This window comes from Cheilinus undulatus, linkage group 12, assembly GCF_018320785.1.
Source record: "Cheilinus undulatus linkage group 12, ASM1832078v1, whole genome shotgun sequence".
NCBI lineage: Eukaryota > Metazoa > Chordata > Actinopteri > Labriformes > Labridae > Cheilinus > Cheilinus undulatus.
In genome coordinates this window covers 7,930,289-8,052,253 of record NC_054876.1, presented here as the reverse complement: position 1 = coordinate 8,052,253, position 121,965 = coordinate 7,930,289, and the positions used below count along the sequence as shown (strand labels likewise).

The 121,965-nt window shown below is 38.5% G+C and overlaps 4 protein-coding genes across 4 annotated transcripts; all 4 read right to left on the bottom strand.

Moving 5' to 3' along the window:
- Positions 1 to 17,566: 17,566 nt before the first annotated feature.
- Positions 17,567 to 23,879, bottom strand: mmp13a (matrix metallopeptidase 13a). The gene is made up of 10 exons (XM_041801502.1): positions 23,722 to 23,879; positions 23,329 to 23,576; positions 23,096 to 23,244; positions 21,126 to 21,254; positions 20,877 to 21,038; positions 19,647 to 19,776; positions 19,416 to 19,549; positions 19,163 to 19,322; positions 18,204 to 18,307; positions 17,567 to 18,114 (listed from the first exon to the last, which is right to left on the bottom strand). Exons 1-10 carry the CDS (start codon positions 23,827 to 23,829, stop codon positions 18,005 to 18,007), a joined length of 1,434 nt encoding a protein of 477 aa, XP_041657436.1. The 5' UTR covers positions 23,830 to 23,879; the 3' UTR covers positions 17,567 to 18,004.
- Positions 23,880 to 28,005: 4,126 nt separating this feature from the next.
- On the bottom strand, positions 28,006 to 40,811 carry LOC121519121 (neutrophil collagenase). The gene is made up of 10 exons (XM_041801914.1): positions 40,669 to 40,811; positions 40,153 to 40,301; positions 39,383 to 39,508; positions 37,683 to 37,685; positions 37,386 to 37,547; positions 34,822 to 34,951; positions 32,161 to 32,297; positions 31,934 to 32,093; positions 31,365 to 31,465; positions 28,006 to 28,624 (listed from the first exon to the last, which is right to left on the bottom strand). The coding sequence occupies exons 1-10, from the start codon at positions 40,809 to 40,811 to the stop codon at positions 28,485 to 28,487; spliced, it is 1,251 nt and encodes a 416-aa protein (XP_041657848.1). The 3' UTR covers positions 28,006 to 28,484.
- Positions 40,812 to 67,747: 26,936 nt separating this feature from the next.
- Positions 67,748 to 93,607, bottom strand: acer3 (alkaline ceramidase 3). Its single transcript, XM_041801730.1, has 11 exons — positions 93,477 to 93,607; positions 81,429 to 81,539; positions 81,194 to 81,246; positions 81,027 to 81,079; positions 79,616 to 79,697; positions 79,480 to 79,515; positions 77,504 to 77,562; positions 77,303 to 77,404; positions 75,964 to 76,068; positions 75,003 to 75,048; positions 67,748 to 72,403 (listed from the first exon to the last, which is right to left on the bottom strand). Exons 1-11 carry the CDS (start codon positions 93,571 to 93,573, stop codon positions 72,350 to 72,352), a joined length of 798 nt encoding a protein of 265 aa, XP_041657664.1. The 5' UTR covers positions 93,574 to 93,607; the 3' UTR covers positions 67,748 to 72,349.
- Positions 93,608 to 98,615: 5,008 nt separating this feature from the next.
- LOC121518359 (serpin H1-like) lies at positions 98,616 to 108,326 on the bottom strand. The gene is made up of 5 exons (XM_041800614.1): positions 108,160 to 108,326; positions 101,820 to 102,431; positions 101,644 to 101,742; positions 100,147 to 100,379; positions 98,616 to 100,050 (listed from the first exon to the last, which is right to left on the bottom strand). The coding sequence occupies exons 2-5, from the start codon at positions 102,415 to 102,417 to the stop codon at positions 99,748 to 99,750; spliced, it is 1,233 nt and encodes a 410-aa protein (XP_041656548.1). The 5' UTR covers positions 102,418 to 102,431; positions 108,160 to 108,326; the 3' UTR covers positions 98,616 to 99,747.
- Between the last annotated feature and the right edge of the window lie 13,639 nt (positions 108,327 to 121,965).

The window sequence follows — 121,965 nt, the reverse complement described above, 5'->3', positions numbered from 1 at the left end:
ATGGTACAGGCATCCCAATCCTCCGACCCATGATAGCTGTGGCCCCGAGGATTGTGGGGCGTCCTTTATATTTATGCTCAAAAGGTGGCAACGCTACCTATGACCACACTAGCATTAGCCAGCTACTAGCATGCACGATAACACCGAGAGAGAGAGGACACTCACCTCGATAAACCAGAGAGGGACACGCACGCACCAGGGGCACACCAAATGCTCTGCAGCGCGAAATAAAAGCTAAAAGTATATCGTCAAGAAGACCAACTAACGTGCTAGGTAACCCAATGCAAACATACCTGACACAGGGTGCTTCTCACTTCTCTTATTATAAGGCTCGAGTCTTTTCCTTGAGTCTTAGTTCCGCCCACCAAAGAATCATGGAGAGACCGAGGAATCGACGTGGAAGACTGAAGCCAGAAGATCGATGATTAACGGTCCATGGGACGTCCTTACCTCTGCAGCGTCACTTGAAGCGACGTCAGTTTATGATGAGGGTGCCGGCTGATCATCAATCAGCTGATCAGACAGCAAGCAGTTATGAAACTCTATTGAACCAATGTTATTTTTTCAACATTAAGTCACTAAATCAACATTGAACTATGATGTTGATTCTACATCATGTTACACCATTTTTTAATATTGAAACAACATTGAAATTCTGAACATAGAACAACATAATTTCAATGGTATTTCAATTATCAGGAATATTGAAACAATGTTGCCAAGACAGCAAGCGGTTATTGAAACTCTATTGAACCAACGTTATTTTTTCAACATTAAGTCATTGAATCAACATTGAAATATGATGTTGATTCTACATCATGTTGCACCATTTTTTAATATTGAAACAACATTGAAATTCTGAACATAGAACGACAGAATTTCAGTGGTATTTCAATTATCAGGAATATTGAAACAACGTGGACATTTCTACTCAACTATAAATCAAGGTGTTTTCAATTCAATTTCAACTGTAATAAGCTGAATATCCAGGCCTAAAAACCCTGCTTTATCTACTGCCAGGGTGTGAAAAAGTGATGAAAACCTTTTAGGGTTGGCAAAAAAAATGACTACACCTGATGACTTTAAAGTACATATAAACAAATTTTTATTAGAATATAACAGCATTTGATAACACATTTACATTTACTGACACATTTACATTTATATTTAATAACACATTTACATTTAATAACACATTTACATTTAATAACACATTTACATTTACATTTAATAACACATTTACATTTAATAACACATTTACATTTACATTTAATAACACATTTACCAGTGCAGGCGTCCAGCTCCCCCTGCCCTGTCCGGTGTGTAGCGGAGCCACTTCTGAACTGCCTGGGAAAACATGAATTGTGTCACCATCGCGGGCCCTCCCTGCAGTACAAGAGCATCTAAATAGAAAATGCAAACAAAGTGCAAAGTTACGCTTAGTTTATACTTCCGTGGATCAAAATTTTTTTAAAAAAGGAGGGGGCAGGAGCAGGAAACCTAGAGTGAAAATGTGACTTGTTGCAGAAAAAAAAGGGACATTTTGTGCATTTTTCTCTTTTTGCTGCTAAAATTGTAGAAAATAAGAGGTCAGTACAAGTGCTTTGGTTGTAAAAATTATATATATATATATATATATATATATATATATATATATAAAACACAACAAACTAATTACATTACATTATTTACAACTGATTTTACATCTGCATGCAATCTACAGTCCGTGTGTATTGTGCCAGTCATTGTAACAGTCCTTTTAGGCCACAAAACACAGTGGGATGTATATGGCGCATTTACGTCATGTAATCTAATCCAAACCCCTACATGTGATACATCGTAGGAAAGGTCAGTCTATTGGCTAAACGACTAGTCAGTCAAAAAGAAGCTGGTTCACATTGGCTGAAAGTTTGGAGGGCAGGAGTCTGGGCTGGTCTTTTCTGAACTGCGGTCGCTGGTTGGACATTAGAGCCTGTGGTTTGGATATACAAATTCCGATCGGCTCAAATGAGATGTCAATCAAATGGTCAGACCCCAGCGGCCATGCCGAGGAGAGATGTAAACAATCGGGGGGAGGGATATGCAGATACAACGAAAAAGGAGGAGGAAATTTACAGGGTGGACGTCTTTTTGTAAATGCAACTATACTTAGTCATGATTTATGGCCTTTTCTTATGAGTTTTGGACAAGATGCTGAGTGTCATTGGATTTATGGATATCTTAGGAAGATTTTGAGACTATTTTTGTGGGAATATTCTGATGCAGTGGAACAGGACAGGGCTTCAAAGGTGAGTAATTCCGTTTATTTTACTCCGTCTTTTTTGCTGCAGGTCTGACGGACTGTGTTTGCTGTTATGGTTGTATCTGAGATTGGGTTATATGGCTGAAAACATGAGATTCTTAGCTTTCAAACAGAGGATCACACTTGTGATATGCTACTGCTGCCACTGCTTCTCTGTAAAGATGGTGTTACGCAAATTATGTCGTCAACGGCCCGAATATGGGCCGGTGGACGTTAACTGTAGAAACACTTGTCATTATCCTCGCTGTGCCGGCGGTTTTTGCTACTGCACTCAAAAAGGCAGAACGTAGAGTGGTTAGCTGTAACGTCTAGACAAGACCGTACAATGCTGGACAAAAGGAGATTTTTACTTTCCAAAAACAGATGAGCGGTGAGTAACGGAGATTTTTCTTTTTCTCAAGGCAGCGCCGCCTGCTTGTTATAACTGTTTTTATCTGTTCATCATTATTTGATTTGTGTGAATGTGAGAGTTAGCGCTGCTCATTTGCAATAGGCTACCAGAGCAGGGTTAGCTAACCGGCACGGACCCTCTACAAACTACACAGATTTTTTTTATGGAGGACTGAGAGTGCCAAAATGAAATATATAATTCATTAATTAATTAAATGTGTCATTCATTAATCAAAATATGCTATTAATTAATTAAATATGACATGAATTAATTAAATGTGCCATTGATTAATTAAATGTGTCATGAATTAATTAAATGTGACATGAATTAATTAAATGTGTCATGAATTAATAATATGTGTAATTTATGAATTAATTAAATGTGTCATGAATTAATTAAATGTGTAATTTATGAATTAATTAAATGTGTCATGAATTAATTAAATGTGTCATTTATTAATTAAATGTGAATAACACATTTAATTAATTCATGACACATTTAATTAATTCATTGTTCCTGCTCCAGCAGTGCATCATGAATTTATTTTATCTGTCATCCTCTCTCATCAAACTCAGTGGGCGGGACTAACGTTGAACAGTCACAAACCATTGCTTTGGTCTGCAGGATTGCCACATGGGGGAGTTTCCCACCACACAAACTAACACACAAACATGGCAGCTATCACTGAGGACCTGCATGAGCTCTCCTGTGAGTTAATAACAGATATTTTAGTCCTGTCAGAGAATGTTGACACTGGAATTTCGGACCCTGAACATGTGGCTAGCAAAGCAGAGGGATTTACTGAAAATCTTGGAGTTATTTCCAAGATATTGACCAAAGAGTGTTCGCAAACTTAGATTGCTGCCATGTTTGTCTGTGTGTGTGTGTGTGTGTATGTGTGTGTGTGTTTGTTAGGTTGGGAATCCCCTTGTCTGGCAGCCCTGCAGATCAAAGCAATGGTTTGTGACTGTTCAGCGTTAGTCCCGCCCACTGAGTTTGATGGGAGAGGATGACAGATAAAATAAATTCATTATGCACTATGTGCTCCATAGTAAAAACCTGCTAAAGCTGTCATTAACTTCAGGCCCCCTTTTGGCAGGTAAAAATATTCTCATGTCGCCCCCCCCCCCCCACCCAACTTGTAAAAACATTTAGATGTTTTACAAATACATTGTCAGAGTTTTAAAAATCAAGTTTGCTAACGATGAACATCTCCCTAAAAATTAAAACTCAATGAACATCTTGAAGATTTATACACCAAGTCCTGCAATAATTTCTGTGAATACTGTGGGCTTGGTTGGTGCTACAGATCTTCTGCTACAGTTTTGGGTGCAGCTGTGAGACTGCCACTTTCAGGCCATTTGTGATGTCCAGCTTTTATTTGTTTTTGTTTTTTTTTTTTTGGTGGGAAAAAAAGGACCAGGACCAAGACTTAAAAAAATACATGATGTATCACCACAACATGCAAGCTTTGCAAGATGGATTTGTGTGATGACAGTCATTGAGTCTGGCCAATACATCTGCTTTGCAAGGTTACCACACATTAAAGGGCCATTTCAGGATTTTTAAAGTTGGGTCGTTAGGTGCTTGGCTATGGAAGTGGCATTAGCCTCCTGTGATTTCTGTGAAAGTTGCTCCTTAAATTATTATGAGAGAACCCTCCCCTCCCCAGCATATTGGCTATTAATGTGTAGTTTACTAGGCCAAGAAAATATTCTGACTCACATGTATGCTATGTCATAAAACACAAATCATTTAATTTCCCAAATGCTTCTGTGTTAGGCGCTAATTTAAACAAACTAAGCCTTCTCCTTTGCATAACCCTAACCCTATTTCCAAAGGTTTTGGTGAAGCCACTGTTTATGAACAGTGACATCATTGACAACTCAATTCTAGTCCCTCTCAGAGTCAGGTACTCTGTATCTTCTCCATAGCATGCTGGCAAGCCAGAAGAGTTGTGTAGGTGTCACTGAGTGTTGCATGGAGACTTTTCCAAGGACCCCTACCAGATCAGTGCTGGCAAAGGGAGTTCACGAATTGTATCAGAATGTTCCAAACCAAAAACTAAAATCAAGAATAAACACAAACCTGTGTTTGTGTGTGGGGTTCTATAACAGTATAGGCTATCATTTTACCTTGTCTTTTTATGTTTTTCTAGTTTTGAAGGCCCTAATTCACACCTGGCACAGAGCATTTTGGTATGTACTGCAGGAGTCGTTCCTTTTTCCATCTGATGCAGTTGTCAATTTACACTTTTCATCCTGCTTGCAGCCTGATCTCCTGCTGACTGGTAGGAGATATTGCTCCATTAGGTCAAGAACAGCCAGTATGTGTAAGAAAGTCTTTCCAAAGAACCTAAAACAGCTATCATCATGCTGCTGAAGTCAATAACACCATGCTAACTTTTCATGATCTCTGTTGAGCATCTTAGATGTTTATGCAACTCATTTTAATTCTTGCACTGATTGCTTTCATTGTTTTATTGCTCTTTTTGTCTTAGATTGTTTTTAATCATTTCATAGAAATGTTTATTTACTTGATGTCTTCTTTGACACGGTTTTGAGTAACCTATTTAGTTCCTGCGTATATGATGCATAACCTTGCAAAGCAGATGGATACGCCTGTTTCCGTGTTTCTCCCTGGCGAAGCCATCTTGCAAAGCTTCTGTCTGAACCGTTTGGGCCCGGTTACAAAGTGACAGGACCAATCAGTGATGAGGAGCAGTACTTTCCAGTGCAGCAGAGTCATGACACAAACAAGCAGCAGCAAGAAGCTGGTGCCATTATGGTGGAAGACATTAGCGTGGATGCTGCTAAAGCGGCAGTTTTATCAGAACTTGATGACATTTCTTCATTACAGGAAGAACAAAGAACAGCAGTGAGTTGATTTCTTTACAAAAACGACAAAAGTCATGTACTGACATGTCTGCAGTCTCCATGGTTTGCATTATGCAGCTTGTCATGACCTGGCTCAGGTGGTCACAACAAAGGAGGGAGACAACACCATGGCAAAGTTTTTAAGAAAGTCTTTATTGTCAAATCAAACCAAATTAAACAAAATTAAGCATTCAAATCAAATAATCAAATTAGGCAGTTTACTATTAAACTGAATTGAACCAAACTAAAGAGTCAGAAATGCCAAATTAAACCAAATTACTCAAAGTTACTTCAAATAGGATCAAATTGAATATTTACAGCATGAAGTGTGTAAATCAGTAGAGTCAGCCGTGTAGGATGTGCATGAGTGAAGATAATGTGTGTAAATGTTGTAAAATGCAAGCGTAACTAAACCTAAACCTAATCTAACATAACTAAACCCAAGTGTGGTATACCTGTGTGGAGGCCAGGTCAGAGAGAGAGAGAGAGACTGTGTGACTGCAGGAGCTTAAATAACCTCCTCACTCTAAGCACAGGTGTCTGACATTACTCCAATCAAGGAGCTGCACTCATAGACACAGACACTCAGGGTGACAATACCAAACATCTCATGATGTCATGGACATCACAAGTTCTCTATGGCGTCTACTCCTTCGGTAGGGGCGCAGCTCGGTACACTGTAAAGGATTTTTGTAAATTCAACAGTATTTTACTGTAATATCATAAGTTGCGTACTGTAAACGGTGTATACAGTAAAATACTGTTGATCGCAAAGGATTGTGGGAAAGTATTAGGTCACTACTGTAATTCATTTTTGCCCAGGAGAAACTGACCAATGGCAAGCGAGATTTCTTTTCAAAGCAACGTCTTTTTTTTCCCAACGGTTTTGGCGGAAAAGGGAGAAAGAGGAAAAAAAGGATTAGCCTACTACTTTGCTTGGACATCAGTAAAGAACGTAAGTACTTAATTATTTATTAAAACAGGCAAACTGAGGCATTTTACATGAAATTACTAATGGAAAAGTTAATTAAACAAAAGTAAAACTATTTTTTTTACGGAGTGTTAAAAGATAATGTGCTTTTTCAACTTGAAGGTCAGTTGGCAAGAAATATTAAAACTATATTCATAAAATTGTATTAAAATATTAAACGAGTTATACTTTGTTCACCTTTTCTTTAAGTTTTTCTTATTTTATCGGTAGATATATTTTCAGAGCATTGTGAGTGACAGAAGACAGTGCCTGTTAGCCGCATACCTTTTAGCTAGTTCTTTATTTGGCATTGTGTCTTTTGTTCTTTTAAGCTACGTGTGGAAGTAAGATATAAACTTGGGCCGGAGTATATATTGTACAACCTTACATGACTTGGTAATATGAGCTCTAATTAATTATTTGGACTCGCCAAACAGTATTGTCTTCGTGTATTATTCTCCTCATTAGTTGCAAAGACTAAAGTAATTCCTATTCGGACCCAGTAGGCTCAGTGACTTGGCACGGAGGACGGCTTTGCTAGCTCGCCCCTACCGCGAGGATTCATTTGCCATCTCGAAGTTACAGAGGTGAACGTTGATTAACATGCTAGTTTAGTGTTAAGGAAGCGTTTTCTCTTTTTATTATATATTTTTTGCGTGTGAATGTTTTTCTTTCTTTGAAGAGGAGTGCTGGACTGGACTTAAGCAGCAGCCTGCGTTGGACCGTGTGGCTCGTTTTGTACTGGTACTGTGGATAATACGGACTATGTAAGTTGTATTTCTAAGGTTTTTTTTTTTTTTTAATCAACCTTTGGTGTGTTTTTCTGGACTTGTCCGTTGGTGGTTAGTTTAGTTTGGAGCGGCTTTCTGGCCGTTCAAACAGGACGACAGCGTCAGTTAATGTCAACCGTTGACACAATTGAAAGTGAATAATAGTGTCATAAACAAAGCTTAGCTGGATTTAATCCGTTGATAAAACTTGCTTTTAACTGACAGAAACGTGTGGATAGCTGTCAAAATGGGCGTGTCGTTTGTGTGAAAACGGTGTTAAGTATCTGTGCGAACACTCAGGTTTTTACAGGTATATCAAAATGCACAGGAATCTGGCACATTCTGTGTTCGGTTGTGGTTTGCCGAGTTGTCCTTGCAGTTCAAGACATTGTCGGCACTTAAGACTGAGAAAAACACACGCAGCCAAATAAACATGAAATGAGGGACAGATTTAGCCCTGCTCAAAGTGATGCAGTGGTTTGTCAGGTTGAGGGATGTGATTATTCATCTCAAAATGTGCTTCTATTAGTTGACAATTTAAAGATACATTTAAGAGATGGGAAAGGGTATCATGTCCCTTTCCTGGCTGTAATAAGAAATATGCCATATGTCATATGCCAACACTGAAACACCTCTGTGCTGCATGATGTGTGTTTTACAGGGTATTCTGTTCTCACTGCCAAATCCTGCAAACTTTAGCTCTGCATTAGCTATCCTGTTCAGCTGTTACTACATCTTCAACATGCAGTACCAATCTGAAGCAGCCAGTACACTCGAGTTCATAAAGAGGTATGTAACATAAATTTGTTTTTTAAAAGGATAAGCTTTTACATGTCAGAGTGTCTTCCTTGTTTTCAAAGTAAATGCTATTTTATTGTTGCAGTTTGTGATTTCTGAAACTAAATGTGCTTTTTTTTTAAATTTCACAATATATATTGACTTAAAGGATTGATTTTATAAATCTCTTGTAATCTTTGGTTTTAGTTTGTCAGTATGCTATCACAGTTGACTGACAGAGGCTTCAGACCCAGAGGAGATAGCAATATTTGCATAGTAAGGATGTCACTTTTTCCACATTCAAACAAAAATAACTTTTTTATTTTATACGTATGATAAAATCCTTTTAGCGCTTTGCTTTGTCACTTTAATCATTTTAGCATCTTTGTATAATGAAAGACTTGACAAAATAAGGGTGTTTATGATCATTATGTTGCAGCAGAGTTATCAATTAATGTGTGCCCCTCCTTTAAGGTTTTTTTTAAATGTTTACACTACATGATGGTTTCATAGCCAAAGCAGCTTGATTAAATTAGCTTACTTTCAACAGTATTAATGCAATGGAATATATAGTTAATCAAAATGAGTAACAGGGCTCTCATATGTTTGGATAAATCTGGGATACAGGTGACATATTTTCAAAATATTGAAGACAACTTAGAGAATATGTTCAATGCTATGAAAAATATTGTGCTTTGCAAGAAAATTGTTCAACCATTTTCTGGTTTTATGGAGGTCCCAAAAACAGAAAACATTTTCTCAGAAAGGGCTGATTTGAATCTGTTTGCCATACTGTAGAATTTTTTACTTAGAAACTCACCTAAATGAAAGTTTGAATACAGAAAAACAAACAAAATCAAGGTCTAAAAAAGAGGCAGCTTTAAGGAAAATTAGAGGAAAACAAGGATATAAGTCAAAGTCTCAATTTGTGCCATATGTACAAGATATTCAGAAAACTGAGAAAAAACATTTATCTCCACCCATTTCAGGGTATCCACGGGGTCTTGAAACGTATTAAAAGGTGATAAATCAATTTTGGGAAAATTAAAACCCTTAAAAAGTATTAAAAAGTCTTATCACGACTTTATAAAGTCTCAAATTTTGAAAGTATTTTTTCTGAATTAGCTGTCCAAGAGTTGGAGTCCCAAAAACATCGTAAAAGTGTGTGAATTTATTCATTTTTATTAAAAAACAAAGATGAACAGGTACATAAAAAACTAGGCTATTGTGGATGTGTTCATAAATTGTCTCTGAGAGCGCCAGAGTGGGCGGGCGCTCTCAGAGCCTCTTTGAATTTTGTTGTATCATAGTGGTCTATAGTCTTTATCACAAACTAAAACTGTTAGGTCAAAAATATCACTGATGTAAATGGTTACAGCTTGAAGTGGTGGTGAGGTATTAAAAAATATTGAGAAGGTCTTGAAAAAGTCTTAAAAAGGTATTAAAATTAACTTCAAGATTCCTGCATGTACCCTGCATTTGTGTAACAAGAATGTACATAAATAAATATAAATACAAAAAGGAAAAGTAATAACATTTACAACAAGGAGTACAAATATGTAATGTGCAAGAGTATAAATTAAAACTAGACAATTTCCTCAAGCGGAAATCGCGAGAGGGGCTCGGGGGGTGGTGCCGGTTTCATCGCAAGGCCATTTATGACAATAGCCCGACTTGTCATTACAAGGTCATGTCCAAGTCCAAGCTGAAGCAGCATGTAGCTGGACAATGACACGGTGAAATGGTTGAGAAACACTGTACATGACAGGAGACTTTATTCATGTGTTTTAGTCATGTGGCCTGATTAGCTGATGCTGATCACCTGGCAACTGAGCCTCAGCTGCTTTCTTGACATACCTGGTGTTGTTGACCCTCCCTATGAAATAGAGTCCTTTATTTGAATTTTATACAGACATGCAGTTCCTGTCAAGGTCTTGATGAGAGCAGGTGCAGAAGAGATGAATTTTATTATTTCCAGCTCCATTTGAATACATGAAAAACTTTTATTGAGAAAGGATTGTGTGTTGTTATTTTGATTGACGTCACCAAAGTCAAGAGAACACAGAAACACACACCAATGCGCGCTTCGCGCGCTAACACACACAAATGCACCATCTCTCCTATTCACTTCATATGGGATATATATGTGGCTGTCTTTGGCGACTGACGTCACCAAAGACTTTATGGGGGACTGTATGTGGATGAGAAGCCATCCACCATCCTGTTAAAGCATTGTTTAAATGGGCTGCTTCATTGGAACAGCTCTGTGTGTGTGTGATCAGAGCTCACTGAGGGCTGTATGTGTGTGTCAATCAACGATGACATCAAAGCACCAGAGCTGCTGTTGCCATGGTAATTAATGCCTGCACAGTTACGCATCACTGATCACAGATCAGTTACACCTGAGACAGCAGAGAGTATAAACATGAACTCTCCTCCCATAGCTTTGCTATGAGGAGGAGAGTGGCTTGTGTCGTTGCCCCGAGCCCCTAATTAGACAACAAATGTACCTGGACTGATTTAAATATAAAATACACTGTTAACCTAGTAAGAGAAAAATATCAGGTGCTCAGGACTTTTTGTTCTCTTTAAGGTGGCAGATGCATCTAAGTTCTTTAAATAATGAGGTACATGAAGAATATAAAGTGGCTTTGTGGCAATGTTTCATTGCTTTTATGAGTTCCTGGGCAGGGTTGTTGTGGGGTCAAAGGAAGCGGGGAAAGAGAAACGAAGAAGGGTTAGCTGCTGATCCTAACTGATGAAACTGTTTGAGAGGCTGGTGGAGCAGGCCTGGAGGCTTTGGTAACGTCTGCTTGAGGGTAGGAAGCTATGTACTGGGTGGGTGGGGTCGTCCACTCTCCTGGATGCTTTGCAGGTGAGGCTGGTATTGTAGATGTCCAGGAGGGTGGGGAATGAGACACCAGTGATTCTTCATGCTGTGCTTATGATGCATTGCAGGATCCTGAAGTTGTGGGGAGAGTAGTTCCAATGCCACACTGTGATGCAGCTGGTCAGGATGCTTTTTAGTGATGTCTCTATTAATTCCCAAACCAGTGTTTTAATGCACTTCTTTTAGTAGAGTCAAGTTGTATACATTGAAAGGTTCATTTGAATCATTCTATGCTCATTTATTAGCGTGGAAGAGTTCATGTTTATAGCCAGACACACTTCCACAGAGAATATGAGCATTATGCTTCCCTGTCATACCGGTTAAATTATTGTTGACAATGTCCTGGAAAAGTCCTGGATAATTATCTGTTGGAAAACTTGGAAACCCTTAAGTAATGAAAATAAGTGTTAACCATTTGTGGAAAAGAATATTGTGATCAAATAATTATTTTTCTCTTATTGCAGGTTTATACTAAGAATAAACCCTGATGGCTCCAAATGCCAGGTAAAGACCATGGTCAGCTGTACCTCAGGAAAGAGTGTCCAAAGGAAGGTCTTCATCAGCCTGAATTCACATGTGGCATCTCTCATCAGAGAAATCGTGGACTTTGACTGGCAGAACTATTGAGAGGCACACACATATTCATACACACTCACACACACACAAACTTCTCTTCTTTTCACTCTCCTCCACCAAACCACACCGTAAAATCTCTCCAGGAGATGATCAAGCCTCACCCTCTGTGATTACAAGCAGTAGAGCTGGGTGACATGTGAAATAATTTGTGACCTGTGCTCAGCTTATTTTTCTTCCTTTGTTAATCTATTTAGACTTGTTCTAGAATAATATTTGTATATTATTGAATTTACTGTTAAAGAATTACAAAACACAAAAGTGATAGTTTGGGATTATTGAAGTGGGGTTGTACGTAATACGTTGCATTAGCCTGAACATTAGCCACAGTGAAGGATCAACTCTGAATCTGTCTTTGAATCTGAATTTGGGATGAAAACAAGCCACAAAAACAGTGTTGGATGATTCTAGCTATATTCAAAACAATTATAACAACTTACTTTTCCACTTGCTAGCCCCTTTGTTGTGGTACTTTGCCACACGGCACAGCCAGCAGTGTACTGAGCAAAATATGGTTTGACTCTAATCTTGATTGTTCTGCTGACCAAGTACAATAATTTTGACTCAAAGGGTTATTCTAGCTCAGTTTACCTCTTCAACAATGAACATACAGGACATTTTCATCAGGTAAACTTATCATCTAAACCATGGCTGTATCTTTATCCAATTGACAGTCATTTTAAGCAGAATACTTTAAGCAGATAAACTGTCATTTAGCTCCTCTTTTTTTCTGATAGTTTGTAAAACTGAATCTTTTCTGTACAAGTTTAAATGTTGATCAAAGCAGGGAGGCTCTGTATGATGAGAGCTGCAGACTGCAGAGGCACATAGAAAAGCTGCTGGTATCCTCTGATCTTCAAACATCCTGAAGTGTTTTTTCATTTATGCTCTTAGTTCATCCAGTTTGACCTCATGAGCTCACGATTTACAAACTTGTATCGACAGGTAGTGTTGGTTTCTCTGATCCTACAGTTCCCATAGCAGTTTCTCTCTATCTGCAGAAGTTTCTCCTATGTGCACCTTAGTTCTAACAAGTATTCCCAAGAATCCAAAGTAAACAGCGGCCATATTCACAGTCAGAATCACCCATTTATCCAGCGATTGAAGCAATTGTTACATCTTGAGAAGCAAGCTGGTAGAAGCTGATGATGGAAGGACAGGTTGGCTGTGCCATGTAGTGAAGTAGTGCCAAAACAAAACAGCTTAGTAGTGGAAAAAGTAAGTCATTGTAGATGTTTGTAATTTAACATGTAATCACTCTACGCTTGTTTTCTTCCAAAATTCTTGAAATTTCTTGAAGGAGGTGGCACCATCTGCAGCAGTGTGTAGCCCTACCGATACAGACACAGAGCTGATCTCTGTCACTGTTGCTAGTTTTCAGTGTTATGTCACTGTTTGAGGGAGTTGTTTGGAGTTAGTGTCTTGGAGTGGTGGGAGTTGTTGGTAGGCGGAGAGAAGCAGGGTCATGACTGACGTCACACAGTGGGGGGGCGTGGTGGCTCTGACTGATCAGCCTTATGAGGGACACCTGTGAAGGTGGAAAAGAGGCTGAAAGGAAAATGGACGCCAACGTGGAGGATGCTAAAGAAAACCTCAACTAAAGGACAAACCAAACGGATTCAGGAATCTTGGGTTTATGTTTTTTTTTTTCTTGTTTCGACGACACGACACCGGATGAGGGGAGCACCACCTGAACAAACAACTATCGGAGCGAGCTGGCGGCAGCAAACTGGTATTGTAGCCGACTGAGAGTGAGCTAGTCGCGGCATGCGCGGCGTCTCAGCGGTAAGTCATCCACACAAACCCCACAGACAGGGAGAGGTTTTTCACACACACACCGAGGGACACACAGGCAACAAGTTCACGTCAACTACTTCACGTAGGGTGAGGCACTAGGTTACGGGCTCCCTAGCCCTAGAGTTAGGTGACTTGTAGCGGAAGTTAGGGTAGCAGCGTAACAATTGGGGGCTCGGTCCGGGATATGAAGTGTAGCCTGTTGTGCTATTTTCGTGTGTGTTGCGTTGTGGCGTGTTTGCTGGACGTGTTCAGTTGAGCTTCGCTCGGCAGACTGTGGTTTGTATATTCTCGCTTTTGCGGAGCAAAATGGTAATGTTTTGGTTTGTGTTGGAATTTCGATGTGGTTTAGCGCGCCCGTGGCGGCGTGTTTCTGCTCGTAGTGCTTCATAAGCAGTGTGTAACCTTTCTCCTTTTGACTTAAGCCGGCGTTTGGGCTGGTTATAGGTGAGTATTTGGCTCTAGCATTTGTTGGTAAGAAAGGTGAGATGTTGTTCATCCCTGCGTGGATGTTTGCTTGTGCTGTTCAGTGACAGCGTTGTTGCAGTGTGCAACTTTGTTGTTGTAGTCAGCTGTGTTCCATTATTTGCTAAGAGTCTGTATCGTTTCTCAAACTCTAGCTGTTTTGAAACATGGCAGAGTTTCAACCTGAGGAGTTCTTTTCAACTGATGTGACACGTACACGGTTGGTTAAACTTGATAAACCGAAACTATGGCAACTGATGGAATATTTGGAGCTAGAGGCTCCCGAGGATGCTAAGAAGCCTAAACTTGTGCAGAGTATTTTGGTTAACTGTAACCCTGAAGAGAGAGAGAGAGAGAATGAGCGCCAGGAGCGAGAGAGAGAACGGGAACATGAGAAAACCAAATTTGAGCTGGAGAGAGCTAAACTTGCTTTGGATTGTAGATGTCAGGAACAGCGAGAAACTTTCGATGTAAGTAAATGTTTGTCTTTGGTGCCAAAGTTTGACCCTGAGAAGGTTAAGTCATTCTTTGAGATGTTTGAGAAAATTGCTTTGCAGCGAGGGTGGCCAAAAAAAGGGTGGTTGTCACACTTTTGTTTTCCTTTCCTTCTGTTAGTGTCTTGGAGTGGTGGGAGTTGTTGGTAGGCGGAGAGAAGCAGGGTCATGACTGACGTCACACAGTGGGGGGCGTGGTGGCTCTGACTGATCAGCCTTATGAGGGACACCTGTGAAGGTGGAAAAGAGGCTGAAAGGAAAATGGATGCCAACGTGGAGGACGCTAAAGAAAACCTCAACTAAAGGACAAACCAAACGGATTCAGGAATCTTGGGTTTATGTTTTTTTTTTTCTTGTTTCGACGACACGACACCGGATGAGGGGAGCACCACCTGAACAAACAACTATCGGAGCGAGCTGGCGGCAGCAAACTGGTATTGTAGCCGACTGAGAGTGAGCTAGTCGCGGCATGCGCGGCGTCTCAGCGGTAAGTCATCCACACAAACCCCACAGACAGGGAGAGGTTTTACACACACACACCGAGGGACACACAGGCAACAAGTTCACGTCAACTACTTCACGTAGGGTGAGGCACTAGGTTACGGGCTCCCTAGCCCTAGAGTTAGGTGACTCGTAGCGGAAGTTAGGGTAGCAGCGTAACATCAGGCTAATGCCATGTACCTCATACAACCCTACTGCTACTTTTGGTTGCAGCACAACTTCTTGGATTCCAAACTTTGTTAAATATTTTTACCAAATCATTTTGCCATTATAGCATTTGATGGACTATATTAATTTTTATAATTGTTCTATTTGACCAGCATTCTTTAGGACTTCCAGCAAACTTGGTGTGCTGAAAGGGTCCAGCATAAACTCTTAGGTTTATGTTTCTCTTTAGAGGTTTGCTAAAAAAAAAAAAAGAAAAAAAAGATAAATAGATAAAAAACAAATAAGGGGTGGTTACATTGTGTGAACAATGCAACACGCCTTATGGGTTTACAGATTTAGTATTGAGCTTGTGTAAATAGAGTTTTTTTCCAAAATCCCTCCCATATTTCATTTTAATGCAAAAATGTCTCTCTTATTGGAATTCTTTGCCTATCTGCGATGGTTCTGTCAATTCACAGTTAATGGTGTCAGCTTACACCTGGGAGTGCCTTTAAGAGGTAAAAAAAAATTAAAATAAATCCGACTGATATAATCTTAAAAGATCATGAATACTAATTTCATTCTCTTTCATAACCACTTTAAAACTCCTCCCAGGTGCTAGAGTGCTCCTTGAATGTATATAGTATAGTATTCCATACTTATTCACTTTTACCTCTAGAGTAGTTGTGAGAATGTTGGTGATTATCCAATGTTTTATGTTTATATTTTAAATGTTTTTAATATATAAATGAATTATTACATTAAAGCCTTATTGACAGAAATAATGTTTGAGAAATTGTCATTTGTTGATTAAAAAAAGGTTAAAAAAAAAAACTGTGTATGATCATATTTTTTTACATATTATGTTGCCAGTAATATCCCAATAAGAATGGTTTAAAATACAGTAGTATAACTGTAAATGACATTACAGATAGTAAACTGTAATTGGAATCACAGTCATAAAGCTGTAAATTGAAATACAGTACTGTTTTTAGAAATACAGTAATGATGCTGTAAAATGAAATACAGTAGCAGTACCATTAATGAAAATACAGTAACTATACTGTAATTGGAAATACGGTAATTATACTGTAAACTGAAATACAGTAAAACTACAGCAAAGGCATTTACAGTATTTTACTGGCACTTTGTTGCCAGTAAAATACTGTAAAATTTACAGCAACCTCTTTACATTGTAGGGACTACATCACATGCTTTGTTGCTCTGGTTGGCCTGTAAAGATGTGACACACAGAACGTTCATCCAATCACCCTGCAAGTTTTTTTTCTAAGGCCCTTTCCCAAATGCTGTCTATGAGTGGTTTACCAGATGGATGTATGAAACAAATCCATCTGGTGTACCAGGTTATATGCTACATAAATATGAATGGAATCAGTTTAACATAAAGTTGAAACTGATTTTTACACTGTGTGTGCACCTGCTCAGATATAAAATGAAATTTGCACTGCCACTATTTGCGTACTTGGATGTGAGCAACAAGTGGACTTTACACCTCCTTAAACAAGGTATGCCTCCATCAGGGGGTCATCTGTATAGCTTTGTGGAGGTTAGAGGGCTGAGGATATTAATTTTAATCAGGCTGTCAGCATGGAATCAAGAGTCTGTTCCAAGTCATCACTTGGATAGCAACAAAAATCACACACACATTAAAATACACATATCTACATATTTATTTAATCAACAGAGGACTATCACCAAACACTGATGAAGAGGGGACTTCTGTTTATTTTTATTTCATGAGTCCTGACTGATCTCATGTGAGTAAGACAGGAAGTGGTACTTCTACTGCTTATCTCAGTGCAAACCACAAGCACACACTACACTATATTCGCAGTAAATGAATACATATACACATATTTAGTCCACAATGAAATATCTAAACTGTTATTTTGTGTAAACATGTCAGTGACACATGGATGAAACAGAAGCTCACAGTCAAGGGGCCATTTGGTGCAACCAGAGGTCATACTTGTCCTCACTTCACATTAATACTTTCTCAGATATTTGTGTTGTCCAGAGGCCCAGAGATACTGGCAATTTTGATTTGGGTTTTTCTTAATTTGTGGGGTGTTATTGTTGATTTTATGCCCCATCTCTCCCCCTAAACTTTAGGGTTTGAGTTCCTAACCCTAGCCCTTTTTGGGTTTTCCTTAGTTGGTGGTGTGTTATATAAACATTAATGCCCTTAGTAAATTTTTTTATTCATAATATTCTACAGTTGTGAAAAATAGTCACGGTAACCTCTGACAAACATACGTCCCATCCTGCACCATGGTTAAGGTCGCTCCAGTGTAGAGGTCTACAGCTGAACACCTCATCATAGAGGTCTGCAGCCAGATCCTTTTCAACCAAATGGATGTAGCATGTAGCAAACAGCAAGTCACACTGAGCTTCTTTACTCTAAATTCATGTTTGACCATGCAAGATTTGGAGTCTGAGAGTGGAGATTGTGGTTGTTGGTGAATTAATCTCTATTTAATCTCTTCACTTCTAATAAATATGAAATGGATAAACAACAACAAAGGTACTTCAAACTATTTTCAAACAACTTTTATTAATGAATCAGTAGAAAAGAGTACCATTTTGCAACCATACATTCATCCGTCTTGTTCAGTGGTGTTGAAATTCAGTGCAATTTGACATGTAATGTAACAATGTTAAATTATTAATGTAACATGTTTCAACGTCAACAGGTAAACTTCATAAAACACATTTCAAACAGTCAGGTGAAGAGCTTAATAAATAAGCAAAGATTACCACATAAATAGAAACATAAATTAATTGTAATAGACTTGTTAAAAAGCTTGCTCTTAAAAAAGAAATACTAAGAAATGTAAGGTGCTGTTCTCAGGATGGACATAAATCCAGTACCTGTAAATGTATAGCCATGTTGCTTTGAAATACATATTATAACTAAACAACAACAATGCCTTCATTGCTGCTCAGAGAAGTTTTATAAACACCTAAACTGGTCTAACGTCTGTTGCAGCGCAGGAAGTAGCTGTTCCTCAGCACACGGTACAACCTGCCGGTCCTCAGGCTGTACTCGTACATGTAAGATCCACTGTAGATGTAGGTGAAACCTGCAACCAAAAATAGGATAAATGTAAATTTCTACACAAAATTTACTTGTTCTGTAGATTTCACTGGTTTAGATTTCAGTTCTTCTCACCTCTGTACTGGAAGGCTGCGGTCACCGGGCGGGTCACGTCAGGGAAGGTTTGTTCCACGTTCTTGGGGAAGCCTTTGTCCATTCTCTTCTTGGCCTCATCATAGCTGAAGAAACACAAGCAGGAATTAGACCGATGCATGAACACCATCATGTACACTAGTGGTTTCCATAATGTTTTCTCAGAAGCCCATCAACTTGCATTTAAAAGAAATAGTGAGCCTCCAAGGGCCAACATGTAAGGAAAAATGATGCAGTGCTGTGAAAGACTGTTGTAATCTATAATTGTTTTAGTGATAAAATCCCATTGAAACTGGCCCTTTAACACCAACTTTTATGAACCACCCAGTAAGTGTTACATTGGTAACAGTTCATACATGCCCTAGACCCCAGAATGGAAACAAATGATGTCAACTAGGTGTATCCAAATGTTTTCCACTGAGGGCCTCATAAAATGTTAAGGATGGTGGGACCACTTCCACATACCTTCCCTTGAGGATATTAAAGTTACTATAACCAATCTGATCTATGTCTATATAGAGAGTTAATGACTGACATTGCAATAAACCATCATTTTATGGATTTTGGGGAGGTCAGCCAGATTTCAGTGGCCTGGGTCAGCCCTGGCTACCACTGGCTCTACCCCGGGAATACCATTGACACAACTATTTGCTGCTGTCGGGGTGTTATAAATCAAGATACCATCATTATTTTAGTTTTCAGTATGTTTACCATTTACAGTGACATCTTGGTTTAGTCCCAATTTAAAAACAAAACAAAACAAAACAATGGCTAATAAAAATAAGCCAATAACAATTTCCAAACTCCAAAGTGAGTTGTCTGATGGAAATATTTTTTTTAAATGAGATAACAATCTATTAAAACTTCTGATTTCTTTGATAAATGATAGTCATGCCTTAATCAGTGTAGGAATAAATCTCATGTGACGTATTTGAACATACCTGTAGTACTGGCTGCCGACGAAGAACAGAGTCTTGCGAGATTCAGCGTCATAAAAAGCTGCGTCAATTTTGTCCACACTTTCAGGGAAGCCAAAGCTGGAGATAGACTTAGGGAAGCCTTGCACAAGATCATAGCCGCTGAAAGCCCAAACTCTACGGCCTGTGAGGAGATAACAAATGTTTTAGTAATCATATGTGAAAATTAGAGGCATTATTATGAGCTCTGAATGGATCAGGAGAGTGAATGAAGTACCTTTGAAGAGCAGGACACTGTCCAACACTTTGCTTTCATAGGCAGCGTCGATGTTGACGGGAGCGTTTGGCCAGAAGTTTGTGATGAGGGTCTGCTGAGGGGTCGGGCTCTGAATGTAGCTACGCCAGAAGAAGCTGCGAACAAACACAAATAAAAAAGTTAAAGATCCAGCTGTTATGTAAAAAATGATTTAATTTAGATGTTTAAGTGAATTACTGCGTGTCTTCATACCGGTCTTTGAAGAAGAGCATCTCTCCTCTCAGGGTGGCAACGGCGTCCAGAACCATGGTCGAATCACAGGCGTCGGGGGTGGTGGGGGGCTCAGGTCCAGGCTCGTTGGTATCATCATCAGTGTTTGAACCTGGAGGTTTGATAAAATTATAGAGTTGTGTGACATTTTCAATGGGGATTTTTGCTGAGGTAAAGAATCTGTGTTAAAATAAGTCTTATATGCTGGAAACTACCAAGACCATTTCAAAGTGTTTCATCGCATTTAGATTCGGCCAAATATAGGGCTCTGTGATGCTCTGGGGTTCCTTGCTGGCTAAGCTCTACAACACTAAAAAGTACTAGGCACTTCAACATCTTTCTTTCTCCTGCTTGACCAAAAGTTTCAATATTATAGTCTGCAGTATTGCCCTCATTCTGCAAGGGCATCTTCCCTCAATCTGAAGAATCTAAAGAGTCTGAAATTCGTCATTAGGGAAGTGCATCTTCCTCCAAAAAGGCATGCTTTAGGCCCATTCAACAGACATGACCACAGTATCCCAGAGGAGAGATTAATGTTCACTTTTCTATATTTCTGAGGCATTATTTAATTTCCTTAGCAACTTTTTTATCACTCCAATTAAAAGAACATCTCTATCTTCATTCTGCAAGGGCAGTGTTCCTGGATGCAAGACTCTGAAGAGTCTATGATGCATTTTTTTGAAGAGTGGAAAGGTTGCATCTTTTCTGCAAGTAGGCATACTTTTGGCTCATTTTATGTGCATGACTAGAGCACCCCAGAGCACAGATTAATTTTTCATGTTTTTGAAGCATTTTTTAAATATTCTTAGCAACATGTCAGTTTTTCTAGCTACCTCTACCTTAATTCTACTAGTGCAGGAGGAATTCAATACTCTGAATCATCTGAGAAGCATATTTTTAAGTAGCAAGAGGCCAATATTTTCAATAAATACGCTTGCTTTTGGCTCATTTGATGGAAATGACTACAGCGCTCCTAATGCTTAATTTCTTATGTTTTTGAAGCATTATTTAGCATAGATTTCATGATTCAGAAACTTTATTTAAGAAACTTCATAAAAACACAGTCTTATATTGCATAACACTAAAGTCAGTCAGTATGTCAGTATTTTCTGTTGCTGTACTGGGACTAATTGTGTTTTTGTAGATGTTTATTTTTATGAGTGCAAAACTTAACATGGATGTAAAACTGTAAGTAAAATGTAAAGTACTCACCATAGAGAGACTGGATTCCTTTGACGTCATCGCGGGGCAGCACGAAGGTGTCAGGGTTTCTGTAGCTGTACACGGGGTACATCAGAGCACCGGGGTCATCAGAGTGAGACAAACCCAGAGAGTGACCAAACTCATGGGCAGCCACCATGAAGAGGACGTAACCTGCAGCAAAAAATCCCAGAGTTAAATTCATAAAGAGCTCCAGAGTAGATCAGAAACAGAAGGAAGCTAAAGAGACCATAAACTGACCTGTCTGAGAGCGGAAGGTGAAGGTCTCATCTTCGTCAAAGTGAGCGTCTCCTCCGATGCCGTTGGACGGGGCGAAGGCGTGGGCCAGAGTTCCATCAGGACCATCAAAGGGGTACAAATCACCATGAGCTGTTAGAAGAAATTACATCATGTCAAGTCATGCCACATCTCCACCTAGACTGGCACATTGCAATTACAGAATCTTATAATTCCAAGATAGCTATACACCAAAAGTCAGTGGTTCACAACCTTTTTCCTTAGAGCCTGCCTACTTGTTTCTAAGGAAAGCGAAGCCCCCCAGGACCAACTTGAAAAAATTATCAATTTTAACTGTTTTCATTGAGAATACTTCAACATAATTGGCCTGCATACTCTTGTTCTTGATCTATGTGCATTCCATTATTTCTACAGTTTGTTAGGGCCACTCTATTAAGAAGATCTGATCATTTTTGAGGAAAAAACTTAAAAGTATAAAAGTTGTACTTTTATGAGAAAACATGAGATTTTTACTCTAAAAGCTATTTACCTAAACAGTTTGAATTTTTATATTTTCAAGTCAAAGATAGCCAACTAAGTCAAAGTAAATCTTTCAAGAGAAATCCATTTTCCTTGCACGGGTCCTGCACTTGAGGGTCTGATAAAATGATACTTCTTATTTGGACAGATCAGTAAAGAGCTGCTTGTAATTTTAGCCAAGAATCATCACTTCATCATTATCATAAGAGTGAAACATGCCACTGTTTTTCCTTATGGTTTCTCATAAATTGACAACTTTATACTGTCTTCCATTGATGGCTAGAAAAATGTGGAATTTTGTAGTAAATTACGTCAAAATGCATGACTTCTAAACTCTGAAATTCTGAGTTTGGCATCTTGCAAATATATAAAGTTATAATCTCAAAAAGTATGACCTTTTTCTTTACACTTTCCTTTAAACAAAATTTATGGATCCTATTTATTTTTATACTTTAGGGTTGCCTCAGTATGCTGTATATGTTGTATATTATGTTTCTAATCATGATTTTTTGACAACATCAGAGCAGAAAGGGCCCCATGCAGTCTATAAAATTGTAGGGGTCCCTGAGCACACCAGCTTTGTTGCCTAGCTTACTGAAAATGGGACCGTAATTCAAAAACTAACACTTACAACTTGTAGTAAAGCTATTGTAAAAGGTTAACCTTGGCAATGAATTTACTAGGAATGGATGCCATGTATTTTAAGCCATGCACAATCACCCAGTTGAGTCCCTTCCTGCAAAAAGTCTGGGTTTGAGATGCCACCTTTGTCACATTTAAACCCAAAAGACAACTGTCCACCTCAAATATACAAGCCAATGGTTGGACATGACCTTAATGTACAAGTTTAACATCATGTAATGTTAAAGGAGACTTGAAACCAGCAAAATAGCAACTCTAAAATATTTTGTTACATGCTGTCAGACTTTCGGCACCCCCCTACATGCTGAGACAAAGAATATAGGTTCCAGACAACCTTCTGGTCAGATTTGAACCCAGTAGGTGACTGCCCACCTCTAATCTACAGTATAATCCTTGGACATGACTAATGTACATTGATTCCCAGTCCCAGTGTTGTTGGGTGCATGTCTTTCCCCACTTTCTCTACATGTTCCTGTCTCTCTTCAGCTGTCCTATCTAAATGAATGCAAAATGCCCAAAAGAAATCTTTAAAAAACCTTGTCAAGCAAGTTTCTTTTTACTGTATATGGGACCTTAAGTCATTTAAAATATTTGCTAAGTGTCGTTTTCTCATGGGCTTATATTGCACTGTTAAACATGTTTCTGCACCCAGCAGAGCCTCCCTTATTGGAAAGAATGCATGTATAGGACAATTCCACATTGCTTTACTTCTAAAACCAAGAGGCTGCAGTCTACTCCGAGGATAAAATCTTAACTATACAAAGAGGGTATATAACTTGGTACAGGTAAAGAAGAAGTAATTCTGAACTCACATCCGCCACCAAAGGAGATCATGATGTCTGCGGTGCCGCTGTAGATCCTTGTGAACCTCAGAGGAGTGACTTTGGCCCAAACATCCAGAGCTTTCTGTATGGAGTCATCGACCTCTGCTACAGACATGTCTGGAGTGTAGTTCTCAATCCTGGAGGACAGAAAATCATGTTTTAATGGTTTTTGTCATGCAATGCATTATTTCTCTCACATTTTCTTTCTTTAGGTCACTCACCTGTATGTGAGGCTGTTTGTCTGCCACTTCAGGTTGTTTCCAAAGGTGGAGAACTGGCCGATGTTGGTATCAGGAACACCACAGCGGGGCTTCTTCATCATGGCCATGGTGTCTGCATCGATGTACCCGGTGATCTGAAGACCAAAGAATCTCTGCATCTCAGCCAGCTTCTTGTTGAGAGGGCTGATTCCTCTTCTCACAGTTGGACCGGTCTCTTCTGTCAGGTTGAAGAATTTCTTCAGGTAGCCCTGCAAAAAAAAGGACAGGAGTTGGAAACTTAACCATGCATCAGTGCATAGCTCTTTCTGTCTGTCTATTGCAGCACAGCGTTCACATTTCTAGAGTGAGGATTCCTAGAAAGCATAAAACATGGTCAGAATCAAGCATACATACCTCTGCAAACGTCTCATCTTGCACAGAAGCTTGTTGCAGCGGTGCACTGTAAACAGTGACAGCAAGGCTCAGTAGAAGGCATATGTTAAGAGTCTTCATGTTTTTCATTGAATGTCTTTGGTTGAATGTCTCCCTGTTCTGCAGGCAGCTCTTTTAAAGGCAGAAACAGGGCGTGTTGAGGAACTACCTCCTGGACTCAGTGACTCAGTTTTCCTTACTTGGTTAAGAGAGGAAGTGGCACTTTTATTGCTCATCATATAAAAAAGTTTCCCACATAAAGACACTCTGATTTAATGACATAACACTATAATTTGGAAGATTTTCAGGAAATGATTCCACAATACTACTACTGTATTGTCACAATCTCCTGCAGGTGTAGTTTTAGAATATGTCCTTGTTACAAAATAACTCTGGACTAAAAAATAAATAAATAAATAAAGGAAAATCAGATCATTCAAAGCTTCAATCTTATCATGAAAATACATTGTATTTTCCTCATTTTAATGTCAAGGTCATAAAGATAGTAGACAAGCAGAGAGAACATAATGAACATGATAAAAAAAAAAAAAAAACTTAAAACTGTTCGAAAAACAATGACTAGCAAATGTAGGAAGTTATTCCATCAAAATCTTTTCACTATCCTTGCAAAATACAGGCATAAATGTCCCAAAACAGCAACAGTGCAAAACAGCAGTGTGCGATTTGGGTCAATACTAACCCACTGTGATTCAGGGCTCTATACTGCATTCAAGTGTACTGTAATAAAGTACGCTAACAGAAGTATGGGATTTAAGATGTGAAGTCAAAGTAGAGGACTCCTGGAGAACAGCACAGCAGCAACAATCCTCTACCTGCTTCCTATTGGTGGGTTCATCAAAGAAAATCCAACAGCAGACATATGTACACACAGAAAAGGTTTCCTATGCAGGTATAGAAAAATAAGTGTGCGGCAGTTTCAAAAGCAAGTGGAAGCAACCTGGATGAGAGGAGAGTGGCTGTTACACACGGGAAATTATGAGCAAGCAACTGAATTTGAGACCCAGCAGACATTTAGAGCACAAAGGCAGGCTTTAATGGTTTTTCAAAGAAAATTCTCAGCTTTAAATCAATAAGTAATACTCTTAAGCATTAAAATGTGCTTTTGAGTTTTACAACAAAAATGACTCCATACTAGGCTAAACAGTTTACATGCGGATGATTATGCAATAATGTACTATGTGTTTATGTGATTTTTCATAATCAGGTAAATGATGTTAGATAATGCTGTATACATGACTACCTCAGGTTTGATCAGAGAGTGTCTTTAGGAATCATCGGGGTGCCTTCAAAATGCTTCAAATCAACCAAGAATGACCACAAATAAGCAGATTGCTAGCTATCTCAATGTTGATAATCAAAATTGTCTCAATTTCCCTTTTCCTAAAATCATGCCAGTGTCTTGGACAAATAAACAGGCGTACGCCAGTTAGCGCTGCCCCAGAATCATGCTTCTGTGTTTTCAGTTCTGCAGGTTGGCACAAAAATGTGTTTTTCAGGTCTATGCACTGAATCCCATAAAAAATAGAGGTATCATAGTTTTTGGGAAAGTGATTTGGAGCAGGGATTCTCAAATAGCCTTAGGACACACCACAAACCAAAGTTTAAAACATTTCTACAAAGAATAAGTTCTTTGATTAAAATCTTAGCAGTTCTGATCTTGGATGGACCAAACATATGACTGAAAAGAGTAGAAAATTTTTTTACACCCCATTTCCCTATGATAATGTACATTTTCCCCAAATTTCTTGAGACCTTGTGGAGTTACATGATTATAATGGGAAAGCTGCTTTTTTTAGTCCAAGAAAAAGAGAAATACAAGTGGAAACAATGAGAAAAAAATAAATGCACTAATTATCTCTGTAAAACAAAGTTAAAAAATACACCAATGTATCCCAATAATGGCCTCGGTACTTTATAGACTTTTGACACTTCTTTTGTTTTTTATTATCCTGGCACAAAATTGTGACCCACGTAAAAGGGCTCTGCGGCTGACCTTTGAACCCTGACCAACCAGATTAGAACCAATGCTTCAGAGATTTAAATTGTTAATCCTAAAACTAAAGACTCCTCCAACAGGGATAAGGACAGTTTTTTTAAATCAATATTTTATTGATACCTTAAGATATTTCACATTTTTAAAGGATAACATGACAGAACAAAGGTTAAGAAATTCTGGATTAAATAATAATTAAGTTTGATGTTTGTGAGTCAAAAGCTTTTGTTGTTGTAAACACTGTTTTACTCTTAAAGTACTGTATACTTTCTATGCCATGCAGCTCTTTTTCATACATCTCCTCTGACAAATTTTATACCAACTTTTGCCTTTTGTAAACGTTTTAAGTTCTTTTTCGGTTCTGGTAATTTTTGTCCTCTGAGTTTTCCAGTGACATGCCAGTGACCTCTGTCTAACAGCTCTGACACTGTCGTTGCCTTCAGTAAAATAGTTTTGTGTCTGCTGCCAAGCATGAACATGCCGAGTCCTGTTATCAGGAACAATGGTTCTAATGCATTACATTTCAGATTAAAAGTCCTGACAGGTTAGGGAGTTATATAACTTTGAGAAAATTAATCCTTCATATGATGCACACTTGAACCACAAAGCATGTCATAATACCCAACCACCTGTAACAATCTCACATGAGTCACAAATATTGTCAATTGTGGATCAAAACTCTTTTGTACTTTCACTGAGTTCATGAAGCTGATTGTCTCCTTCATGCAAACACGTTTTTATTTCATGTAAAATCTTCATGAGTCAATGTGCTGGTGACTTTCCACCTGGCTAAGTCTGTTAATAACTACCAGCTGTGTGTTCCTGTTAGTGGAAGTCTATGTTTTAGTCACCATTTCAAAATACTGGGCAAGGAGTGACGTCTGCTGCAATATATCGTCTGAGGTGGATTGATCAACGTGAGCATACACAGACACTCAAAACGAAAGTACTGTAATAAAAAAAGAACTCCTTTAATAATGATAATTATAAATCTGTACAAGTAGGGCCTCATGAAACAGTAAAAAGCACATTATGCAAAGTTATAACATTAAAATGTGGCATTTCACGTATACAAGAAGAAGAACTTTGTCACTAAAATGTCTACGTCAATTTAAAAAATGACTAGTCCCCTGTAAAGTTCTGGAACAGTGAGACTAATTCCTTTATTTTTGCTATAGACTGAAAACATTTGGGTTTGACATCAAGACAGATATTTACATTACACTGGAAAATAGCATTTATTCTAACTGAACAGCATGTTTTAAGGTGAGCAAAAGTACAGGAGTAGATAGACTTAAAATAGATTAAAGTGAATTAGACTTCATATTTAGTTGTATTAACTGCATCAAGCCTGTGATCCACTGACATCACCAAACTTTTGCATTCTTCTTTTGTGATGCTTTTCCAGGCTTTCACTGCAGCCTCTTTCTTTCAGGTGTTTGTTTTGGGGGGCTACTCCCTTCTCCTCTTCAGCAGGTAAAATGCAGTATGGAGTATCCGCAAATGTATCTTATCATATCCCTGTTTCATCCACATGGAACCGGCGTTTTGGGAGCCCAAAACTCATGACGTGAATGAATTTCTGACATAGGCCCCGTCCACACGGAGCCAAATTCAGATGTATACGCAAAAGTTTTTTGTCGTATGGAGTTTTCATCCACACGGAAATGGCATTTCAGGTGACTGTAAACGATACTTTTTGAAAACGGGTCCCAGAGTGCACAAATCCATAAACGACTACTGTTTCGTCTCCGTGTGGATGGGGCCTTGAACACTTGCAGAGCCACGAGCAGATTCCAAAACGTCAGGGCATTTTTTCCCGTATGAACTTCTCTCAGCTGATTATCAGATGATCCATGACCCCCCCACCCCTCACCCCCTACAATTTGCACCCTGGATTATATGATTGTGTTCGGGTCTTCTGCTCCTCTACTACCACCGTGAGCAACAGATGGTCAAGGAGAACAGCATATGCCAAATGTTTTACGATCCATAGCGGAGTGCAACCATAAAAGCAGCCAAGACAAAGTTTTGGTTAAGAGAAAACATGTAACAAAAGGGGGGCCACACAGGAAAAGTTTGGGAACCACTGCTATAGATGAATCAGATGAGGGAGAAAAGCTGCTAAAAGTGCACTTCTTTCTTGATGCTCTGATCTATTCCAGAATATTTTTTAAGAAGCTTGCAGCATGAACCAGGAAGGCCACTTTTAGCAGCTTTCCTCCCTCATGATTTGAAATTCATGCATTAAACAAAAAAATATGATCTAAAGAGTAGTTTTTATTGAAAAGACTTCTTAATTAAAATTGAGCAGTGGCGGTGGGCAGAGCCAAACAGTACGTCTCTAATCATCATCTTTTTTATCTTTTTGATTAAAAGCCCCATGGAGGCTGAATTTACATGCTGTGTTTTTAACAAAAAGTCCTTTTAAAAAAGCACAACCAAAAATATGATACATTAAAAACAACATCAACTTTATATACAAACAAACATCACAACAAAAACACACCTGAAATAATCTTTGGTCCAAAAAGGAACAAGCGTGATGGTAACAGTATGTTTTTACAGTTATGTAACACTGCCAGACACTTCTCTGTTATTCATCCACTCCCAAATTATTAGGTACATTGTGGTTATTACTGTTACAGTTTTGTAACTCTTGTTGTATGCAAAAAGCATAAAAAGCAGAAGTAATTTCATCATCGGTCAACACAGAGGCTGACTTTGTGACTTATCTCCTGTCAGGCAGGATTTCATTGTCCTCAGTTGCCCTGCAGTCCAGCTCGTTGTTGAGCGGTCCAGTGGAGACGACACGTTTAGAGTTTGGATCAAATTTGTAGTGAATGTTTCCCACGAAGAAGTGCACAAATTCTGTTTGGAAAGAAGATAGATAATAGTTTTAGATAAAATGCACGTAATGGTGGTGTTAGATCTTGAGTAAATCTCCAAGAGATAATGACAGAACATGTGAGAATTAAACTATTCTAAATGATCATTAACAATGGTCATGATGTCTGTGACAACTGTAGGATTGTACCACTTTAGTTATAGATTAACTTACATCCATGTTAAAAATCTAAAATAGTTTAATGTTTCAACTTAACCTGGGAATGCAGCTTACAACATAACAATACATAACTGAAAAAATATATATTTATAACTGAAAAAATGAAGAATGTAATGCACACTCAAATATGCTATGAGATGATGGACTGATTGGTCGATGGATGGATGGATGGGTGGATGAAAGATGGATGATGGACAGAAAGATAGACAAAAAGATGTACTGAATGACAATTACAGTGATGGATGAATAGACGGATGAGGAATTTAATAAATAATGGATGTACAGATGGATGGATGGATGTTCAGATAGATGGACAGAATAGATGGATGGATAACTAAACTGATAATGGATAAATTGATTGATGGAGGTATCAGTTATTTATTAGGTGATGGGTGGATGAATTGATTAACTATTTATTGGATGGATGGATGGATGGATTAGTAGATGAACGAATGGATGGATTTTTTTTTAGATGATGGATGGATGGACAATTTAATTAGTAATGGTTGGCTGGATAGATAGATAGATAGATAGATAGATAGATAGATAGATAGATAGATGGATTGATAGGGGTATTGATTATTTATAAGATGATGGATGAATGGACAATCCTGTTAATAATGGCTGACTGGCTGGCTGGATGGATGAATGGATGGATGGATTGATAGAGGTATTGATTATTTATAAGATGATGGGTGGATGGATGGATTGATTATTTATTGGTTTGATGGATTAAAATTTTACAAGTATTGTTCTATTATAACAGTATTATCCCAGTTCATGAAAATATTGTTTTTAGTTTTTTTTATGAACTGGACAGGTTAGATGAATTTATACTGCAGACTGTTGCTTAAGACAATTTTGTCAAAATGGACCTCAAAGAATTTTAACTGATGACCCGTGGATTAGTGGATAAATACAGTAGATAGTGGAAGGGGGGCAGATGGATCAATAAAAAATGATATATTGATTAATAATTGGATGGATGAAAAGATGGATGGATGCCTGGGTTGGTGGATGGATTAGTGCAGTGTTTCCCAACCATTTTTCCTTGCAGCCCCCCACAAATGGACCGAAGATAGTGCCACTATCTGTGACTTTGTAACTTTGAGTTGCTGCATCGTCATGTCTCCTCGTCTCACCGTCTGTCAGTCACACGTCCATCAGCTGTTGGCTGCCTGTGTCATCAATCAGAAGCTTAACATGAGTAGATGCAGTAAACTTAGCAAAACAAACTCTGTTAGAGCGCCATAGAATCCACTGTTAGCTCCAAAAAGCGAAGTTCTTGCTCCAGATAAACGCGCCCTGGTTGTCTGACCGCAAACAGAGCAGAGACATACACTCACTCACCAATACACACACATCTGACGAATCTGTGCGTCGTGTCCAACACTGTCAAAGCTGATATGAGAAAAAAAGTGCACAAAACGACAAAATAATCTATTTCTCTAAACTACAGCAAACATGTTACTGACAGAAATATTTCTTTTGAGTGTTGTAAATATGGATGTATCTAAAGAGGATGAGAAATAGTTTGATTTTACTGATGCAGCTCTCTATATTTCAGACTGTAAACAGGGCTTTAAGTTCTTAGAAAATAATCTAAATGCTTTTATTATTTAAAATTAAATATCATATTAAATATAGTTATTGTAATTGTAGCGATGAGTACATAGTGTAGTAAATTAATGATTTTGTAGACTGTTAAAATGAAAGGTTTGATCTGAAGAACATTAAAATATACAGTTTGAGTCAAGTTAGACAAAACATACTTTTTGGAAGCATTGATAGCCTATTCAGTACAACAGGAGTTAGTTTAAACATTTTTGAATAGACCTGAATGCTTTGCAATTGTCACTTTCAGTTGTACAAAAGAGATATCCTCCACCCATGCAATTTTTTCCAAAATTAAAAAAAGGTGTAAAATCTCATCTCGTGTCTCATGGGCCTAAGTCTTGTCTTGTCTCGTGAGATAAGCGTCTCGTCACACCCCTAGTCAACATAGATTGGAACTGTTTCACTGTTAAACCCCTAAAAAGGCCTATGCATGCTTTTCTTATTAAAATACCTCAGTATAAACTACTTATTAACTGTTTTATCATGGTTTTAGTCAATATTTGCAAATCTAATTTTGGCAGCCTCAAAGCAACCAAAGCCTCCCTTCCCCCTCAGATCTCCCAGATCCCAGGTTGGGAACCAACGGATTAGTGTATAAATGGATGGATGGATTAGTGGATAAAGAGATGTATTGATTATGTACTGATTAATAATTAAATGGATGGATAAAAAGCTGTTTTTTTTTTTTTTAAACTCAGACTGGTGTTTAATACTTTGTGATGTGAAATTGGATCAGCCCTGATGTTTTTCTAAGCTGATCTGGTGACTCTTATAACCCCAGGAAAATCTCCCAGGATCATCTTTAGAAACATAAAAGTCTTTATTTTGCTTAGTTATGTGTTTAATAAGAGGAAAACTTATTCTTTGAGTGAGTTTTGTGACATCTTTTGCAAAGTCTTAAGCAGAAAAGAAAGAATGTGTAACCACCTTCATAGAAGACAGCTGCATCTACAGGAGTTGGCACACCGGGCCACTGATCCTCTACCAGCATCGGTGAGCCCTCCATGGTCTTCTCCAGCTCGTTGTACCTTTAAAACAGAGAGTAATCATGATGAATTAATATTCATTGTTTCCCCCCAAAAGGTTATAATGCATGTAAAACGTGGGAAAAACAGCAAAGTCATCCTGATGATTTGGCTAAAAACCCACATCAGATGAGAAGGCTGGTGAAAACAAATCCCATTTACTCACATAGGAAATTTGAAATACAGCGTTGCGTCAAAAAATGATGACAGACACAAAAAGGGGAAATGTGCTGTGTAAATCTGTTTTGCATTTTTTCTGAATGTTTCACAATGGGCCATGGGAAACTGGACTTTACACATGTTTAATGTGGAAGTGATTTTTATATTAAAGCATTTATAACAGCAGACTGACATTTTAGTTTTGTTTTTTGTTAAGAAAGAAATCTGAATCAGCATGCAGGTACTTTCCACAGCCTTTAAGCTTGACGTAAGAGTAAGAGAAAAAATGTGTAATAACTGGATCTAACAAACCTCCAACACTGGTGTCCAGTGAAGAAAACAGTATAGCGCTCATTTCTGAAGTGAAGAGCTGCATCTAAGGATTTTATTGTAGAAGGGAAGCCAAAGTCAGAGATGTTTCTTGGAAATCCCTCCTCAAGTTTAAGCTGCCTCAGGATCCAGTACTGCTGACCTGAAACAGAAACACTTCTGCGTTACATTTACATCCATTTAGCTTTCCCTTTAATTAAAGCTCTTACCTTTGAAGAACACTATGAAGTTCCTGCCAATGTTCTCATAAACAGCATCCAGGTAAGAAGGCACACTGTCCGGCCACAGACTGCTGATGAGGGTGATGCTGGTCTCGTCAAATTTCGGATGCTTACGCCACATAAATCTGAAAAAGCACATTTTTTGTTGCTTTAACTCCTGTTACCTTGACTCAGTAAACCTGAGAGGGTAGGGGTGAGAAGCCCAATCTTTGTATGGATTACTTTGCTCAACAAATAACAAAACCTGTGTTGGCAGCATACACAAAAAACCAAAACTGCTGCTGCAAATAATGCTAGAGAGCATTACTCTTGGTGCTTTCTTTAATTTCCAGATTCTAAAAATCACAATGCATTAAGAAAGTATTCAGAGGCCCTCACTTTTTTCAGTTTTGTTATGTTGCAGCTTGATGCTACAGTAAAACTGAATTTTAGATCTTTTTGCACATTCATTAAAAATAAAAAACCTGAAATATCACACGACATAGGCACTCAGACCCTTTGCAACAACACAGCAAATTTAGCCCAGGTTTCTCCCATTTCTCTCAGTCTTTGCTGAGATGTGTCTACACCTTGATTGGAGTCCACCCATAGTAAATTAAACTGATGGGATATGATTTGGAAAGGAACACCTCTCTATAGAAGGCCTCACAGCTGACAATGCATATCAGAGCCAAAACCAAGCCATGAGGTCAAAGGAGCTGAGCAGAGCTCAGAGACAGGATAGTTGCAAGGCACAAATCTGTGGAAGGCTTTAAAAATGTATGTTGGTTCTCAAGAGCACAGTGGCCTCCGTAATTCTCCAAATAGGTTTGGAACAACCAGGACTCTTCCAAGGGCTGGTCAACTCTAACAATTGGAGGGAAAAGTGTCTTAGTAAGAGAGGTGACCAAGAACCTGATGGCCAGTCTGACTGAGCTCCAGAGATCCTGTGTGGAGATGGGACAAAGTTCCAGGAGGACAACCATCACTGCAACCTCACTGTAAACTTCCTTGGTCATGGCACAGATGAAAAGAGTTCCTCAAAAAAAAAAAAATATTCCAAACAACAACAGTGCTGGAGTGCATTTAAAAAAAATGAGTCAAAATAGGCCTTAAAGTTCTTATTGTAAACTGAGTTTGTGACATTATGACAGGATGACGTACGTAGAAGATATTATCTTGCTCATGTGTCTGCTCCAAAAATCTGTCTTGGATTGAGAATTAATGATTAAATAAGCATTCAAGAGAATTATTTACCCACTCGAAGTTCGCAACAAACTCTACATAACACTCAAAGTGGTTTTTCATATGTTTTGCACTAAGGAGATGCTTCTGTCTAGCCACTCTGCTAGTGTTGTACTCAAGACCACATTATCCGAGACCAAGACCTGCCCGAGACCAGAGTTCAACAAGACCATGACAAGACCAAGACTTCGGGGTCGAGACTGAGTCAAGAGTCATGCTGAGACCAGGACAAGCCCAAGACCATAAAAGTCAATTGAAAAAAAAAAAAAAAAAAAAAACAGACAAGATTGAACAGTTAAAGATCATTATCTCTTCAAATTTAGTTTTCTTTTTCATAAATTAGACTGATACAATCAAGGTGTCTGCAACTCTTTCAAAGCACAACATGCAAAAATCTCAAATCTTAACAACTTTGTTCAACTAACTCCTTATAAAAAATAAATCCTTGTATGTATTTAAAAGCCACTGACAAGTCAGGAATTATTATTTATTTCTTAAAATGAAATGTTTACCTAGATTTGTCAGGTGAATGAGGTCTAAAGTAAGTTTTCAGAGGTATTTCTGACTAGAAATAAGATGGACTGATGTCTGAGTTTTTGCAGGTGTAGCTATTTGTTGTTTGAGCGAGTGTTTCTCCTTATAATCACATTAATGAAGTCGAAGAATAGCAGATCTGTCCTGGTCTCCTCCGGTCTTGATGGAAAATCTTGAGTCAGACCAGTCCCAGACCAGGACAAGACAGAGTAAAATTGCTCTCGAGTCAGACTCAAAACCAAGACATTTAAAATGTGGTTGTGAGACCGGTCTCAGGACCAAAACCGTTCTCGAGTACTACAACACTACACTCTGCCATAAAGCCCGGATCAGTGGAGGACTGCAGTGATCTCTTGAGAGCAGAAATCAGACGTATCTCTTCTCAGCTCTCATCACTTTAACACTTCGTCAGTTGTAAGAAAGAGGCTTTAGACAGAACTCTGTTTGTGAAACTGAATGCTCATTTAACCATCAATCAATGACTGATTTTTGGTGCCGACACACATGAGCAAGACAACCTCCACTAAGTACGTTATTCTGTCATAATGTGACAAACACAGTTTACAAGAAGCATGGTTTCACAAATTCAGCATAATAAACTGACATCATGGCAGTAACTTTACTCACGTTGTGGCCTGTTTTGATTCACTTTGTTTAGATGTGCTCTCCAACACTCAGCTGTTGTTTGGAATATTTTTATGAGGAACATCTACTCATTATACGTCATGTACACCACTTTCATCTTTGCCATGACCGTGGAAGTTTACAGTGCTTGAGTACAGTAAGGAGCATATTGGCCAGTAGTTTCATTTCATTGTACAGCCTTTCAGAGAACAGTCTGTGTGTGACCCTTCATGCCATAGACAAACCTGTACTGGGACGGTTACATACCTGTCTTTAAAGAAGAGGACTTCCTGTTGAAGCTCTGTCACTGCATCAAACGATAAATCTGGATCACATTTGCCTGGTGTTCTTGGAGGAGGTTTTTTGGAGAATAACGAAGCAAATTTGGGACTGACTCCTGCATGACACATAGACAAACAAGATAGTTATCAAATAATAATAACTAGGGCTGCAGGCAGCACTGAAGGGCCCTCTCATCCCTGGTACAGTGTTCGCGACCCATACAGTGTGACAAAGCACAGCAGAGATACCACATTGATCCTCAATGGACTGTCATGAAGCTCTGAATGATGACTATGTTCTACTTTGTATATAAGGAAGTACTGTTCATCAGCATTAGGTGGCTGGTATGTAGAAGATATCAGGGTTGGAATGAAAAATCACCTAACATTCAAGATTGAATGTTTTATGTTAGAGGTTTTACTGGCTTCTTCCAGTAGGTGGCGCTACAGCAAAACCACAAAACTAACATTTGAATGTGTAGAGAGTTATGGCAACTTCCTGTGCAATGGCAGGATACTGAAATTCTTGCCATCGCTAATGAGGTGTTCTTCAATGAAAAATGTCACTGTTGTGGACAGATATTGTGGCCTTTGTTTCCATTTTTTAACTCTATAAGTTCAACAGAGTAAGAGGAATGAACAAACTGACATTTTGTCACTTCCTGTTGCCAGTAGGTGGCACTATGATGAGATGTTTGCATGTGAGCATGCTCAGTGTGATACTGTTGTCTTGCCAGAAACTGTCGAAGAATATGAACAAAAGTTACGAAATGGTTAAGTCATTTGGCATCACCAAAAAATGCCTTATTTTGAAACTGAGAGAAAGCTGGTGGACATCCTGTTGGGAATTAGATATGGGTCTATGAGGCTTTTTTGTTCCTGTCATGGTGATCCATACGCAGACTCAAAATTATAACCCCAGGTTGCATGGTCTGTCGGGGCTGAATGATTAAATTATATATGGGAAAATTGAACCAAGAAATGTGCAATTGCCAGGAGGGGGCACTCTGACAAAGTAATGATATTGATGCATGAGTGGACACAAGATAAATGTGTGATAATCCCTGTGAAAGTTGTGATGATTGGCATAAGCACTGTAGAGTTACAGTATAAGACATTATTGTGTTTAGAACTGCAGAAAAGTAGGAAAAAGTGCTCCAGCTTTGGCCCCTTGTAAAGGCCCAACCCTATTGTGAAAACTCAAGCTTTAATAACTTCTGAACTCCAACTTGTATAGTTTGTGCAAAAAAAAACAAAAAAAAAAACAAAAAAAAAAAACCAAAATATTGGAGTCAATCCAATAAAATCCCTCGTCAGAGTACGAAAAAATGTGTAACCTGCCCACTGGGCAAAAACAGCCAAGTTTGACCAAATATTGACCAAACGTTGTTTATGATGTGTTTCCTTTACATTTTAGCTGGTGCATATGTGTACCAATTTCCATGCCTGTTTTTATTAGTCAGTCCCCTATCTCCCATTTTGGGCCCCTGTGGGATCCCTGCACAATGGACTTGGATTAAACCACTAAAATATGTAAATTTCCACTGGGGAACAATTTTCTGGAAGGTTTTGGTGAGTTTTGGGGCACGTTAAAGCCTCCAAATGATCTTTTCTTTTGCAGAAATAATACAACGAATGACAATCCCTTGCATTTTGAAAGGATCCGCTCTCTGAGTTTGGTGCTTTGGCTCTAAAAATAATAAAACAAACAAACAAACATACAGAACAAAATCATAATGCCTTCAGCTAAGAAAACTACTAAGCTAACCAGTGAGTCAAATAAATTTGTACTGAACATTACAAATGAAGGCTGGCATTAGTTCATGCAGGACACAGTAGTCAAACGACCAGCTGTGATCAGCTGACGGCCAGCTGATCTTAATCATCTTCCCAGCTCCCACAGCCAATCACAGCTCTTTCTGTGTGTTTAAATATGACATACTTCTCACTAATCCTGGCTTGCGTTAAAGCTGATGCACCATGCTGCTATTGCTGCCAAAGCTTAACCTCCTCCACCCCAGCCTTCTCCTTCATAGCATAAAGCTTGTTGCACCCTCATATTCAGAATCATGTTACTATGGATTAATTGCATTTGAGCTAACTGTATTGTATTCAGTACATATTGTCATAAATGTAGATCCATATGGAGGTTTCTAGCCATGTGCTCCCTGGAAAGTCAAAGCATGCTGCTTGATTACCCAAGGTGCATCTTTTGAGCAGAGCCTCCTCTGCTAGGTAAAACTGTACATCCATCTTGCAATAAATGGTAAAATGAATGACGAAAGTGTTCCTGACTCAGGTTGTTCTTGTAAACAGAACCTAATAAGTGAAATGTAAATAACATGAAGTTTTTCTGATTGAGGTTCCTTAAGCCACAGATGTCTAACGCTTTTTTTTTCCAACTTTCCATGCTACTGTCACAGTCAGCAGGCAACAACAGACACTGAAGTCAGCAACACGGATATGGCGGCTACTGCAAGATGGCAGTGCCCACGGATTTGCTGTTAGATTTGTCAATAGTGGAATTACGCTTTGAAATCTAAAACTCACCGTACATGTGTTGGACATCTTTGACGTCACGGAACGAGAGCTGGAGTTCATGAGTGGGAGCAAAGTTGTATGCAGGGTACATGATGGCTCCAGGGTCAGAGGAGTGGGGCAGGCCGAGTGCGTGGCCAAATTCATGAACAGCTACAGCCAACAAGTTAAAACCTGGAGCAGGAAAACAAGATGTGTGGAGGGTTATGGCACAGAAGGGTTTATATAACAATCAGGGAGACATGCTTTTTGTCTTTACTTTAAAATCAGGCATTGGGACAGTGGTGCTGTTATTTGACATAACTTGACTACCTTGCCCAAAGACAGTAATGTTGCAGGATATCCTGAGAAACAGCTTGTTCTTACATAACTTATAGTTGACTAAGATGATTGTATAACTGTTCTGGGAAATAAAAATGTAGAGTTTCAGCACTGAAATGTTTCATTTTTAAGTTATGTCCACACTGAGTTTGAGAAAGATGTTTCTGCAGTCTTTTGTACACATACAGACTTGCCATTTCCTCCTGCATGCAGATTTAATCCACAGCAGTGACAGCCTCTGCTAAGGGACGGCTTAAAGCTAATGAACATATGATTTCAGATCAACATTAATGGCATTTACAGAACTAGAAGAGGAGTTAACAACCAGTATAAATAATAAAAACTATGCACAGGAGGCATTCATTAACTTAAAAAAAGCCTTTGATGCAATTAATCATGAAATATTACTCAAAAAATGGACAGGTCTGGTAAGAGAAGAGTAGCATACAACTGGCTGAAAAAAAATTAAGGAAATTTGTGTTTGGTTGATTATTTCTTTGTTGTAACAGTTCTTCTTGGCAACAAATCTTATACTGCTGAAAAGCCTGTTTATTTCCCTTTGAAATGGTGCCATGGGACAGTGGACCAACTCTTTACCCTTGCAGGGCTTCTTGAGGGGACATGGGAGTTTGCACATCCAGTCTACATGTGTTTTGTTGATTTTGAGAAGGCTTACAACCGTGGCCCATGGGGGGTAATGTGGGGAGTGCTGTGGGAATATGGGGTTCGGGGGCCGCTGAGGCAAGCCCTGTGTAACCAAAGGGAGAGTTGTGTCCCCATCCTAGGCACAAAGTCGGACATGCTCCCTGGTGTGTGTTGGCCTCCTCCAGGGCTGCCCCTTGTCCTGATTCTGTTTGTGATTTTCATGGACAGGATCAGCCAGAGACAGGAGAGTTTTTCGTTGGGTGATCTCAGAATTCCATCTCTGCTTTTTGCAGATGATGTAGTTCTGTTGACCTCTTCAGCCGGGTACCTCCAGCAGGCAATTGGATGGTTTGTGGTTGAGTGCGAAGTGGTCGGGATGAGGGTCAGCACCTCCAAGTCCAAGGCCATGTTTCTCTGCTGGGAAGCGGTGGGTCGTTCCCTCCGGGTGGGGAGAGTGTTTTTGCCCCAAGTGAAGAAGTTCAAGTACCTCGGGGTCTTGTTCACAAGTGAAGGTAGAAGGGGTCACAAGATCGACAGATGGATCAGTGCAGCAGCTGCCACATTGCAGACGTTGTACCGTACTGTCACGGTGAAGAGAGAGCCGAGCTGGAAGGCAAAACTCTCGATTTACTGGTCAATCTTTGTCCCAGCCCTCACCTATGGACATGAACTCTGGGTAATGACCAAAAGAACAAGATTACTGGTTAGAAATGAGATTCCTCAGGAGGGTGGCTGGGCTCAGTCTTAGAGATAGGCTGAGCTCAGACATCCGGAAGGATCTTGAAGGAGAGCCGCTGTTCCTTCGCGTCAAATGAGCTAGTTTAGGTGGTTCAGGCATCTGATCAGGATGCCTCTTCTAATCCACCTCATCTGAAACAGAGACTGATGTTTGTGTAAATGAACCAGGGCCAAGAGAGGATGTTTTATTCTCTCCAAACGATCCAGGTGTGAAAGCTTCCTGAGTCTTGGGTGATCAGCTTGTTTCTCTAAATACTGTATCTGTAAGTGAACTCAAATCAACAGTCAAAGATTAACTCTGTTACCTGTCGAGTTAAAGCTCCACTCTTCATCAGCGTCAAAGTGAACGTCTCCTCCAATACCATAGCCCGGCAGAAAGGCGTGAGCCAGGATTCCTCCTTTACCATCAAAAGGTGAACCGTCCTTATGATCTGCAGTAAGACAGCACATTTTTTTTATCCTTTATAGAGTACACTACATTCACTACAGTCACTGTTTAAAGAATTTCGATCGTGGGGATCTGGGGATTCGTTATAAACATTTAATACGAAGAAAACAGGGCCTGAAGTTTGGAGGTCTGTAGCGATTGACTCTGCAGAAAGTTGACGACCTCTGTGCACTATGACCTCAGCATTCACTGACCTCACTCCGTCATTTTACATGGCCTACCACTTCATGGCTGAGTTGCTGTCGTTCCCAGTCACTTCCACTTTGTTATAATACCACTGAATAGAATATTTAGGAGCAAGGAAATTTCACCATTGGACTTGTTGCACAGATGGCATCCTATCACAGTACCATGCTGGAATTGACTGAGTTCCCGAGAGCGACCCATTCTTTCACAAATGTTTGTAGAAACAGTCTGCATGCCTAGGTGCTTGATTTTATACACCTGTGACCATGGAAGTGATTGGAACGCCATATTTCAACTATTTGGATGGGTGAGTGAATACTTTTGGCAATGTAGTATGTGTGGTTGCAGATTAATAAATCTGAATTATTTTCAATGCAAGTGCAATTTTAGCATTCTCAACCCAGACATATTAAAGAGACTCCTGTTGTCTCTGGAGCTCACCTCCATTGTGGAATGAAATGACGATGTCCGCCTCTTTCCTGCTCCTCTTCCTGAATTTTATGGGAGCAACATTAGACCAGATCTTCCAGGCTGCTCTGAACACTTTGTGAACCTTAGAGTTTGGTATGGGGGAGTTAAAGCCAGCAATCCTAGGAGGAACAAAGATAGAAACTTTTAACTTGATTCAATTTATGCAAAACAAATCTGCCCACGGGTCTAAATAGTCATCTGAACATGAACCAGTTTTTAAGTCTTTAAAAAGTCTTCTATGTCAGGTTTACGATGGTGCACATAGTGAAAACGACAGCTGCTAAACATTAATGTGTAAGTTTTGTTATTGTGGACACAATGTTGTGCATCTGTCAGCATCCAGCACAAAGCAAATCTCTGCCTAAAGGCATAATGTGACGGTTCACCGTGTCACAGCCTGTGATTTAACCTGATGCAACATGTTTGCTTTTCCTTCAAGTCCCATCAGCACAATTTTTACTGCCCCTCTTTGTGATCATCTCTCACCTGTAGCTCAGAGTGTTCTTCTTCCAGCGAATCGTCTCCTCAAACCGTTCCACGTCTGACAGACCGCAACGCGGCCTCCTCATCACCGCCAGAGTCTCGTTGGTCAGCTCTCCGCTCGGAGGCAGACCAAAGAAGCGCTGCATCTCTCTGACCTTATCACAGAGGTCAGTCATCCAATCACCATCCAGATGTTTGTCTGCAGCTCTCTTCTGTCTCTCTGACTTTGGCTTGTAGCCGTAGAAGTGTCTGAGGTATTCCTTTAAACGACAAAACATGCAAAATTTACAGCAGCCAACTGATAACAAAATAAATGAATTCCAAGCTGCTGTGCAGTGGTGTTTTCCCCCAGGCTTCTCCAGTTTCAGTTCAGACTGATGTCATTAAAAAACTTAATGTGTAACAGTTCAGGCGATTCATATACTACTGTTGTAATCTTCCCCTCTATCATTTTATAGTGAGTAAATAGAGCCATCTATCCATCACATTTTCTTCCGCTTATCTGGTGTCCGGTCGGGGTTGCAGCAGGCTAATCATGTCCACCCTGACCTCCCTCTCCCCAGCAACATTTTCCAACTCTTCCTGGGGGATTCTGAGGCATTCCCAGGCCAGATGAATTATGTAATCCCTCAAGCAAGTCCTGGGTCTCCTGGGGTCTCCTCCCAGTTGGACACGCCCGGAACACCTCCACAAGGAAGCATGCTGATCAGATGCCAGAGCCACCTCAACTGGCTCTTTTCTAGACAAAGGAGCAGCGGCTTTACTTTCAGACCAATCTGGATGTCAAAGGGCCTTCAGCTAAAATGTAAAGGAAACACCTTCCTTAGGAATCTCATTTCATCTGCTTGATCCCACAATCTTATTCTTTTGGTCATTACCCAGAGTTGATGACCATAGGTGACCTAATTAGCTTCACACATACCTGGAAAACCAGTTAAGGATGGCTTCCCTTGGTGAAAAGAAAGAATTATCCAGTTAGATAAAATATGGTTATGAGCTACGACTTTCAAGGGAAGCTAACTGCCTTTCAGCTTTGCACCAGTCAATTTATGTCCGTCACCAGGTGGATCCATCTCAAAAGCTTCGGGCTGAAACAAGATCCAAGAAGATGACACCCCAAGAAGACTGTTCCCTAACCCTGTCAGCACTTGTTGAAGTGTAGACTTCTACAGATTTGCAGTCAAGGTTTGCAGGACATTATGGCTGATGGCTCTATGCCCAGACAATCAGGAACAGACTGCACGCAGCCAGTCTCCTTGTTCATAGGCCTGACCTCCACCCCGTTGATCACTCATCAGATCAGCTTGGTTGTGCTGTTTGTGCCAACACAATCACACTGGCTGATTTGCAACAAATGCTGGTTGAAGAATGGGATTCCATGGTGTTGACCAGCATGAGGACAATGGGTCAGGCTGTTGTGGCTGTGTATGGTTCGTCTACTGAGGCTCCTGTTTGTTAAATGAATAGATTGTTAAATTAACAATATGTCTTGTTTCTTCAGACTTCAATCATCAAATCCACCAAACACCACCAAACAAGATTCAATGACAGAAAAAGCTGTTGGCATTGGCAGAGAAGATTTGGCAAATTCACATACTCAGCTCACCACCATTTACCAAATGCACGTTTCCTTACCTTTTGTGTTAAGTCACATGCCATGGATATGTGAAATAATACATCTGACTTATCAGGTTACCAACGCTTGTCTCCAGAGTCTAAACTGATTGTGAAGAAAAAGCATCCTCCTCTGATGTCTCAAACAACTGAAATATACTCTAAGAACCCTGCAAACCAGTTTGTCTTGTGGCTGCATGGGGACGCATCGATTGGCCTCCCTTTTAAATCTGGACAGGGTCTATCTGTGTGGAGTTTCATGTTCTCATTGTGCATTTTTGGGTTCTCTACAAAAACTCTGGTTTTCTCCCACCATCCAAAGACGTGCTGGATATATGAACTGGTGGCTCGACATCGCCCGTGGGTACAAATATGAGTGTGAATGATTGTCTCTATATCTGTCCAGGATGTACCCGCCTCTACGCAGAAACAGCTGGAATCAGCTCCAGGCCCCCCGACCCCAAACAGCACAGATTATGAATTGATCTCTTTATTAGTATTCTTGTTCGTTTCTATCATGCTTGTTTAGGGTTGACTTTGACAAAATCCTTCATCTACTCCCCTTTCTTTCCTTAATCCTCTACTAAGTGTGCTTTTATTATGTGTACCAGAGTGATTTCTTTGTGTTTTATGGGTGCTGTTTGGATAAACGTTGCCTTTCGTGTCTTACAGTCGTTACAGTAAACATTCCGTACATTTTTTAAACCTTTAATAACAGTTTGAGAAACATCAGCTCTCTCATGTAATTGTAGGTGTTGACAACAGCTACCAAAGCAGTAAAGATGCAGCAGCCCCCTGACTCTGAGGATTACTGCAGCTCGAACAATTTGCAGGGGATGGTTTTGCCAAGTAGGGCATGTTTATCTATCAACATCCCAGCATGAACGAAAAAACTGCACCTTATCGCCACGGCAACAGTGGCTCTGGAAGTTTGATAATTAAATGATTAAGAGTCCAACATATGAAGGAAGATGGGATCATTGCTACATCAAGTCTGGCTTATAAAAGAAAGATCTGCTGCTTCTTACATTTTACACTTATCTGGGTTTTAGTCAGCATGGTCCTTATATTGCAACCCCAATTTTAAAAAAGTTGGGACGCTGTGTAAAATGTAAATGAAATGATTGTCAAATCACCATAAAAAATATTAGCTCATTTTGCATTTGATGGCAACAACACATCTCAAAAAAGTAGGGACAGGACAACAAAAGGCTGGAAAAGTAAGTTGTACTAATGGAAAACAGCTGGAGGCGCAGTTTGTAGCTAATTAGGTTAATTGACAACAGCTCAGTAACATGACTGGGTATGAAAGGAGCATTTTAGAGGGGCAGATTATGTCAGGAGTAAGGATAAGCAGAGGTTCTGTACAAACTATGATCAAAAGTTGTGGAACAATTACAGAATAATTTCCTGAATTTGCAAAGACTTTAAATACCCCACCATCAGTACATGATATCATTAAATGATTCAGAGAATCTGGAGGAACCTCTGTAAGCAAGGGACAAGACCAAAGGTCACTATTGGATCCTCATGATATTCAGATCTTCAGGTGGCTCTGCATTAAAAACAGGCATGATTCTGTGCTAGAAATCACTGCATGGGCTCAGGAAGACTTCCAGAAATCATTGTCTGTCGACACAGTTCACCTAACCATCCACAAATGCAAGTTCAAGCAAAGAAGAAGCCATATTTGAATGTGCTTCAGAAACGCTGCCATCATCTCTAGACCAAAGCCAATTTAAAATTGACTGAGGCAAAATGGAAAACTGTTCTGTGGTCAGATGAATCAAAAATTGGCATTCTTTTTGGAAACCACAGGCGCCATGTCCTGAAGAGTACCAGGAGCGGGATCTTCCAGCTTATCAGCACACAGTTCAGAAGTCTGCATCTCTGATGGTACGAGGTTGCATTAGTGTCTATGGCGTGGGCAACTTACACATCTGTAAAGGCACTATCCACACTTGTAAATTTACCATCAGTGCACCAAAATCGTTAAAATTTGAATAAAATGGTCATATGATACAAGGACAGCATGATATTTTTGTCTGACTTGCTTAAATAACTTGCCAGTAAATCATATGTCTAAAGTAGCTTATTAACATTTTGTGCGTGTAAATAAGCCACTCTCTTTAATGTTGCTTTCACATTAGGCCCGGCTGATTCAAACGGTTGGGATTCCTCCCACTCCCGCCCGCTGGCTTGCTCTCACACTAGCAACATTGATCCATGCCCGGGCGCACTAGCGTATGTACTCAGTGTGATACAGCAGGTGGTGATATGCATGTAGCTGGTATGTAGGAGGAGAAAGAAGAAGAAATTACCATGGCAACCACTCAGGTCATGATCTGAGCAGAGACTGTTTATTTTTTAGCCTGGCTAAAAAGTCTATCCTGCCACCATCCTTCTAACTACACATCTACATACCAGTGTTAATTTCATCGACTAAAACTATCACTAAAAAAGTTTGTCAACAGCCCGTTTTTCTATGACAAGAACTAGACTAAGACTAACAAGAACAGATCTGGAATGACAAAAACTGAGTTTAGTTTTCATCAAGACGACTAAAACTAGACTAAAATGTAATGTAGTTTTTGTCAGACATTCAAAATCCGTGATATTTCTCCACTGTCGGTAAATCTGTCAAAAAACAATTTAGCTGTAGCTATTCTGCCTCTCAGCTGTAGAGAGCAGGGACCCCAGGTCTGGCAGAGTGCAGGGAACACACTACCATGATTTGGTACCAAATTTGGGCCAGAAAATAAATGCTTTGACTAAAAGTGAAGACTAAAATGTGAGGAGTTTTTATGGACTAAAACTAGACTAAAATGTTTTGAGTTTTCATCGACGAAAACTAAACTAACACTAAAAAGGATAGAAATGACTAAAATGAGACTAAAACTAAAAGACATTTCATTTAAAGAATAAAACTAAGATTAACATCAAAAATAGCTGTCAAAATTAACACTGCTACGTGCAGCTCAGAGGATTAAATGGGCTCACCGATTCAACAGTTCTTGAGGTGAGAGGAGACTTTTATGTTCCCTTTGCATCTCATGTCACTGGCTCCAACTTGTGTTCATCCTTAAGGTGAGTCATAACAAACCATTAATTGACTTGATTCTGATGATTTTATTGAGAAAAAATGTGAACAAACTCCCATGCAGGGGAAAGAAGTTTAGTTTTTACAATGATGTTGTATAGATATAACTCTGTCCTGTATCCAAGTGGAGTTGCATACACATCTCATCGGAACTGTGCTAGAATCCACTAGACTTGTGCCCGAGACATCTCCCCGGATGGACCTGGTGCCTGGGTCTGGTTCATTTGTATTCACACTGACCACAACGAACAAGACTTTAGGCTCAAGAGCATACAGTTCTGGGATCGGGCCCCTAGTATGAAAGCCACCTGAATGGGTAAAGCATCTAATATTGGATAATTTATCTGTATAAATACTCCAGCAGCTGATTGCTGCTGATGTTGCTAAAAATAGTCTGACCCTCAGGATGTCTCACTGGAGCAATTCTGGTCCTGATCCAAGACGGGTTTGGGCACCCCTGGTCTGAACACTTCTGTCAGTGTGATATTTCAGTTTTTCTTTTTCATAAATTTGCAAAAAAAAAATTCAAAAATTCTGTTTTCACTTTGTCATGATGAGAGTAGATCAAAGAGAGAAAAAAATATTTTCAACTGTAGCATCAGGCTGCAACACAACAAAACTGAAAAAAATTGAAGGTGGTCTGAATGCACTGAATATCTCAGGATTCTCCATCAAATCCTCACATGGTGTGGAGCTTCAGATGGATTTGAAGCTCATTTAACTGTAAATCTTTAATATTTAAATCCACATACACCATACAAAAATCTAGTGATTTACAAGCATTTTTAAAATAAACATCAGACATTAAAACACGATTGATAAGCCTTTAAAAAAAAATCTGCATCACTTGATGTTTCTAACTCTCTGTGTGTGGCTGCTCTCACATTTTGTCTGCTGTTATCTCCTGACTTTATGACATGATAGCAGAAGATAACTCAGCCTGCCGAGATGTCTCGTCTCCTGCTGTTACTTCTCCCAGAGGAGTTTCATCACTCTGAAACTGAAGCCAGGTGGCAGATGATCAGAGAGAGAGCTCATAAACAATCACTATCAATACATCTGCTCCAGTGGAGGTCGAGTATTCAGACATTAATTAGATATAAGTACAAAAGATGGCTTATCTTTACAAGAAATCAAAGTTGTGTTTTTATGGCAGTAAAATGATTAAAGGTTGATCTCTGCTGAGATAAGAGTGAAATTAAAAACAGCTCAGAGCTACCAAACAGCAACCGGTGAGTGAAGAAGTTACAGTGGGTTTGCAAGGAAATACATCCATCTGGATACAGTTAGATGAATAAATAAGGATATTATAATGGAAATAAATAAAAATGTTGCAAACTATTTTACGTTTGCATAAACTTCTAAAGCGTCTCCAGAGCCAGTTTTCTGCAAACATGCTCACAGATCATATCAGTGGGAGGCTATTTAAGAGGGTTTTAAGGAAATCTAGCAATTACCTTAACAAACACGTCTCAGCAATTCCCTCACAAATCTACTCTCAGGTCAGACTAGTCATCACAGAGCATGTAAATCTAGCTGTTCTGGGTTAAATCCATCCACAAAGTGGTAACATACCTCTGCAAACTTCTGCTCAGCTTCAGGCGGTCCAGGGTGGCGTGCTGCAGGCAGGTCTGGGCTGCGGAGAGGAAAGGCCATGACAGGAGTCTGGCCGGGCATCATAAGAGAGAGAAGAGTGATCCAGAGCATCCTCATGTTTGACTGGCAGGAGTCCCAGCGAGTCAGACTGGCTGAGCTGTGCAGATAAACTCTAGCTGTACACAGAGCTGCAGAAAGGACCACCTGTTAATTATGTCAAGAGCTCCTGTCCCGACAAGAACAGCGAGGTGGCTCCATGCACAGCAGGGTCTTCAAAGAAACACCAGGACCCTTATTTACAGACGAGCTCAAACTTCTCTCAGACATATTTGGCTGTGCTTTATATGTTAAAGCATTTTGGTCAACAGTGCAAACCTAAAGAAACCTCCATAATCTGGAGCTGCCCCAGCCTCCATGTGGACAAAGGACCTCATTATAAACATTCTTATGTAGAAGTCTGCTCTTTAAACCCTCATATACCAATGCTTTCTCATATATGGATTGTTCTTAGCAAAGAACAACTGTTAAGAAGAAACAAAAGCACTTTATTTATTTATTTATTAAAGGGGGAACAATACATATCAATGAACACTTTATAAAAAAATGTAAATATGCCAGAATGTAGCCCAAGGCTGATTTCCATCTGCAGACCCCCTGGTGGGTTGATATAAGAAATAAAACATATACAAATACTATTTACAGACAGAACACAACCGCGAACAAGGACAAAAACTGACAACAGGATCATGTTAGTACAAACAGACAACAATAACACATTAGATGAGCCAGATTTTATATCTGTATTGCACATACCCTCGTATTGCACTGAGTCCAACTGGACCTACCCCTTTATTGCACCAATTTATATTGCACATATCCCTATATTGCACTGATCCATATTGCATACAGCCCTGTGCTGCAATTATTCATGTTACTTATAGGTGTTGTTGAGTGCTGAGACGACAGGGTAATCATATTCCATTGTGGGTTTTATAACTCCTCTTGGGCAATAGCCTGGTAGTTTTCTGGCCGCCCATTCCTGTCAACAAAATATCTCAAGATTTACTTCACACTTCAAGTAAATTTCCTAATTAAGTCAGAGTTGAACTGGTTGGTGTTAGAGGTCATAGGTCAAAGGCCAAGGTCTTTCAGTCATGTTTAACCCTTACTATCTGTATGATTCTGTGAAGGTGATATCTAAAGGCTTTGAGGAATTGTCTTCAAACTTGGATTAAAGGTCTACTCTGACTTGAGGATGAACTGATCATATGATGGAAGTCGTAACTCAAAGGTGATAGCTTCAGGTTCAGTTCAGTACGGCACGGTTTAGGCATTTTTTTGTGTTTCTGTGTAACAAAAGTTGGAAAGGGCCCCCCCAAAAAAAAACGATCCGTATGTTCAGCTTTTTTGGCTCCCTTCCATAGAGACAATCTTGCCTATTCTTCACAAAAAGGTGGAGCTACGCACACAACAATAGGGTTTGCACTGATTTCATGTCAGCGTGCGACAAGACTGCTCAGCCGGGCTGCAAAATAAAACAAAGAAGTCTGCTCAGTGAGGAGCGGGTGAAAACGAGAAATCTAGACTTGATATCTACTTGAATTAGGGATATTTGGACTCGAAATAGATATATAATGATTCTAACCTTGCAAAGCAGATGGATTCACCCATTTCCTTGTTTCTCACTGGCGAATCCATCTTGCAAAGCTCCCATCTGAACCGTTTGGGCCTGGTAAGAGAGTGACAGGACCAATCAGAGACGAGGGGCAGCATTTTCGGGTGCGGCAGAGTCGTGACGTAAACTAGCAGCAACAAGAGGCTGGTGCAATTATGGCGGAAGACATTAACGTGGATGCTGCTAAAGCGCCATTTTTATCAGAACTTGACAACATTTTTTCATTAAAAGAAGAACAAAGAACAGCAGTGACTTATTTTCTATTCAAAAACAAAAAAAAAATGTGCACTGACATGTCTACAGTCCCCATGGTTATGTAGTTCTATATGGAGTTTACTGCTCGGTAGCGGCGCGCCTCGGTAGCTGCTTCGTCACGTGTTTTGTTGCCCTGATTGGCCCGTAAAGATGTGACAGAACATTCATCCAGTCACCCTTCAAGTTTTTTTTTTCTGCCCTTTCCCAAACGCTGTCTATGAGAGGTTTACCAGATGGATGTGTGAAACAAATCCATCTGGTGTGTCAGGTTAGGTTTTTCCATGATGGATATGAAAGTGATTTAATGTTAAAGTTTTTTGAATATGAAGCTTTAGATCAGTTGATTCTCTGTTTGGTAACCTTGGAAAAGATCGCTCTGTGGTTACTGAACATGTTTGTAAACCTTCAGGCTGCACCCAGGTTTTCTTACTTGATCTAGTTTGATTTAACACCACCTAAACCTTTGGGTTGTTTTCAATGTGACAAACTCTCAAGGTACAGCTTGCAAATTTTATATTGTGTTGTATAAATTATAGACTACTTATATCCACTTATTAACATACCGTTATGACTCAAAACATGACTGTTCCCATATTCCATCAGCCTTTTAATACCCACCCACCAAGTTAGGGTATGGGTGTCTGTGGAAATGCAAACTAGTTATAACTATACCCCTGCTGATCTTAAAAAAATCATACACGCCCTCATGTTCTCCCGCTTAGACTACTGTAACTCCCTTCTCTCTGGCATCTCCAGATAATCCCTGTCCCGCCTCCAACTGGTCCAGAACACAGCAGCTAGGCTTTTAACTGGTTTTAACAGATGGCATCACATCACACCTATCCTCACTTCCCTCCACTGGCTTCCTGTCACTTTTAGAATCGATTTTAAGATTTTACTGATTACTTTTAAAGCTTTCAGGGGTTTCGCCCCAGGTTATATTACTGAGATGCTAACCCCTTATGAGCCTTCACACAGCCTTAGATCCTTGGGCGGGGGGGGCTCCTGGTCGTTCCAAAGTCGAGACTCAAACCTAAAGGAGACAGGGCCTTTGCTATCAGGGCCCCTCGACTTTGGAACGACCTGCCTGAGAAGATAAGGTTAATAGATTCAGTAACATCTTTTAAATCACTCCTTAAAACTCACTTTTATATAATTGCTTTTATGAGACACAAAATTTCTACTCTAACACCAGGAAGAAATGTTCAAATGTTCATCCTTGCTGTCTTTGTCACTTTTCAAATGCCGAATTTCAAAAATGCTTTTAAGGGATTTTCTTCGAACTTACAGTGCTTAACAAATTTATTACACCACCACCCAAAGTAAGGCTCATGCCACAGCTGCTCTAAATTAACAGCATTGGTAATTACCAAAACCATCTCTTGTATTTCTTTAATGGTTAAGACATTAGTTTGTAGAAGCTCTTTAACTGCAATGACAAAAAAATAATTGTTATTGTTATCTATGAGTGTTCAAATTTACTGTTTTACACAAAAACTGAAAAGGTAGTAAAGCACATTGTTATCTTTTGATTAGGACGTTAAATTAAAGTTATTTACTGTCATACCTGAACAGAAAAATGTGTTTTAGTGGTTAAATGTAAGGTTTGATTAATTTCTGACTTTTCAGAGAAGCCCAGTGCACTGGCTAAAATATGGGTATAAAAGATGACCTAACTTAGAAATTCCTCATTCCTGTTCAAAATGGTAAAACGTGGAGAGCTCTCTGAAAATGAAAGAGTCCGTACTGAGACAAACAGGGAATGACAGAAAGTGTTCTTACAGTGTGGTATGCCCTGGAGTCAACAGCCCAGACTGGTACTTACAAAATGAACCAAGGAAGAGGAAGAAAAGGAAAGATAACTAAAGCAGATGTTAGACACCTCAAGATTTGAAGTACTAGAGACAGAAGGTAGACCTATTCTGACCTCCAGGTAAAGATGAATGCTTCTAGATTAGAGTCTGAGAAAGTCTCCAGAATGAGGCTTAAAGGGAAGAATAGCTGCTAAGTAGCCATTATTGAGACCTGCAAACATCCAGAAATGCCTCAGATTTGCCAGGGAGCACAAAAACTGGACTGCTGAAGACTGGTAGAAGGTACTTTGGACAGAAGAGTCCAAGTTTAAACTCTGGCAGCATCGTTGTGTTCATGTTCACAGAAAAGCTGGAGAATGTTTTGCCTGGGTGGTGAATCTAGGCACAAAGTAAGATGCGTCTGTCTTTGTGTCTTTCTCTAAAATTATAATAGTATTTGAATAACAGCTCATAACTAATGTCCCACATGATCTGTTTTCTAAATGGCACATCATGTTGTCCTTTAAAGGCATGTTTATTATACATAGTTTTCCTCAACACTTGTAGCCTGAACAGCCGGGTTCTATGCCTAAGAGGTCTACAATAGACAGCTTTACTGAGCATTTACTGGAACTCGATAGAGGCCTGCTTGCAGCCTGGAAGGCACTCGTTTCAGTAAGTAGGTATGCATATTGGACCAGGACCTGGTGGGTTAAACCAGGCCTCCCATGGCAACCATGTGCATCTTGAAGGGATCAGCTGGGAGGATACTTGGAGAGATGGGGCTTGGGCCTGGTGCAGGCCTTTGCATGGTTCATCAGGAGGCTGCAGGATAGGACCAAGGTTGATGAGCTGAAGTGCCGCTCAGACATTTGCTCCCATACCTGATGTGCCCTGGCTGAAGGCTAAAGAGGAAATGGACCATCCAGATTTTCTAGTTCAAAATCGAGCTGTGACAGCGTGGGGGTGTATTAGTGCCCATTGCACGGGTTAGTTGCACATCTGGGATGGCACCATTAGTACTGAGAAGTACAGGTTTTGGAGAAACAAATGCTTCCATCCAGACAATGTTTCTTCCATTAGTGTCTTTATTTCAGCAAGACAATGCCAAAACACATTCTGAAGAAATGACAACATCATGGCTTCACAATGATAGAATGCAGAATGGCCTTTGTGAAGTCCGGACCTGTCTCCCATTGAAAATGCACATTGTTTCATAAAAAGAAAACCAGAAACCACACAGTGTTGAGTAACTTAACCTCCTGAGACTGGAGCTTTTGTTCATTTTTGAATGAGATTTTATAAAATTTTCCTTTCCAATATCCACACTGATTCCTTACATAAATAAAAATTCTCTTTAAGTTCTTGAGTATAAGTATCCCATGAAAAACATCATCATTTTCCCCAAATATTTCTGAAATGCTTTGGCTAAACTTCATTTTAAACCCTCAACATTCCAATAAAATTTTCCCCCAAATCCATGTGAATTCCTGATCATTTCTCTTTAAATTCCCCAAAAATGTACACACATTCCCAAAGTTCATAAAAACAACAGAAAAATCCCCCAAACACTGGACCCTTGGGACCCTTGGAATTTTCCTGAAAATTCTTGGATATTTCAAACGACACCTCAAAAAAATTCCCAATCCAAGTACCAAAAAGAACTTTCATGCATTTCTTAAAAAAAAAATAAATAAAAAAGTAAAAGTAAATTCCCCCTAAAATTCAAATCAAATTTCCCCAAATTACAGATACAGTTTTTAAAAAATCTAAAAAAGAAAAATCTTGGCATATTCCCCCCTAAAACTGACATAAATTTCCCTAATTGTCCATGAGAAGTCCTGAAAATCTCAAAGTGAATTCTCCTTCCATTTTGAATGATTTAAACTTCAATGGCCATTCCAGACAAGTTATCTGAAAAAAATGTATAGCTGCTCACAGTGTTGTTAGAAAGAGATAAGACACGATTTTCCTGTCCCAACTTTTTTGGAATTTGTTGCAGACATTGAAATCAGTGTGTACAATAGAAAGAAATCAAAGTTTCTCAGTTTACACATTAAATATATTGTCTTTGTACTGTTTTCAATTGGATTTGAATTAAAATGGCTTTGCAAAACACTGTTCTCTGTTTTATTCATATTTTAGTGTCCCAACTATTTTAAAACTGGGGTTTGTATAACCATGGCTCAACAATGGATTAGAGTGATGTTTCAAAGATAAGGAGCGACCCGTGTTGTTTTACAGAGGGGATAATTGAAGGGTTAAAAGTGAGATGGGTACGCTGTGTTTTCTTCCACAGACTGGCTCTAATCACAGTCTTTATCTTTACTGTCTTTGGGGCCTCAGCATGAAAAATACAGATGATTTATTGTTCTGCATCCTTTCATTCTTTCTCAGTAATAACCCCGCACAATGAGGCAATTATCTAATAAAAGAGCAATAATGTAGAGAAAATTAATCCGTTCACTAAAGCACTGATGTGGTCTGATGAGTGAAAGCATTTTAACCAAAGATTGATGACTTGATACCTAATAAACAGCAGTTTTGCCCTGCAGTGTTTACAGTGTTTTGAGGGGTAATTTAGTCAAAGTTAGCTCTTGTGATTCTGATGGCAGATCAGTGGGATAAAGAAACTCTGTGGTGAAGGTGATGTGCCAGAATCAAGACTGCCTGTCTTAATGTGTCCTGAAAACAGAGAACAATAAAACTTTAAATGCCTGACACCTGAACTGTTTGAGGAGGAAAACACTGCAGGAGTCGTTGATGTCAGCCATGTTCCTGGGCATTTTAACTGCAGTGTAAAGGTTCCTCTTAGTATTTGAAATTATTTTGATGTATACCTATTACTTGATGCTCTTCTTTGCCCATGCTTGAAAGCCCCTTGGTGCATGAGGCTCAGGTGTTAGTTTTCTGTTTTCTTTTTCAGTTATTTTCTTAAGCTTTGTTTCCATCTAAGGCTGAAATTGTACTTGTAGTAACATGTTCCATTTACATCTGGCTGCACCATGAGAGTGATTGTAACTATACATCCTGATGCGTGTCATTGGAGGACACATGAGAGTGCCTGGGCTGTGAATAACTACCTGATGTGTGGGATGTAAACTATAAACATGGAAACAGTGAACAGGCTAATCATCAAAGCTAAGATAATAACATCAATAATCAATTCTAACATCAGATCAGCCCAGACTGACCACTGGTGGTCTGCACTGTTTGCACTGGTGTATTGGTTAAAATAGTGAAAATAGTGTTGTCTTTTTTAAGGAGTCATTATTGTTGCAAAACTTCAGAGCACAATTTAACATGTTGAGAGCATGACTTAATGAGTTTGGACACAGGTTTTTCTTCACACTTTCCATTAAAACCTGCTTTTGTGCCCAAAATGCCTCTTTGTGCTCCTTTCACAGGTTACCTCTGGTGTCGCATAAAACTGCCATCCTTTACCCAAAATCAATACGGCATGCTTTGAAAATGATCAGATGTACTCTCACAACAATAACGACTTTATATTCTTTATGATATCAAAATATCCTCATCAGATGTTAATTTAATGAGACACTAAACTACTGCCACAGACACACTTGGCCCACAGAACCAGTTTACACAGCCACCTTTTAAACTGTTACACCCATCTTTATTTCCATAAATGTCTTCTTCTAAAATAAACTTTATCCATCCCAACTTGTTTGACTGACATATTTGTCTCTGCATTGTGGTTAACATTTTTGGCCACACCTGTTAATTATTGAAGTCAGGTGTGTCAATCAGACCTTTTCCAGCAGGTGTTTAAAATCAAGGACCTAGTCATGCAGTCTCCATTTACAAGCATTTTTGATACTAAATGGGTTTTTCTGAAGAGCTCAGTGGTACTGTGATGAATGCCACCTTTCCAAGATCCATCCATTTTCTGTACCGCTCCTCCCGGGCGAGAGGCAGGATACACCCCTGGACTGGTCGCCAGTCAATCATATAGAGACAGACAACCAGGCACATTCACACCTACGGCCAATTTAGAATTATCAGTTAATGAGCATGTTTTTGGTGGTGGGAAGAAGCTGAAGTACCTGGAGAGAACCCAGGCATGCACGGGGAGAACATGCAAACCGGGAAGCGAACTAGGTGTGAACTTGGTGTGAAAGAACTTCACTGTCCTGCACAGATCCCTGACCTCAACCCCATCAAGCACTTTTGGGATGATTGTCCAACGTCAGTGCCTGACTTCATAAATGCTCTACAGAATGAATGGACACAAATTCTCACAGAAACTCTCCAGAATCTTGTGGAAACCCTTCCAAGAAGAGTGAAGGTTGTCATAGCTGCAAAGGGGCCAACTCAGGTGGCCAAACACTTTAGTCTGTATAATTTTTTCCAGCCACACATCCCACTGAAAACGGCTTCACAAGCCACTTTTTGGTCCAAACCCAGCAGTTACCTTAGCTAAGTGGATCTTCAAGATTTCTAATTTTTGATTTTAGCCTTATCTACTTTTTTGTAAACTGGAAAACTTCAAAGAAATAGGAAATATTGACAGGAGAGGTAGGTAAGGGACATGCATGCCTCAATACAAGCTCAGATCTTTGCATACTTGCATGTATAAAATTATGACAGGTGTACATCAGATGAGCAGGATCAGAAGCAGACTTTAATGACAGCTTTTAGGACCTTGACCAAATTTTCATTGAGATGGTACAAGTTGAATCAACTTAAGCTCGAAGCTGAAGTTTCATTCATAGAGGAAAACAATATGTTTAAGACTCAAAGGCAACCCTGAACCACAGCATACCCTCTGTGCCTCACTGTGTACAGTTACATACAAAAACAAGAACCATACCACTGAGCCAAGAGTGTCAGCAGTGACGTCAGGAGCAGCTGCTTCCCGTAGGTGCCCTCACTCAGCCACAGCAGCTCGGGCTTTCCCAGCGTGACTCAGTCAGGACTGAAGAGGCGTCTCCCAGATAAATCTGGTTTTCTGATGGGACACGCTCCAGCACCTGGACTTAAACCCTGTAAACGTGACCACAGTCTAGTCATAAATAAACTCGGTCTGAGTCAAAGGAAGTAAGAACACGTGCGAAAACCTGCTAATGACGCTTATTATTGCTTCATTACACTCCTGACTCATCTTACCTTCATACTGTCCCTGCAGGATAACACTGGATTTAACATTTCCAAGCAAAGCTTTAACCTGACATGAATTTACTTGTATTGTTTTACAGTACCAGGATGGGGGGTTTGGTCACAGAAATGTGTTTTAGCTTGCATTACAGTTCATAAATAGGTAGTCAGTGCAAGTCAAAATATTTTTGCATAGCATCTTTAAAATGTAAGGTAATTCAAAGTTCATTACGAATGCAAAGAAAGGTATGGCCTGCTTGCATATGGATTTAAATCACTGCAGAACTCAAGATGGGTGGCAGGAAGTGATTTTTGCATAGAGAGTAATGTTTGTTTTGTGCAGTTTATGGCTGTACCAACCAGTCAAATCAGAGGAAAACAAGAGCAAAAGGAGGATGAGTGCTACATGGAATCAAAAATGTCTACAACATTATAAGCAAGATCAGCTGCTCTTCAGGATAAGAGGACAAGGATTTAATGCAAAAAGAATCCTTTATTAGATTATTTTGACCCTGATGAGTCTTAATCAGGACATCATGTTACTGTCTGGGTTCTTTTTTGCAATCAAGAGCAAATTTTGGGTTCCTGGAGGATACATAAAGGCAAAAAGGTTTTAAAAGATCTCAGACAGCAAAAAACATGGTTTAAAACCTCCATCCAAAGTCTGGAGGGGCAGAGTCAGACAACACTTGTGTATGCAGTGAACACTTTGTTAAAGACCAGACTTATTTAGCTACTTAACTTTATACACTCCCCTTAAAACTGAGGCCAGCTACTTTATTTTTGCTGTAGACTGAAAACATTCAGGTTTGACATCAAGAGATGAATATGAGACGAGAGATCATTTCAGCTTTTATTTCTTGGTATTTACATCTGGATCTGATACACAACTTAGGAGATTGCCCATATTTGTTTGAACCCACCCATTTTGTCATGTGAGCAAAAAGACTGAAACATGTGACTGACAAGTGTGTCCTATTACATTGATTATTCACACAATAAATAGTGCTGAATGTCCACGCTCAGTTTCAGATTTAGGTTTTGCCTGTGCAGACTGCATTTATAGTTTGAGGTGCAATCAATATGAAAACCAAAGAACTGTGTATGGGTGAAAAACATGTGATTGTGAAGCCGACATGTCTCCATCCTTAAGAACAAAGAAACTACTGGTGTGCTCAGTAACAGACGTCGAACAGGTACAAAGAAAAACAGCAGCATTTGATGACAGAAACATTGTAAAGCTGTAAAGAAAGACCCTAAAACAACTGTTAGTGACATCAGCAACAACCTCCAGAGGACAGGAGTGAAGGTATCACCATCTACTGTTCACAGAAGACTTCATGAACAAAAGTACAAAGGATGCAAACCACTCATTAGCAAGAGGATCAGGAAGGCCAGGCTGGAATTTGTCATAAACTACAGACATGAGCCTCAATAATTATGGACTGATGAGACAAAGACTGACCTTTACTTAAGATATGGAAAGACTAAAGTTTGTAGAAAGAAAGGATCTGTTCATGATCCCAAACATACAAGCTCATCTGTGAAACACAGTGGAGGTAATGTCATGGCTTGGGCTTGCATGGCCTCTCATTAATCTTCATTGATGATGTAACACATGATGGCAGAAGAAATTAACTCAGAAGTCTACAGAAACATTTTGTCTACCAATTCAAAGAAAAATGAAGCCAAACTGAGTGGGAGATCCTTCATCATGCAGCTAGAAAATGACCCAAAACACAGTGCCAAAACAACACAAGAGTTCATCAGGGGCAAGAAGTGGAAGGCTTTAAAGTGACCATGTCAGACCATGTAAACCCCGTAGAGCACTGATCATCAACTGGTGGCCCAGGGGCCATGTCAGGCCCCCCAAAGTTTCCTGTCCGGCCCCAAAAAGAATATTAAATTTAGAACAGGAGGCAAAGAAGATGTTGAGGTTTAAAGAGTATCCTTTGGCTTTAAAAGTATTCAGCTGTTAAATCCATCCCACAAACAATTAATACTGAAATAGTTTTAGAATGACTCAACATTTGATCTGTTTTTACTGAAATTTACTGTCATAATTAGCAGATATTTAAAACTAGGGTAGAGGTTGGCAGGAATGTTTCAAAAATGACCAGATAAAGTGGTGAAAAGGGGTTAGAGAGTAGCAAAAATGGGTGATGAAGTTGTGAAAAGAGGTTAAAATGTGGCCAACAAAAATGGTAAAAGACGAAAAAAGAGGCAAGAAGTATCAAAAATTAGATACAAGTGGCAAAAAAATAGCGCAAAACAGTAATGTTAAGGGCTTAAAAAGTGGCAAAAAAAATTTAAAAGAGGAAAAAAGGGGCAAAAATTGATTACAAATGACAAAAAATAGTGCAAAAAAAGTAATAAAGGGTAAAAATGGATAAAAGAGTGGCACAAAAGGGACGAAAACATGCAGGAAAAGTGGTTTAATAGGGAAAATGGTAAAAATGGTGTTAAAGAGGCAAGAAGTATAAAAAATGGGTTAAAAGTGGCAAAAATTGGTTTTAAAGTTGCAAAACTGTTGAAAAATACAAAAGAAAAGTGGCAAAAATTGATAAGAGTGGCACAAAGGGGCTAAAAGGTGCACGAAAAGTAGTTAAAATGGGTTAAAATCTTGCAAAATTTGGTTAAAGGAGTGAAAGGGGGCAAAAAGGATCAAAAAAGAGTTAAAAGTGTCAAAAATGAGTTAATAGTGGTGCAGTTATTGCAACTAAATTCTAAGTCTTATTCACTCTATTTTAAGTGTACCTGATCCAGTTTTTTGCTCACCTAAAATTTTGGTGTTCAGTTAGAGATAAAGCTGTCTTAAAAGTCGTGTATCAGATCCAGATGTAAATACCTGGAAATAAAAGCTGAAACGTTGCAACGCAGCCACCTTTACTTTTAACATTTTGAACTGCAGCAGTGGTGATCATTTACATCTCCCATCATTTTTACAGCATATAAAATATTGATCGTTTGTAAGGTATTACAGGTTTTAGCACAAAAATATACTAGGATCGACTCTGTAAAAGCTCAGACCTTTCCATCAGAGTTTTGAATTAAAAGAGAAGTTGTTCACATGCTGGGAGGAAGGGGATTTTCACACCGTGGAGGTGTTTTCCTCCTTTTCCTAATAAAACCAAATAAAGACGTGTCAAACAAGACCATAAATGTATGTGTAAATGTTTTATTTTTTCAGGGCCTGGCATGTCTTAGCCTGAGCCGTGTTTTACTGTTTATAAAGCCTGATTGATGAGTTTACAGCTGAATGACATTATCTCGTCTTTGTTTGACATGTTTGCATACCCAGCTCTGAAATCCTGCTGGAAATGAAGCTGAGAAGACGTGTTTGTGTGTATTCAGTAAAAGAAGCACAACCATACGAACCTTATGCAACCTTAAGCATCAGTTGACCTTTTATAATGATGTTAATGTTTGGCACTTGGACAGGAATTTGATCTAGATTTAAGATGTCAGGATGATTCTTTGCCTTAACTTGTTGAAGTCAAGAGACTTATGTTATATAAATCAGATCTTGCATTTAAGACTTTGGGATTTGATTCCTGCTGTTGGAAGAGAAGAACAGCAAGATTTGAAGCAGAAGCAGCAGGATAAAGTGTAGATCCTACTCTATGATGCACTCAGCTGTTGTTTCACTGATGTATACGTGGTGTAAAGACCAATGAAAACTGTCTCTGAACATTTAAGGGCTAGACTGGGATTATTCTGAAAGGACAGTGACTCGGTTCTGCAAAAAGCTGCAGCATAAGCAAGAAGAATTCATTTGTTTTTATGCTAGTATTATGACGATAGTTTACATGGTTGTTCTAGTTAATACCAACCTGAACCAGGGACCTTCTTGCTGTGAGGCAACAGTGCTAACCCCTGCACCACTGTGCAGCCCTTGGCTGAACCCACCTTTACATAAAGATTCAACCCAGTACTGCCGCTAGAGGTGAATTGTTGAGCTCTGTGGTGATGAAAGATGGCGCCACATACGTCCCAGAGCACCAGATTATATAGTAGAAACTTTTCAAATAATTCAGTAAGACTGGAAGATTTTACCTGTAGAGGACAGCTAAAGCCATCTGACAGAAACCAGACTGCAGAATAAGTAGTAATTCAGAAATCATGAATTTGGATGAGGGGCTTTACTTTACCTTCAGGGTTACACCTTTAAAATAGTGTCTGTGCTGAAGCTGTGACTCCTTGGTGAACTGTTTTTGTCCTAACAGACCCTACCAAAACAAAACCCTGTAAACAGAACCGTCATCTTCTCGGGGGCTCTTCTCCAGAAGGGAATTTCTCATGACTAACACTAAAAATCAATGAATCAGCAAACTTCAGCATTGTATGAATGATGGCAGTGACGCACACTTTGAGCTTTGTCCAACACAAACATGTTTAACCTGGCACAGGCCCACTGTGGGCTGCGGTTTCATGGTCAGCTCTAATGCAACACAGTCTTCCTCAGCTTCTGTAGTGTGGGCTGCACTTCAGGCAAGACATAATGATGAGTTTGTTTTTTTATAGTGCGGTATTTTCCTGACTTAAAGGAGCAATGTTACACTGTAATAAAACAGCTTAAAGTGAAATTACTTTTATTATTCCTGGGGCCAACATCATACCAGGGTTTTTTTGTTGTTGTTGTTGTTGTTGTTGTTGTTTAGCTGGATCCGGGGTTTTGGTTCAGGTGGAATATGAACAAATAAAACCAAGACAGGTCTGCTTTGGCACCAAACCTCTATATCTGGTGCAAGGCTGCCCTTAAGGGGGCCCAGTACCAAACCTGTACCGATCTGTTACCCAAAAACCAGAAACGAACAGACCTGGACCTCCGTGAACCATTGCAACCCTACTTTTTTCCATCTATAGTATAATCAGATTAAACTGACTAGTAAACTGGACTACTGAGCTATATTATTTTATTTGTAGAATTGCAAAAAAAATTTTTTTAAAAAGATTAGAAAAAGTAGTATACTATTTTTTTTGTCAAAATACCTTAAATCACACCAGTTTGATGCAGTAAGGCTGATATGAACTTTTCCATTTCTCCTTTGTTCACACAAATATAAACATCTTCTGTTATGATCTGATAGTTCTGATGACTTATGGTTTCTATAATTACTTTCTTACAGTTTATACCACAAGAATAAATACTTTCATATGCAGTTCACACATTTTATTTACACATAAGGCACTGAGAGAAAATGCCTAAACTGTCCGCCTGTAAAAGGTCATGGTTGGGATGCTTCCTGCCTTCAGCCATCCTCTGAGTTTAGGTGGCTTAGTGCAGCTGCAGTTCCCATTCCCATCCTTGCAGGCCCAGACAGAGACAACACAAGAAGAGGTCTGTGACACGCTGCCAGCTCTGGCTTTGATGGTCATCGGCATCACTGAGTCCTCCTCTTTAGTCAGAGCCTCTCTCTTCTGGAGTTCCAGCTTCTCCTCAGTGAAGGCTCTCCGTGTCTTCTCCATCTCCTCCTTTTCAGTCTCAAAGGCCTTCCTCGCCTTCTCCATGGCGTCTTTTTCATCATTGAAAGCCTTTCTCCTCTTATTTTTTTGCTTCAGTTCTTTGTTGAAGGCCTTTCTCTCTTTTTCTATGGCAGCTTTCTCCACCAGGAGAGCATCTCTACTTTTCTGGATGACCAGCTTTTCTTTAATGTAGGCTTTCCTCATCATCGACATTTCCTCTCTTTCTGCCTTGAACAGCTCCTTGTCATCGAGCATGTTGTCCTCCTCTGCTTCGAAGGCCTTTCTCTTCATTAGATGCTCTCTCAACTCTTTGTTGAATTTCTCTTTTTCTTTTTCAATGTTCTGTCTCTCCAAATCAAAAGCCTTCCTCATCTCCTTGAGGTCGGACTTCTCTTTAGAGTAGACCTCTCTGATGGAAGCCATTTCTTCCTTCTCCATCTCGAAGGCCTTTCTTTGCTCTATCATGGCATCCTGCTCTTCTTTAAAGGCATTTCTTTTTCTCTGATTGGCCTTCAGCTCTTTGTTGAACTTCTTTCGTTCACTCTCCATGCTCTCCTTCTCAGTGTCGAAGGATTTTCTCGCCTCCGTCATTTGGAGGCGCTCTCTCTCGAAGGCCTCCCTCTCACTGGCCATCCTCTGCATCGCCTTTTCCAGCTCTGTCCTCATCTTGGTGATTTGTTCTTGCTCCAGAACAATATTCGCCATCTGCCCACTGAGAGCTGGAGGAAAAGATCCTGCTGTTTCACACAGCTGGATCTCCTCACTCTGGGTGGCTGTCTTACCATCAGGGGTAAATTTCTAGAAGAAACAGAATAATGAGATCAGCTTTCAAAATAACTTGTACAAAGTACAACAGTGTCACTATTGTAAAAGCCTTTCATTTTTGTAAACCTTTTAATGCGTAACAGAAAAATAATAGCATCCTTGTATGCAGTAAGCAGTCACACAGCCTGACATTACCATCGTTATCAGATGCAGCACTCGTTTCAATGGCTTTTTAAATATGGCCCTCTTATTTTCAGTCATTTTTAAGCACAAGAATTGATCCATAAATGTCAACTGAATTAAAGTTTCTGCTTTTTTTCTTGAAGTAAATCAACAATCAAAAAAAAATACTTACCACCAGATGAGTTTGTCCTTGTAAATTCTCCATCTGTCACGTTTTTAGAGTTCTCTCTGGACGAGTATTTGCAAATGCGATGAACTTTTCTTCTCAAAGTCTCAGTGTGACTGCTCCTCAGTGCTGTTTGGACTGAAATGACGTCTCAAGGGCCTTCTTGAATTTTGGACACATGACAGACCCATTATGATGTCAGTGTGTTCTTAATTCTAGTTCCACGTTTGAATCTAAACAGCAGCTGTGGCCTAGGAACAAAAACAAGCTCCAGTTTATCGATATACAGTCCAGTTCTCTATCTCTCTAGTCATCTGACTACTTTAAACCCACAGATATCATAAAATGAAACTTTCATTCAGAGTATTTGTGACCAAAAATAGCAGCATATTTAAGTACAGATGAAAATACTTTATATAAATATTTTTAACTTCTTTTGCACAAGATTTTAAAGATCAGACGTGGTTATAATTATAATAATTATATATATATATATATATAAAAGAGGTAAAAAATATTTATGTATAATATTTTTATTGGTACTTAAATATGCTGGGTTTTTTTTTTTTTTTTTTTTGGTTGCTAACACTCTTTTTTTTTTTTTTTTTTTTTTTTTTTCAATTCAACCCAGTGAATGTCAGTTTAGGTCCCAAACCCAGATGTTTGTCATGTAAAAACAAAAATATTTCAGAAACTACAAATTGGATTTATTTGAAGGGAATTGAAGGGAGCAACAACTTTTTTGTGTGCATTATTATTTTACTTAAAAGTAAATAATTAAATTATTACACTCAGAGTGTTTGTGACCAAACATGAACCCCATCATAAGTACCATCAAAAATACTTAAATAAAGATCTGACTTCATCATAAATGTCAGATATTGTTTTTTAAAACCCTTTTAGCATAAGATTAAATGCAAAATCCCAGATTTTTGTCTGTATAAATCAGGGGTACAAAATTTTTTATATTCTACTTTCAAATTAGATTTCCTTGAAGGAGATTATCACCATGGGCGTAGCACAATCAAAAGCAACTAAATGAACAACAGACCGAAATGTGTATCAGAGTGAAATAAAATGCTGGGGGGCCTCTGCTCCTCCCTCAAAAATATCAAAAATCTAATCTAACCATTGTTAAATATTGCTCCTGAATCCAGAAATTATGGTTCAAAAATACATTTAAATGCATAAAAATTGTAAAAATGATGCAACATTTCGTGCTTGGCTAGCAGGTTAAGGGGGGTCCTGTGTAATATTCTAATCCCTAGCTCCTTCCCTGATTACCACAGACTTGAAAATGTTAATAATGAGCATCAACATTTGTTTTTATGACTTTTTTATTTTAAGATTTTATCAAGTTCTTAAATTCAAAGTGTTTGTGAACAAACTGGGTGCTATACATAAATAGAAATAAATATACTACATATTAATTTTTTTCCCTCAATCTTTTACAAATTAATTTGTAAAATTGGACATAAATATAATTAAATATATATATATATATATATATATATATAAAACTTTAGGTACAAAATCCCTGATTTTTGTCATTAAAAACAGAAAAAAAATGAAACATTTTTATCTACTTTGGGCAAATTGGACTTCCTTGAAGGAGATTATCACAGACTTTAATACGCTGATAATGAGTAATAACTTTGATGTAACGTTTTATTATTATTTTAAATCTAAGATTTTGTTAAATTGTTAAATTCAGGGTGTTTGTGGCCAAACGTGGCAACATTCATAAAGAGAAATACAAAAACTATAAATTGGAAATCTTTTCCCACTTTTTCCCATTGATTTTTAGATAGAGATCAGACCTGATCATGAATATATCAAATATCTATTCACTTTTTTTTAGTTTAACTCATTACATGCAAACTTCAGTGCAAAAATCCTCATGTTTCAACGTTAAAAACACAAAAAAATGCAAAATATTTCTCATTTATGACATGCAAGTTAGATTTCTTTGAAGGGAGTCATCACAGCCTTGAATTTGTTTATAATGAGCAATACCTTTGAATTTTTAGCATAATTGTTTTTAACTTTAAGATTTTAGTGGATTGGTAAACTCAGCGTGTTGTGACCAAACATGGTCGCTATACTTTATGCATTTTAATTTTTTCATGCACATGCATATTAGGTCTTAATGCATTTCTTTTTTTGAATTTTAAAAATCCTGACATTTATTTACAACTGTGCCCCTTTAGAAAACCATGAAAAACACACATGCAATTTCCCCCCTGCAAAATCAGGGAAAATTGCTGAAACTTGGGGACAAACAGGAAAATTTCAAATTTGAAGCAGAGAATCTAGAATGAAAGCCTTTTATCATAAAATGCATTTTAATGCAATGACTAGAGGATCAAAAACTGTGGTTTCAGTGGGACGTTTTTTGTCACTAACACCCGAATGTCAAGAAAAACTGTACAGAGCTTAATATTGACCCATTAAAGGCTCTAATATTAAAGGTGCAGTCTGTAATATTTAGATAGTAGCATTAAGCAGAACTAACCTGGTAAAAATAAAACATAATATTTATAAGTAGGTCTCAGAGTTTTGCATTGTGCATGTTTCTATGGTAACGCAGAAGAAGACAATAACAGATCCACAGTTTGTTTTTGTTCTTTTAATTCCACAGGTTGCCCTAGTTATCACCAGAGAAATGAGCATCACATTCTACTATTAACGTAAATGTTGGTTTTCCCAGTTTTACACACTGCACCTTTAAATTTAAATGTTCTGTTAAAGAAACAAACCCTCCAAAATGTATGCTGTTTGAATGAAGGATTTGATAAGTTTGAAATTTTCATTTTGTTGGTTGGTTTTTAATCATAGACCATTATCATTTAAAAAGGGGATTTATTTTTTCTAACCCCAATTCCAAAAAAGTTGGGGCGCTGTGTAAAAAACAATGCAATGATATGCAAATCTCACAAACCCGTGTTTATTCACAACAGAAGTTAAAGAACATCAGATGTTGAAACTGAGACATTTTACCATTTCATGAAGATTGACTCATTTTGAATTTGATGACAGCAGCTCTTCCCAAAAAAGTAGGGACAGGGTCATGTTTATCATTGTGTAGCATCCCCTCTTCTGTTAACAACAGTCTGTAAACATCCGGAAAGTGAGGAGACCAGCTGTTGGAGTTACTGGAGCTATTGTCCCAGCTGTTGTTGGAAATGTTGCCTCATTCCTGTGCTGTAGCATTCTAGCTGCTCAACTGTTCTGGGTCGTTTTTGTTGGATTTTTTATTCTATGATGCTCCAAATGTTTTCTATTGGTGGGACAGTTCAGTACCAAGACTCTTCTACTGTGAAGCCATGCTGTTGTGATGGATGTGGTATGTTGTTCTAAAACCTTTATGTGTCAGCATTAATAGTTCCTTTCCAGATGTGTAAGCTGCCCATGCCACAGGCACTAATGCACCCCCATACCATGAGAGATGCAGGCTTCTGAACTGTGCACTTATAACAGGCTGGATGGTCCCTCCTCTGTGGTTAGAACTTCAAATTTTGATTCATCTGACCACAGAACAGTTTTCCATTTTGCCTCAGTCCATTTTAACTGAGCTTTGGTCTAGAGATGATGGCTGCGTTTCTGGATCGTGTTCACATGTGGCCTCTTCTTTGCATGGTACAGCTTCAACTTTATTTTTTGGATGGTATGGTAAAGTCAACACAGTTGTGCACTGAGATTTCTCCATAATGATATGATGTACTGTGGATGGTGGGTATTGAAAGTCTTACCATTTCATATTAAGGAACATTTTTCTGAAATGTTTTCACATTAGATAGTTTTTCTCACATTGGTGAAACTCTGTCAGTCTTAGCTTCAGGGACGCCGCCTCTCTTAAATGCTCCTTTCATACCCAGTCATGTTACTGACCTGTTGCCACTCAGCCAAGTTAGCTGCAAATGCTCCTCTAGTTTTTCATTTGTACCATTTACTTTTCAAGCCTTTTGATGCCCTGTCCCTTCTTTTTTGAGATCTGTTGCTGCCATCAAATTCAAAGTTGGCTGATATTTGTCATGGCATGGTAAAATGTCTCAGTTTCAACCTCTGCTATGTTGTTTGTGTTATATTGTGAATGAAATATGGGTTTATGAGATTTGAAAGTCATTGCATTCTGTTTTTACATTTTATATAGCATCCCAGCTTTTTTGGAATTGTGGTTGTGATATAACACAGTGAGGTCTAGACCTGCCCTCTTTGTAAAGCCCCTTATGAATCAGTGCTATACAAATAAAGACTGTCTGGTTGATTGAAAAAGTCATTAACAAGCTTAGGCGTTCACCTGCAGGGAGATTTTTTCCACTATTAAGCTAAGAGTTTGCTCCTGACATGTTTGCTCTGCTCTTTTTTGGAAAAAGGTCTGAATCCACTATTCAGGTGAGGGCATGACGGGAATACGGCCACACCTGTAGGGTGCAGTGTTTTCATATCACAGCCAGGAAATGAGCGCTACACCTTCAACCTGCATGACTCAAGCCAAACCCCTCACAACAAGCTTATCTCTGATCTGACCATCAAACTGTAGATAAGAGATTCTCAGGAGCTCCTCAGGTTATTGATACTCCAGCCTACGTTTGTCAAGAGTGGTCAGTCCGAGCACGTACGCAAGTTGCAACACAAAGTCAAAATATGACTTTACAGCAGTGTTACTCAACCCTGCTCAACCAAAGAGCCAAGTTAGGGTTAAAAAAAATACCTTCGCAAGAGCCACAATCAAAGCCACAAAAGGCTTGAAGTAGCAATAAAAATAAGTTAAAGGTGGCAAAAATTGTCCAAAAGTGGCAAAAACATGGCAAAAAAAATTAGAGGAAAGTGACTAAAATGGGCAAAAAGCAGTCAAGAGTGGAAAAACAGGGCCAAAAAAATAGAAAACAAATGGTATTAAATGGCAAAGGTGGCTTAAAAGGGCAAAAACGTGAAAAAGGGCAAAAGTGGAAAGAGTGGCTAAAAGAAATTGCAAAAATGAATGAATGAATGAATGAAAAAAAAGGGAAACAAATGGTATTTAATGGCAAAGGGTTGCTTAAATGGGGGAGAAGTTGTGGAAAAGTAGCAAAAACGTGGCAAAAAATGTGATAAAAGTGGCAAAATTGGAAAAAGTGTCAAAAAGAAAAAAGGCATCTTAAATGGGTGAGAAGTGGCAAAAAAGCCTTCTGTATAAGTCTGGGGAGAGAAACTGATTAATGTGATAATTTTTGAGGTCAAAGTTTTCCTTTTTTAAGGTTTTCTGGGGGAATATTTTAAATTTAGTCATAAAAGAGCCACATGTGGCTCCAGAGCCACACGTTGAGTATCACTGCTTTACAGGAAAGAAAAGACACGTTATGAGACGTTTAATCTTTTATTTGACAATACAGAACATTGTTCAAAACTGGCACATGACCAAAGTTGAACAAAAAGTTGGCAGAGTTTGCTCTTCTGGCCTCGACACGTTAGTAACACCACCTACAGCTACATTTATCATCAGAACAACCTGTACCTAAGATGTTCACATGAAATGAATGGAAGGCCAATAAATAATCAGTGGACAGACTTTGCTTTAGAAGTTTTTCTGTGTCCTCCTGCTAATAATCAGGGGAAACTGCACAACACAAGGGTCAGTTTGTATGTTTGAATATCATGAACATCAAGGCAACTTGGATTACACTGCAGATTAACAATAAGGCACCCTCTCACCTCTACTGATGAGCAGTTACTTCAAGAAAAGGACATAAACCCATGACTCCACAGACATCTGAACAATGTTAATACTTCTCCTTTATACATTGTGCTTTGTAACACTTAAACCATTGCTATATGAGAGTTAATAGGTGTGTTAATATTGGAATATATTGTGTGTTCTCTCAGGAGATCATCCAGCACATTCAGAGGCCACAAAAATAAAAACAAAATCATGTTGTGCATCTTCAAATTTACCACGACGACTTCAAACTCACAGCAGCAAATGAAAAAATAAAACTGAAAACCCATAACCTCACTCCACAGATCCATTCATGAAAAACTGAGGCGATGCTCTACAGTAGGTAGTAGTTCTTCAGTGCACACTGGCATGCTTGGCAATGTCTGAGATAAGCTGGAAACCTACGCCCCCTAGTGGTTGTATCACAAACTCATTCACCTCCACAAGTCTTGAATGTTTGCTTTTTGATTGTTTCCCATGTTGAAAAGAAGACATTAAAAATTAATCATAGCAACAAAAGAAATTAGAATTGAAATTTTAAGTGCTTGGAGATAAAGGATGTCTACAAATTAAATGAATGTTCATGTTCCTTTAGATTTAGCCAAATTTTCTTAACATTATACCACCTTTATAAAGCTACTTACATTTACTGAGAAAAATAGTGCCGATGCAGCATATTGGCTTTTAACTAGTGATTCTAAAGCACACATTTAACCGTACAAGGATAATTTGAACTATTTAATAGGCTTGTGTTTAAGTACATAGGCGTGAAGTGCTTTTTTCAAGGATGTTTTAATGTTTCTAGTCTTTAAAGAGTAACTAAACCCTCAGACCACTTTTTTCAGCTATAAAATGACAGAGCATTCAAAAAGTTTTCAGTTTTGTCATGTTGTAGCCTAAAGCTACAGTCGCAAAAAAACATTTTATTCTTATTAATCTACACTCATAACCCAGAATTGTAGAAAATGTTGCAAATTTATTACAAAATTAATCTGAAATACTGCATCAAGACACTCTGCAAAAACACTGGAAATTTAGCTAAAGTTCCTCCAGTTTCTCTTGATCTTTGCAGTATTTTTTATTTTCAATAAATTCACATAAAATTCTAAAATTCTGTTTTTACAGTCCCTATAATACCCAGCTGTTTGACTAACTTTAGTAGTAGCAGAGATCCCAGCTGATGGAGAGTGTGTCTGTCCTAGCAACTGTAACCATGGAGGCAGGTTTGACAGCAGTAAGAGAAGGCTCTCTGATTGGTGGGTTGCTAGGCCAGCCAGAGAGTGAACAAAGGGTCAATATGGAAGGAGCTGAAATATAATATACATAGTATGTACATTTTTAAATTTTCATTATTTCCTGCTTGTTTAACTGTTGTATAACTACCTGAGGTTGAGATGTTGTTCTTGATACCACCACTGCTGAAGTTTGGCACAACTGGATAACAGCAGTAATGATATACTGTCGCGTAAACAACAACAACAACAACAAAAAAACCAACAAAAAAAAAAACTGAGCCAGTTGGGGATTAAATGGATGTAAGGAAGCTGCATAATCTTACATGAAAATAGTAAGTGGTTAGGCAGCATGTTTGATAAATATGTTTCTGAATTTAAAGATCTGGAGTTATTAGATAGGAAAGCAGTGTTGTGTGCATATCTGGCAGTGTGTGCAGCTCTCCACACTGCCATACTCTCTAATGCTTTAACAACAGCGTAACACAATGTGAACTAACAGACTTGGACACAAAGAATCAATGTAAGAGTCTTAGTGTTAAGAAGGTAGAGCACTGTCCCTGCTCTGTGAAAAGGGTGTTTGTTTCTGAACCTCTAATAGAGAAGATAAGTAGATTTCCACAGTGTTAAACTCATCACTAAAGGACGGGATTATTTCAAACTATGGATAAAGTTGGTGTTAGGACTCAAACAGGGAACTTGTTTGGAATGAAACTATAAATATACTAATAAATGACAGTTGAAAGATAGCCCTATAGACATACATCTACATTCAGATGGATTTTCTCACTTTAAATACCCAGGCCTGGTTGTTCAAATGTGTTATCCTGATTACAATGATTCTAATTTATAAATCCACTTTTCATCTACATGATCAGCTTCCCGGTCCCAGGTCAAAGGACAAACCCAGTAGGATCAACCTGATCCAGGTACAGACTTTTGTGGATTACCAGAGCTTTAACAGAGACTTCACAGTTCATACTCTTTCCACCAGGGGGTGCCAAACTCAAACAAACTAAAATCACAACATCATGATCCTCATAACTGCTTCAAAATGATTAAAAATCTAAGGTTTGGTATTGATGCTGTTTTGTGAAATATTTTTCAGGAACAAACCCTGTATTTGTTTAAATCCCTGGTTTATCTTTTCTTACGCTCACTGAAGCAAGAAAGCATTAAAGAGTATAACATATTCTAAATCATGTCTTTGAAAATTAATCCAGTATGAATCCAGCCGTCTGATGCATTTCAGGATGATTGCATTTTTTTTCAGAAAAAAAAGCATTTTTTTTACAATCCAATTTCAATAACAGCTTTTGAACAACCAGCCTTTTAGCTAGTTTGAGTGATTATTCTTTTTATGCAAGAATATTTAGACTTGTCAGAGAAAGGCATTTGTAAATGCTTTAATATCACTAATAAAAAGCCAATATGCTCATAATATGCATAGTTGAAAAACTAGTTAACAAGGCGCAAGTGTGCTTCTACATTAGAAGTTCAGTCAGATTTAGGGCTATAAAGCAGGAGGTAAAGGCTTAGCCAGAACTAACTTTATTTATGCAATGATCCATTTTCTAATCATTACTCAAGGGACCAAGAGAATAAATAAGCCTGATTTGCTGATGATATTTAAAATAACAAATTAAAAATCTATGGGAAACAGATTGTCTTTGTAGGTGGGCTGTGAAAGCCGAGGTTAAAGGTATGCAATGCATCATTAATAAAGCAGGTATCACATAAATCCTTACTAAATATATCATTGAGAACACCCTCCCTCACAGTATCTTTTTTTTTTAGTTCTACTCATAAACAAGCATTTTAGTTCAAACGTCCCTGCAAACAGGCTGCTTACAATGCACTGGTCACTAAAAATGGCATGAAATAGACTTCAGGCAAGTTAAGCTGACAAATCTCTGCCTGTTTGCTTTATTTATGTCTAATGACACCCACTCCATGTTGTTCTAATCTGAACATAGCTTTTCTTTTTAAACATAACACACCCTGAAGGAGGTTCATTGTGTTTCTGATACAACCAGACACTAGCCCCCTGTGGGCTGGGGCACACATGTGAGTGCAGTATCATTTTAAAGACTGTGATTGTGTTTCTCTGTCCACAGAAACTTGAGATGTAGAAAGTGGTTCAACTCGCTCTGTGTAACTGGGACTATTTCAACCCTGTCCTAAATCAAATTAATGAGGCTTTGTAGAAAACACATCAGCATCACATCCCTTTTTTGATTATAACAAGTTCAAAGATTAACAAATCCCACACAAACATGACTAATTCAACTCCCAGAACAACTTTGGCAAAGAAAAAAAAAGAAAAGAAGACAAAATTCCAGTCTTGGCATGTTTTCAAGTAAAAATGAAGCCTCTGGCAGAGCAAATGAAGACGTATGAGATGAACAGTATAACTTTCACTTCTAGCTGGAGGCTACACTCCCACATGTAGTGAGCACATCAAAAAAACTAAACAATACTCCCTGAAAGGGGATTAGACAACACTGTGTTGTAAGTAGAGCTCCCTTAGCTACATGTCAACTACACACAAGCTAATGTCTTGGTTATGCTTTAGTTTAGGATCTATTTCAATATCTTCAAATATCTGCAGAATCAAAAATACAGCAGTAATTACCTCAATGTGAATTCTGATTCTTAATTTTCCCCAAATCACTAATAATAAGATCACATCCATAACCCCGTCAGCGTCTCTGCATCTGACTACACCGCATACTTGCATTGAAATCACTGAGCAGTTAAAATGATTACACTCCAAAAAGCTACTCTAATAAATTATGATTAAAGAAAAAAACTCTTCCATTTCTTAAAACCGGAACCGGCGCTATACTGTACTTCGTAAATCCCCACAGTGCAGAACTGAAGGGTCCCCGGGGTGGTGCCCTGGGGTCCACCTGCCCCCTTGCTGTGTGCTGAGTTTCCAACAGGGGGCATTAGAGGTCCCTGTGCTGATGGTGTCCAGACGTTGCAGCAGTCACCATCATGGAGTTGGTCCTTGTCCCTTTTTTTCAGCTCGTCTTCTGTGTTTCAATGTGCAACGTGGGCCACACTCCACAGACAAACTAAACCAAAAATAAAACATAAAGAGCGCTGTTACATTACACCTGCAACTTGTGATACCAAAGCATATATTATTACCATTCACTGAAGATATTTTCTATTACTTGTCTATCCATGGCAAGTGTTTTTTTCCTGTGGCTCAGCTTGTTTTTTACTTTCAATCTACCATAAGTTTCTTAATTCATTTCTAAGTTGAAAACCATGGATAGGTCTTGATCCATGCTATAAAAATCTCATCTTTTTGTCATTACTATATTCTTATTAGAATCATTAGTTTCTCTCATGCTTTTCCAATTATTATATTATTATTATCCACTTATTTTTGTTCTTGTTGTATACAGGCTTTTTGCATGTGACTGTCCTATGTGGTTTATGTTTGTGTTAGAAAATACTTCCATAAATTTGCTTAAAAAAAAAAAAAAAAAAAGTTTTTTGGAAGCCAAATGTCCAGCTAGAAAATTGCCAATAATCAAATAAATAAATATTTAGTGATTACATATCGTTTATTTTGTGTTGCCTTGAGATGTGTTGCCAAAAAGCTTTAATAAAGTCATGCTACTATGAACTATTTCCTCTATGTGGCTGGGGTTGTTTATCTATGCTACACAGCACATGGCTAATTTACATAAAGTCTGCAGCAGCCTTGACAAAGAGACTGGGTTTGCCTAGCAGAAAGTTGCAGTTGACTTTGAAAACTAGGAAAATGACATCAGACGAAGTAGACCTGTATTAAACACAGAATCACTTCAAGCAGGAGAATATGGATGCTTTAGGATTAGTGGTGAGGGCGCCATCCATTTACCTGAGGCTAACTTTGTGGCTAAAACAGCTAGCATTAGAAATGAATTCAACTTCAGCTGTAGGGAAGAAAAATGGGCCAGAGGACAGCAGTGAACTATCCACAGTGGACACTTTTCTCTTTCTACTACTTCTCAAAGCAACAATGGCTGGATTTTATAGTTTTAAGTTAACACTGGCCACAGTTGAGTGTATCGGCTAATGAGGGCTAACATTGTTACATGTAAGCCACATCCATCTTTGTGTCTTTTTACCCACCATTTTTGTGGGTAAGCCACAAAGATGAGTTAGCCATCAGATGCTGGTGTTTTCTATGCTGTTGTAAGACGCTGTATTATGGTAGCGGCTAAAGTGCTAATGGGGCTAACTTGTAACAACAACTCAGGTGTACTGTTGGGCTCAGGTTCTGCTGTCTCCTGCTCAGTTGCTCTCTTTCAGACAGAAATATCTGGCCATAGCCCCGCTCTTTTGCAGGCCCAAAGCTGGATCATAACGTTAGTGATTTTGTTCGTTTTGTTGCTCTTAAATGCAGGTCATTAATCATGTGAATATTAGTTGTATGGTTATCATCAGCATGCCCGTTATTTCTTCTGTGGTTTTATGAGCACATTTTGAGATTTTATTGAAACACTCATCTTAGAGGTATTTGTGAGGACAGCTATGTAGTCATCAAGGATTTTTAATGTTATAAGATCTCGGCCTGAGTACGGGGAAATGCCTCTTACATTCTTCTTAAGTTTCTCTGTAATTGAGAGCCCTTGTAGTAAATCACTCCATTTAACAGAGTCACTGACAGTTGTGTTAAGTATGTGTATGTTATTTCAAAATGTTATGTTACTTTTTTTGCTCCAAAACACACCTCCAATGTAACAATGGACCACAAAGCATAGTTGCCATGTGTAAACACCCTTTTAATATGGGTAATTCCACATTCTACTGGAGTGAGTGACATAATAGTGACGGGTGCAAAAGGTCAATAGTTCTCATTGCCTATATAATCTGTACGTTTATCCATATGTCACTTATTTCGCTAAGAATGTTTGAGCACATCTGTGAAAGTACAAAGTGAGACTTCAATGTATAAGAAAAATGTATTCAACACTGTATTGGTCATGAAAGAAAAAATAAATAAATAAATAAAAGCTGGTAATTTTTTCACCCAAAAAGGGGTTAAGACACAATAGCTTATGACGTACAATTTACAAAGTAAAACCATGCCAAAGAACTGTTTGTTGATAAAATTCCTTATCTTCATTGTTAACCAAGTAATTTAGTTACTTGCACAGTAAAAACAACAAAATATGAAGTGTAAATATGAATGCATTCACATTAACTGGAGATCAAAAGTTGTCAGTGAGCCATTTTGTACATGCACTCCTGCATGTCTTAATGTATAACAGTGCTTTACAGTGTATTCGAGAGAGTAATCTTTCTCAAGCTGTATCTTAGCGCTAAGTCATGGTTTCAGACAAAACAGGTGTAGCACTGCAGCATTCATTTAAATAATCATTCTAAAAGTCAACTTAATAAAATATACTTTTGACTTAACATTTTATTCAATTCTTCTTTTCATTTACTAATCAAGAAACTGGGGAAGAATTGCTACACAATGCCAAAATATTTAGAAAAAAAAAATGCACCGAAATGCAAAATAGATTAACTTCAAACTTGCATTTTAAGTAATTAAAGTAAAATACTAAAATTCAGCATTGAATTGCAATTAAAATATATTCTAACAGCCCAAATCACAATCTTACAAAGCTACAATATCTATGATTCTTTATAGACACTGTATATACAAACCTTCACTTTTGGTCTGTACTTGAGGTAGGTTGTCCTGATCTGCATGCTAAAAAAAGAAGAAGACTTGATGTTAATCAACTTGTCTCATCACAAAAAGGATTACCTATCCTAGGTCACCAATCTGCCAAGCTGCAGTTTCGCCTCTCAACTGGCAGTGGCCAGGACAGCAGATAAATCTGTATATGCTTGTACATTAAAAAAAAACTGAGAAAAAAATAAATAAAAACTAGACAAAAATATGAGCAGGATCTCATTTGACAGTAGAAGTCTTACCACAGTTATTTGCCAAGGCTTAGACATTTTAAACAGGCCAGATGTTATTGAAACACACAGAGCTGTTGGAATTTTACCTTAATTAGTAAGGGAACCATTCCCCCTCAGTCCAAAACTTGTCAAAAATAATCCTATGGTTTGTGGTCTCAATAAACTTACATCACTGCTCCTGATCAAATTAAAGTCTCAAAAAACATTAATAATAGATATTTCAAGCACGATTTATATTTATGATTGCAGATTTTTTTAAAGCAGCAATGAGAGTGAGCAGATCTGGTAGTGTAACAAAAACAGATGGTGCATACTTTTACAGTTCAAAATCAAACAAACAAACATAAACACCACACCAACTATATTTCTGGGAGACAGAATGTCTGTGGATTCACTACTTTAAAAGTGTGGTGACAAACAGCAGGAGTGTGGGGATCCTTGCATGGCCAAATCATCTACTGTGTGCACTGAGAGGATTATAATATTCAAAATTAGTTGAAACTATCCTTTTGTCTGTGATTTCCCGCGTTTTTAAAACCGGTTATGATTCAAACATAATCTCAACAGAAAGAAGAAAAAAATTCTTCTTGTAGCTACCAAAATTGAATTTTGGTATCTGACCTCCATATCCCAATAATGTTTTCAGAGACAAGGACAAAATTAAAACTCTATGCAGCTGTCATTTTTCAAAGCTGACCTGAGAAGTATGTGCAGGTAGGACCCAAGTCCTGTGAATATGTGCCACCAGGCGTGGAACTGTGTGACTGCTCCAATTACAGGAGGAAGGTTATGTCTGGCATATCTGAAAGAACAAAAGGGTTGATATTACACATACAAGTCACTGTTATCTTTTTTTAACATTTCTTAGCATGAGACTATGAAGAAAAATATTCCAAGGAAAGTTCTGGTAAATCATGTCTTCAAATGTTTTAATATATGGAGATATTACAGATAACAGAACCCAGCATTCATATGCATTGAATTAAATCTACAAAAAAATATATATATATTCCCTATTCAAAGTAAAGACCACAACACTAAAAATTGAGATGTCATGCAAAAAAGTATAACAGAGTATATTTATTTGCAAATCCTTTTTAACCTACATCAAATTGAACACAACACAAAGGCAAGATATTTCTTGTACAAATTGATAATGGTTTTTCTTTTTTTTTTTTTGGAAAATTCACACATTTTGAAAGTGAGTTAGACCGTGTTCCAAAAAGTTGGGACATAGGCAACAAAAGACTAGAAAAAAAATCGAGGAATGCTCAAAAAAATTGGATCGTACCAAAGTGGTTAATTGCTAACAGACGATAATAGCATGATTGAGTATAAAAAAAGCACTCCTAAAATGGATTGAAATAGATTTTAAAACACAAAAGAGGAAACAAGAGTAAAACAAAATTGTAAATGGGTCCAGAGGATGCACAAACCGACTCCAGAACATAGATCACAATGCTGAGAGATAATTGTTAAATATTCTGGGAAAAGACTACAAGACCCTGGTAAAGTTTGTCTAAAAAACAAATGAAAAAGAACTGTGATAAAATTCAGATTGTGATCAGGCCATTAAAAATTGTGAAATGATATTTTTTTTCCTGCGGTTAAGTGTCTCAAGGACACATCGACACGAGACTGCAGGAACTGAGGATCAAACCCACTACCTGGAAAACAAGCTCCTCTCACAACTTTGAATGAGTTGCAGGGTGAACAGTCAGAATATGTATATATTTCAAAAAACAATCTTAAATCAGCTCAAACATTAAAAATCTGGTAATTGTTCTGCATTCAATTGAATACAGGTTAAAATAAGGATTTGTAAATCAGTGTATTCTGTATTTTTCACATTTTACACAAATGTCACAGCTTTTTTGGAATTGGGGTTTTTGAATAAGCTCTAATTGAAAGCTAACTGCAGTCATGAGCAGTATACTTGCAGTATTGATAAGCTATGTCCTCTTCAATGCAACTCACACACAGTACATGGGCACTTTCCAGGTGTTTTTTCCCAAAAACACCTCTATGGTCCTCACCTCAGTGTGCCACAGTAGAAGTTGTCCATGTTCCACAGGACGAACCCTAACAGGAAGATTCCTAATGAGGTGTAACACAGCGGTCTGAGCCATGGATACACCCTGAATTTCACACAGACACAAAATAGCAATCAGTTATATTTATTAATGTACATCCATTCATTTCATTGTTAGATTTATCATTCCCTTTGGCAAACTTACCATGTAACAATATAGATAGATCGCATCACGAGGCATGCTACTAGAATACCATACATGACCTAGAAGAAGAAAGACTGCATGAGCTTGTGAGCTAAGTCAATTAAAATTCTGACCACTGCCTACCTGTAGCCCACACTAAGGTCATTTATTACAAAAAGACAGTGAGGACTGAGGTCTTTTCAAAGCTGCCAATTCAAATCATCAGGCAAGACCCAATGTCACCTGGTATTTAGTCAGTTCAATATCTGCTAATTAGTTTTTCCAACCTCTGCACAGAGTACACAGAGACATAAAGGAGAAACAGATGGCCAAATATGTGGAAACCAAATCTTAAAATGCCCTTTTATTCCCATCATTGACAAGGTTTTCTATGGTCCTTGTACATCTAAAGCACCTGCTAGGTTTGTCTATTTATAAATGTTTGAATTAATGAATCTCTTGAGTTGTGTTTTGGATCTGCCTTCTCATTTGGCACCCTGTACATCTGCAGATCTGTTGTTACTGGCATGTGAATGTCCTGGTCCGTCTGCTGCTGTGACTGTTTATTCCCTTTATTCTTCTTTTTATTTCTTTAAATAAGACTCAGTTGGCTGTGAATCCGAGGTACCTTTCTTGGATCTAAATCTGAATAAACTGGCACCCATCTGGCAAAGTTCTGAGGTACTGCCCTACTTCCTTTAAAGGAATAAATAAGGCAAACAAAACCCTCTTTCTACCTTTGCTTGAATAGGAGCGACATAAGCAGTCTCTTTTTAAACCACCATAGAGCGGCGTGATTACTAAACACAGACAGCTCCACAGAGTAAACAAAGCTGCTTTGTCACAGTGTCCTCACTGTTGTGAGCTAACACATGCTGAATGTGATACTGCAAACAGGTACTGATAAATGACCGTGTAAAAGAGAAGCTGCTCTGAGGGGTGTACCATGTAGTAACATTAGAGGGTAATACAGGCCTGAGTTTCCCATAGGTAGCTGTATTTTAGTCTGGCTCCATTACTATGGACTCTGAACTCTTGGGACAAGGCTATCAGGTCAGAGTTTTGGCATATTGGCTGTAGTGTATTGACATTTTTAGTAATTATTACCTGGAAAAGTTCTTTGTGGGTATTAAAGACCGTCAGTCTCATAACGTTATGTTTGTACTATCCTGGAAAGAAGCTGTGCAGTTAGACTAATACATAATCCTACTGTAAGCATCATCACAAAGCCTCCTCGTAAGGGCAGCATTTTTGACAGCTTTGTTTTAGTCATAGTTGTCAGTCACATCTATGCCTTACTTCAGCCTCAATTTTTGTCCCAAACATGCCTAAAAGTTCTGCACAGTACTGTATGTCGAGTTGTTGACGTATTTCTAGGTTCTTTAGAGCTTATCCATTAAAAAAAAAAAAAAAAAAAAAAAAAAAAATCAGAAGAAGGCATTTATTTCTCAGCATCACTTCCTCAATAGTAATAGCCAGTACTTTTTCTCCCTCTCTCAGGGATTATCTTAGCAATAAACAACCAATCTATCTGAGCCTGAAGCAGAAATCCTGTTACAGCAGGGAAATTTCATAACCACCCAATATACCCAATATCTCTACCTGGATCTTAAAGATTTGTCAAGCCCTTAACCCAAAGAAAGCCTTGGTATGTCGAGCTCACTTGGTGGTGGTGGTCTCTGGTTTGTGTTGTTGAAGTAAATAGCTGAGGCTCTAAGAATGTGCATCTTGGATACAGATGTAAGCTGTGGTCTGATCCCTTTTTAAAGGTTTCAGTCACCACTCTTTAAATGGCAGCCTTTAAATGACTTATTTCACATAAGCTATCAACAAATCTGCCTGCATTAAAACCCATAAAGTTTCAAAACAGAGATCTGTATGCTGTGTTGGCAAGCCCAATGTTTACCTAAGGTTCAAATAACTTGGAGAACACTGAGCCCTAATAGCAAACAATAAATCCTGTGAGCCAGGTGAGCGGCACACAGAGTACTCCCTACCTGGTGAAAGATCGGCTCCTTCAACTGTAGATATACCTGCAAAATAAATACAGGGAAAGGATTTAATGTGAGCTTAAGTTTATTCATAAAATGGAATGAGGAAAATAACAATTACTCACTGTGAATAGATACTCACCACAGTGACAGAGACACTGAAGATTATAAGTAACAAAATAGGAAATAATCCAATTTTGTTCTCTTGTTTGAAGCATTCAATTCTGAAAATAAAACATTTATTTTACATTTCCACCATAAATAAATATATAAGACAAAGAAAATGGCTGGAAAGGTTTTCCGAGGGTAGATGTGCACTCTTTATTTTCCTAAAGTCCAGGACTTAAAATTCACTTAAAGATCACCAAACTAATTTTTTTTTATGCCATTATTTTTCATTAGACAAAGACAACCGATTTCACTAGCTCCACCCAGGCCTGATTACTGCCAGACATCTAAAAAAAGCAGCGCCATCTCGAGAAGTTCAAGAACAGATGACAAACAAAGTCACTGACATCTGTCAGTCTGGAAAGGCTTACAAAGCCTTTTTTAAGGTTATGGGACCAGCAAACCATGAGAGCCATTATCCACAAATGGAGAAAACTTGGAACAGTGGTGAACCTTCCCAGGAGTACCAAAATGACTCCAAGAGTGCACTGACGACTCATCCAGGAGGTCACAAAAGAACCCAGAACAACATCTAAAGACCTGCAGGCCTCACTTGACTCAGTTAAGGCTAGTGTTTATGATTTAACAATAAGAAAGACACTGGGAAAAAAATTGCATCAGTGGGAGAGTTCCAAGGCCAAAACCACTGATGACCAAAAACAACACAAAGACTCATCTCACATTTAAAAAAGCCCAGGATCAAGTCCAGCCTGTGGCTTATTCCCAGCATGTCTGATCTCTGATTCCAACTCTTTCTACAGTTCCCTTTTCTCTGAATAAATTTCCAAATGCCCCCCAAAAAACATAAAAATTGCTGAGGGAGAATGTCCGGCCATCAGTTCATGACCTCAGGCTCACTTGGGTTATACAGCAGGACAATGATCTGAAACACACCAGCAAGTCCACCTCTGAATGGCTTAAAAAATGAAGGTTTGGAAAACCCTCAAATGGCTGAATTAAAACAATTCTGCAAAAAAGAGTGGGCCAAAATTCCTCAACAGCGATGTAAAAGACCCCATGCCAGTTATCACAAATACTGCTTGCAGTAGTTGTTGCTGCCAATGGTGGAACAACCAGTTAGTAGAATTAAGGGGCAATGACTTTTTCACATAGGGCCAGGTAGGTTTGGATGTTTTTTCCCTTTATAAATGAATCATCACTATAAAACTGTGTTTTGTAATGACTCAGGTTATCTTTGTTCAACTTTACAAAGTCTAAAATGACCCCTTAGTGAGCTTGTTCATTAGGTTAAAATGTGATCTGAAATAATTTGCATCAAGCAATCAGTAAGAAATCTACTTGGTCCTTTTACAGCCACAAAGATGCTGATCATTGTTCTCATTAATCATTTAAAAAGAAATAAAAACAGGGGTTCAGCCACTTACAGACAATAGAGAAACACACATGTGCTGTAAATCATTGGTAACTCGTCCATTAACTGCAAATAAAAACAAAGACAAACATCAGTTAACACATAATACCTTTTCAGAGAGAAATATATTTGGACATAATTTCAGCCCTTCTATTCTGGCTTCACAGAGACACAGCCCACCTGCATCTTATACAGCAATGTCATGTGGAAGCACCAGGAACCAACACCAACAACTGAGTGACACAAAGATATTTGAAACAAACATTAAAACTTATAGTCAGAGCAGAATTATCACTATCAAATATTTAACAATAATAAAAGTTGTTCTCATTGCCTTGAATGTGTAAACAGGACGTTTTTGCTTTTGTATGGCACTGATGGATAGAAAACTTAGGTATGTTTTCATCAGACTAACCTGCCAGTCCAAGGAAAGAGCAGATGTAGCGAAACTCGAGGCCATCACGAAATGTCTGGATGGCTCCGTAGATGGGAGGAAGAATCATAATCAGGTTACTGATAGTGTTCCCTGTTTAAAATGGAAAATGTAAGAATTAGAACCAGATGAAATGACCTCTGTCGATGGAAAAAGTCTGAATGCCTCTGTGATTGGGTGACATGAGAGTTCAGTCCGGGTTATTTGTCATTAGAACAACAACCACATGAACAGTATTATATTACAGAAACCTGACCACTGCACTGGGAGCTCATGCACATTTCTGCTTCTGTGGTGGCCTCCACTGTACATTGATTTTCTATTATTCAATTTAATAAACACCACTGATAGCACTAAAATACTTGGATCATAGTGCACTTGCCATTTTAAACTCATTATACATGATAGTATTTGGGTATATGATTACAAGTAATGGACATAAATAGGAAGCCATAAATGGCATATCTTACTTTCTGTTTTAATAGAGCAGGAATCTGCAATTCAAGGAAAATTACTCATTTAGCATCACTGGCATTCATTCAAAGAAAAAATAGGATTGAAGTCTATTAGCTAGATGCTAACACGTAATGGAAATTTTCATTAACAGGCTAACAGATTTAGCATGGCTTCATACCAGTTTAATTTAAGAGATGGTCTATCTCCCTTGACAAAAATTGTTTAATGTCTTTTAACTGTTCAATTTAATAAAAAGTTATTTATATTAGATCATTTTTCAAGTTAAGAGAGGAAAAGTTAGTTTCTTGACACCTCGGCTGTGTCACCTGACATTACTTTTTTCTTCTCCTAATACTGTTAAATTTTAACATGAACTTTTTAGATGTGCTACATCTGTCACTGGTGGTATTATCACATAACAACCAGGAGCATAAAATTATGGAAAAAAGCTACTTTTAAAGTGAGATAGGCTAACAGTTACATTTCTCTTCCCTATTCTAAAGTTAAAAAATGTACAAAAATGATCCTTTTATTTGGAGGATTATCAAGGAAAAAGGGAATATTGATAGTTTTGAAGTGTTTACTTCTTAACCTAAAACAAAAAAAAGTATAAAATAGGATAAGAAAAGCAAAACCATACATTATTACAGTACTGTAAAGAACTAAAGAGTATTTTTAAAAAAAACAAAAGTTTTTCCTTTAAACTTAAAGGCCTTGTTTCATATTTGTAAACCTTTCAAGAACTACTAGGTACAAAAATAACTGCAGCATTTTGTGCAATTATGCTATTGTGCATTCTCACACTGCAAATGTGACTGGATTAATTGTGCAGTACTAATATAGCCCTACCCACTCAGGGACATAATAAGGAACTTAACCAACCCTAGCTCAAGTATCTGAACGATCACTCCTACAAACTGTAGAACCTGGTTAAAACTCTGATGCCATTTGCATATTTGCACTCCTGAAACTTTCTAAAAATGTCAGGATGATGGTCTCTGAAGTCTTTCCAGGTTAGTAGTTCACAGCAGTGTCAAGCTGCCATGAATGTGACACACTGCAGGGCACACATGAAGCTGTGAAGTAAAAAATTAGCACATTGGTGCCGTCTGTGGTCTGTGTATCTGTGAGCATCAACATGAGATGTCGCTGATAACGCGATTTCACTCACTAAGCATCAACCTTACATAACTCAGAGTCCAGCTTGATTGCCATGCTCGTGAACCATGACAGCAGCATTGTAACCTGTAGCCTGAACAGAGCAGGGGAGAGACTGCCTGCACAGTAGAGGTCAACTAATAGATACTGGAAATGGTTTTCCAAAGTAGCTCATGAGATAGATCATAAATCTTTTGAACTGATCTGCATTTATTTAGATGTATAAAATGTACTTAGTATGTCAAAAGTAAAATACATGATGTGCACAACAGCACAATATTGCACATGAGCAGACTGCAATCATAGTTGCAAAATGACAAATATCCTTCAGCTCAAATTGGAACAAGAAACTAATGTCACCCAACTGAGGACACGACTGACTGCCATGGTTGTTTTTCCTTTCTTCTTCTGGTGGACTGCAACAAGTATGTGCTTCCTGCCGCCATACTGTTTGGACTGTGTGAACATGCAAAAACGCTTGGGAACAAAGATAAACTACCAGTGTGAAAGCAGACCAGCGGGGTTATGGTTGGGGGAAGTAATAAAGTCATGCTTTGGCACAGTACGAAATAATCCTGCCTAGTATGAAAATGCCCTTAAACTGATGTAGTTAATTGATTCTCTCTATGTACTGGTTGATTACTCCAAAGAGTTCTGCTGAACCAGCCCAGGACACCCAACACTGACGGTAATTAGCCTACATAACATCTATAGAAGTCTGACAGTATACATGACAGCCAGGAAAAAGTTATATTTGAGTTTAAAACAAAAACCCTGCATTATATCTGCAGGAGTATTGCAATAGTAATAAGGATGAAAAGGTGTTATCTATATCTATATCTATATCTTTGATTGCTCTGCTATTCTTCATACTTGTATACACTAAAGTTTAAAAATGATATAGTTAACTAAAATGTTAACATTGCTAGTATGCAGCAGAAGACAGCTGAGGTGACCTCAGGGGTTGAGGTAAAAAATGCTCCAACAAGTCATCTACCTTTAACTGCCTTAAGCAAAATGTTTCTCTGAGCTTTATCAGTAGAGGTGGTCTACAGTTAAACTGATGTCACTGTTTGTGTAAAGAAAAGAATCCCTGAGGCCATTATTGCATGCTTACTCTACTAGAGGTACACATCATCAGATCTGCAGTGAACCTGATAAAACACAGAGAATGTTTATTTATCCATGTTCTTTCTGGGTGTGGTGATGCACAAACTCAGTCACGAAAAACAATCGAGCTACCAGGATAAAACATTTGAAAAAAAAAAAATGCCACTGACAAACTGGCCTACTTTCCCATCCAACATGGCGCTTTCCTTTTATCTGCTGGTGTCTGATAATAGTCAAGGTGTTCCCTGAGGGCCCCTGGATTGATGATTTTAAAATGTTTGGACTTTGGTTCACGATAATGAGTTCACCAAGCCAAAAGACCGCAGCAAATGAGCTTTTGGTTTTTCACTTTTCAGTGTCATCAATGAACTTAACATGCTCAGGTTCCTTTCTGACTTCCCCTCTGTGTCTGTCTTTGCCTGTCACCAGGTGATGGTCCTTAAAAAAACAGAGATAAAGCACAAAAGCATGCATCAAATGAGGATTAAAACCATGTCAGTTTCTCTCTTTTTTTTTTTACAATAACAATGCTGCATTCCAGCTATTGTAACCTACATCACTATTCAAACCCAAAACAATTCCCCTGTGACTGAAAACAATTACCCAGCAAGGCCAGCGTGTGTCACGTGTGCAAACAAAAGCTTCAACTGTCAGTATCCTGGATATACTGGAGTCTCGCCAGTGCTGGAGTTTAGAAATGTTACTCCGAAATGACTGCTATGCTGCATACAGCAGGCAGACAACGTAATAAACTAATGACTTCATACAACAACATAGGCAAAGGATTTATCACAACAAGTCACAACAACATTGAAAAAGATATGATTTTAAAGTATTAATCTACTCAACTCTGACCCACTTGTTTTGTGTTTACCTTGAACTTTCAGTTGCATCACCTTGTACCCTGAGCAACTTCAACAATATGGTCCCAGCAACTGGTTGGTCTTCCTTCATTCATTTTAACCTTGAGACTTCCTCAATTTAACACTGACTCTGTAAACAAAAGGCTTCTGGAGCATGGTATAAGAACAAAATGATGAGGAGAAGCTATTTTTACTTTGCATTTAGGAAAAGAAATCAGAAAGAGATGAGGCAATTTTGAGATCTGCATTTTAGTGCTAGGCACAGGCAAAATAATCCAAAGGGGTAGAGTTCAATGTTTATGAATTTGAAAGTAAAGCCAAAATGTTAGGCCAAAAGTTAAAATGTCAACGAATACTCTCCCAGAGGGCTGTCACCAACCAGAATTTTAAAGTTTGATACAACACTAGGGCTGGAAAATATGGACCAATAATTATGCAGCAATTCCTAATAAAGCACACCCTGTGCTGGTCTCCAGTCAATCACAGGGCTGACATATAGAGACAGACAACCAGGCATGCTCACATTCACACCTACAGCCAATTTAGAGGCACCAATTTACCTAATGAGCATGTTTTTGGTGGTGGGAGGAAGCCGTAGTACCGGGAGAGAACCCCCATGTGTACAAGGAGAACATGCAAACTCTGCACAGAAAGGCCCTGACCAGGAAGTGAACCAGGGACCTTCTTGCTGTGAGGCAACAGCAGTAACCCCTGGGCCACCAAGCAACCTGATTTAGATATATATTTTTTTTTCTGTAAAGAAATGTCAAAAAGTTGTCACAATGCCAGAACTACAAACCTTATATGATTCTAGTAAAAAGCTGTTTGACAGCACAGCAACAAAAAGTCCTAAAAAACCATTATGAAACCTTAATCAGAAAAATTAAAGATAAACTGCTATACAGAACATTTTCCAGAAAACCAAGGCAACTAATGTTTCTGTGTTCTGAGATTGTCAAATTATTATTTATTTTTAACCAGCATGAACAACTGTTTAATATAATAAAAACTCCAGCATTGAAATCAAAAAGTAGAGAAACTTTATGATCATCAATCATATTTTAAACCAAAGCACAGTGAGCATTTACTTCAGTGCACAAATACATTGTCAAAGTCATTGGAAAAGGCTAGAAGCCAAGGTTGGAAACAACTTTTTTGCCTACCTGTCACTGATGCTGGTAGATAAAAAAAAAATGACGAATAATATAATAATCAAGGTATTCAAGTGAAAAGCTATTCAATAAAGTGTGATGTTTCAACTGCATTTTTGTGCATTATGACTGTCAGACTTGAGTAAAATCATTCCAGACCACAGATGTCTGTAAACATGACAGCAGCACTGACACATTGAGAGGAGGAGACAGGGCGCTTTGGTCAGTCAGCGTGGAGGTCTGCTTCTGATCATGAAGTCAGTACGAAAAGCAGCAGATCGAGAGCCAATTTATGCCATCTAACATCACAAAATCATTGTTACGTTACAATTGTTTATTCGCCCCAGTGGTTAGTAGGTTGAGAAAATTCACCAGAAACTGCTCAAAAATACCCACATTTGGCTGGTGGCAGTTGCTTATTTCCCACCCTGTAATAAGCAAGGAAGTTCCACCCATTTTCCAAAAATTTCCAGAATATTTGTACAATTTAAGACACACTCACACATGGCCCAGTTGGCCCTGTTCTGTACTAAAGCATGACTATCCCAACTAGCCAGTCCCCCACTTGCCTATCCTCACGCTGCTCCAAGCCCAACCTGCCTGGGCATAAAAACGCCATCATGTTGTAATACAGCACACTCAGTTGGCTAAATGCCTGGTCTCACAGAGGCAGCACAATGGAGAAATACACAGACAGTAACGTAACTCAATCTGTAGCTTATTGTGAGTAATTTTGTGCCAGGACAGGGAAAAGAGCTTGAGTATGGCACAGAGGGCTCACACTGGCAACACAATTGGGCTCAAGCATGCTTTATTTTTGTTGCTATGGTATCAAATAGATATTGATCTGTTTTGTTTTACTTATGTTGGGCTGTCATGGTATAGGTGAGTTTTTAAAAAAATGGATGATGATTAATCGCCTTAACTACAAAAATTCCAATTGATCATGATTTTAAAAATGAATCACTCGACAGCCCTACTAATGATATAAACGTTCCTGATGAAAAATAAATAAAATGAAGATTACCCATTGAAACTAAACTTCATAAACAGATTATCAAGCAGTCCATCAGCATATTACTGTTAGCTGTTGTTAGTAAACAATCTTCACTGAATATGAGGCCTCGCATCTTTGTCTTACCAAATCAACTACAACATAAACAACATTGTCTGACTCCATGTGATATTGGACTAATATTGAGATTATATCTCAAAAACCTGATATACTGTACAGCCCTAGATGACATCAGTAAGATTCAGACAATATTTATGCCTGTTTTGATACCAGCTATGGATTTCACCAGCTGTGCTTATGTTCAAACGTAGCCAAGTTTGAGAGTTCTTACTTACGATGGAGTTTACGCACTCCTAACATTAAAGGTATTGCACTAGATGCGATAGTTTCAACATAGGCTTAAGTTATAACTTAAATCTTACACCTAATCCCTACTAGGTGTAAAGTCCTCCGTAGAATATGCCTGTCATGGGGATAGTGCTGAAGAGATGGGATAACCCAGAGGGTGACGCAAAGTTGAGGATTTTATCGGCAATTTAGTGTCAGCAATGTGTTCTCCATGATCAATAACTGTTGTTTTCCATGAGAAGAGATTATTTCCACTTTCCACTGTTAAATAATCTTGTGTTAAAAGCAATTTCACCACTTGATATCAGTATTGTTTTTTATACTGGCTCTAGGTTTACACTGTAGGCTTCAACACTCACACTTTTATCTGGGAATACTCAGGCTGTTGCTGTTGTTTGCTGTGGTTGTGTGGTTGCCAGGACAGTGTCAGTTGCGCACTGGTTTTCTGTCTGTATATGAGCTTCATTCCACATGTATTTGTTCGGTACATGTCTGTACCGTACCAAGAGGCCCGTACCGAATCGGTACAATACCAATACACGTACCTTTACACCCCTACTGGACATATTTTTCAACCACACTGGATGCTGTTTGAGGATTAACAGCAGTTAGCATTATTTTTAGCCGATAGCAACTATAGAAAACACGGGGTTGAAAAATATGCTTTTCAGTGATTGGTTAAAGTAAGAGATAACGTCATATCTACGACAATATTTTGGTTAGTTTGGACATAAATCTCTACTAGATAAGACCAACCTTATGTCTCTGTGGTGCAACTGAACAATGACACAACTTAGTTAGAACTTAACTAGTTTTAACGTAGAGTTGAGTGTGGACTTTACACCATAACTGAAGGCAGAACACAAGCATATCTGGTGCAACAGGCAACAGAGCAACAAAAAACTGAACTCCTTCGTACATAATGGGTAATTCTGGTATTTTCATGTTTTCAGTTAATAATACTGGGTTTTTTCAGTAACATTTCCAATTTCTTTCTGCAATTTAGACAATGTGTGTAAGGGTTTGACTGCATTTTTTAGGGATCCACTTCTTCACTATTCACCTGTCTCATGAAATAGATACAGTTTTTTAGAATGTTGGTACTCTGATAGTATCGATTATTGATAATAGAGATCAAATCATTCTGATGCAAACAAGGGCACTTGTTTGGATCAACAAAGGTGCCCATAGTCCTATTCTTGACTTTACTCTCCTAATGTGATAAACCATGAAACAGCAAAAAATGAGCACTGAACAAACCAGTAACAAGACCTTCCTGCTCTCAGTGTTCTCTGTGCTTTGCCCTAATTCTGTTCCCTAACAATACAACAGTAGGGCACATTGATTCTGTACAAATTAACAGAATAAATGGACTAATTTGAAGCTGAGTGACAAGTTGAAGACATGGCTATTACTTACTGAAAGACGCCTTTCTTTGTATTATTAATGAATGAACTGTGATGAGGACTGCTCATTGTTTAAGTGGCCTGCATAAGAGTGTTTACTTCTAAGAGTGCCTCCATAGTATGGAGTAACTTGGTCATTGGGATTTGGGGTCAATAGGTCAACTGTGGACTTTTGAATATCATAAAAATGCACCTGATAAGACAAGAGCTCAGATAACCTGCTGCATCAGGCGTGCATGTTGTGATTGGTGTACAGTTGACTCTTGGTTGAAACTTTCAAGTTGTCTTACTTGTCTGTAATATGGTTATCACAATACCAGAATTTTAAACTTCGGATTATTATAAAATCAAACATCAGTTCCTGTTTCATTTAAGAAAAGACAGAGCTCCAAGACATCCAATTTTGAGATTTTGTTCCTTCTACAATCAAAAATTGAGAGTAGACTCCTGTACATCCCCTAAAATGCAAAAAATCTGGTTCCAATTAGGGATTTAAAGTAGTTTTAGTACTGGAGCACTCACATGAACTTATGAATGAGTATTCTCGTACTCGCAAAAAATAAAAATAAAAATAAATCACACATAAAGCTGCCAGTGTTTTAGCAGTGTGCTGCTCACCGGCACTTCAATTCCCTGTTCTGAATAAAATAACAAGAGATGATTATGAAACTGAGGGTTATTACTCTTACAACATGGAGGTCCGTAGTATGAAAAAATAAAGCCTAAACTTCATTTGACCATGAGCAGTAATTCCTCTACAGACCAAAACACCCTATTCTGAAACAAAACAGCTAACAGCTACTTACAGCTCCATGGGGAGATCTGTCTGAGTCTGTCATACCTAATACTTTATTGGCAGGCTGCTCCTTCCTCATACAATTCTTCCAGTCTCATAACTGTTCATTGTGATGCAGTTTGGTTCTTCCTTCCACAGAACATAATGAGAGCATATCTCCAGTTGCCAGTTTTGTTTTTTGCAGGCAAATCTTCACTCTAGTATGATCGCAAATGATGACGTGCATATGTTCCTTAAGAGTTAATGTAGCCCCTGTTCAACTGTTGTTGGTGCTGTAATCACTGCTCTTAAAAAGCCAGAGCTGCAGCTGGAGAAGTTATAACTCTGTGTGCCATTTATAGTTTTGTTACTTTTTATTCATTCTTACTAGGGCTGGGCAATAAATCGCAAATTAGATGAAATTGCAATAGGGCTTGCTGCAATTTTCAAATTGCAGAAGGTGCAATATTTCTTTAACCTGAAATTTGTATCAAAATACCAGTTTAAAGCTTTTATTTGCAGCAGAGATCTTATGCATTAAATATGCAACCATTCAAGTGCCATATTTTTAGAATAATCTACAAAAAAACTACTTTCTTCATTTCTGTATGTTTTTCTCATTAAATATGAGAATTACATAAAAGTTATCATTCCTACTAATACAACAATTCATATCCAATTTGCAGTATGAGTCAAAATGATCACAATTCGATATTTTTTCAAAATTGTTCAGCCCTGGTTTAATTGACTGTTGTGTTGGTTATAGTATAGAATACCTATTGCTTGTGTTTGCTGGAAAATAAATAAGAAATAATTACATATTAAATCGCAATCACAATATATTGAGCAGATTGAGCCAAATAGCTGGAAAAACACGCAAAGCATCTAGTAAACTTCAAAATATAACACAATGCACAAACTCCTAACAGTAAATAATCACTACACCTTTACAAACTGAGTGACTGTGCAAAAAAGAAACTCTGAGAGAGGCCAACAAGACACCTATGACTACTCTGAATGATTTACCAGCTTCAGCAGCTGAGATGGGGGAGACTGTATACAAAAACTGTTGCCCAAGTTCTGCAGTCAGAGCTTCATGGCAGAGGGGCAAAGACAAATACACTGTTGAAGAAAATTCATATTAATTCTGGACTAGAGTTCCCCAAAAGGCATGTGGGAGACTCCATGGTCAAGTAGAAGAAAGTTATGTGGTCTGCTGAGACAAAAAAAAGGTGCTTCTTGGCCATCAGACAAGATGCCATGATTGGTCTATACCAAACACTGCACATCAGGACAAACACACCATCCCTACTGTGAAACACAGCGGTGGCAGAATCATGCTGTGGGGATGCTTCTCAGCAGCTGGCTCTGGAAGGCTTGTAAAGGTAGAGAGTAAAATGAATCTGACAAAATATAGGAAGATCCTGGAGGACAATCCTATTCAGTCCGCAAGAGAACTATGGTTTGGGAGATTTATTTTCCAGCAAGACAACAAGCCAAAGCATACAGTGGAAGCTACACAGAAATGGTTTAGCCTTTTCTGGAGTGGCCAAGTCAGAGCCCAGACCTCAATCCAATAGAGAATTTGTGGCTGGACTTGAAAAGTGCTGTTCATGTCTGATCCCTGTGCAACCTGAAGAAGAATGGTGTAAAATTGCACGTAACGACACCTATCCACACAGGCTTGGTTCTGTGATTGTAGCCAAAGGTGCATCTACTAAATACTGACTTGAGAGGGGGGGCATATTTATGCAGTCACTTATTTTACTTTACATACTTTTATTTAATTGATAATACTTTGTAGAAATCGGTTTTCATGTTGACTTGTATGAGATTTTTTTGGGTCAAAAAAGTCACATTATATTGACTGAGATTGGTTTTAAAAATCAAATGAAGGGTAAAAAAAAACCCAGAGAGTGAATACTTTTCATAGACACTGTACTTACAGTTCTTGATTAATTAAGTTGATCCTGTCCTTACCACCTGTCATTCAAAATAGATGGAGATTTTTAAAAGCGTCTGCACTTTTCCAAATTGTTCCATAGAAATATGTAAAACCATGTGCTATCTGACAATGCTAAAAAGTATGGAAAAGTGTCAATGTATTGACATGTTAGACAGCCATGCAGGTTACATAATGGTACTGTAAAGCGCATAATGATCAATATATCAGTATCAATGAGTTTTGTTTACTTCATTCTTATTATTTCAACCGAATATCTCTAAAACAGTGATACTCAACGTGTGGCTCTAGAGGCACATGTGGCTCTATTGTGATGATTTATGGCTTCTTTATGTCTCAATTTGAAAAATTATTCCCCCAGAAAACCTTAGAAAGGGAAATTTTAACCTCAGAAATTATCTATTGCAAGTCACATTCATCAGCTTGTTTCACATGCTTATACAGTTGGCTTTAGTTGCCAACCTTAATTTCTTTGTCTGTATATTTCTATTGCCCTTATTTGCAATTTTTGCCATTTTTTCCACTTTTAATCAATTTTCAATGCTTTATGTCTGTTTTTGCCCCTTCTTTTTGCCACTTCTTGTCAAATTTGGCCACTTTTATCTCGCATTTGCCACTTTTTCACAAGTTTATGCCTATTTAATCTTGCTCTTTGCAATTTTTTCAGTTTTTATTTGCCATTTTTTTGCCACTTTTCAACCATATAAGCTGTGATGCCATTAAATGCCAATAGTTTCCCCATTTTTTCCACTCTTTTTCCCATTTTTCCTACCTCTTTGCCCATTTTAGTCACTTAAACACTCATATTTTATCCTGTTTTGTCATTGTTGTTTGTTTTAATTACCATTTTTGATACCTGTAATTCAATTTTTGGTAACTTCTCACTCATTTTTGCCACTTTTCCCTTCCCATCTCCCCCCCTTTTTTTGACGTTTTATGTCTGCTTTGCCCCATTTTCGCCCTTTTTGGCTGATTTTTGACCATTTTTGCCATAATTGACGTATTTTTAAAGCCACTTTAACCCTTTTGGCCACTTAAATTGAGGCTCTTGTAAAGGCATTTTTTAACAATTTGGTTGAACATCGCTGAGTAACACTGCTCCAAAGGATAACATTTGTATAGTAAGTGAAGGCTTGGTATTCAGCTGCTGGACGTTTCTATCAGAGGTCTTGCTGACATGGCAGCTTTCTGAACAGTGTGGCACTAACAACGTCAAAATCTAAGATAAAGCTTCTGGAGGAACCAGTTCTTATCGTTAGACAAAGCAATGAGGCGCCCTGATAGTATTGAGGAAACATTTTATCAAGTTTCAAGCTCAGTCTGTGAACGTCAGTGCTTCTAGTTAGGAGAAACATTCATGAATGTTCAGTATTTCACATATGAAAGTGGAGTAACGTTAAATGACAGTGACAGTGTTAGCTACTCTTGAACGTTGCTCATAATGACGTACAGTAAAGCTAACCTCTATGCAAAACAGCTCGACACTAACAGGTTAGTTATACAGTATGTCAGCGGTGGACAGGTTTTCCTTTTCCTCCTTACAGCTCTTGTTTGTTTAACGCCGTGTGAGCTAACGCTAGCTAACAGTAGGTAACGTCTAACTATCAGCCGTTATGATAAGATTATTACACTATCATCGATATTGCTGCTGCTCCGCTTCATGTTTACGTTATTCAGGGGCGACTGTACGTTACACTGTACCGACTCCCCGCCCTGAAAGTCCGCTGAAAACCAACCCCACTCTCACAATATAAGGCAAACACGATGCAGGTATGTTGTACTTACAAAACTCAGCGATGTAAAAAGAGACGACATAGTTTTCTTCACACCAGTCTATCGTTGAGGTCGTATGCCCCCAGTATCCTTGTGCTGCGGGAGCCATGATGGAACAGGAGGAGGAGGCTGTGGGTACTAACGGATTTGTAGTCCCATCACAGCCACGATGCCAGCCCTCCTACTCCTCTTCCTCCTCCTCTTCCTCCTCATTGGTGACGGGGGGCGGATTACAAAGTCCGGGACAAGTGCTCCTGCGATAAATTACAGACAATTGCAGATAATAGGAGCTTACGACTGCCTATCAGCCGCGGGTAAAGAGAAACTGATACGTTATCATTTTATCGATGAACCGCCAGTTAACGTCCGAACAATTTTGATTTTACTCTAGTTTGTAGGTTAGTTTTATTTAAATTTTAAACCCAATTATCCATGAATGTAGAAAGCCTACGAAAAATGATAACATTTTGCACATTTTTCATTTTCCCACTGTAGTTACAACCGTTACAACCCAGTGTTCTGATTGGACAAGAGGCATTCTATTAACGTTCCATTATTGTGTTGTCGAGTAATTCATCGGGACTTCTTTAGTCACATGTATCCCTCCGCCTCGGAAGTTTAGAACATATGAGACACCAGGGCCACGCATAAGCAGGGGTAAAGAGGAGAGCTTTCTGGGGCCTAACTGAGAATGAAATGGCTAAGTGAGGTAAATCAGTTTTATATGTGGCGTTATTCTACTGAAAACACCACTGAAATAATAACAATTCACAGTTATGCACAGATTTATGGAGACAATTAGACGGACTTAAGCTGCATAAAGCCTTGTTTCAGTCCATTTCCTCATCCTGTCTGCAAGCAGAAGTTTAAATTCTTGTCGAGGTATACAAAGATTTATTTCAAATGGATGTGGTTGTAAGTTACAAACATTTATTAGGCATATAATTCATAAATACTTTCCATAAGCAAGCCAGTAGATGCAACCTCTAAAAATAAACTTGACTCACTCATTAATGGTGAGCAACAGGAGTCAGTAATGCTGCTTTAATGCATGCCATTAATCATCTTTAGTTATGCATTAGTGAGGTGTTTTATTAGTTTTCTTATTGCAAGTCTCACAAGTATAATTAGAATTGAATATCTTTCAAAATACAATTACTACCTCTTTAATGTTCCATTGAATGTGTGCATCTCCGGCAAACAGTATTATATGCATTAGCCAGGCCTAAACATACACCTTAAGAAAACCATGGAATAGTTATTAATTCATTTATTCAATAAAGTGCAAAACTTCAAACACACTGCAATAGTAGAACAGTGCTACAATAAATAAATCTGGTCCTAACATGTAGTTATATGTGTAACCCCCCAAAATTAGCCCCCTATTCAAAACACACACACACAGTCACACAGACGCACATGCACAGAGAAACACAGATTTAAAGAGAGCGACAGAAAGAGAAGACAGAGTAGCATGTCAACCTAGAGAGGCCATGTTTCAGACCAGTAGGTGTATTCACTGTGCCTTCAGTAATAATGTGACATTAATTAACAGCTTTCTCCATAAAGAGGACTCTCAGACAGACATAAATCACAACTGGATCAATGAAATATCAAACAGAACAGATGTCAGTAAGATAAACAATGAGCCCATGTGAAGAAAGAATAATCAGAACAATGATTCAGCTCATTGGTCCCTAAATGAATGTGAGTTTTCATAAATGTTGTCTCAAATAAATCCTCAGTGTCATGCCCTAAATTTACCATTTTATTTCAGGCGAGTGATGAACTGAGAATTAGCCTCCCTCAATTTAAGGAAGATCTTATAACATAAATAATGCATTTTGTTTACTCAATGAAAAGTATCTCAGGCCTGTCATGTATCAAAATGTCCACTAGGTGGTGCCATAGGCTCAGATAAGTGACCTGAATGGAAGCTTCTACAGCACTGATTCTCTGGGGTTAGGGCTGGGTGCAGCTGAGGTTGTCAAAAATTAGATTTACAAATATGATGATATAATAGGATGATATAAAACTTTAAATAAACGGAGAATTTGCACATATTATCTAAAATTATAATACTCTTACTGGATAGTTTAAACCCATTAACAGTGTCAGTGATTTATTTTCAGTACTTTTTCACAAGTATAGTCCCTGCATGTTTTTTAAAATCTTTCTCATTTTACTTATAAAGCTTTAAATGTCTCTTGACTGACCACAAACAAAATACTAATTAAATCCATTGACAATTAAATACATATCATCATTAGTTCCATTACTTAAATTTGAATAAAATTAAATTATCAGTTTAAATTAAAGCATGCCAAAAACCACAGTCTAACAATGTCAACAAAATCACCTGACAGTGATAATTATTTTTTATCTATCACCTGATCTGACCACTAGCTGTTTTTGCAGAAGTTATGCTGGATCTATAGCAAATATTTAGGAGTGAGGTTGATGACGTGTCTTTTAGAAATCTCTCACTCAGGAGCAGATGCAGATCCTGTCAGGATGCATATAAATATTTTGGTCCAAATCTAAATAATAAAGAGGTTATGTTTACCATAGCTCTGTGTACACATTCCTGCCTAAGCTCAAGGCCACCTATATATCTCCCGTGCTGGATTCTTCTCATGTTTATTCAGGTGGAAAATCCCACAAGAGGCCTGACTCCAGCAGACCTGCCGAAGGCTAAACTATTTCTACAAATATGCTTTTAAACTGACAAAGAGAAACTGGTATCCTGAGTGAGATTTGGTACAAACAAGGGAATAGTCTGGCACCAAATATCTGAAAAATGAGACGACAGCGGCTGTTTTTTTTTAAACATTTTATTCCAAAACCCTGAAACTTGTTGCAGCTGAATTTTTGCATTCACACTGAAAACTGTCAAACCCTGTGTGCATACACTGTAACAGAGATAGTTGTTCTCCAATCAGCCATAGTAAAGCTTGTTTGCCAGTGTAGACCAGTGCATTTAGGGAAAATAAGCAAGAACACCAGGAATGTGGCTTTAAGTGGAAAGCAGTGCAAATGATTCACAGTGACAATAGTCACAATTTATGAAGTCATGCTAAGCTAACAAAATCACATTTTGTTCATTTTGATGCAAATAAGTCTTCCAAAAGTAAGAACACTGAACATCTTCTAAACAAATTAAGACTTGACATGAGTTAAGGTCATCTTTCATCTTCCAAACATAGTGGTGCATGAGGCATTAATCTGGGAAATCACACTTAATGTAAGTCTTCAGTCCGTATTATGATCTGCCAATACAAAAAAAAGCCACACAGTGATATAAAGATATTATGGCTGTGCAGGATGCTCTGCTCACTGACACACAGGACAGATTGTTGAAACACACCTATCTCTTCAGTCGTGCTCTGAGGAATGCTTTTGGCTCGTGACTTCAAGGAATGCACTTGTGTGATATCAGACATCTCATTTCACGCTTTCTCAGCATATCGCAGGACAAAAATGCATTCACACAGTCTACGGCAAGCCCCTTTTCCATTTAATCAGTAATCAAGTAAAGATTCTGTTCAAATATATCAGCAGATGCATTTAGATGAGGCTGAATTCAGAGGAAACTACACTCTTTCCTTTTTTTAAGATCATTGTCAGCGTTAAACACTCAGATTAATGCACGATCAAAACTCAAACTGATTTGAAATGCAGTGCTAAAAATACTGACATAACTTGGAGAAATATCATGGATTTTGAACAGTCAGCATCAACAGTTTAGTCTGGTTTTCATCTTCTTGATGAAAACTAAACTTGCTACAGATTTTGTATCACCAAACATCTTTTATAGCAAGTCCCATCTTCCACATAATAAAAAGTAAAAACAGTCTACAATTCTCCGAATCCCTATGATGTGTTATTGTCATTGAACAGAGGCAAACACGTCCATCAAACTGGCTAGGACCAAAAGGTATGTTTTACAAATCAATCCTGAAAAAAGTTAATATCATGAAAATAAAGTGAGCATGCAAACTGGTGACTTTCAGTCAAATTTGTCTGTATTCGTGAGTTTTATGAGGTACTTGGGAAAAAGTAGTGGCACTACTCTTCAGTGATTTTGACAGAGAAGCTAGTCTGTACAGCATATCAGATGGGTACAGTTTCTACGAGGTATTTAGAGAGTAGTAAGTGAAAATGGGCCAAGAAACAACAAATATACCAAATTGGTTCAAATATACGCTCTGTTTAAAATGTTTGAAGCATTCTATTTCCCACCCAGAAAGCCTCTGCATTTGGTACTATTTTACAAAGCAACATTCAGCTATGTGTTCTTCCGCATCAGCATATTGTGCAGCAGCGCTGCGATGCGGGCTTGTTTCTTGGCCAATTTTTACTTAAAAATTGTTAAATTACACAAAGAAAATTTACCCGTCTGTTATGTTGTATAGTTTCCCTGTTGGTATGACAAGTCTTTCTTAAAGGGCCATTGCTCACTGAAATTTCTGGAGGCTAGTGCAACTGCTATTGTCAAGTGCCTTATAACCCAGCTTCAAAAATACTGAAATATTACTTTAAATGCACATCTGATGAGGATACTGTCACACAGCGGTGCAGGGGACAAGAGCAAGATTTGAAGAGGTTTTGCTCACTTGAACACCACCTTGGAAGGTACTTTGTCAAATTTGACCCACATAGAAGGCACCAAAGAGACTATCTCTTCAAATCTAGTCCACTTGGTGGGTAACCTTGCAAAGCAGATGGATACGCCCATTTCCTAGTTTTTCACTGGTGAATCCATGTTAAGCTTCCATCTAAACCATTTGGGCCCGGTTAGAAAGTGACAGGGCCAATCAGCAACGAGGGGCAGTACTTTCAGGCGTGGCAGTCGTGATGTAAACAAGCAGCAGCAAGAGCTGGTGCAGTTATGGAGGAAGAGATTAGCGTGGATGCTGCTAAAGCGCTGGTTTTATCAGAACTTGACAACATTTCTTCATTAAAAGAAGAACAAAGAACAGCAGTGAGTTGTTTTCTTTTCAAAAACACCAAAATTCGAGTACTTACATGTCTCATGTCTATAGTCGCCATGTTTCGTGTTATTCCTCAGTAGCTGCGCATGCGCAGCTTGATAGCGACTACGTCATGTGTTTTGTTGCTCTTATTGGCCTGGAGAGATGTGACAGACAGAACACTCATCCAATCACACTCCAAGTTTTTTTCAAAGCCTCTGCCTTTTCTCAAACATTTCCTATTGAAGGTTTCCCAGATGGATGTGTGAAACACATCCATCTGGTGTGTCAGGTTACTTGGTAGGCAGCCTTGATGACAATTTGAAAACTTTTGCACACTTAGATGACACACAGAGGGCACTTTATTAATGTATACCCACTTTAAAGGGACCCTATGGTACTTTGTTAAATCTAACTCACTAAAAGTCACCAAAGAGGGCCATTTGCTACATTTTGAAGGGCACCCTAGAGGGCACTTTGGTATGTTTATCTACCACAGAGCCTTCAAAAGGGAATTTAATGGTAATACCTTAAACAATGGGGCACCAGTGGGGCAATAACCTCACCTCTGAGTCCAAAGTATTGTCACACAATAACAAAAAATGTAAGAAAGGGTCATTCACAAGGACTCCTTCTGTCTTTTCTAATGATCAAATCCACAAAGTAAGCTAAAAGTCACCAGTCAGCACAGCCACTAATTGAACCAATACACCAGGAGTGTTTCGTCTATTCATGGATGAAAATGTTAAATTAACAAAGTGCAGATGATATGTTCTGACCACCAGCCATCAGTCTAAACTGATCTTATGTTTCTATTGGTTATTAATGTTAATATCATATTGGTTCTGATCTCAGAAGTGTTTCCATGTTTCAGGTTTGTCTACAACTGAGCTGTTTGGCACATTTGCTAGTGGTGTCCTCCAGTAACATAGGTCGTGTAGAGGCAGCCGACGCAGCAGGAAATTATACGTATGCAGGGTGAAAAGCAAGTAAATCTCTGGCTTCCATGATCTCAAGGATATAGTTCATTTTTTAAATGTTTGAAATCAGTTTAGTGGGGCTTTATAGCAGAATTGTTTTTAGAAAGTTCTCAGAACTGAGATTTTGCAATGTTAATGTGAAAATATTTTTACAACATGCCAAAATAGTGCTACAGATATCCCAACTTTACATTTTTACTAATTAACACTGATATTGTGACATGTTGAAACGGTATTCCCACAGGATTAAACTCCTCTTTTAGTTTCTGATTAAATGTAAGAAGGGCTTGTCACACACACTCAGGACTTTAACTTAATGGGATCATGTGGTTATAACTCATCTCTCATCTTTTCACCCTTCGGCCTCACCATCCTGCCAATGAACAGGATGGAGTTCGTCTTCTGGTCCTTTACCAGGAAGATGAACGGGTGGTCGGCATAGAACAGTTTGGGGTCTTTCAGCTTGTCTGTGCCAAAGATGCTGGTGTCCATTTCGTTCCCATCGGTGGCCCACTCCAGAGCTGAGGCGTGAAACACGCTGGACAGGTACAGGTCCTTCTTCCCTGAGATGTTGGACAGGTCGGCCTTGGCTTTGTCCACAGCTTCTGTCAGGCCCAGTTCTCCGAGGTGTTTCTGAAATCAAGCAGGAATAAAAACGTCATATATCAAAAATACAAAATAGTTCAGGCACAATCTAGAAAAGCTATTGTTATTTTTCAGTTTTTTTACCTGCAGATTGTGACTGACTTCCATGCTGACTTTGGGCAGAGACACGGCCACGGCTGTCTGCTTCAGTTTGCCCATCCAGGTATCCAGCTGTGCTTTAGTCAGCAGCTTCTCTAGTCTGTCCAGAGGCTCCACATGGTACGGCAGGAAGAACACCACAGACGACTTCTTATGAGCCAGAGGCATGCTCAGGATGTTCAGATTGTTGGTTTTGTCTTCATAGAAGCCGTACAAACCTGAGGAAACACATTCATTTATCAGATATTTGTCAGTCTTGTTTTTTGACCAAAAGCCCTAGAATGTCAAAGTGAAAACAGATTTCTATGAAGTAATGTCAATAAAATAAAAAATGTGCAAATATATATATTCTCCCTCTATAAAGTGACTGACCTAAGTCAACAGAGGTCCAACCAATTGGTGCCAGTAGTCTCACAATTAGTGAAATAGGGATCACCTGAGTGCAGTGGATGTGTCTCAAAGACACCTGTCCCTGGAAGGTCCAGTCACTGGTTAATCACTATTCCTAGCTACCATTACACCACAAAGACAAAAGAACACTCCACTCCTCACAAATTGAGCAACCCTGCCAGAGGAGACTAGTGAGAGAGGCCACCAAGACACCCTTGACTACTCAGAAGGAGTTTAAAGCTTCAGCAGCTGAGATGGCAGAGACTCTGCAGACAACAACTGTTGGCCGGGTTCTTCACCAGTCAAAGCTTTATGGGAGAGTGGCAAAAGCCACTGTTGAAGAAAACTCAGATTAAATCTGGACTAGAGTTCACCAAAAGGCATGTGGGAGACTCCATGGTCGAGTGGAAGAAAGTTCATTGGTCTGATGAGACCAGAATGGGGCTTTCTGACCAACAGGTAAGACACCAAACACTGCACATCACCACAAACACACCATCCCTACTGTGAAGCACAGTGGTGGCAGCATCATGTCATGGCGATGCTTCTTAGAAGTCGCCACTCTGGAAGGCTTGTAAAGGTAGAGGGTCAAATGAATGTGGCAAAATACACCTCAATCTTATTTAGTCTGCAAGAGAGCTACAGTTTGGGACAAGATTTATTTTCCAACAAGATAATGACCTGAAGCATACAGCAATAGCTGCAAAGAAATGGTTTAAAGTCAACAAGGTGAATGTTCTACAGTGACAGAGTCAAAGGCCAGACCTCAATCCATTAGAGAATTTGTGTCTGGACTTGAAAAGGGTTGTTAATGCCTGATCCCTGTGCAACCTAAGAGAGCTTGAACAGTTTTGCAAAGAAGAATAGAGTAAAATTGCAGTGTCCAGATGTGCAAGCCTGATATAGACCAATCCACACAGACTCAGTGCTGTGCAAACAGAAATCTGTTTTCACTTTGACATTTAAGATTTTATGGTCAAAAAAGCTTAATTAAATTAACTGTGATCAATTCAATAAAACCAATGAAAGTATGAAACATTCAAGAGGGAGAATACATCTTATAGGCACTGTAACTGTAAAATTTCCACCTACCAGTGCGATGCATCATCTGTATTGACACTGTGAAGCCACGAGACACCATGAATCCTCTGTTGTCCACCATCTGATGATGGAACTGCTCATCCCAGTGAGCTATCAGGAAACAAAAAGGTTAATTTAAAAGCATTTAAAGAAAAAATACTCTGTGTTGGGTGTGTTTTCATACTTACGTTTGAAGAACATAGCATTTATGATCATTGCTCCATCAGTCTTTTCCACATCTTTGGTGACCTCTGGCAGTTTCCCATCCGTAGACTTGGCGGCCCACTCGTTGATGGAGTTCAGAGCAGTCTTCTTATCCCTGAAGTTGATCTTGGAGTGATCACAGTTGTAGTGCTTTTTGCTGCTCTTCACAAAAGCATCCACAAAGTTGACAGAGCTGGGTCCGTACAGACGGTTGCTGATCTTCCAGGTGACGTTGCGGGTCTTTGGGTCGCTGACCTCAGTCAGGAGCTCAGCCAGGCCTGAGTGTAGCTGATCGTCTTTCACCTTATCTGCCTTCAGGAGGGTTTTCACCTGAGAGGCTGTGGACGCTTTGCCCCCTAGTGCCACCAGACCCAGAGAGGAGGCCACTACTACAGGGGAAATCAGGATGTTTTCGATGTTTTTCTCCTTAGCCATGTTTTGGTAGAGGCTGAAGGCTAAGTTAGCGCTGTTGTCAGCCAGGATGGTGGCGTGGTTACTCAGGACTTTGTCTGCTGATGCTGAGGTAGCAGCTGAGGCGGCGGTGGCCAGGAGGACCAGGGAGACCAGGTTTGTTACCCACATGGTGCAGTGTAGATCTGTAAAAACATATTTGCACACATCATGAGACAAAAACTAGCTTGAATATTGTGGACTGGAAACTACAAGTCAGAAGCTACTATGTCAATATTAAAATGGACTTTTCTTAAACCACTGGTAAAGTGGAGGATCAGGACCCAAAAGTGGGCCGAGAATGTGTGCCTGGAAATTCAGAAGGGATTAAAATGGAGCTGGATCCTGCCATGAGGTTGTAAGACATTCTTGAAATCACAGAGGAACTGGAGATCCCATTGCAGGAAGGAACTGAGCAAACTCAGACAATTGGGTCTGGTTTATAGGATAATTCATAGGAAGGGATGTCATTTAGTGCATGCTACATTTTACTTCAAAGATCCTGTAATGCAGACGGTAGCAATGATGCATAGAAATGGTGATGCCTGTGACTACAACACTCACAGAGGAAGAGTTTAGTCTTTAAGTTCCTCCTTCATACACTGAGCACGGTGTCACAAAAGTTACTCATATTGATGTTCTCATTCAACCCTCTGCTCCTGACTTTGGCCAACACTAGACGAATATTTGTACTGAATATTAGGACTGACATAGCAAGACTGCATCAAAATATACTGTCAGATTTTCTTAGAGTCAGCTATAGGAAATGTTACCAACTGTGAATCTGTTTAGCATCCTGTTAGCAAGACATTGTGGAGATTTGAGGACTTAGAGAACAGCATATAAACAGGGTTTTTTGGTGTTTAACAAGAGACAAGAATTAAAGCCAGTCCTGAATACAATGCATTGCTGAGATGAGGATGTAGATGAGCTCTTGAGAGTTTTTAGCCTGTAAAAAAAAGTCATAGCATCATCAGCATACATGCATACAGCATACATAAACACAGACATACTGTCAAATTATCTACTACTTGTTGTCTGCAGTTTTAATTTTGACAGCTGTTTTTAATTTTAGTCTCAGTCTTCATCTTAAGATTAAATGCCTTTTAGCTTTAGTCACATTTTAGTCATTGCTACCCTTTATAACTAAACTTCAAAACTTTTTGTCTAGTTTTAGTCCATAAAAAGTCCTCACGTTTGAGCCTTACTTATAGTCCAAGCATTTATTCTCTTGCCTAAATCTGGTACCAGATCATGGTTGTGTGTTCTGTACACCCTGCCCAACATGGGGTCCCTGCTTTCTACAGCTGAGAGGCAGAATAGATGCAGATGCATTGCATAGAGAAATATAATGGGTTTTGAATCCATAGTCCAGTTTTAGTCATCATGACAGAAACTAAACTTATTTTAAGTCAGTTTAAGACATCAAAGATCTGTTTTTGCTAGTCTCAGACTATGTTCGAAATCACTTCCTATTCACTACATAGTGTATAGTCACTATATAGTGCACTATATAGTGAACACACCATTTTGTAGTGGTGTCCGAATTCTGAGTATTATTGTTATTCACTATATAGTGTACTCATTCTATCCCACAATGCATTGTGAAAAGTAGTGAATAGCCGATGGTCACTAGCTCAGCAATATTTACCATCATGCATAGCGGCTGCTGCTCTCAAACATGACAGAACACATATAAAAACTTTTTTAAAGCTTTTTGTTTGTTGGTTGGTTTTAACCAAAAGATTTAATCTGTAAGAAAATGTTAAGGATTCAAAACAGAGTAACTTTATCCCCCTATGAGAATTACAAGGATTGAGACCATCATCTTTATGCAAAAATAAGTGATAATACACACAAAAATGTAAACTATTTTACCACCAATGACACAAAGTAATCTATTAGTAATTTTTTGTGAAAATACATGATGTTCCATATCAGTTTTTAGTGAAATTCTACCGTTAATTGCAATCCTCAGCCATTAACATGGAAATCTATGAGCCATTGTTGCTAAACGTTTTAATTGTGAGACGGCAATGACGTCATTTCCTGCGACTGGAGTAGTGTCCGAAATCATTTTTGTGTTTTGCAGTTGAGTCCACCATATAGTCCAATATATGCTGCTCACTATATAGTGGATAGGGAGTAGGCGATGAGTGTGTGGTTTCGGACACAGCCTCAGTCTAGTCGTTCTCATGGAAGAAAGGCTGTCGATGAACATTTTTAGTCATAGTTTAAGTTGACGAAATTAACACTGAATGTTTGTGAGGTAAATCTTGCCAGCACACTGTTATAAAGACACAGCCACTTAGTCCCATGGACTTGTCTAGAAGCATGCTGCTAAATTATGTTGGGTGTTTTAAGTCCTGCAAACACAACGTTATCTTTCTTGCTGTCATCCAAGTTTTAGCTACTGACAACTCTGTTTTTTCCCTAAAAATGTTATTAGGGGCCTTTTATGCCTTTATTTAAAGAGAAGAAACGTGAGTCATGAGCAATGATGAGAGAATGGAGAAGGGTTTAGTTGTACTGGAAGCCATTAATAATGGCTGCTACTAGTGTAGGTTTTAGCTGGGATGTAGCTATAGAATAGCAGCACTTTTATCTGGACTGGACCACATTTATTTATTACTCAAAGAGCAAAGAACAGCACTGAAAGCTTTTATGACAGAAAGATGTTCTACCAACCTGCTTCAACATGAGTTTGCAAGAGTTACGGGTGGAGTAAGCTGTACTGCAAGCCAGCGTATATATACACTGGCTGAAGAATAAGCTCGGACCTAGCTGTAGAAAAGCAGCAGTTTAGTCAGAGTTGTGCCACATTTCTTTAATGAAACCAGAGCAAAAAGCCACACTGAAAGCTTCTCTTGGTAGAGACGATGTTATCGCTCTTCTCCTAGACTTACTTTGGCATGAGTTTAATCCAAACCAGTTCCACTGTTTATGGACTACGACAGCATTTGAATGTCAAGCTCAGGTTGGTACCAGAGCTGTGTACGTCTATGTTTGACCATTATGAATGTGAAGGACAGATCATGTGTTTAAATTTAGTCTTGCATGCTTTAGTCTCTAGCTTGGTTATTTTGTTCTGTTATTGATCTGTTTCAGTTTGAAAGAATTAATCAGAATCAACTTTACAGGCCAATCATTCAGTGCAGAGAAATATGACTCCACCTGCCTCTCTGTGTTCACACACAGGTGTACATGATAAGTCAGTGGAGCAACAGTGCAGTGATAAGGAGTGAAAAGAATGAATAAATACATGTTCATTTCTGTTACAGTGTATGATTTTGGAGGAACAGCAGCAGGAGTTATACAATGTTAACTCCTGCCAGTGAAACTATAGAGCTCTCCCAGTCAAACCTCTCAGCAGGATTACATAACAGCCACGTAGGCAGCAGCAGGAAGACAAAATATCGGTCAGCTATTTCTGACTTCTTCATGTCTTTGCAGCACAAATTCTGTAAAGCAGAACGAGTCTGGTTTATGCTGATTGGCTCCTCATGGTCGACCTGACCACGTGCTGGCACACAGAGAACAAATGTCAGCTTATTACCCCAGTCCACGTAGCCGAGACGTAGAGAGGAGGTGTGCTTTCGGATGGGGAGGCTTTATGCTTACAGGCTGTACTAAACTTTAAAAGTAGTTCTAGAAGTCAAATATTTAAATGCCAACTTTAAAAAAACACAGAAGACATCCCAGTCTGAGAAAGAGAGATAACATCCTTTTAGCGTCCGCTCAGACACATTTTTTCAAGCTCAGACAGGCCTACAGAGAGGAAATTAGCCTTGTCTGACTTCAGTGTGCAAAAAGGAGCCCCTTTTTAACGTTTTTACACCTGAAATACAGCAGTCCTCTGAATGTATTACCACCAGTTGTAAAAGACTGCAGCAACAGTAACTATAAGCAGGCCTGCTCACAGAAGTATCCTGGGCCCCTTAGTTGTGAATTATTGATGATATCGATGCATGTGTGCTGGATCAGTAGGATTGGTGCTAGCATCCTGGCTAACACCTCATTTTGGAGCTGAAGAATGTTTTAAGCTATAATGAAATTTAAATTAGTGAGACTTTCTAACCACTTTTCACCCATTTTCACCACTGTTACCGTCCATTATTGTAAGATTATTCCACTTATAACGGATTTTTCCACTTTCTCACCCATTTTCACTACTTAGGTTTACAACTTTTTGCCATGTTTCCCAATTTTTGCCTTTTAAAACCCTTTTTACATTTTTATTCCCATCTAATAATAATAATAATTTTGCCACCTATTTCTGCCAGTTTTTTTTTTTTCAATTTTCCTCTTTAATCAATTTTTGCCACTTCATCACACATTTTGCCACTCTCTTACCCAGTGTCACTACTTTATCAAGGTTTTAAACGTTTTTTCCTCTTTAACCCATTTTTTGCCTCTTCTGTCCTTTTTACAATATCTTACAACCATTTTTTCCATCCATTTCTTCCATGCTTTTTAACCCATTTTCACATTTTCCCCACCCATTTGTTCCCGTTTGAGTCATTTTTGTAATTTATTTTTGCAACTTTTACCTGTTTTTGCAAATTTAAACACATTTTACCAAGTTTTGCCATCTTTCACCCCAATGTGCCATTTCTTTTACCCATGTTTTGCCCATTATTTTAACCCATTTCTGTAACCCATTTTGCTACTTTTTAATTACCATGTACCATTTTTCCTGTTTTTGCCTTTTTGTAACTTATTTTTTGCTACTTTTTGCAACTTTTCTTTACCAATTTTGCCACTTTTAATTGTTTTTTTTTTGCCATTTTTTTGTTAACCCATTCTCATCATTTTTCCCACCTCTTTTCTTTTGCATTTTTGCATCATATTTTTTGCCACTTTAACCCATTTTTTGCCACTTTTCAGGTCATTTTTTTGGCACGACTACAGTCTATGCGTGCAAATTTGTAAATGTAGACTTTAACAAAAACCACAAAGATATCCCAGTCAACCTGAAAGAGAGATGGCATCTTTTCAGCTTCTTCTCAGAAACTTTTTTACATGCTCAGACAGGCCTGCAGATAGGAAATGAGCCTCTTTTGACTTCAGTGTGTCAAAAGGAGTCACTTTTTAGAGGTTTTAAGCTTGAAATAGATAGCATTATTGAAAAACATTACCATAAGTTGGGAAAGATTGCAGTAACTAGAAGTGTGCTTGGAAAAAAAATGACTCCTGAATGACTCCATGTTTTCTGCATTGCTTTAGATCAGGATAAATTCATACATTACATGCCATTGATGAGTTTTAGATGGGAGACTTTAGAGTGCTATGTCTCTTCAAATGTCAACCACACAGACTAACAAAGGTAAGCTTCAGGACCTTGTACGCTTATCTAATAACCTTAAATAGTTTTACAGTGTTAAATCCTCACATTTAGTCTCCTTTGATGCATACACATTCACGTCTATCACTTTTGCAAACAGTCCATCCATTCAGACATGTAAACAAATGTTTGAATGAATGAAAATAATCTCTCATGCAGTTTTAGTGCAACAATAACACTGTTCTGTTTGTGTAAAGGTTACATAAATGTGTTTTATTAGACATTTCCCACCTGTGTAAAGGAAAGACATACTGTACGCCCCATGTCAGGGATGAAATGAGGTCAAAAGTTGCAGCCAACTCTCTAACTGTCATACATCTTTTACTTCACTGACCAACTTTTTCATTCTCTTCTACTTTTTCCTCCTTTTCAAAAACTTCTCCAACAATTAGGATGAAGTTCAAACTCACAAAGAAGTCTTTATCTTCCTGACTTTGAGGCCTCTCTCACATGCCTGGGCATTTCTCACTGGTTGAATGTTACAGCAGCCTCTCCCTTCCCCCTCTGACTCCCACTACTTTTTATCTTACCTTATTAGGCTCTGTCAGCGACTCTGCTGCTGCTCCTTAAAGGCGCTTAATATTTCCACCAGCACTGATCAGCTCAATGTGAAGATTCTGATTTTAGTAGTCCTACACAGATTTGTATGAGGGAGCAGGAGTGTTCATGCCGGGTCGTCACAGCCTGGAAATCTCTGCACTGGAATCTTATTCCCAGGCTGGTCCCGCCCAGACAATCCAGGGGGAGGGGGAGAAAATCCTCCCCTTTAGTGTCCTAAAGGCAGGAGTTACAGCCCAGCTGGAGACACCCAGTGACCCATAATAAAGTTACCCATCATTACTTCCAATCCAGCGTTGCTTTTGATGTTTTTGACTGCCCTTTTCATAATTATGGTCTTTATTTACACATTCTAAAACAAGCAGTGGTTTTATTTTCAGGCATAAATGTGTAAACTTTCTTTTCTTTGGTATCTTCATATCTGAGCTGCTCCAGTCAGCAAAACAAACTCTCAGCCGTGAAGAATGTCAGGTATTCAGTGTTATTCTAGGAAACATTGTCTTTGCTTTGCACTCAGGATGACAGAGACAAGCAGACAAACCGTGTTCATTCATGTTCTTAAATCAGTCATTGTTTTGACTGCCACGTTTCCGCCCTCCCCCAGCCAGTAAATGCACCTCTGCCACGTAGATCTGAGACACTGCAGGGGGGTAGACAGAGGTCCTTTCTAAAGTTGGAGCAAATTATCTTCAAACATCAACTATGAGGTACTAAAAAATCTCTGATAGTTTTACCTTTTTAAATTAGAAACAGGCATATATAGTCAAAATACAGTTTCTTGAGGCAACGATGTATTTATTTTGCACTGAAATGTCTATATAAACTAGAGAATGCAAGTTCTGAAGACATGTGGATGCTGCTGAATGGATGATGTCCAACTGCTTATTCTGTGTCTGAAACAATTTTAACAATTTCAGTAATGATAATAGATGTGGAATATATTGTTGATAGGTTTAGTGCATGGTGCACGTTGAAGTCTGTGGAGGACTTGCAACAAAACCTTTTATATTTTCATGTTACTGACCACTAACTAGCTTATTTCTATCAGATATTAATCTAACTGCTGTTTAACTGCTGTGTTACTCAGCTGATTTCATTGGGATTTTACTTGAAGACACCCTCTGAAACTCCTCAGTGTGCCAAGGCCGCAACTGTAATCAGTGCAAACCAGGAAGGGTCCCAGCTCTTAACTTTCATTATAGAAAATTCAACAATGAAACCAAATATTTGGTTTACTATTTAGTATGCACCTTATGGCATGTATGTTTTAACGATGGCAGAGGTGGCAGTTGCATCCTGTGTGTTTAAGTGTTCAACCATGAGTTTATAAAAATGAATAACAACAATCTCACATATAACTGAACGTTCACCTCACGACTCACTGTGACAAGAAAGAACCCCATACACAATTAAGGCCCTGTTTACACGGCAAAATTTTCAGGTGAAAACGCAAAACTTTTTAGTGTTTTGGCTGTCTGTTTGCACGAGAACGGCATTTTGGTGCCTAAAAACATGGAACAATTTGGAAACTGGCTCCAGAGCAGAGGTCGCGTTAACCGAATATTCTCTGTCATCGACAGATTTTTTTGAAGGATGACGAAGAATTCTGAAGGCTATCCGTCATTTTGACGGACTGGAATGATAAGGATGAGCCTACGTATCAGCACACACAGAGACAGATGCATAGACCTTTTTCTATTTCGCACACATGGACTATCAAGGAGGTTATTTAATCTATTAAAAATCTTGTAGCCAGTGGGCTCTCTCACTGACCTCGACTAGATCAGTGGAAGCGCATCAGTCTCCATGCTGACAGTGCACTGAGAGACTGCTGCAGGTGTCTCAGTAGGTCACAGAGGGATACAGGTCGGCATGCAGAGTGTTAAGGCCTTTGTTCTGCACACTGATGCCAAAATTGTTGTTTTTGTCGTTCCGTTTTTTTTGGAACAGGCTCGATTTTATGCAAAATTTCATATCAGTCCAAGTCATTTAAATGGGAGATTCATGATTCAAAACAGTTCTTGCTGCTTCCACCTCGCTTGCTCCCCCCTGCCTGATCCTCCCCTCTTTCTCTCGCACCGAAACCTCACTTTAAACACCAAAGTTTGCCGCTGTATTCTGTGTATATCAACCATGGAAATATAACAGATAAAGGTATGTGTTTGTAGCCGACTGACAGATCATAACAGAGACAGAATTAAAAAGCTGTTCTCCATCTTTCCAACTTGTCTCCGTGCTATGACGCATGAGCGTGTGCTGTATGAAGCTCTCTGTCAGGATGGATCCGGCGGGATTTTAAAGAAGGGACAGAGACACAGGCTCGCAGTACGAAACTTTTTGCCACATTCTACGAATTTTCACAGTCAGGCAAATACGAACGCACCTGACTCAGTGTGTAAGATCCAAGTGTGTAACGTTTTTACGGATTACGACTCCTGTGGAGCAGACAAACATGCGCACGGCTCTACAGTGCAGCCTTTAAACAACTTGTTAACAGCTATGGTCATCAAAACAACATCTTGGCATTAAAAACATCCTTAAAACTGTACGTGATATCTTAAATGGTGAGTTCATAATTGCTTGCTTGAAGACGGAGATTGTTGTTCCACGGTCAATGTGTAAAAATGACAAGGAGTAAACGCTGCTGTGTTCATCTTTCTCTTAATGCCATTAAAAATGCAGAACCTCTAATATTGTTCTTTAAATATAAGTTAGGAAAGGGTACTTTATAAATTAAACACTACTAGTGAAGTTATTGAATTATATTATATCACAGATATTAAGAGAAAATTATAATGACGGATTGTAAAAATGGTATGATGGAATTTTTACGATCCTTTCCGTCAACATAATGGACCACAAAAAAGTCCAGCGCAACCTCTGCTCCAGACAGAAACGCCCCTGTCTCTGTTGCCGTGTAAAACAGGGAAAACGCCAGTTCCTGAAAACGCACATGCACACTACGGCTGCTGTTAGTTGTCAAGTGCGAGTGCCGCAGCACTCTGAACTGAGCCGCGGCAGCTTTAGCCGAGCTGTCTGGTGTAGTTACCTCTGATTCAGGTTGTCAAGTCACAGACAGCTGGCTTTGGAAAACATTATTCTTGTTTAGAGGGCTATCAATGCCAGTTTCGTTAGATAAAGTAATGTTATTAATCTTGGAAATGATTACATCTACCTTTATTTTTATTGGTCATCGTGATCACTGTCCTCACTATCATAACAGGGCAGAGAAATTTCAAGGCTCATTGTGCAGCGGGCTAGTTTAGCATTCAGCCCAGACATCTCTCTCCCCAGTGACATTTTCCTGCTCTTCCTGGGGGATTATCACTCTGACACTGATCCCAGGCCAGATGAGATAAATAATGCCTCTAGTGAGTCCTGGGTCTATCCCAAGGTCTTCCCCCAGTTGGACTTACCCAGAAGACCTCCACAGGGAGGCGACCAGGAGGCAACCTGATCAGATGCCTGAACCACCTCACTTGGCTCCTTTCGAGATGAAGGAGGCGAGTTCTAATTCGAGCTCTCTTTGGATGTCCGAGCTCCTCACCCTGTCTCTAAGGCTGAGCCCAGACACCCTCCTGATTAATCTCATTTCAATCATTTGAACCCCCGATCCCATTCTTTTGGTCGTTACCCAGAGTTCATGACCACTAGTGAGGGTTAGAAAGAAGATTGACCGGTAAACTGAAAGCTTTGCCTTCCAGCTTAGCTCCCTCTTCACCACAATGGTCTGGTAGAGTAGCCCTGAGATACTTAAACTCCTTCACTTGAGGCAGAGACTCACTCTCCATCCGGAGGAATGCAATCTACTGTTGTCCGGCAGAGAACCATGGCCGCAGACTTGAAATGCCGACCTTTATCCCAACCACTTGGCACTCAGCTATAAACAGCCACAGTCCATGCAGGGAGAAGCCAACAAAACCTCATCATCTGCAAAAGGATAGATGAAAATCTGAGGTCACCCAGTCAAAAACCCTTTGGTCAGCCTTGAGATCCTATCCCTGAAAATTATAGCTAGAACTGGAGACAAGGAGCAGCCCTGGTGGAGGTTAACACACGCTGGGAACTTGTCCATCTTGGATGCCAACACAGCTCTCAGGGACCTGATGGCCTCAGTCTCCATATTCCCACCGTACCTCCCACAGTGCCCCTGATGCTTGTACAAGAAGTCCTGCAAGGGTAAAGAGCTGGGGACTTGCAAAAGCTGGGAACTGGGAACGATTCCCAGAATGCAACTCAGAAACCATAACCTCAAGCTGCATGACTCATACCTCAATGTTACATAACAGAAAGTGCTGACATTGTCAAAAAAGTAGGACAGATTTAACACCCTAAGGACAAATATGTGACAAACACGGCAGCACATGTGCAATAATATTTATACCAGCACCAGAAAGTTATCTATTACAGAAAAGTAAAACTGTTTCATAATAGAACAGAGGAAAAACAGAGGAGCTGGAGAGTTGACCTCAAATTAGCAAATGAAGATATAAAGGACAACTTCACTGTAGAGTTGGATGGTTTTTGTCTAAAATAAAACAAAACACATGGAAAAAATAAAATCGAACTTAATAACCTTAACTTTCTTGACCAAACAATACCAAAAATCTGGTGTAACTAAAAACATGACAAACAAGAGTGAATGAAATGCTAAACTAAACCTCAGGCTCAGTCACTAAAATCAGCTTTCTGTCTCATTCAGATGCTCAGTTTGAGCCTAAACAGACCATCTCTACATTCCCTAATGCACTGGTTGCTGACATGATTAGCTGGTTAGATATTTGTGTTAACCAGCTGTTGAACAGGTGTACCTAATAATTTGATCTGAGTGTATAAAAACAGTGTCCGATATTTTAAAGTCAGAACAGTGAGAGTAAATCTGATGTGTGAAGGGAGAATAAGATCTGAATGTCTCGTATTTTCCCATGAATGCTCCCTGTCCTCTTCCTGCTGTTGTGTGTTTGTCCCTCCCCCCTGTGTGTTATGAAGTGGGTCAGACAGCAGGAAGTGTGTCCGGTGTAACTCTGCCTCCGTTCTCAGGAGCCGCTCATTTTATCCATGCAGCTGTTGTTATGCGGCCTCGCTGAAATGTAAAGAGATAGTAAAGAGTATGATTGCTGCTCTTCTGTCAAACATGGCTGTCTCAACACAAACAGCTGTGGACTCAAATTCATAAAGAGACCTTTGGCCAGTAAATCAGTTATTAAAGACTAGAATGATCCTTGTAAGAAAAGTCTTACATAGAGAGGAGATGACCACCTTCCAGCTGGAGGAGCTCAGGAAACAACTTAAGGAAAAAAAAACAGAGAACATGAACTTCCAGTTCAGGTGAAAAAGATCTCTGGGTGGCAAAAGTTTAAAAAAGCCTTAAAGGTCACATATTTTACCCCTTTAAGACAAGTTTGTATTGGTCTCAGAGGTCCACATAAAATGCCTGTGAAGTTTGTTGATGAAAAATACTCCAGTGTTATATTTTTGCATGTCTAATAACCCCTCTGTTTCAGCCCTGCTCAGAACGAACTGTTTCTGTGTCTGTGGCTTTAAATGTTAATGAGCCGTCTGACTCCGCCCTTCTCAGGAAAGGGATGCGCCTTAATGGATGTAAATTAAAGTAAATTAAATCAAGTCTTTATTTCTGGTTTAATAACTTCTGGAAATGATACTGTTATCAAAGCTGTGCAGTATTTTTCACATTGTTTTTCAAAGTGGTAATATTTCAATGAAAAAATCAATAAACTGTGTTGTTTTCATAAAAACAGATAAAACTAAGATTTATGGTTTGCCTGTTAATACAAATTCAGGTATTTTTATGCGCTTTGGGTGCAAGGAGGCACAACAGGAAACCTGACTGGCCATCCCAGTGTCCACTCCAAAATTATACTTTAATAGGCGATGTGCTTTGTCAGAGGTGAAGCTCATACTTTCATTTTTCTGGCTGTTTTGGGCTGCTCAGAGCTCTCTTCATGGCACAGCACAGCACTTGTGTTAGAAGCTAAAATGACCACGGTTTCATTTACTTTGTATGAATGATCAATGTCAGTGCACACTGTCCCTTTATGAATAAAAAATAAACTCATAAACTTTACATTAAAAAATAAACAATGTAGGAATAAAACATATGTAGGATACTTCAGTGTTAATTGTTTGATTAGATTTGTGAAGTGAACTCAGGAAAGATTGGAGGCTCACCTGGGAGGTACAGAAGCTGCAAAGGTCATAAAGGTTATTTAAAAAACATTTGTGTAAAAATGATTCAGGATTTTAAAAACTTGTTGAATAAAAATACACAATGCTTGACAGAATTAAAGAAAAATAAATAAATTCCAAAGTATTAATTGTAAAACAGAATAAAGTACATTTTTAACTCCATTAGACATAGACTTCACATTTGATGCCATTAAAGTCTGAGAGGGTTCAGGGTGGGCTCTAGGATGGAGACTGGGATTTGGCCCCTGAATGTTGGAGTCAATAAAAGAGCCCCTTAAAGACCCTGTAAAGTGAAATCCAAAGTTTTTGTCTTAACACTCTAGAAATGTTGGAAAATGGTTGCTGCAAACGTGAAAACTCTGAGGTCTACATGAGACTGAATTCTGGATTTAGGCCATTTCATCTCTTTCCTGCCTTGGTTTCATGTGGGCGGGGCCAATATGTGCGCTCACGATGTCATGAGCCCACAGTAGAGAATGACCCCGCCCCTCTAACACTGCAATATTGTGGAATGAAGCAGTCGCCTGGAGCAGGGACTTCTGGTTCATTTTGTGCAAAGGAATTCAGTCTTGTACTCTTGTGCCATTCTATAATGTTCATGTTTCATTGCAAAGTCATAGTTATGCATGTTTTTTTTATTGGTTCATGTTTTTAGGGGAAAATATTTTTCCAAGTATGACACCATGAGTGAGGGGGTTAATGCTGCAGACTACTCGTGTCCTGAGTGGGCATGGTTTCAGCTCATTCAACAGACACACCCACACCATCCTGGAGCAGATTTTACTGCCTCATTTTTCATGATTTGAAGCTTTATTTTATAAACTTGGAGATGCTGTATGTGACTGAAACTGGACCTGGGGCTTCATAACACAATGATCTATCATATGACAAACCTAAATACAGATTTATTTTTACTTTACAGGGTCTTTAACTTCATTTATTTGTTCAGTGTGGCTGTTCACTTTATCCTCTTTGGTTCATATTTTAATCCTTAGGTTTGGCTTTTTTCTGTCTCTTTAAAAGTGGAAGATTAACAGATTAATTTGGCATTATCAACATGCTCATATTTTTGTGTTTTTACTATGCTGCAGCAGAGACTGAGAAAGGCAAGTGAGGTCAACAACACAGTGGTGGCTGGCGCCCTCTGCTGGCTGAGTCACTGAATTTCAGCTGAGCACCATGACCATGCAGGCTGACAGGAAAGCTTAGTGTTTACTTCTGTGACAAAAACAGCGAAATTTCTGTGACTATCATGACCATGGCAGCCAATAATTGATGAACTGTCATTTTTACCCACAGTTTAATGAGTTTAAATGAATGTAAATACCTCCTATGCAATGACAGATGTTAAGATTTTCATCTGCAATTCTATAAGTGCAAAATCTCCTTGTGCAACTTAAATGTTCAGAATTTTAACCCCTTAAAGCCTGTTGTATCATATTTGATGAATACTTTTATGATACCTCTATCTAATCAATATGATCATAAATTACTAAAAAAAAATCTGAATATTATTCTGGATTCTGGATTATCAGTTACCAAAAACACCTAATGTATCAACTGAGATACAAAAAATATATATGTGAAATTTAATGGAAATTTTGATTTTTTTGGATTTCAGTAGAATGTGAAACAAACATGTCACTTTTAAAAAATTAGAATTTTCTGGGTGTAATTTGTGTTTTCAGGCTTTAATGGGTTAATATACTTTATTATTTTAAAAATATCGATATGCAATTTGCATACTGTTCATAAGTAATAACAAATATGTGCTTATCCTTGTACAGTTACTGTTGTCCTAGAAATCAGTGCACATGAAAATTGTTCCCAATTCCACGTGTGTTAATGCATGTGCAAATTGCTCATGTTTGATAATAGAGCTGCAGAAAGATAAGCTAAACTTGAGTGTGCATTAAAACATTCAATTTCCATACTGTTTCTGACAAATTATATCATGTAATTACTGCTGTCATAGGAATCAGTGTATATGAATGGAAACTGATTTTTATTTATTTATTTATTTATTTTGTGGAAAAATAGAAATGCAAAATTTTCCACCATAGATGAGTCAAACTTCAGTGTGCAATTAGGCTTCAGTTGTGCAAAATTTCCATGTAAAATAAAAACTAGAAAAAAATCCATGTGTAATTCTAGAAGCACAAAATCTCTTTGTCAACATTAAATGTGCTAAAAATTGTAATATATATATTTTTTCTCTAAATCCATGTTCAATTCCCTCCAAAAAATGTCAACTGTGCAACTGTGAATGCACAAAATACACATGCAATACTAGACATGCAAAATGTCTGTGCAGTAATAAATGTGCAAAACTTTAATATACTTTTATCTGAATGCAAAATGTTGAGTAACAATAATAAAACTGCAAATATCTTGGTGCAATCATAGATGTTCTGGAAATTTAAAAAAAAATGTATTTATAATTCCATGTGTGATCATAAATGTGCATATTTTTTATGTGGAATAATAAAACTAAAATTTTCCTCTTAAGTGAGCTAAAAATCAGTGTGAAATTAGACCTTAGTTGTGCAAAATTTCCACGAACAAATACAATTGTGCAAAATTTCTATGTGCAATAGTAGGTGAGCTAAAAATCAGTGTGAAATTAGGCTTTAGTTGTGCAAAATTTCCACCAACAACTACAATTGTGCAAAATTTCTATGTGCAATACTTAAAGTGTAAATTTTCTTGTGACTGAATTTTAGTTTTTTTTTTTTCAAATCTATGTGCAATTTGCAAAATTTCAATGTGCCGTAATTAATGCCCAAATATCTTTGTGCAATCCTAGATTATACAGAAATCAATGTAAAAGAAAAGATATTCACATGTCCATGTGATTAAACATGTGCAAAGTTTTCATGTGACATAATAGAAGTGCTGAAGTTTCCCATTTAGAAAAGAAAAACTTAAATGTGCAATTATGCCTGTGCAATTATAAATGTGCACAATTAACATGCATTTAAAACATGCAAAGTTGCATAATCATTAATATGCCAAAAAATAATTTGCACTAACCTCTGTGCTTTATTCATATTCAATAATAATTCAGTAATTCAGTAATTAAAGCAATAATTCAGTATGTATTTCCATGTCCAGTAATAGATGTTCAACATTTGTGTGCATTAATAGATGTAGCAAATTTTGTTGTGCAGACAAAGGTGCAGTATACTTATGTGCAAAATTTCCATGTGCAATAATATTTGCAAAATTCATGTGCAATGTTCAAAATCTCATTGTGAAATAAATGTATCATATAAAAGATGTGGGAAATTGTCAAGTGTTAAAAGTTGCTGTCACACTTTACAATAATAAATGTTCAACATTTTCATGTGCAATTATAGTTGCTGATGATCTTAAAAATGACCTTTTACTCAGATTCCACTGCATCCATATTTCTTACTACATACTTGTGTCTATTCCACACTGTCACAGGACCAGAATGCATTGCGTCTGTGACAGCACTTCTTGTGGAGGGACCTTCCCTGCTTCTGCTGCTAAATTGTTTGGGATTAAAGGGATCTGACGTAATTATCCCAAGCCAAGGGTTAATCTCTGACCACTGGGCCTGGAATAGATCTCCTACAAGACGTTACTCATCTGCTCTACCTGTGTGCCAGGTGTGGGGAATCCACGGCCTCCTGGGTGTGTGTGTCTGATGTCATGTGAGAGGCTGCATAAACATGACAACAATCCTTTTAAATGTCATAATATAGTCTGGAAGCTCTCAGCTAAAGAGGAGTAGAAATTTCTTATTCAGACTTGAAAGGAATAACAACAAATATTTAATTTTTTAGGATTTTTTTGTATTTAAACATTTTTTAATCAAAGTTGTACATTACACAAAGATCAAATGTAACAGTTCATGTGAAAATGTAGCAAAAGCAGAACATTTTGTTAATGTGAATAATGAAAAAAAAAACGTTTATGTTTTATATTATGTTTATACATTATGGCTTTATAAACCTTGTTATATGTGAGACTTGGGTAAAACTGGCTGCTTATAGTTTACTTTACTTGTCAGTTTAACATATTTCCTTTTGTGAGTGTAGCGAATATTCAGAGTATTTACATCATGTGACAGGTGTGCGGGAAAGGCATGAGTCCAAAACACGCAAACTGCTGCACACTGTCCTCATTTAATGAATTAATAAGCTTAATCTTTACCTTTTTTAAGTTAGACATTGTGCAGGATTCAGAAGACAATTTTTGTTTGTAGTTTAATTTAACAGTTTGAAAAAGTTTTTGTTGATGTTGACTTTTTTTTTAGTTTTTAGACTGATTCGAGGATTGTCTTCTTGTGTTATTTTAAAAGTATCAACCAAGATAAGGCAATATATAGAGAGTAAATGAATAAATTAATTGAGTGTATGTGTGCAGGATGCTAACACTGCATTAGTTGGGCAACTTCAGACTAAAATGTTTGGGTGTTCTCCTGCCCAATGTGCATTTATATGCAAAAACTGGTCACTTTATTAGGTACAACTGCTCATCTGCTTATTAATGCAAATATTTTTTCAGCCAATCACATGACAGCAACCAAAACATTTAAACATGTAGACATGGAAGAGCTGATGTGATGAAATAAAAATGGCACCTGCTGTATCTGGTGGGACACCAGCACACATGGTCTAACACAGTTTTAGTGAAGTTAATTCAATAACATGACGTGTCATAAATGGCAATTTATCAAATTTTGTGTCCATTTAGAGACACATTTTGATCATTTGGAGAGCACCAAAGAGGGTGATTTGACAAATGTGTTCATTTAGAGGGCATAAAAGAGAGCACATCATCAACATTGTCAATTAAGTTTAGTCTAGTGTATTTGTCTATTTGACAGGGGCTGTGCAAAACACAACTGTTGAGCCAGAGTTGGCTATAAAGCTACATAAAGATGTAAAAAAAAATATACAATACAAACAATTTTAAAAAATGCAAACACTTGATGACAAAACAAACTCAACAACAGTATATCATTAAAAACATTTTTAAAAACTAATTTCATTCTCTTTACTGGTTTTCCTCAACATTTTGAAGCCTGGTACCTCCAATAAAAGCCAGAAAAATTAAATAAACTTCTCTTTTTTTGAAAATGAGATGTCTATTTAACCTTCTACCAAAATATAAAGACAGAAAAATTGCTAAAAAAAAAAAATAATAATAATAATAATTTTTTTTTAAATCACATTTAATGTATCAGACATTTCTGGCAAGTGATAATCAACTAGAGTACATTTTTATCATTTACCACATTATATTCAAAAGGTTTTAAAGGTCTCACAAAATCATGTATCAAATATGATACAATTGGCTTCAAAGGGTTAAGACATGATTTCAGTTTTGTTTTATAACACTGAGGATTGTACGGTCTCTGACATGGGTAAGAAGTGAGGTCTACCTTTCTGCTGCCCTGAATGGAAATGCAAATTGTCCAAACGTAGCTTTCCTAAGTTTAGCTGAACAATCTCTTCTTGCTGATGCTCTGTTTTCCCTAAGATTGTCCCTGCAGAGTCACCAAAAAGGGCACACTGTCAATTTTGTTAATTTAGAGGACAGAAAAGAGGGAAAATCTTTAAAACTTTCCATTTAGAGGCACCAAAGAGGCTAAATTGCCAAGTTCTTAAACTGGGAAACAATCAGGCCAATTAGCAAATTTTGTTCAATAAGAGGGCACCATAAAGTCATCCATATGGACACTTTCATCACAGTCTTTCGAACATCACTGCATCAGGAGGGGCTTCTGCCCCTCTTGGCCCCCTTCTGAGACCACCCGTGTCTATATAGTTAATAAATCTGCTGCCGTGTGATTGGCTGATAAGATATTTGCACTGATAAGCACTTGTACAGGTGTACCTAATAAAGTGATCAGTTAGAGTACATTAGAGTGCTTCCACTCTTCACCTTCAGGGGAGGAAATGTCCTTACTTAAAGTTTTGGATTTCAGAAACTCAATCATTTCTAGAGCTGAGGTCAGGCCTTCTTTGTGACTGTAAAACCTTCAAAGAGAGTCTGAGAAGCGTTTTTTCTCTCTGGAACTCTGCTTTTTAGTTTGAGAACCAACTCCACTTATCGTTTCGATCTGAGAACACCGTTTAACTCCAGCACATATGCTGAAAAACTGTCTAAAACTTTCAGCCTGGACCAAACTTCCCCAAAGTAGCCAAAAAGAATAAGAAAAATTTTGGATGACTCTTAGAAACTCCTTGTTGGTGTCCTCTCTTCATTCCTCTTTCTCATTGATCTCATCTGACTCAGCCTGACATCCTCTGCAGCTTTAATATCAGTGATGTTAAATTTATGGGTCTAGATTTATGTCTGCAGACAAAGTGAGACTGACTTTGACTCGTATAGATGAAGAAGTATTGATTTCTGTGTCTGCAGAATAAAATACAGCTTGGGATCATGACATTTTACGTCTCTTTTCTGTATTTTAAGAAGTGTAATTATCTTGTCTTCAGACCTTGAGACTTGTTCCTTCCCTGTTCTGAAGTAAATCACCATAGTTATTAGGCAGCCATTTTTCAATAACATCATACACAGTCTTGAAGGATGTTAGCTGTATCACTAGAAAATATTTAATGAAACTGATCAATTCTTGTAATTTTACCTCTTTAGTTTAACAACTACCAATTTTAGTTAATGTAAGCATGTTTCAACATTCATATCTGCAGTATTTTGTCTATAAATAAAATATAGTAAATACTGTCAGAAAGAAGTTTACTGGATTTAGATTGTGTGGACTCTTTCTGATGCAGCAGGGCTGTTTTTGATGGAATAGGAGAGAACAGGAGAGCTTCTAATGGTGAGCTGTGTCACTTTTATCATTGCATGTTTGTTGTCTGACAAATCCGTTGATTGTTGCTGCTGTGGTGGTTTTATCCCAGTATGGTTTACATGGTCAGAATCCTGAGAATCGGGGCTTTTTTGTGGTGTCTAACATGTTTAATTTTGACATTTTGTAAAATAATTGAATAATTGAAAAAATATTTTCTGGCCCACGTAGTCTTAGCTACGTTACCTACGTACACTATGTAGCTTTGTTAACTTCTTAGTTTAAAGCTTTGTTAACTTTCTTAGTTTAAAGCTTTGCTACTAAGCCATGTTCTCTTATCCTAAGTAGCTTAATTTGTTTTAGCCTTAGCTACATAACTACATTACCTCGTAACCTGATGTAGCCCAGTTAGCTTTAGCCTTCGCTATGTTACCTGATTACTTATTTAGCTTTGTTAGTTTGAGTTTTAGCTACATAGTTACCAATGTTCCTTATGTAGATTTGTAAGCTTTAGCTTTAGCTACATAGTAAAATTACCTACAGTATGTATCTTATGTAGTTACTTTAGCTTTAGCCTTGATTTTGTAGCTATGTTACCACTGTCCCTTTTGTAACTTTGTTGGCTTTAGCCTAAGCTACATAGCAACTCTTCATTTATAACTTATGTAGCTTCATTAGCTTTAGCCCTGGCTATGTAGCTACATTATCTACATATCATATGTTGCTTTGTATGCTTTAGCCCTGCTACATAGCTAAATTACCTACATACTTTATGTAGCTT

Bases quoted from the DNA above. Each gene is read 5' to 3' on its own strand.
- LOC121519121 (XM_041801914.1), bottom strand. From the start codon at position 40,811: ATGCAGCGCTTCTTTGGTCTGCCTCCGAGCGGAGAGCTGACCAACGAG. The intron at 32,298-34,821 runs GTATGTAACCGT...GTGCTTTTTCAG, and splicing joins GTCCTCTTCTTTAAAGACAG to ATTTATGTGGCGTAAGCATC. The intron at 28,625-31,364 runs GTGGTTACACAT...CTTTCCAAACAG, and splicing joins TGCAGCTGTCTTCTATGAAG to AATTTGTGCACTTCTTCGTG.
- acer3 (XM_041801730.1), bottom strand. From the start codon at position 93,573: ATGGCTCCCGCAGCACAAGGATACTGGGGGCATACGACCTCAACGATA. The intron at 77,563-79,479 runs GTAGGGAGTACT...TTCTTCTTCTAG, and splicing joins AGGAGCCGATCTTTCACCAG to GTCATGTATGGTATTCTAGT. The intron at 77,405-77,503 runs GTAAGTTTGCCA...TGTGAAATTCAG, and splicing joins TCTATCTATATTGTTACATG to GGTGTATCCATGGCTCAGAC.
- mmp13a (XM_041801502.1), bottom strand. From the start codon at position 23,829: ATGAAAAACATGAAGACTCTTAACATATGCCTTCTACTGAGCCTTGCT. The intron at 23,577-23,721 runs GTATGTATGCTT...TTTTTTTTGCAG, and splicing joins AAGATGAGACGTTTGCAGAG to GGCTACCTGAAGAAATTCTT. The intron at 21,039-21,125 runs GTCAGTTTATGG...TTTTTGCTGCAG, and splicing joins CACCTTCCGCTCTCAGACAG to GTTACGTCCTCTTCATGGTG.
- LOC121518359 (XM_041800614.1), bottom strand. From the start codon at position 102,417: ATGTGGGTAACAAACCTGGTCTCCCTGGTCCTCCTGGCCACCGCCGCC. The intron at 100,380-101,643 runs GTAGGTGGAAAT...GTGTTTCCTCAG, and splicing joins ACAGATGATGCATCGCACTG to GTTTGTACGGCTTCTATGAA. The intron at 100,051-100,146 runs GTAAAAAAACTG...GCTTGATTTCAG, and splicing joins AAGTCAGTCACAATCTGCAG to AAACACCTCGGAGAACTGGG.